Source organism: Budorcas taxicolor, chromosome X (assembly GCF_023091745.1).
Source record: "Budorcas taxicolor isolate Tak-1 chromosome X, Takin1.1, whole genome shotgun sequence".
NCBI classification, from domain to species: Eukaryota; Metazoa; Chordata; class Mammalia; order Artiodactyla; family Bovidae; genus Budorcas; species Budorcas taxicolor.
Window position 1 is genome coordinate 44,747,060 of NC_068935.1, and position 144,179 is coordinate 44,891,238.

At 40.2% G+C, this 144,179-nt stretch overlaps 2 protein-coding genes across 2 annotated transcripts; one reads left to right on the forward strand and one right to left on the reverse strand.

Moving 5' to 3' along the window:
• Window positions 1-8,246: 8,246 nt before the first annotated feature.
• Window positions 8,247-90,990, forward strand: LOC128070287 (transmembrane 9 superfamily member 2-like). The gene is made up of 17 exons (XM_052663592.1): window positions 8,247-8,435; window positions 12,220-12,287; window positions 13,358-13,451; window positions 17,567-17,694; window positions 18,711-18,840; window positions 28,448-28,575; window positions 32,995-33,106; window positions 49,119-49,198; window positions 51,970-52,066; window positions 52,763-52,895; window positions 53,865-53,984; window positions 54,178-54,235; window positions 64,973-65,132; window positions 66,926-67,074; window positions 69,521-69,632; window positions 73,797-73,968; window positions 90,916-90,990. The coding sequence occupies exons 1-17, from the start codon at window positions 8,247-8,249 to the stop codon at window positions 90,981-90,983; spliced, it is 1,998 nt and encodes a 665-aa protein (XP_052519552.1). The 3' UTR covers window positions 90,984-90,990.
• Window positions 90,991-100,089: 9,099 nt separating this feature from the next.
• GPR101 (G protein-coupled receptor 101) lies at window positions 100,090-101,601 on the reverse strand. The gene has a single exon (XM_052663594.1). It carries the CDS (start codon window positions 101,599-101,601, stop codon window positions 100,090-100,092), a length of 1,512 nt encoding a protein of 503 aa, XP_052519554.1.
• Window positions 101,602-144,179: the final 42,578 nt, after the last annotated feature.

The following is a 144,179-nucleotide window of genomic DNA, read 5'->3' on the forward strand; positions in this document are numbered from 1 at the left end:
TTTAGATTTACTAAAGTGTTGCAAAAATAGTACAAAAAGGTGTCATATACCTATTCACTGAGCTTCCTTTAACATGAACCTCTTACATAACCACGGTAGAATGATCAAACTAAGAAATCAAGATTGGTACAATACTATTAATATTAACTACACTACAGACTATTTGGATTTCACCAGTTTTCCCACTAATGTCCTTCTCTCTCCGTGTGTGTGTGTGTGTGTGTGTGTGTGTGTGTGTGTGTGTGCAGCAGGATCCAATCTGGAACCCCATATTGCATTAATTTGCTCAGTAAAGGATTCTAATTCTATTTATTTATTTTTTGACTCTGCTGGGTCTTTGCTGTGCTGGGTCTTTGTTGCTGTGCGGGCTTTTCTCTAGTTGCAGCGAGTGGGGGCTACTCTATAGCTGTGGTGTGCGGGCTTCTCATCGCGGTGGCTTCTCTAGTTCAGAGTACGGCCTCTAGGGCGCACAGGCTTCAGTAGCTGCAGCACGTAGGCTGAGTTGCTGTGGTTCCCTCTAGTGCACAGACTCCCCCATAGTTGTGGCGGACGGGCTTAGTTGCTCCGTGGTATGTGGGATCTTCCCGGATCCAGGATTGAACCTGTGTCTCCTGCACTGGCGGGCAGTTTACCACTGAGCCACCAGGGAAGCCCCAGCAAATGATTTTAAAGAGGAGTGCGACATGATCACATTGGCACTATCAGTTTTGAGAGAAACATATTTAGACCATGGGCAATGGGGAAGGAAAAAGTGAGCCAAGGTGGGAAGCCCAAGGAATAAGCTAATCTGCCCCTATCTATGAAACATGTGATGTAGTTTCTGGAGCTGACCTACCATGGCAGGTTAGTTCTCTTTTTGATGTTCCAATATGCTGATTTAGAAACATGGCTTAAATAGAGTATGATTCTGCTGGATCCCAGTATTCCTTTGTTCTACTCAATTTTGGTATGGGCACATTGAAGTGAACTGGAAAGAGGATGGAGATTGTAGCTTGGATACCTTTAACTCCACATGGTTAGAAACATGGGGAAAAATAACTATTAAAACCTAATAGTTAGTTGCATTGGTCTGTTTTATACATTTTCACTGATGTGTCCTGAAGCATCTGCTTTTGTGAAGTGCCATTCCTTGTGTTTCTCTCCCTTTACAATGTTGTCTGAGTGACACTGCATTTTACAAATCCCATGGTTAAATCTATGTGCCTTAGCTCCTAACCTGATATTTATATGCTTTGCTTAATCCTTTACCTGCTTGTTTCCAGAACATTCTTAGTTAATGTAGCTGGAAATGTAACAGCTACATTATAAAATGAGTTTATTTCTTTTATTACCAAACATTTTTCACTCCCTTTTAAAACATTTCTTTATTTTGGGAATGCCACAAAGTTTGCAGGATGTTAGTTCTCCAACCAAGGATTGAACTTGGGGACCCTGCAGTGAAAGCATGGAGTTCCAATTACTGGACCATCAGAGAATTTCTTCACTTTCCTTTAATTCCATTAATTTAAGAACTATATTAGATATCAGGAGACCTGTTTTCCAGCCTTGACTTGGTCATCGATTATCTGTGTGACCTTGGACAAGCAAATTAACTGCTCTTGGTCTCAGTTACTTCACATTAAATAAATACCCTGCCCACCTCTTAATCACTTGAAGTAATGGATGGGCACAAACTTTGCAAACTTTGCTGCTGCTGCTGCTGCTAAGTTGCTTCAGTCGTGTCCGCTTCTGTGCGACCCCATAGACGGCAGCCCACCAGGCTCCCTGTCCCTGGGATTCTCCAGGCAAGAACACTGGAGTGGGTTGCCATTTCCTTCTCCAATGCATAAAAATGAAAAGTGAAAGTGAAGTCGCTGAGTCGTGTCTGACTCTTTGAGACCCCATGGACCGCAGCCTACCAGGCTCCTCCATCCATGGGATTTTCCAGGCAAGAGTACTGGATTGGGGTGCCATTGCCTTCTCCGTTGCAAACTCTACTGCTACATAAATAAAGGGGGTATTATCCTTCTTATCTATACTTACTCCTGTCTGTCCTTTGATTTCATCCTCTTTTGATTTCCAAATGAGGTAAAACACAAAATGTCTGTGACAGTGTAAGTGAGTTCATATATTAATTCATTTTTTCATTTATTCTGAATTACAAAGGGCCCAGATGTGCACTATGGATTTGAAGATAAGAAATGGATCCTGTGCTCAAGAATCTTACTTTCAGTAGAAGGAGAGAGACAAGTAAGCACATACAATTAGTACAGTGCTCATGCTCTACTTTTCCACCAACATTCATCATGGCTCAGGAGAGAGAACCCATGTCTTCCTGGAGTTTTGGGCATAGGCTACATTAAGAAACTAATTTCTTTGAAATGGAAAGATACCCCATGCTCTTGGATTAGAAGAATTAATATCCTTAAAATGGCCATACTATCCAGAGCAATCTAGAGATTTAATGTAACCCCTATCAAATTATCCATGGCATTTTCCCACAGAACAAATAATCCTAAAAACGCTGTGGAATCATAAAAGACCCAGAACTGTCAAAGCAATACTGAGGGAAAAAAAAAAAAAACAAACAAAGCAAGTGACATAACCCTTCCAGACTTCAGATAAATCTACAGTAATCAAAACAGTGTGGTGTTAGCATAAAAAACATACAGATAGATCAAAGGAACACAATAGAGAGCCCAGAAATGAACTCACACACCTATGGTCAATTAATCTTTGACAAAGGAAGCAAGAATATACAAAGGAGAAAAGACAGTCTCTCCAGTAAGTGGTGCGAAAACTGGATACAGGATGCTTGGGGCTGGTGCACGGGGATGATCCCGAGAGATGATATGGGGTGGGAGGTGGGAGGGGGGTTCAGGATTGGGAACTCATGTACACCCGTGGCGGATTCATGTCAATGTATGGCAAAACCAATACAGTATTGTAAAGTAAAATAAAGTAAAAATAAAAATTAAAAAAAAAAAAGAATAATTGTAGAACATTCTCCAACACCATATACAAAAATAAACTCAAAATGGATTAGAGACTTAAATATAAGACATGACACCATAAAACACCTAGAAGAGAATACAAGCAAAATATTCTCTGGCACGAATTGTACCAACGTTTTCTTAGGTCAGTCTCCCAAGGCAATTGAGTGACGAGGCAGAATACAAATTCCTAGAGCCTCTATAGCACAGAGAATATGCTGTATCTCTGGGCCCAGCAGAAGGCTGGGGCTGGTGATGATCACACACTGATAACACCAGGAGGGCTATGTCTTGTTGCAGAGAATGGGGACATAGCTTTCTGTGATGCTTCACTTCTTGAGGTTAAGAGACACAGCGTGGCAGGGAGCTTTAATGGAAAACCTTGATGGCACTATTGGAGTTGTAGAGGGTGAGGATGGTAATCTGCTGACCGCTGCTGTTTCCTGCTTCTCAGAATCTCTCTGGAGAGTGAGCAGAGGGGCGGGGGCAGGCATCCTGTAGAGGACCTGGAGGGCACCCCTCCTCCAAGCAGTGCCTAGAACCCCATGCCCCTGGGTTAGCAGAATCCACAGGCACTTGGCAGGCTGCCCAGTCCTGCAGCAGTTCCGGCCTGCTGAGTTATCCTGTTTTCCAAATCTTTACAGGGGCTTCTCCAGTTTTCTTGGTCAAGTTTAATCCTTGTACTAACAACATGACTAATTCTGATCATTAGTACATTTTCTCCATTCATTTCCCCAACAACCTTTCCTACCTCTTGGGTCCAGGAGTTAACTTGCTAAAATTTCTACCAGCTTCTGCTATTGGCCAGTTAGCTGCCTTTGTTCCGGCTTGAATTACCCCTGTCAATCTGCAGAAGATACAGACCTCTTGGAGTGAGGGAACTTGCACAGAAATGCCCTTGGCCAGGCACACACATCTCAACATAAACAGACGACCTCTGTTCTCCAAAACTCTTGAGACACAAGGAGGAAAAATAATAAGCTCTTCTATTTTTGTCCTATGATGCCTACAATACTTCCCCTGGTGGCTCAGCAGTAGAGTCCACCTGCAATCCAGGAGACTTGCAGGAGACGCAGGTTCAATCCCCGGGTTGGGAAGATCCACTGGAATGGGAAATGGCAACCCACTCCAGTATTCTTCCCTGAAAAATCCCATGAACAGAGGAGCTTGGTGGGCTACAGTCTACGGAGTCACAAAGAATCAGACAAGATTGAGCATGCACCTACAATACTCTCTAGGTGCAAATGCAGACACTTTGCATTAAAAGACAGAACAAGGAGCAGAAGGTAAGGATTCTGACAGAGGCTGCAAAATAAGATCCCTGCCCTAAGAGAAAGAAAACTTTCTTTCAGAATCTAAGAGCACCCCCCATCCTTCTACTCGCTCTTCTTCAGTTTCCCTCCCTTTTTCCTCCTTCCCCAGACTTGTGCTGTCCAACAGCAATATAATTAGAGCCCCATATAAAATCTTAAATGTTCTAGTAGCCACACTTAAAAAAATGAAGAAATGGATAAATTCAGAATTTGAGATTAACAGATGCACATTATTATTATAAACACAAGGACATACTGTATAGCACAGGGAACTATATTCAATATCTTGTAATAACCTATAATGGAAACAACTCTGAAGAAGAATAGATATATACACATATATAACTGAATCCCTGTGCTGTACACTGGAAACTAATACAACATTGTAAATCAACTACAGTTTAATAAAAAATTAAGTCACAAAAAGAAACGGAGTTAATTTTAATGTTTTATTTAATGCAATATTTCCCTGGTGGCTCAGACAGTAAAGAATCTGCCTGCAATGTGGGAGACCTGGGTTCGGTCCCTGAGTTGGGAAGACCCCCCTGGAGAAGAAAATGGCTACCCACTCCAGTATTCTGGCCTGGAGAATTCCATGGACAGAGGAGCCTGGTAGACTACAGTCCATGGGGTTGCAAAGAGTCAGACATGACTGAGCGACTTTCACTTTCACCCTAAATATTATCATTTCAACATGTAATCAATATGAAGTTGGGAAGGTTTTGCATTCTTTTTATCATGCAAAGTCTTTGAAGTCTGGGGTGCAATGTACCATTGCAAGGCAAACCATCCAGCATCACCAGAATCCAACTCTATGCCCCAACCACTGATGCTAAAGAAGTTTAAGTTGAACAGTTCTGTGAAGACCTACCACATCTTCTAGAACCAGCACCAAAAAAGATGTCCTTTTCATCACAGGGGACTGGAATGCAAAAGTAGGAGGTCAAGAGATACCCAGAATGATACGCAAGTTTGGTCTTGGAGTATAAAATGAAACAGGGCAAAGGCTAACAGAGTTTTGTCAAGAGAACACACTGGTCATAGCAAACACCCTTTTCCGACAACCCAAGAGATCATTACACATGGACATCATCAGGTGGTCAGTAGTGAAATCAGATTATGTTCTTTGCAGCCAAAGATGGAGAAACTCTATACAGTCAGCAAAAACAAAACCTGGGCTGACTGTGGCTCAGATCATCAGCTACTTATTGCAAAATTCAGGCTTAAATGGAAGAAAGTAGGGAAAACCACTAGGCCTTTCAGGTATGACCTAAATCAAATCCTGTATGATTATACTGTGGAGGTGATGAATAGATTCAAGGGATTAGATCTGGTAAATAGAGTGCCTGATGAACTATGGGTGGAGGTTTGTAACACTGTACAGGAAACAGTAACCAGAACTAACCCAAAGAATGAGAAATGTAAGAAGGCAAACTGATTGTCTGAGGAGGCTTTGCAAATAGCTGAAGAAAGAAGAAAAGGGAAAGGCAAGGGAGAAAAGGAAACATATACCCAACTGAATGCAGAGTTCCAGAGAATAGCAAGGAGAGATAAGAAGGCCTACTTCAATGAACAATGCAAAGTAGAGAAAAACAATAGAATAGGAAAGTCTAGAGATCTCTTCAAGAAAACTGGGGCTATCAAGAGAACATTCCATGCAAGGATGGGCATGATAAAGGACAGAAATGGTAAGGAAGCAGAAGAGATGACAGGAATACACAGAACTATACAGAAAAGGTCTTAATGACCTGAATAACAATGAAGGTGTGGTCACTGATCTAGAGCCAGACATACTGGAGTGTGAAGTCAAGCGGGCTTTAGGAAGCATAATTACAAACAAAGCTAGTGGAGGTGATGGAATTCCAGCTGAGCTATTTCAAATCCTAAAAGACGATGCTGTTAAGGTGCTGCATTCAATAAGTCAGCAAATTTGGAAAACTCGACAGTGACCACAGGACTGGAAAAGGTCAGTTTTCAAACCAATTTCAAAGAAGGGTGATGCTAAAAAATGTTCAAACTATCGTACAATTGCACTCATTTCACATATTAGCAAGGTTGTGCTCAAAATCCTTCATGTTAGGTTTCAGCAGTATGTGAACCAAGAACTTCCAGATGTACAAGCTAGGTTTAGAAAAGGCAGAGGAACCAGAGATCAAATTGCCTACATTTGTTGGATCATGGAGAAAGCAAGAGAATTCCAGAAAAAACACCTACTTCTGCTTCATTAACTATGATAAAGCTTTTGAATGTGTGTATCACAACAAATTGTGGAAAATTCTTAAAGAGATGGGAGGAGCAGACCGCCTTACCTGTCTCCTGAGACGCCTGTATGAGGGTCAAGAAGCAATAGTTAGAACCAGACATGGACCAGTGGATTGGTTCAAAGTTGGGAAAGGAGTATCAAGGCTGTATATTATCACCCTGATTATTTAACTTATATGCAGAGTACATCATGAGAAACGCTGGGCTGGAAGAAGCACAAGCTGGAATCAAGATTTCCGGGAGAAATATCAATAACCTCAGATATACAGATGATAACACTCTGGTGGCAGAAAATGAAGAGGAACTAAAGAACCTCTTGATGAGGGTGAAAGAGGAAAGGGAAAAAACTGGCTTGAAACTCAATATAAAACAAAACTAAGATCATGGCATCTGGTCCCATCACTTAATGGCAAATAGAAGGGGTTAAAGTAGAAGCAGTGACAGATTTTATTTTCCTGGACTCTCAAATTACTGCAGATGGTGACTGCAGCCATGAAATTAAAAGACACTTGCTCCTTGGAAGGAAAGCTATGACAAACCCAAACTGCATATTAAAAAGTAGAGACATCACTTTGCTGATAAAGGTCCCTATAGTCAAAGCTATGGTTTTTCCAGCAGTCATGTATGGGTGTGAGAGTTGGAGTATAAAGAAAGCTGAGTGTGGAAGAATCGGTGCTTTTGAACTGTGGTGCTGGAGGACTCTTGTGAGCCCCTTGGACAGCAAGGAGATCAAACCAATCAATCCTAAAGGAAATCAACCCTGACTATTCATTGGAAGGACTGATGCTGAAGCTGAAATTCCAATACTTTGGTCATTTGATGTGAAGAGATGACTCACTGGAAAAGACCCTGATGCTGGGAAAGATTGAGGGCAAGAGTAGAAGGGGACGACAGAGGATGAGATGGTTGGATGGGATCGCGGATTTAATGGACATGAACTAGAGCAAGCTCCGGGAGATAGGGGAGGCCAGAAGAGCCTGGTCTGTTGCAGTCCCTGGGCTTGCAGACTGGGACATGACTTAGCGACTGAACAACAGTAACATGCAATGTACACTTACAGAACATCAGTTTTGGATTAGCTGCATTTCAAGCCCGTAGTAATAATTATAGTGGGCAACAAGGTCCAGGAATTTCCTGTCTTCTCCCTTCCACCCACCTGCAGCAAGACCTGAAGATGGCCGGGCGGCTTACCGCCCGGTAACCCTGTTACTCTGGTGCTGAGAGGCAAAGTCAAGAGGATGCCAGACTCTGGGATGTTGGAAAGTTGAAATCTTTCAGACTGCATCCCCACCTCACAACCATTCCCCCACCCTGCACCCTCCCTCCAGACTATGCGAGGAACCTCTTAAAGAGGCGCGCGAGAAGCCGCTCAAACCGCGGGAACGTGTTCCGCAGGGGATGCTGGGAGGAAGGGGAGGGGGGCAGGGAGGAGGGGGAAGGTGGGGGAAGACGCAGCAGGACCATCACGCATGCGTACGGCGCGCGCGCTCATAAAGGCAGCCAGGTCGCGTAGCAACCGAGTTACGAGCCAGTATCTGGCCTGAACAGTTGGCCTTCCCCAGAGTGCTAAGTCTCACTAGACGGTCTGGGCTCTCCTCTGTCCTTTCACTGTTCTCCTTATCACTTCCGCTTCTTCTTTCCACTGGGTCCAATCTCGCCCACGGTGTGTGTGTCCCCAAGCGCAGAACCGGCTACTAAAATGAGTATTCGTGGTTTCTGCCTGGGAACCAACCCCTGGAGCCTATGGCCCACCCTCCCCGGGCTCAGGGGGTTGCTGGTGCTGGGACTGATCCTGGGCCTTCAGACCGCCAGCTCCAACGCTTTCTATCTTCCCGGGTTGGCGCCAGTCAATTTCTGCGAAGTGAATGGAGAGACCAATTACTGTCAGGTGAGGACTAGAGGGAGGAAGTGAGATGTGAGGGGAAGGCTTCGGGTTGGAGTATCAGGCACACCGGGGCCGACGAGTGCTGAGAGCTCTCTGACTCTAGCCGGAATGCCTAAGGCCCCTCTGTGGGTGTGTCTCAGGGTCTCGATCGCAGAGCCTCGCACTTGGCAGATCCGGATCTATCTTTTTCCCTTGATCCTCTTTCTTTCCCTCTCGGCTCAGCCCCTCCCCTCCCGTCCCCTCCCTCTCAGCTCAGCCCCTCCCTTCCCCTCTTCTCCTAGATTCCACCCTCCTTTTTGCCCCCGCCCTCCCCTTGGCCCCGCCCCTTCCTTGGTCCCCCTAGTTCCTGCTCCTGCTTGGTCCTGCCTACTCCCTCACAGCCCCTCCCAAGTGGTTCCAACCTCCCCCCCATAGCCCCTCCCCGTCATAGCCCCTCCCCTCCGTAGCTCCTCCCGTAATGGCCCCTCCCCCGTCATAGCCCCTCCCCTCCATAGCTCTCCCTGTAATAGCCCCTCCCCGTCATAGCCCCTCCCTGTCATAGCCCCGCCCCTCCATAGCTCCTCCCGTGATGGCCCCTCCCCCGTCATAGCCCCTCCCTGTCATAGCCCCTCCCCTCCATAGCTCTCCCTGTAATAGCCCCTCCCTGTCATAGCCCCTCCCTGTCATAGCCCCGCCCCTCCATAGCTCCTCCCGTAATGGCCCCTCCCCCGTCATAGCCCCTCCCTGTCATAGCCCCTCCCCTCCATAGCTCTTCCTGTAATGGCCCCTCCCCCATCATAGCCCCCTCCTTCATCATAGCCCCTCCCCTCCATAGCTCTCCCTGCAATAGCCCCTCCCCCGTCATAGCTCCTCCCATCATAGCCCCTCCCTCATCATAGCCCCTCCCCGTCATAGCCCCTCCCCTTCGTAGCTCCTCCCCTCCCCCTCCATTTCGGTGGTTCCTTCCTCTTCCGGTGGTTCCTTCCTCTTCCGCTACGTATAGTCTTCTCCCCCACTTCCCCTTCCTGTTGTCCCCTTTATACAATCTGCCTTTCAAGACACACTTCTCACTTGATCTTACCTATAGTCACACCATGTGTGTGTCACTCCTAACTCCTGTGGTCTCAGATTTTTACCTGTTTAATTCTTGTTAATTCATGTTGGTTTCCCTTGAGCCTTCTCTGCAAACAGCAAGATAATATTTACCTCTCAGACTTGTGAGACTAAAATGAGACAAGGTATGAAAAGCACTGACAAAAACATCTGGCACATGGTAAGCTTTCAATAAGTGGTGACCATTATCATTATGAGTTTTCTTTAGCCAGAGGTTTCTTGCTCAGTTCCTCTTCCGCACGTCCCCCTGATAAATTTTTGGCTTCCTTCGTTGGCAGCCTTGTTTTTTTAAACTAGAAACTCACTGTAAATTTTTTTTTGCAAGTAATCCATTGAAAAAGTACTAATGAATAGTAAGACTTATTTTCTGGTCTCAAGTTGCCTGTCAAGTGTGTGAGCAATGTTTTGGTAAAAGGAATCGCAAAGGCTTTAGAGCTAAGAACAGTGCTAGGTGTGGCTTGACTACAGACTTAACAAATTGAAAGTTGGGGTTTTTAGAGACCAGGTCTAGGTGCAGCAAATTTGCACTTAAAACCTGGAGCTTGCCTTTTCCTTTGAGAAGTATTGATAGTAGCATTTTGAGCCATCATCTTGCCAAATACAGTAAGTAAGAAATGGCATTAAAAATTATTTTACACCTGCCTTTTCTCTGCCTGGTAATGCCTAGTGCTGGCTCGTTCTTCTTTATTTCAGCAGACTTCCTAGCAAAAATAATATAATCTTTAACCATATCAAATGTCTGGAATTTCTCTTTTGTAAGCTCTTCTTTTAGATTTACTTGCTTCTACTTTTGATTCTGAGATTGTACCTTCTTATGTTTAGCATGCCAAACTTCCTGAATTCAATAGTGTCCAGCCTCTTGGATTTCCGATTGGCTGAAATCAGATAGTGTCTGGCCTCTTGATTTCAGATAGGCAGAAATCGTGTAGTGAGATGAGATGATTGGATGGCATCACAGACTGAGAGAACAGGAATTTGATCAAACTCTGGGAGACAGTGAAGGACAGGGAAGCCTGGTGTGCTGCAGTCCATGGAGTCACAAAGAGTCGGACACAACTGAACGACTGAACAACTGCACATTTATACTTTCAGTAAACTTTATTTTTTTGAGCAGTTTTAGATTCACAGCAGAATTGAGCAGAGAGCATATAGAGTTACCATATGCCTTGCCCCCCACATGCATAGCCTCTCCCATTATTAACATCCCCAACCAGAGGTACCTTTCTTACAGTTGGTGAACCTGCACTGAATAACATTATCACCTAAAGTCCATAGTTTACATTACAGTTTAATCTTAGTGTTGTACATCCTATGAGTTTGAACAAATGTATAGTGATGTGTATCCATCATTATAATATCACACAGGGTAATTTCGTTACCCTAAAAATCCTCTGTTTTCTCTGCTCACTCATCCTAATGTCCCTTTAATCCATGACAACCGGTGATGTATTTATTGTCTCTACACTTCTGCCTTTTCCAGAATGTCACATAGTTGAAATCATACAGTATGTAGCCTTTTCAGCTTGGCATCTTTCACACAGTAATATGATTAAAGTCTCTTTCATGTCTTTTCATAGTGGACTAGTTCATTTTTTAGTGCTGAATAATATTCCATTGTCTAGATGTGCCACAGTACATTTATCTATTCATCTACTAAAGGACACCTTGGTTGCTTCCAAATTTTGACAATGATGAATAAAGCTGCCATAAACTTTGTGTGTAAGTTTTTTGTGTGGACATGTTTTCAACTGTTTTGAGTAAATACCAAGGAGCAAAATTCCTGGATCATGCGGTAAGAGTATGTTTAGTTTTGTGAGAAACTGCTAAACTGTCTTCCAAAGTAGCCATACCATTTTACATTCCCAACCAGGAGTGAATGAGAGTTCACATGCATTTTTTTTTTACCAAAATAAAATCAGACTATACATGTAATGACAGCAACAGCCATAAGGAAAGAGACATAAAATCTTTACATACAAGTTTATATTCTTTGGTACACTTGAGTGAGTGGGGGTAGTGAGGGTGTGAGTAGTCATCTCTTGCCATTCAGTTTTGGGGCAAATAACTCTTCTCATTTCAGTTGATACTGAAGATGTCATAGAGCCAAAGCAAGTGCAATGGCTGATGCTCAAAATGACCGTGAGTCATCAAGGAAGGTTAAATTGTGATCATAATGTTTTGTTTAAGATGGGAAAGAGTGAAGTGTATTTTAGAATAATTATAAAAATAGTTAAAATAATGCAAAAAAAGCACTTATGCAGGTAGCTTAATTATTTCAAGTTCTTGAGTTCCATGGACGCTAGGGTCCTTATGAAGCCTCTTAAAGCTGAATATGGAATTTGGTGAATGTGTGTGCTTTTCTGGGGAGATGGAACATAGTTTTCATCATATTCTTGAAGTGTTATATGATTTTAAAAAGTTAAGAATGGCTGAGGTATCTGAAAAATTTATATGTTCAGAGACCCTGATAATGCCAGATAAATGAAATGTTATGAATTTATAGCTATACTGTTAAAATTTATAACTGTACTGTGTTATAAATGTACAACACTACACTGTTATAAATTTATAAATATACAGTTATAAATTGATGGGAGTGATAAACCCAGTTACCTTTCAGTTGCTTCATTATATATTTTGCAAGTGCTACCTTATTTTACTTTGTATTATTAATGTTTTTTTTTCCTTCTTGCAGTCATCAATAGAACTGTATGTAAACAGATTGGACTCAGTAGAGTCTGTGCTGCCTTATGAATATAATACGTAAGTTATAAGTATTATAATTATATCTGATATAGTTCATATAATTGTGATTAATTTATATCACAATTATGATATAATACTGTTCAGATGTGCCTTCAGTTTTTAAAGTTAGTGAATGCAAGCCATGGGTATGTTAAGAAATATGGTAATATTATAATAAAGGTAATAGGAAAAAATGATTAGAATAGAGAACTTTCAATGTAAGACAAATGCTTAAAAGATTAGGAAGTTTCCACTCTTGATTTTTCTTTATAAGAAAGGCAAGTTATAAATTTGCTACTCTTTGAACCTTGAAAAAATATCTTTGCAGTTGTACCTTATTTCTAAAACATCGGATAGGTAGGTTTCTACTAAGATTTTAATGGATGAAGGTGCTTAGTTTAGTAGTGAGTAGTTATTACATATTGAAGATTAAGTATGATCATTCATTTGACAATAACAACAAATGATGCACTTCTTGGAAAAAAATGATCATAGTTTCCTTTGGTATTGCTTTACTGCCTCTAATTAAGCAGAAATAAAATCAAGTCTCATTTTCATTAAAATGCCAGGTGTAAATGTAGGGTGTTAGTATGAGTATTAAAAATATTACTCAGGCCTACTATTTATTTTATCTTCTATGTAAACCATTTTACATTCAAATTTACTTAAACATAGTTGTGATTCTTTTCAGTTAGAAACCATTTGATTTGTGAATATGTGAGAATGTGTTTGGGGGCTTTTTTTTAAAAATTCCCCTTTGGTCAGAACTGATAATTACAGTTTCTAAATGTCTCAGGTTAGAATCAGTACAGACTTTAAGCCATGATTTCCTTATTTGTGCTTACATGTCATTTGAAGTTTAACCCTAAAAATAGTGTTGGTTTCCTTCTGATTGTGATTACCTACATTACAAAAGTCAAGAGCAGTACCATGAGCATTTTGAATCATGAATTCATAATTATCAGAGGTTAAACAATTTAAAGAGAAACACAGAATCTACCATGAAAGGTGGAGCAGCTAGATAAATGATCAGGACTGATTTCTTTGTTGAATTTTTTTAAGCCTTACTTAAACTTTTCTTTTTTTAGATTTGATTTCTGTCATGACTTCAAAAAGCAAAGTCCTTCTGAAAATCTCGGACAAGTACTGTTTGGAGAAAGAATTACATCGTCTCCTTATGAGGTTATTCAGTTATCTTATTTTAAATTTTATTTTAAAGTGAATCTTCTCAGAACTGACTACATATAGAGTTGTCTGTCAGTATCCATGAGAAGTTGGTTCCAGGACCCACTGTGGATGCCAAAATCCACATATGCTCAAAGTCCCATAGTCAGCCCTCCATACAGGCAGGTTCTGCATCTGTAGATTGAACGAACCATGGTTCACATGTTAAGTTTGCCATCTACCATCCACAGTTGGTTGAATACGTGGATGTCAAACCTATAGATACAGAGGGTCTGCTGTATATTTATTGAAAAAAATCCACATATAAGAATAGACCTGGGCAGTTCAGACTTGTAGTTGTTCAAGGGTCAACAGTCATACCAAAGAGTCTTTGCTTTAAAAGGAAAAGAAAAAGGAAAGGAGGTAGAATCTGGTGTTGCCAGAAGAATGCATTAATATAGTCGGCCCTCCAAATCTGAGGGTTCTGCATCTGAAGATTCAACCAACTGAGAATCAAAAATATTCAGGTAAAAAATTCCAGAGTCCCCAAAAGCAAAATTAGAATTTACATGGTATTTACATTATGCTTAAAACTAGTTACACAGCATTTACATTATATATTAAGTATTATAGGTAATCTAGAGATGATCTGAAGTACAGTTGACCCTTGAACAACACAAGTTTGAACAGTGTGGGTCTACTTATACCCAGATTTTTTTTCCACTATATGATCTATGGTTGTCTGAATCTGTGGATGTGGAATCTCATTCAGAGGAACTGTCTATGTGGAAGGCCACCCTATAAGTTGTAGGTAGATTTTCAGCTTCAGGGAGGGTTGATCCCCTAACTGCATTGTCCAAGGGTTACCTATATAGGGGAGGATGTGTACAAGTTATATGCGTATGCATGCATGCTAAGTCACCTCAGTTGTGTCAGACTCTTTGTGACCCTCTGGAGTGTAGCCCACCAGGCTCCTCTATCCATGGTATTCTTCAGGCAAGAATACTGAAGTGGGTTGGCATGCCATCCTCTAGGGGATCTTCCTGACCCAGGAATGGAACCAGTGTCTCTTCTGTCTCCTGCATTGGCAGGCAGGTTCTTTACCACTAGCGCCACCTGGGAAGCCCCATATGTGTATGCTGCTGCTGCTGCTAAGTCGCTTCATTCGTGTCTGGCTCTGTGCGACCCTATAGACAGCAGCCTACCAGGCTCCCCCATCCCTGGGATTCTCCAGGCAAGAACACTGGAGTGGGTTGCCATTTCCTTCTCCAATGCATGAAAGTGAAAAGTCAAAGTGAAGTCACTCAGTCGTGTCTGACTCTTCGCAACCCCATGGACTGCAGCCTACCAGGCTCCTCCATCCATGGGATTTTCCAGGCAAGAGTACTGGAGTGGGGTGCCATTGCCTTCTCCAACATATGTGTATACTCCACCATTTTATATGAGGGACTTGGGCAATGGTGGATTTTGGTGTCTATGGATCTTGATGTCTTCCACTGATATACTTCACTGGGCTTCCCAGGTGGTACTAGTGGTAAAGAATCAGCATGACAATGCAGGAGAAGCAAGAGATGAGAGATTTTGATTCCTGGATTGGGAAGATCCCCTAGGGGAGGAAATGGCAACCCACTCCAGTATTCTTGCCTGGAAAATTCCATGGACAGAGGAGCCTGGTGGGCTATAGTTCATGGGGTCATAGGGAGTCAGACGTGACTCAGAGACTGAGTACAATGACTGATACTGTGGGATGACTCTATGCTCTTTAAGCTTTCTGCAGTAGTCGGTGGTTCCACACGATGATTTTGCCTTTCACATTTTTTTTTTTTTTGCTTCATAAAAAGTTTAATTTTTTGTTCTTATATATTTTGGGTAGGGTGATATAAGTAGATATAATTGGACTCTCAGTGTCTATTGATATTGCCCTCAATATCTTAATAGATGTGATGATAGAGTAAGGATGTTTTCATGAGCAGTTATGATTATGAAGGCACTAATTTTTTTCTTTTTTCCCAACTTCATGGAAGTATAACTGAGGTACAATAAACTATATATATTAAAAGTGTATAATTTGATCCATATATGTGAAACCATCAGGCATTAGCCTGTTTTACAACTTTTTATTTTGAAGTAATTATAGATTCACAGGAAATGACAAAAGAATGAACAGAGAGGTCTCATGTACGCTTTGCCCAGGTTTGCCCAATGGTAACATCTTGCACGTTAAAAGAAGAGGGTGGCAGAGGATGAGATGGTTAGATAGCATCAATGACTCAATGGACATGAGTTTGAGTAAACTCTGGGAGATAGTGAAGTACAGGGAAGGCTGGAGTACTGCAGTCTGTGGGGTCACAAAAAGTTGGACACGACTGAGTGACTGACAACAGCAACAACATCTTGTATAACTACAGTATGACAGCAAAACCGTTAGACAATGCACAGAGCTTATTCAGATTTCACTAGTTTTACATGCACTTATTTGTGTGTGTGTGATGCAGATTTGTGTACCTACTACCACAGTAAATACATAGCATAGTTCTATCAGCACAAGGCTCCCTAAAGTTCTCCATTTACTATTCTTTTTCTGTTTAGTTTTCAGAATTCTTTATATATTCTAGTTATGATTCCTTTGTTGCAGCAGTCACTTGCAAATAGTTTCTGCCTGTCTGTGACTTGTTTTTTTTTTTTTTTTTGACTTCTTATTAGGGTCTTTCATGAAACAAATACTTAAAATTTTCTGTGGTCCAGTAATCAAGTTTTCCTTTTATGAATCATGCTTCTGGTGTCTAGTCTAAGAAGACTTTGTATAGCCTTCGGGCCTAAAAACATTTTTCTATGCTTCTAAAAGTTTTATAATTTAGATTTATATCTTTAAGTCTGTGATCCATTTTGAATTGTTTTTTGTATAAGGTGTGAGGTTTGGGTTGAAATTTTTTTTTCTTTCTTTTTTGGCCTGTAGGTGTGCAATTACTTCCGTACCATTTGCTGAAAAGACCTTTTCAACAGTTTCAATTCTTTCTCCACTGACTTGCTTTTGCACCTTTGTAAAAAAAGTCACTTGGGCCTAGTTGTGTAGGTGTAATTCCTAGGCTCTCTGTTGATCTGTTCCATTGGTCTGTGTGTCAGGCATTTGCTTTTTGATGATTAAAGTTGCACATACTCCCCCTATTGTACCATTGTACTAAAAGAAAAGTGCACCTTTTCAAGAAATGGTATGCTTTGCACTGAAGAAACATGACAGTTCAATTCAGTTTGGGGTTAATATTGTATGATTTCAGGATATCAGGTATTGGATTTTCATTGTTCATTCTTGCTCATTGTTTTCTGATTAACAACACTAGCACTTCACCTTGGTCATCTCCAGTAGCCAGACTTTGTAAATAAGAGATTTCATATTAAAAGTTTCAAATATTTTCTTATTATTTTTTGGTAACACTTTTATTGAGGGATCATTTGCATGCCAAATAATTCACCCATTCATAAGTGTCCATTTCAGTGCTTTTTAGTATATTCATAGAGTTCTATAACCATCACTGGAGAAGACAATGGCACCCCACTCCAGTACTCTTGCTTGGAAAATCCCATGGACGGAGGAGCCTGTTAGGCTGCAGTCCATGGGGTCGCGAAGAGTCGGACACAACTGAGTGACTTCACTTTCACTTTTCACTTTCACGCATTGGAGAAGGACATGGCAGCCCACTCCAGCATTCCTGCCTGGAGAATCCCAGGGATGGCGGAGCCTGGTGGGCTGCCGCCTATGGGGTCACACAGAGTCGGACACGACTGAAGCGACTTAGCAGCAGCAGCAGCAGCAGCATAACCATCACTACAACCAATTTTATTATCAGTTTTAAGTGAAGTGTTCTAGATCAGGGTAATTTATAGAAAGCTGCAGTGGATTTTATACCCCACCTTATATAGTACTGAAGAAGGCAGGTTCTCTTGAAAGCAGTGTGTGTCTAGTTTAATTACTTCAGATGTGTACTGAAGTGTAGAGGAAATAGTGTTGAGAATCATGGCCTACTGAAATCTCTGAAGAAAAGTTTTATCTGTAAGATAAAGTGCTTACTTTGTGAATTTTGGTTTGTACAACTTAGTCCAAATCTCTTAATATTTTTAATTTTCTTTCTTAACAGTTTTCCTTTAACAAGTCAGAGACATGTGTGAAAGTTTGTATGAAATCTTATGATACAGCAAAGGAAGATCAAAAGAAAAAGCTGGATTTTTTGAAGAGAGGAATGCAACTGAATTATCAACATCACTGGTATGTTTGGCATCTGACATCGTATGACTTAAAATTTCAATTCCCTTCAGAAGCAGTTTTATTTCCCTTTGGAGAAATGTATGTTGTGATAGTATAAATTAGTAGTTTTACTATAGAGTAATTAACCAGTTTGCATTCTTTGAAAATATGTTGGCATTTGGGGATGGATTGGGGGAAATCTTGATTGGAGATTTAAAAATCATCTTCAAGGAAAGAGAACAGAATGAAAAACAATGTTTGACAGTTGGTAAACTTGTGGGTGACTTCTTTATTTGCTAGATTTCATATAGCATCCTTTTTATTTCTTATCTGAAAATGAATTTATGTATTAGTGCCTGGCAGATGGCAGGTGTTCAGTAAATAGTTGTTGAATGGGTAATGAGTGGAAGAATTTTTATTTATTTATTTATTTTTTCTTTTTTTTGGCCATGCCACACAGCATGTGGGATCTTAGTTCCCTGACCAGGGATTGAACTCAGGCCCTTGGCAGTGAAAGAGTGGAGTACTAACCACTGGACCACCAGGGAATTCCTTAAGTTCAGATTCTTAAAAAGAGTTTTTAAGTATTGGAGTACAAATAAATTAATAAAAATAAATTGGAATGTAATTTCTTTACAATGTTGTGTTAGTTTCTGCTGTACAATAGCATCAATCTGCTGTATGTATACGTATACCTCTTCCTTGTTAAGCCCTCCCTCCCACCTCCTCCCCATAAGTTAAGATTTTTAATCAAAGCCAATCCACAAAAAAATAGTATATAATTTCAGGTAGATATTAAATAGATTTTAAAACTGCTTCTGGAGAATTCCTTGGCAGTCCAGTGGTTAGGACTCGGCACTTTCACTGCCATGGGCCTGGGTTCAATCCTTTGTTGGGGAACTAAGATCTTGCAAGTCATGTGGTGTGGCCAAAACAAAACCAAACAAGAATCTGAACTTAAATATGTGTAAGATGATGTTAGTTTTGCTTGATATAAATTGCTTATTAAATCTTTTCCTTAAAATATTTATATTTAGGATTATTGATAATATGCCAGTGGTATGGTGTCGTGATATAAATGGTGGAAATAAGTACTGTACAACAGGATTTCCAATAGGATGCTTTGTTACCCAAAGTGGCGTATCCAGTGATGCTTGCTTCATGCACGTAAGTATTGAGAACTTACTATAGAAATATAAGAATGTTGCTTCATTTACAATTTGCTTTCTAGTATAGTCACTTAAAGGCAATGGCACCCCACTCCAGTACTGTTGCCTGGAAAATCCCATGGGCGGAGGAGCCTGGTGGGCTGTAGTCCATGGGGTTGCTAAGAGTCGGACACGACTGAGCGACTTCACTTTGACTTTTCACTTTCATGCATTGGAGAAGGAAATGGCAACCCACTCCAGTGTTCTTGCCTGGAGAATCCCAGGGACAACGGAGCCTGGCGGGCTGCCGTCTATGGGGTCACACAGAGTCGGACATGACTGAAGCGACTTAGCAGCAGCAGCAGCATAGTCACTTAAACATGAATGGGACACCTACTATTGTCTCCGTTTTATGCTAGAGGTTGAGGATACAAAGACAAGTGGTCCCTTGCCCTCTAGAAGTTCATAGTCCTAAGTAGGAGATAGACTTGTGAGCAAACTGATGCAATAAAATGTTTTATGGTAGGAGACTAAGGAGTAAGGAGGATATAATGAAGGGAATTAAAAAGTATTTGTTAGATGAATGGGTGGGTGAGCATTTCTAGAAGGGAAATCTGTGTGAGATTGGTCAAGAGATTGGAAGTCTGAAATAGCATGCTGTGATTGAGGGACTGTGAGTAATTGGATATATCTGCAGCATAAGGTTTGGGGTTTTGGGGATGCATGTAGAGATGAAGCTCAAAACGGGGGTGGGTAGAAGCCAGATCATGGCAGGAGGTCCTGTATACAGTGGTAAGGAAAGTCACATTAAATGCCTATTATGAGCCAGAAGCAATGTTGTATCACCCTATACACAGTGATTAATTTAATCCTTGAAACAGTCCTGTTGCTAGAATCTACTACTGCTGTTTTACAGATGATAAAATTCAATCTCAGAGACGGTAAGGGACATGACTGGAGGCAGACAGCTAGTAATAGGGAGACATAGGACTCCAACTCAGATCTTTTTAGCTTGGAAGTCCTAATCACATGGTTTGAAATTTATCTTGTGATTCTCAAACTGTTTTCTACTGTGTCCGAGGGTAACAGAAGTGTCTTGGGGCTGCCTTGGAGGCTGAATGGTCATGGAAGGGCAGCAATACTTAGAATCTTTCTTATATGGAGAGACTCAATGTGGATCAGCAATGGGCTGAAGGGGAAGGGAGAGAGAGGAGCAGAGGTTTTGGAGTCTAAATGGTGGTACCCTTCATTGTTTCTTTCCAGAGAAAAGGGCTGTGCTTCTTGCATTTTAGTCATTCAGGGACCACCTTGGTGATTTGTGCCACAACTGAGGCACTTGTACTTATTTATCTGTAATTTTAAAAATTTCTTTAAAGTTTTATTGTTATGAATTTAGGAAGGAAAGTTTTATTTGGTACTGCTAGTTATAATAGCTATAACAAAAAGTATAGTGACCATGGTATATAAAGCAATAGATATTTAATCTTTAATAAATTTCAGAGGTATTTTTTAATATCAAAGGCTTGACATATCTAACAAGACTCATGGGGCCTGAGGTGTATGTAGTTTGTATACATGTCTCAGGGATTCCAGCATATCAGAGCAGGCCACTAAAAGTCCTAGTTACATGAAAACTCCATCTCTTCTCCCATCTCCAGTAAAGATATCCTGGGAAAAAGGGGGCTTTTTTTTTTACACAAACATTTGTAACAATTTATGTTAGCCAACATCTGCGAACAATGTAAATGCCCCTCAACAGGTGAGTAAATGAAGAAGATATGGGGTATTCATTCCTTGTACAACAACTCAGCAATTAAAATGAGCAAACTGTTGACACGTGCACAACATGGAGAGATCTCAAACTTGTACTAAGCGAAAGAAGCCAGAAATAAAATTTTACAGGTTGTATGATTTCATTTATGAGCTATTACTAGCAAAGGTAAAGATATAAAGACAAATGGCTTTAGATCTGACAAGCATAAGGATTTGGAGTGGAATACAGAGAAGACCAAGGCCTTCTTGGAGCACAGAGAAATCACTCTGAGGTAACAAAGTTGAGATAAATGGGATACAGAGTTTAGAAGCAGTAACAAAATAATTGTTTTATTTTTCAAAAGTTTTTCTTTCCTTTTAAAAAAAAACGAATATAATTGCTTTACAAAAGCTATTGTTTTATTAAGGACCTCAATAGTCATCTGGCTCAGTCTAGGAGACTTATTAATACAATGTTCTGCAAAAGAGATGGCAAATATTTATTTATCTCTAATTTAACTTAAACTTATTTAAAAGGATATTATAGAAATTACAGGCTTAGTATTCTGTTCATCTATTTTCAAGTACATAGAAAAATAGAATACAGATTTTTTTCATCTACTACCTAAGATTATCTCATATATCCCCAGTGATATATATTCTTCACAATGGTAAACATTGACATAGGGAATGTGGGAGGAAAAGCAGCAAATTACAGAAGAGAGAAGTTAATGAATAGGAGAAATTTGGATAAATAAAGTCTGTGTTTGATACTCTAGATGAAATTCTATATGGAATGGTTCTTATTTTTGGCTGGGTCATGTAGTTTACAGGATCTTAGTTCCTTGACCAGAGATTGAACTATGGCCATGGCAGTGAAAGCGTCGAACCCTAACCACTAGACCACCAGGGAACTCTCCAAAGGATATGGGCTTAATAAAAACCCTTTTTGTTAAAAAAAAAACAAAAAACAGATAACAGAAAACCACACAGAGCAGATATAAAGTTTAATGAACTGTTATAAGCGGAACACCTTTGTAAGAGTCAGCCAGATCAAGAAATTGAATTTGGCCAGCCTCCTCAGAAGGTATTCATGTATGCTACCCATTGAAACTGTGTTGCATCCCCTAAAATAACCAGAATCCTAACTTTCACCCTGATCACTTCCTTGAGTTTCTTTTACAGTTTTATTACCCAAGTCTACATCTCTCGACACTATAGTTTAGACTTGAGCATTTTATATATCTTTTATCAATATTTTCTTGTGAAAGTGAAGGTGAAGTAGCTCAGTTGTGTCCTGACTCTTTATGACCCCATGGACTGAGCATTCTCTTTTTTGTGGGAGCATTTCCAAACACACAGAAAAGTTGAATGAATTGTATAGTGGACACTCACATACCCAGCACCTAGATTCTATAATTAGCATCTTTGGATTTGATTTATCACAGATTTATACACTTATGTATTCCTGTATCATTCATCCAAACAAGGGTACATTTTCCTCTGTCCCTGATTTCTTAGAAGTTGATAGATGGATCTCGTGGATTGATTAGATTCAGGTTTGTTCTCTTTGACAAGATAAGGTAGTGATGTGTTCTTTCATCAGGATGCACATAATATCTCTTTTTAAAAAATAGGTTTATTATTTAGAGCAGTTTTAGGTCAAAGAAAAATGAAATGGTAGGTACAGAGACTTCCCAGGTGCCTTCTGCCCTCACACATGCATAGCTTCCCTCATTATCAACATCACTCACCAGAATGTGGTACATTTGTTACAACTGGTGAATCTTCATTGATACACAGTGAAGATACACATTGTTGCACTATGTGATACACATTAATTAATGTGATACACATTTCACCCAAAGCCCATAGTTTACATTAGGGTTCACTCTTGTGTGTATTTTATGGGTTTGGACAAATGTATAATGACATGTGTCCACTGTTATAATATCATATAGAGTAGTTTCACTGCCCTAAAAGTCTTCTGTGCTCTGCTTGTTCATCCCCCTCTACCTGGTGTCTTTTATTTCTTTCTTTTACTGTGATAACTGGATCCACTATTCCTTAGGGGATGCTGAGGCTTCAGAAACTGTAGCTTCCATCAACCAGGAAACAAAAACCTTTTCTCTTGCAGCGTCTAGCCAGCGCCCTCTACTGACAAAGCTTCATTCAGTGCCAGCTTGCAAAGGAAACCTAGTTAAAATACTCAAAGGGCCCAGATAATTTTCACAGAGGTCAAAGAGCATGAATCTGGCAATGAGAGGCAATAAATCAATAACTGGCACACCTTACATGCATGCACTGATCAGTACTCTGATGAAAGAGAGCCCTTGTTTATCTCCAGAAATCTCTGTGCAGCTCCCCTCTCTCTGGTATTCTGCCCCACAAAATCCAGCCCCCTTGGCCTCTCTGGACTTTGAACTTTGTCTTCCCAACTGGGGAGATTGCGGGGCTTCTTTGGGTACCCCTTCCCTGTACCACAGCCTGGAAATTCTCTCTGGGAAGGAAGCTTGAGGCTTCCCCTTCTCTAGGTGATCACTCTCTTAATGTTCTTTGTTGTCCAAAGTCTGAAAACCGTTTTCAAATATTTTAACCATTTGAAAAAATTGTTTAAGGTGAACGAGTAAATCTAGTCTCATATTCTTCCATCATGTCTGGAGGAGGAGATTCCACTCTCCTGTTTTCTTTTTGCATACATTTGCTTGGTGTGACTTTGCCTATCCTTTCAATTTAACTTTCCAAATCCAATCATTTTAGATATGTCTCTTTTATACAACAGGTTGGGTTTTGCTTCAGGGCATCTTCTGAAAAATCTTTTCCTCTTAATGGCTGAGTTAAGCCCATTTACATGTATTGCTATGACATTCACTCTCAGTTCTGTTATATTACATTTTGTTTACTATTTTGATATTCCACATTTTATTGATTCTAAGACTCATGCTTCCCCATATTTTATCATTTATGAAATCAAGATGTGTCTTCCAGTTGATGGCATGTTAAAGTTTAATTGGCAGTGTATTTTTTTAGCAGCACATAAAATGATGTTTTGCAAGTGGTGGCATTTTCAATTCCATGAAATATAATATTTCTTTGAAAAGTCTTTATGTGGTCTACATTTTATTGTTGTAATTCTTCTAATATTTAAGGTTTGAATTTCTGTTTTGGTCTTTTCATTCCTACCTACTTCTTGGTCACTTTTTTTTTTTTTGGCCACACCATATGGTTTTCAGGATCTCAATTTCCTGACCAGAGACTGAACCAGGGTTGAGGCAGTGAAAGCTTGGAATCTTAGCCACTAGGCTACCAGGGACATTCCAGTCACCTATTTCTTAGGGAGTATGATATAGTTTCATGATTATGCATCTGGGTATGGATTTTTATTTTGCTGTGTTTTTAATCGTGTTGTTAATTCCTTGAGTTTCCTGGATTGGTGCCTTTTATCAGTTCTGTAATTCTCAGCCATAGTCAGATATTTTCTTCTTTCCTTTTTAGACTCCAATTAAAGCTATGTTAAGTGTTTTTTTCTTCTCCACATGTCTTAACTTTTTTTCTGTGTTTTCTATTTTTTTTTCTGTACTGTGTTCTTCTGGTGTATCTTCTAGTCTATAAATTGTCTTTTCACATGTTTCTTCTCTTAAAATATCAGTAATAATCTTTCTCATTTCTACAAGTTTTGTTGTTTTTCAAATCTGCTAGGTCATTATTTTATACTTATCTATTTTATGCACACTTGTGTTTGATGTCTTTGAAATATATTAAGTTTGGTTAATTTTACATCTGCCTCTTATCATTCCTGGATCTGAAATCTTTACAAATTTCTTTCTGCTAGTTCCTGCTCATGATTCCTTTTTCCCTTGTGTGCTTCATTATTTTGACTTCATATTCATTGTTCTCAAGTAGTATTTGTGGAGTTTGAGTCCTAGGGTCAAAGTACTTTCCTTCAGAGAGGATTTCATTTACTTCCACATGGTGTCTTTGGGAAATACCAGTCTGGGAACACCTTAAGGCAAATTCATAATTTAAACTTCCTGAGGCAACTTAGATGATGTGAATCCAGCCTGCAAATCTATGATTTTTGAGGACAGTTTTATTTCTGTCCCCCTACCCACACCTGGTTCTGTTTATCTTTGAGGCCATCTTCCCAATAGTCCATTGGAACTATAGGAGTAGGCTCACTTCTGGCTCACCTTTATCCTGAGGATGTTGCTTTTGGAAGGGGTGGGTGGTCTCAGCTTAGTGTGCAGAGAGTTTCATATTAGCCTTCTCATCTGGGAGGGCCCTCCCTGAGTGCCGCCTTCCTCCTCCTCATGAAGCTACCCAAACTGAAGTTCAGGTTTGCCCAAATTAGCAGGTATCCTCAGGGCAAGAGCAGCATCAGTGCTTCCTTACCCAGCTGACCTCTCTGACTTACTGCTTCCCCTTAGAATTTGGCATTGGGACCTCCCTGGCAGTCCAGTGGTTAAGACTCTGGGCTCCCAATGCAGGGGACATGGGTTTGATCCCTGGTTCAAGGAACTACGATCCTATATGCCACATGGTATGGCCAAAAAATAAAAATAAATAAAAAACAATAAGAATAGTAAATAAAAAAAGAATCTGGCATTGGTAGTTCCTTACTTTCTTGTCACCTCATGTTGCTTTTTTAAATTTTAAAGCCTATTCTTTCAGAGCAGGTTTACGTTCATAGTAAAATTGAGAGGAAGGTACAGAGATTTCCCATACACCCTCTGTGCCATACAGACATAACCTCCTCCATTCTCAGCATCCTCCACCAGAGTGGGACATTCATTACAACTGATGAGCCTGCATTGATGCATCACATGATGACCACCTAAAGTCCATAGTTTACATTAGGGGTCACTCTTAGTGTGCTATATCCTATGCTCATGTTGCTTTTAAGGGGATATTTGTTATGTTTATCATTTGTGCTTTGCAGCCGGAGATTTGGCCCTAATAAGATGGGAATTGGAAATCTAGTTAAAGTTTTAAAGCATAATTTTATTTTATTTATTTATTTTAATTTTTGTTTTTACTTTATTTTGCTTTACAATACTGTATTGGTTTTGCCATACATTGACGTGAATCAGCCACGGGTGTACATGAGTTCCCAATCCTGAACCCCCCCCCCCACCTCCCACCCCATTAAAGCATAATTTTAATATCTAGTAGGAAGGAATCTAACATTTAATGATTTCCTTATTCTGTGCCAGGTACTAAACTAGCTCTTTCCATATGATTTCTCACTTATTCCTCTTAATAATTTTATGAATTAAGTAATGGTAGCCCCATTTTACAGACTTCCCTGGTGGTTCAGTAGTAAAGAATCTGCCTGCAATGCAGGAGACCTGGGTTCGATCCCTGGGTTGGGCAGACTCCCTGGAGGAGGGCATGGAAACCCACTCTAGTACTCTTGCCTGGAGAATCCCCATGGACAGATGAGCTGGGTGAGCTACAGTCCATAGTGTAGCAAAGAGTTGGACATGACTGAGCAACTAAGCAGCAGCAGCCCCATTTTACAGCTAAGAAAACCAAGGCCCAGAAAAATTGACATACAAAAGCTTGTATGTGGCAAAATATGAATTCCATCTCAATGTTGTGGTTGCTTTTTGACCACACCATGCAGCTTGCAGGATCTTAGTTCCCCAACCAGGGACTGAACGCAGGCTATGGCAGTGAAAGCACTGAGTTTTAACCACTCGACCACCAGGGAATTCCCTCATGCCAATGTTTTTTTGATCCAAATTCTGTTCTCTTTGCACCATCCCAAAGTGCCTCTTGTATTTTTTGAACATCTACAGTATATTAGCTCTGAAAACGTGTTTGAGAAGTGCCTGGCACATAGTAGATGTTCAAAAATATTTGTTGAGTGAATGAATGAGCCAGACAAAATTTCTAGCCTTGTGATCAAATGGGGAACACAATTTACTAGGGGATGGAAACATGTAAATACACCAACTACAATCTGATATAAGTGACATAGATATGAGCTGAGTGCTGTGAGAGCACAGAATAAAGAATTCTTTGGTAGTAATATCAGATTTTAAGTAGAGGCTATGGCAGCAGATGAGTCTGGAGAGATAAGCAGGATTCAGATCCTGGAGGACCTTGTTACCATGTTATCTCTCAGATCCAGTACTTTATGCCTCATGGTAGTTGAAATGCTTTTCATGCGTTGATTTAATGCTTACAGCACCCTGTAGTTCAGATGGTGAAGAATCTGCCTGCAATGCAGGAGACCTGGGTTCAGTCCCCGAGTCAGGAAGATCCCCTGGAGAAGGGAATGACAACCCACTCCAGTATTCTTGTGTGGAGAATTCCATGGACAGACCATAGGGTCACAAAGTATTGGACATGACTGAGCAACTAACACACACCCTGTTATGATGTCTACAGTAAAGGTGCAGAAATCAAGACACTGATTGGTTAAGCAACTTGACCAACATCACACAGGCTGGTACATGCCATACCTGAGCCTTCAACCTTGGCAATTTGACTGTGGAGTCCACTTCTTTAACCCCTATGCTGTGCTGCTTCTGGGGCTTCCCTGGTAGCTTAGCCGGTAAAGAATCTGCCTACAATGCAGGGGACCCCAGTTCAATTCCTGGGTTGGGAAGACCCCCTGGAGAAAGGGATAGGCTACCCACTCCAGAATTCTTGAGATTCCCTGGCAGCTCAGGTGGTGAAGAATCCACCTGCAATGTGAGAGACCTGAGTTCAATCCCTGGGTGGGGAAGATCTGCTGGAGGAGGGCACGGCAACCCATTCCAGTATTCTTGCCTGGAGAATCCCCATGGACAGAGGAGCCTGGAGGGCTAGAGTCCATGGGGTCACAAAGAGCTGGATGTGACTGAGTGACTAAGCGCAGTGTGCTGCTTCTATTAGCATATATCATGGCCATACCTCCATACCAGTACGTGCAGATCTGCTGCAGCTTCATTGTATTTCTCTGTATAGTTATACTGTCTCTCATTTAACTGTACTGGGGGATAGTCCAACCCATCATAAGTCTTATACAGAAGCTTCTCTCACATCCTTATGGAAAAATAATCATTTACTCTCCCTTAACCACTTTTACCAGAAAAGAGCAGTCAGAAGTTTTCTTTCTTCTGAATTAGAGCAGTGGTTCTCAAAGTGTGTTCCAGGATCAGTAGCATCGGTGCCACCTGGGAGCTTGTTAGACATATAGAATCTCAAGTCTCACCCTAGGCCCAGTGAGTCAGAATCTGCATTTGGGTGATTTGTATAAACTTTCAAGTTTAAGAAGCATTGGCTGTTAGGGAATGAACTAATGAGTACTTGACTGATAGAGTTTAATTCACCTTTTGATGCCTCTGATTATAAATGTAAATATGCCCTCATTATACAAAATTTGATAAGTACAGAAAAATCTAAAGAACCAGTGGAAAAATGAATGCCTGTAGTCTCACTACCCGGAGACATCACAGTTTGCATTCTGCAACACGTCTTCTATTTTTTCTTGTTTCCTTACTTTAACCGTAAATAAAGCCCAAACTCTTGATATGCTTAAACTTTAAGTACCTATAACATTTTATTAGCTTATTTACATTACTTCATATTTTTGTGTGGTTAAAAACCAGCAATGTGTGCATTTGTGAATTTTACATTTTCAATATTATTCCTTTGTAACAACTGTTTAAGGCAATAGAATTAAGCAACATCTTAATTTTAGGCCAGATGTTCAGGGCTGCCCTTTTAATCTTATAAAAACACATTTACACTTCAGTATGCTTAATTTATAGCTTGGTTTTTTAGAACTAATATATCTCATTTTCATTCCATGGTCACAATTTATATTTTTGAGTTTATAGGAAACATTCAAACTTCTTTCAAATTTCTTTATATTTTTGCAGCCTGAATTCAACAAAACTAATACTTACTACATCTTCAACCACGTTGATATTACCATTACATATCACAGTGAAAATGAAGTAGATTGGTATGTTTCAAAATTGGTTTCTGCTAGACTTGAACCCAAAAGGTAATTATAGAATATCTTTTAAATTAGTTCCATTAATTTAAAAATTAATTCAAAATGTAGAAGATCTCACCAGAATTTTCATTTTTAGGATATATGTGTGATATAACCTTTAAGACATAAAGTTTAAAAAATCAAACAGACAATTTTATTCCCTTTTACTTATAGTAAGCATGCGAGTAACATGTAATGTGAGAAAGAACTGACAGATCTGGAAGAGAATAGCCTTATTGAGGGTGTCCTAACTCTTCTTGAGTTGCTGCCATATGACAGAGATTACGTTAAGGTTTCTGTTTGTTCAGAGGAGAATTCTAGTTCCAATGGAGTCTATTAGGCAGGTATCAGCTGGGTTTGAGAAAGAATCTGCTAGCAGTCAGAGCTCTCTAACAGTTGAATAAGCACTCTTAAGTAGTGAGTAGTTAATCCCTAGATATTTGTAGGAAGAGCCTAGATGACCCAGCTCTTAGAGATTTCATAATTAAGCACCTAGCATAGTGTCTGGTCCCTAGTAAGTGAATACTTAATGAATTTCAAGGGCAGTTCTGCATTGGGTAAGAGACTGGATAGGTGCAAATGATGTTCTAACTTCAAGATTCTTTGAAACTGTAGGATAAGATTGGTACTCTTCAATTAAAAGAGGGAGGGGGAATAAATCATACAGTATATCAAATCATGATCGATATGGGTAAAATATTATAAAATCTGATATATTAAGATGGAGGAAGTTATCCTTTGAGACTAAGGTGAAGTATATTAAAGGAGGTAAGTGTGGTATAGTTTTCTGAACACAGAACAAGGAATTTGGAAATTTGGATTTTAGTCTCATATCTGCTGGTTCCATTTTGGAAGTCAACCCTAAGTTCATCAAGATGGATCAGATTTCATTGTTTTTAAATCTACTAGCCTATTTTATTTTAGCCAAGGTTGTTCCATCTGTCACAACTAATGGCCAAAGGGAAAGAATAGTTAAAGAATGTACTGTACCAAGCTTTTGGCCCTGGGTACACTAACTTGATGTCTCACAGGCTCAATCTCCTCATTTACAAAAGGAGGGGACTGAATTAGGGGTTTTTAATATAGATTCTGATGCATCAAACCCAGTTTTTATTTATGTGTATTTTTCTGGGTAAAAGGGTCCATATATTTAATTAGATAAACAAGACCCCAAAAGATGAAGAACATTGGTACTTTCCAACTCTGATTTATCTTTGTAAAAAGATATTCTTTTGGAAATTAGTGGCTACGTTAAAATTTTTTGAAGATTTATTTCATAAGGTATTGCAGATAGAAAATAAAAGAAAGATTAAAAGGATCAGGGTGTGTTTATCATTAACAGGATAAACAGAGCTACCCAGAGAGGCCAGGGAGTACCAACCATTGTCAAGGGCAATCACCCATGCTTCTTTGTGTATGTCACTTCTGATAAGTAGGAATAGAATTTTAGGTTCATGGACTGTGAGATCTGACTCAGAATGGCTGCTTCTGTTGAAAGTCATTTGGGTAGAAAGGTAGTTAACATACGAAGTATGATATAGGAAGCTAATCTCATCGGCTATATGAAAATCAAATTTAGTGCTTACAGGCACATTTCATATTCTCAGACTTAGAGTAAAAAAAGCCAAGAAAATCATTTGCTAGAGCTGTATTTATCTATCCTGCCCATAGTAATCACAATAAAACTTTTATCTAATCACAGGAAAGCTCATTTATATGGTCCCCCTGAGAATAAGGACTGTGTTAAAATTCATCTTTTTCAGAATTGGGCATTCTGCTCAAGGTCATAGATGTGAATTAGGCCTGATGGTTTTCTAAGTCTAAAGTCTTGTGTTTTCTTTCAGGTACTGTACCCTGTTAATTTCCCTAATGGTTGCCATAGTTGATTATCTCTTTTTCCTTAAAACACCTGCTGCATTGGCTTTTGGGTTACCACTTTCCTGGTTTTCTCTTGTCTCACTGGTTGCGCATCAGTCTTCCAAATTCTCCAACCTCTCTCTCTCTCTCTCTCTCTCTTTTTTTTTTTTGGTCGTTTTTGGGTTTACCACACGGTTTGTGGGATTTTAGTCCTCCAACCAGGGGTTGAACCCGAGTCATAACCACTGGACACTCAGGGAAGTCCCTCTTTCCTCAACCTTTTAATATCAGAGGGCTCCAGAACTCCGTATTTGAGCTCTGCCTCTTTATTTATACTCACCTTGGTGATCTGACCCTGTCTCCTGGCATCAGATACCACAGTGACACTTAGGTCTCTGTGTGTGTGCTCAGTTGCTTCAGTCAAGTCCAACTCTTTGCTACTCTATGGACCGTAGCCCACCAGTCTCCTCTGTCCATGGGTTTCTTCAGGCACGAATACTGGAGAGGGTTGTCATGCCCTCCTCCAGGGGCTCTTCCTGACCTAGGATCAAACCCATGTCTACTGTGTCTCCTGCATTGGCAGGCAGATTCTTTACCACTAATGCCACCTGGGAAGCCCCTCTTAGGTCTCTAGACTTGTATATTTAGCTGTCTGTTTGCCACTTGGATGTCTAATAGGCATTTCCAACTTAACATGTCCCCAAATAATCTTCTAATCTTCCTTCCAAACCCACTTCTCTTGTTGTCTTCTCCATCTCAGTAGATGGCAACTATATCCTTCTAGTTGCTCAGATCCCCAAACCATGAAATCACCCTTGATTTCTCTTTATCATTCTTCCCTCATACCCTATATCTGGTCTAATCCTTTAGTATATCATGTGGCTCTGGCTTTTTTTTTTTTTTTTCTGGGCAGCACCATATGGCTTGTGGAATCTTAGTTACTAGACCAGGGATGGAACCCATGCTCCCTGTGATGGAAGCCCAGAGACCACCATGGAATTCCCCATGTGGCTCTATTTTAAAAACATATTTAGAATCCATCACTTCTCATCACCTCCAGCACTATCAGCTGGTCCAGAACATCGTCATACCTTACCTGGTTGTTGCAGAAACCTAGCTGGTTTCCTTGCTGCTACCCTTGTCTTCTCATAACCTTTTCTCAATACAGCATTCAGAGCATTCCTTTTTATTTATTTTTTTTTCATTTTAAACTTTTATTTTGTTTTGGGGTATAGATGGTTAACAATGTTGTCATAGTTTCAGGTGAATAGTGAAGGGACTCAGCCATACATATACATGACCCTTTTAAAATTTCAGCTCGTGTCAATCCTCCACTTAGAATCTTCCAGTGACTTCCCATTTCAGAGTAAAAGTTGAAGTTGTGAAAGTGGCATGGAAGGCCTTATACAATCCATATATAAGGCCTGTGGTTTAAAATAGGGCTTCTAACTTGATTAGAGACCTTTATAGAATTTTTACCACATAGTCTCTTATATGAAATGCAGATCTTCCCTGTACGGGGCTTAAGACCCATACTTCAGAGCATACTTGATATGCATTATCATGTAGTAATTTAATTTTTCCCTTCAGTGTGAAATGTTGACCTGTAGCCTTAACAATTATGATTTCTGTAATTCATAGCTATTTTAAAATGTATTTTGGCTTTAAATAGAATACGTTTATCCTACACTTGTAAGGGCACATTATGGACCAGACAGTAAGTAGGGTTACAAGAATGACTACAAAAGATGTGCACACCAATAACCTTTGCAGTTGTGAGTGAGTGGTTTGATTGTGCATGTATGTGTAAAGATAATAATCTCATCAGGATTGCATATTAATCTTTAGACAGAAACCACGGGGTAAACTGTATGTTGAGTTAACTAATTCAAAAATGAAGCAACATGGCTTCTCCTTTTGATTTTTCTCTCTCCCCTTTATTCTTTTATTTTTCAAGAAATGGAAGAGTCACTTTATTTCTGACCAGGCATTTGCTAGCTTCACCAGTTCTGTCTAGTTTCAAGCTTCTCTAGTTTTTGTTTTCCATCTTTGGATTTTAATAATCATTCTCTTTTTCAAACACAAAAGGTTCACATAGATATATCCTCAGGCCCTTTTATGGCTAAGCATGGCATTTTATATACAGTAGGCCCTCAAATCTCTGGGTGCTTATAAATATGATTTCTGTCTCATCTATTTGATTTTCTAACTATAGTTGAGGTTACAAGATAGATTTTTTTTTTTTTAGTATATAGAAGAGAGGGATGGGATGAAAGATGAAAAATAAAGCCATTTACTAATAGAAGGATTTAAAAAAATCTATCCACAGGCAAAGAGAAAGTTCTTAAGTATTGTGTTTTGGGCAGTATATTGAGTCTATTTGCATGTTAGAGACATTTAGAAACAAGAATATTTTAAATTGTAAAGAGTTTTAAATGCAGAATATAATGAAAGGCCCATTTTTATCAGCCTGCTGTTATTACATGCCCAAAGAGCCATGAATCAGAAATTTACAATTTCAATTTGATATAAAAATTCCCTTCCCTTCCTTTTCTCCCTCTCTTTTACTAGCTATAAACATGTAGATGAAAACCATCTAACTTGCAATGGAACCCCTATGGAAATCCCTGGAGACTATACAGATAAGTTGAACATCATCTACACTTATTCTGTGAAATTTGAAGTAAGTATTCCATGCCATAATCTTACTTTTTTTTTTCTAAATCAAGTATATAACTATCATATGAAATGAAAATAAAGTCGCTCAGTCGTGTCTGACTCTTTGCGACCCGATGGACTGTAGCCTACCAGGCTCTGCTGTCCATGGGATTTTCCAGGCAAGAGTACTGGAGTGGATTGCCATTTCCTTCTCCAGGGGATCTTCCCAACCCAGGGATCAAAGCCGGGTCTCCCGCACTGTAGGCAAACGCTTTACCGTCTGAACCACCAGGGAAGTCTTAATATTAAAGCCTTAATTTCTATCAATTGAAAGTTGTGTAGCGCACCTTAGGAGTCCAAGAAAGAAGATAAGTTCTTCATGTTAAAACCATTCAAAGGACAATCATTACAGGAATTGCTGTATGTAATCTACTACATTTCAGGTACCTTGCCAGGTACTTTACTTAGTCTTCATATTGAGGTTTGAATGAGGTACATGGGAAACCAGAGAGGTGTCACCTGGGGTTGGCAGACTGGCTGATTGCTCAAGTGAGACCTTAAAGGAAGAGTATCTTGTGGAAGAGACAAAGTCTAGTATAGTGAAAAGAGCAGACATATTGGACATTTGGACTGACCTGCAGTTCAAACTATGGCTTGGCCACTTACTAGCCACTTGTGCATAGGCAAGTCATGTGATCTCTGAGGCTCAATTTCTTCTCATGTTATTTCATCCTTATTTTCAGAATGCATAAAGCCCTTAGCATGATATAGAATAGGTCCTCAACATATAACATTTATTATTATTTGTACGTCTGGAATTATCCCTTTTGTGAGTAGCTATTTTTATAAAGATGGTATGTATTTTTGGTAAATAAGTAGATAGACTAATAACATTCTGGTGAATAATCTATCAGCTCTTTGAAGCCCATGTTTCCCAAAGGGTTTTCTGGAAACAAGTTCCTTCATATTTTATTCATTTTAGCTTTTTTCAAATTTTAGCTTTTTATTTTAAAAGGTGTTACATTAAAAAAAAGGATCTATGAGGAGGTTACTTTGGATAATGCTAGGTTAAACAATGTTAAAACAATGGCTTTAAGAGTATTCACTATGACAAACAGCATTGTAAATTTGCAAAAGATGATTATAACATGCAGCATTTCATATACTGTGGCAGAGCTCACGGGGATATCATTTTCTGTAGGAAAATACTGTGTGTGGTGCTAAAAAGTACACAACTTAGTACAATGGGATATTATATATACCATTTTCACTTACTGTGTATGTCATGGACATTTTTCCAGGTCAATGAATACAGAGTCACCACCTTCTTTTTATTGACTGCATAGCATATTTAATGTATAGGCTGTAATCGACTTATTTAGTGCCCTATTGATAAAAATCCAAATGTCTAATTTTTAATGCTTATAAACAGTGCTTTAATTAGCATCCTTTTTTATTTGTCTGATTATCTCCTTGCATTGAATTCCTAGAAGTAGGAATTTAGGTAACAGGGTATAAACATTAAAAAGATATATTTATTTGTTTGCCTGCGCTGGGTTTTAGTTGCAGCACACAGGATCTTTGATCTTTGTTGTTGCATGCAAGATCTTTAGTTGCAGCATGTGGGATCTAGTTCCCTTATCAGAGATCAAACCCGGGACCCTGTATTGGGAGCATAGAGTCTTAGCCACTGGACCACCAGGGAAGTCCCAGGGTGTACACATTTTGATAACACATTACCAAATTCTTCACAAAAAAGTTGCTAGGTTGTTCTCTAGCATGCTCAGCAATACTAGGTTTCTGTCAGTTTAAAAATCTTGCTTTAGAATTTTAATTCTGTGAGTATAACAAAGTGAGATAGATTCATACTAGGCAAACTCCTAAGGGTCCAATATATAAACCAGAACACCAATTTCATAATTTATTTGGAGAAATCTAAGTGCCTCGTTGACCACATCATTCATGTTAGCTGGTTAGCACATCTGCCTATGATAAAGAGATATGAGAAAACAAATATAAATAGAGTAGAATAAGTACAAAGTTTCTTGGTGAACATAGGACCCCAGAGAAAAAGGAAATCAAGTATTAAAAGATGTTATTCATATGGCACATGGACCAGATGTTCATATTCATGGGTCAGATACTCTTAGCCTTAGTATTAGAGGTACTTCCCCAGAAAATGAACACTGGGGCTTTCCTTTCATAGGGAAAACTTTTTATCACTATGTAGGTATATGTATTTCTCTTTATAGTTTTTCTTAAAGACTATGTGACATATTTTTGATTCAGCTTTGATTATACTTGATTTTATACAAGGCTTATTTCTTATAGCTTTGGATGTGCTTTCCTGAGACAAAACCCTAATCACCTTATTTGGGATCAGGTCTCAAATCTCTTTGAACACTTACAAATTGTGCTTGGTTTGTGTCATTTCTATAGATGGCCTGACAGCCATTATAACACAATTCTTCCTAATCTCATTCTCAAAGCAATTCCAGTTTGGGGATGCCTTGCTTTTGTCCCTATGTATCACCTAGAGTGGTTATCTCCATTTTATAAATGAGGATCCTGAAGCCCAGCGAGCTGAAGTAATTTTCTCCAGATCATAGCTAGCAGGAGGTGGAAGTGATATTCAAACTCAGGTCTGTTTGGCCCCAAACTCATAGTTTTTCCACTATTCCATTCTCGCTTTCTATATTAAAGGTCTATTATATTTTCTGCCTACAGAGTTACTGTAAAGAAAATGAGAAGCGTTTATGTTAGAGAGGTATGTGTGTACTTTGAGTCATCCAGCTAGAGGTCAGGATTACTTGATCCTACATCCTGCAGTTTACCCAAAATACAATTGGTGAAAACAGGCAATTTACCAGTCCAATAAGTATAGTCCAGTCTTCTAATCTCTGGATGAAACACAGAAGTGTAATCTGGGAAAAGGAATGAAGTACACCCTGAAGAAATTAAAATAACCTTTCCCTAGTGATTGAAAATAGTATTCCAACTCCAAGCTATTATCAGAAGTAGATTGAAGAGTGGAAGCTCTTATACATTTTTATCACTTATCAATTGGCTATTAAAACTAAGTGTAGGATGGTAACAGACTTATTTGTGGTGATCATTTTGAAATGTATAGAAATATTGAATCACTATGTTGTGTAACAAGAACTGACAGAGTTGTAGGTCAATTATACTTCAAAAACAAACTCAGAGAAAGAGATTAGATTTGTGGTTACTAGAAGCAAGGGATGAGGGGAGGGAGGAATTAAATAATGGTGGTCATAACTACAAACTTGGATTTATAAGATAAATAAGTGCTTGGGATATAATGTACATCATGATAAATATAATTAATGCTGTATGTTATATATGAAAGTTGGGAGTAAATCCTAGGAGTTCTGATCATAAGGAAAACATATTTTTAAATTTCTTTAATTTTGTATCTATGTGAGATGATGGATGCTCACTAAACCTATTCTGGTCATGATTTCATGACATATGTTAAGTCCCATCATTATGCTGTACACCTTAAATGTATACAGTGCTGTATATCAATTATACTCAGTAAAACTGGAAGAAAAAATAATAAAATAAAAAAATTTAAGTGTAAGAATGCTTATGTTTACAGGAAATGTCAAGGGAAAGCACATCTAAACTGAAGTTTAGACTCAAGCCAGAGGCCTACATGGTATGGTGTTAGTGGTCTGTCTGCCTGTTAGGAAGCAACTGTGGCAGTCAAAAGAGCTAAAGTGCAAGTTTAGATGCAGCTATAGCATATGGGGCTTTTGGGGGAATTGCCTTATTTGGGGTTAGGTCTCAACTTCTTGTTCCTTAACTTTCCTTAATCCTTGGAGCTATTTCAGAAGAGGAATTTTCCTTCCCATTGAAACTCATTTAAGGTGCTTAGAAGGCCTGTGGCTTCCAGATGTGGTACAATGGAAAGAACCAGACAAACCCAAGGTCTGAATCCTGGCTTTGACATTTCTTAGCTGTGTGAACTTGGGCAGGTTACATTGAGCCTATATTTCCTGATCTGTAAAGTGGGGATAAAATAGTCACCTCATGTGATTGCTAGCAGAGATAAGTGAACAAACATAAAATATTTAGCACAGCTCCTAGCCAGTAAGTAGACACACAGGGTTTCCTATGCCTTCTCTCAGATACAGGACCACTTGCTTTACAAATGTCTTATACAAAAGTAGCTCATAGGTGCAGAGTACACTTATACAGTGAGAATACACTAAGCCACAAGATTCTTTTTTTGCCTTTACTTAATTGCTTTTAACCACAATATTCTGTATCTGAACACCAGAAAGTTGCTGTTACAGTTGTGGGGAGGGTGCCAGGAAGAGTGGTTATGAATATCTCTGATGGTGCTGTTTCTTTATTTTCTGTCTTGGGTTGAAAATGTTTGTGTTTTTTAAAAATTTTTTTACCCAGTGATAATCATACATATCAACATGTCCCAAAGTGCATTCCCAAGAATGCTAGTCAAATAAGTTTGGAAAATGCTACTTTCTACTGTCTGCTTTTGTAGCTTCACAAAGCACTTGAGTGTTTGATGTTTTTTAGTTGCTATGTTGGACTCTTTTCAACCCCATGGACTGTAGCCCACTAGGTTCCTCTGTCCATGGGATTTCCCAGGCAAGAATACTGGAGTGGGTTGCCATTTTCTTCTCTAGGAGACCTACCCGACTCCGGGATCAAACTCACACTCCTGCTTGGTAGGCAGATTTTTTTTACTGCTGAATTACCTCTGAAGCCCACATGAGTGTTTTAAAGTCTCCTAATAGAGAAACCTCTGACTGAGTCTGACTCAACAGTTTAGAATCATCTTTGACTATGGAGTACTAGTCTGGAGTAACATTTATATCCCACTGCAGATTCTACTTTGTGTACACTAGGTGTATACGGTTGTTGTGTCTTATAGTAGCTTACAAGATTCTATTAAACTAGAAATTTTTACTTTTTAAATTAAAAAATTATTGAACTATAGTTGATATACAATATCATGTAAGTTTCAGGTGTACAGCACAGAGATTCAGTTACACACACACACACACACACACACACACACACACATATATATATATATTCTTTTTTAGATTCTTTCCCCTTATAGGTTATTAAATAATAGCGAGCATAATTTCCTGTGCTATTTAGTAGGTCCTTGTCAGTTGTTTTAAGTTAAAAAAAAAAATTATAGTGGTAATTCATGTTCATTGTAAAAATATAGAAAGATCACAAAATGAAAATAAAAGTCATTTAGAATACCACTGTGTGCTGAGAACCACCATGAAAATTTTGGTGTATGGAATTAAGAGATAATTCTGAAATCAGACAGCTGGGTTTGAATTCCTGTTTTTTACCACTACCTACTACACTAGGTCTTGCCTACCATTTACTTATCTCTTCAATCTTTAGTTTCTTCATTTGTAAAACGGGGTCGATAATAGTAATTATCTACATCACAGGGGTGAAATTTAAACAAGGAAATATAACTAAAGGCACGTGGTATAGTTTCTGACACAAAGAAGGAGCTCAAACAACGCTTGCTACTAGCAGTATCCTTAGGTTGTGAGAATCGGATGAGCTACATTGTTTCGTAACCTGCCCTTTTAACTTAACCATATAATGTAAACACTTGCCATATGATTAAATTTTCTTCTGCATTATTTAAATGTAAACTTGGTGAGATTATATTATTTTAAATTTAATATTATGAAAATTAAAGTTCAATTCTCTACAATAAATCATATTGAACCTATAACATAGCTTTCAGTGGAAAATGAGCAGCTGTGTACTTAATTATCATTTATCGAATTGCTTCAGTGGGAATGACAGAATTTGAAAATGAGTCTCTTTTTCTGGATTTCCCTGGTGGTTCAGTGGTTAGGACTTCTTGCTTCCAATGCAGGGGGCACAGGTTCAGTCCCTCTTTGGGGAATTCAGATCCCACATGCCAGACAGTGCAGTAAAGAGAGAAAAAAAAGAAAATAAGTCTCCTTTCATCCTCCAACTAAATAATTGATTCAGGTCAATAATTGATTAAAGGATATTAAAACTGTAGATGACTGAGTGCTGGAGAAACTGGGTTATTCTCACAGTGACAAAGTAGCACTCCACAGATTATTTTCTAATTGTAAATGGGAAAATATAAAAATAAATGGATAAAATAAATGTGATAAATAGGAATTCATACTGATCTCTCTGACCTCAGTGGTCATGCTAGCCCTCTCCCCTTGCTGATCTGTAACTTCTTTCTCCGATATTGAGAAACCTGGCTCCCATTATCCACAAGTTCAGTTCAGTTGCTCAGTCGTGTCCTACTCTTTGCGACCCCATGAACCACAGCACACCAGGCCTCCCTGTCCATCACCAACTCCTGGAGTCCACCCAAACCCATGTGCATCGAGTCGGTGATGCCATCCAACCATTTCATCCTCTGTTGTCCCCTTCTCCTCCCACCCTCAATCTTTCCCAGCGTCAGGGTCTTTTCAAATGAGTCAGCTCTTCACATCAGGTGGCCAAAGTATTGGAGTTTCAGCTTCAACATCAGTCCTTCCAATGAACACCCAGGACTGATCTCCTTTAGGATGGACTGGTTGGATCTCCTTGCAGTCCAAGGGACTCTCAAGAGTCTTCTCCAACACCACAGTTCAAAAGCATCAATTCTTTTGCGCTCAGCTTTCTTTATAGTCCAACTCTCACATCCATACACTGGAAAAACCACAGCCTTGACTAGACAGACCTTTGTTGGCAAAGTAATGTCTCTGCTTTTTAATATGCTGCCTAGGTTGGTCATAACTTTCTTTCTAAGGAGTAAGTGTCTTTTAATTTCATGGCTGCAGTCACCATCTGCAGTGATTTTGGAGCCCAGAAAAATAAAGTCAGCCACTGTTTCTTCTGTTTTCCCATCTATTTGCCATGAAGTGATGAGACTGGATGCCATGATCTTCGTTTTTTGAATGTTGAGCTTTAAGCCAACTTTTTCATATGAGTTTATATAATGATTTTGTTCAGAAGTTACTGAAGGATGGGACCATAATGATTAATATTTGAATGAAGACCTTTTATTCATCTGTTTATATAACAAATATTTTTGAGGGTCTGTTATGTTCTTGGGCTTCTCTGGTGGCTTGGCAGTAATGCAATGCAGGAGACATAAGAATTACACTTAGAAGAAAGGGAAGATGTAAATCTAGTCCAGTATTATTGATGTCTCTAGTTGGTGACATGGTGCTTCCCTGGTGGCTCAGTGGTAAAGAATCTGCCAGCCAATGCGGGAGATGCGGGTTCGATCCCTGGGTCAGGAATCCCTGGAGGAGGGCATGACAACCCACTCCAGTATTCTTGCCTGGGGCATCCCATGGACAGAAGCCTGGCAGGCTACAACTGTTTGACACAGAGTTGGACACAACTGAGCAACTTGGCATACATGATTATGTGCCTAGCATGGGAATTTTTATAAAGTACCTAGTTTAACTTTATTTTTCATACTTAACTTTGAAGGCAGGTATTTTAAATCTCCATTTTTTTTGGCCTCTTGGCTTGCAGAATCTTAGTTCCCCAATCAGGGATTGAACCTGGGCCACAGCAGTGAAAGTGCTGAGTCCTAACCACTGGACCACCTCTAAATCTTCATTTTATAGACTGTAAAACCGAGACTCATAAAGTCACTTGCCCAAGGTCACAAATGTAAAGGATTATAAATCTAGATTAAGTTGGCTACAGAATCCAGGCTCCTGAAACAGCCACTTTAATGGTGTGAGTTTATTTTTATTTTTTATCTCTTTATTTTTTGGCATGTGGAATCTTGCTTCCCTGACTGCCAGGGAAGTCCCCAAGGTATGAGTTTACAATGGGAAGGAACTATGCCTGGCAACAAAGAGTGGTGACAGGAGGGCTTTACAGACAGCCCCCAGGGGAGGGTGGGGCTCTGGTGGGAAGACAGTGTCTAGAGGCCAGCAGGCCCTGGGGCATCCAGAAGGCAAGGCCCTGGGGGGCTGGTGGAGGGGCTGGATTGGTTCCCAGAAGCCCCAGGGTTCTGGTGGGCAGGGGAGGCCAGATCCCACCATCCAGGCCCAGGCTGGGAAGAACTCCCAGGTGCTAGGAAGGCTTTTTAAGAGAGAGGCCTTGAGCTAGTCCTTGAAGGATGCTGAGGATGGTTTGGATAGCACGGGTAGAATGTGCAAGGCATTTTGGGAAAGGTCATAGACTGAGTTAAAAGACCTGGAATTTAGGAATTTGGAAGGGGGCTAGAGGAAGGGCTTTCCAGGTGAGAATGTAGTGTAAGTGGGGAACAGTGAATAGATTTGTCTGAAAGAAATTTTTTCATTTGTTTATTCACTCAGCAATAGGTAATAAGTGCATCTTAGGTGCCAGATGTTAAGTCCTGGGTATATAAAGGCCAAAAAGATTCAGTATAACACCCGAGACTTTAATTGTTTATATGTAAACAGTATTTGTAGAAAGGTTAGAAAGATACATTTGAGACACATTTTGAATGGCCTTGAATGCCGGGCTAAGGTATTTTTGCTCATCATATTTTACTTTAGAAAACTTACTGTTTATAGTTCAGTTCAGTTACAGTTCAGTCTCTCAGTTGTGTCTGACTCTGCGACCCCATGAATCGCAGCATGCCAGGCCTCCCTGTCCATCACCAACTCCCGGAGTTCACTCGGACTCACGTCCATGGGAGTCGGTGATGCCACCCAGCCATCTCATCCTGGGTCGTCCCCTTCTCCTCCTGCCCCCAATCCCTCCCAGCATCAGAGTCTTTTCCAATGAGTCAACTCTTCGCATGAGGTGGCCAAAGTACTGGAGCTTCAGCTTTAGCATCATTCCTTCCAAAGAAATCCCAGGGCTGATCTCCTTCAGAATGGACTGGTTGGATCTCCTTGCAGTCCAAGGGACTCTCAAGAGTCTTCTCCAACACCACACTTCAAAAGCATCAATTCTTCGGTGATCAGCCTTCTTCACAGTCCAACTCTCACATCCATACATGACCACAGGAAAAACCATAGCCTTGACTAGACGGACCTTAGTCGGCAAAGTAATGTCTCTGCTTTTGAATATACTATCTAGGTTGGTCATAACTTTTCTTCCAAGGAGTAAGCATCTTTTAATTTCATGGCTGCAGTCACCATCTGCAGTGATTTTGGAGCCCCCCAAAATAAAGTCTGACACTGTTTCCACTGTTTCCCCATGTATTTCCCATGAAGTGATGGGACCGGATGCCATGATCTTCGTTTTCTGAATGTTGAGCTTTAAGCCAACTTTTTCACTCTCCTCTTTCACTTTCATCAAGAGGCTTTTTAGCTCCTCTTCACTTTCTGCCATAAGGGTGGTGTCATCTGCATATCTGAGGTTATTGAGATTTCTCCCGGCAATCTTGATTCCAGCTTGTGTTTCTTCCAGTCCAGCGTTTCTCATGATGTACTCTGCATGTAAGTTAAATAAGCAGGGTGACAATATACAGCCTTGACGTACTCCTTTTCCTATTTGGAACCAGTCTGTTGTTCCATGTCCAGTTCTAACTGTTGCTTCCTGACCTGCATACAGATTTCTCAGGAGGCAGGTTAGGTGGTCTGGTATTCCCCTCTCTTGAAGAATTTTCCACAGTTTCTTGTGATCCACACAGTCAAAGGCTTTGGCATAGTCAATAAAGCAGAAATACATGTTTTTCTGGAACTCTCTTGCTTTTTCTGTGATCCAGCGGATGTTGGCAATTTGATCTCTGGTTCCTCTGCCTTTTCTAAAACCAGCTTGAACATCAGGGAGTTCATGGTTTATGTATTGCTGAAGCCTGGCTTGGAAAATTTTGAGCATTACTTTACTAGCATGTGAGATGAGTGCAATTGTGCAGTAGTTTGAGCATTCTTTGGCATTGCCTTTCTTTGGAATTGGAATGAAAACTGACCTTTTCCAGTCCTGTGGCCACTGCTGAGTTTTCCAGATTTGCTGGCATATTGAGTGCAGCACTTTCACAGCATCATCTTTCAGGATTTGAAACAGCTCAACTGGAATTCCATCACCTCCACTAGCTTTGTTCGTAGTGATGCTTTCTAAGGCCCACTTGACTTCACATTCCAAGATGTCTGGCTCTAGATTAGTGATCACATCATCATGATTATCTGGGTCGTGAAGATCTTTTGTGTACAGTTCTTCCGTGTATTCTTGCCACCTCTTCTTAATATCTTCTGCTTCTGTTAGGTCCAGACTATTTCTGTCTTTTATCGAAGATTTTTTTGATTTTACTCTAATCACATTAATTTTAGCTATGTATCTGTGTATGTGAGTTATATAAGCTTTAGCTGTGGGCTAGCTTGAGACCCTAGCCACATATATAGATTTTTTTTTTGCAAGATGCATTCCTGATTTTCAGGCACCATGGACCAATAACTGAATTTGAGAATCAGAGAATTTTGGTACTGGTTTACTTCAAACTCATACTTGACTTTGAGCAAGTTCATTTTCTTTTCTGTACTTCACTTTCCCCATAGTAAAGTGAGGGAATGGAGCTGAATCAGTAGTTCTCAACCCTATCAGATTAATATCTTCTTTTAATAACAAATGTTTTATCCTTCTCCCTTTACTCTTGTAAAATAATTTTAATAGATACTAGATAATTAGACTTGTCTTACACATCATTTCAAGAGACATCAGTATAACACTACAACTATAATATAAAGGAGAAATAAAAAATTAATTTTTAATAAGATATATTTCAGTCATTGTTAGATGCTTGCACCTATGTGTATTCATGTGTGTGTGCATGCTCAGTCGTGTCCCACTCTATGGGACCCTATGGACTACATACAGCCTACCAGGTTCTTTGGTCCATGGGATTTTCCTGGCAAGAATACTGGAGTAGATTGCAATTTCCTCCTCCAGGGACCTATGTGTATAATCATTGTAAATATGATATATATGAATACAGATGAATATGAGACTATTGTATATTGGTGGCTCAAATATCACATCTTTCTAAAGGATGCCATGATTTTCTGAAATGTTGATCAATTTTAATAAAGTTTCAAGCCAAACAGTACCGTTTTCCCTCAATTTACATGGTAGTTGCATTCCTGGGGGAAAAATAAATGTATATTAACTTGCCTGCTAATGCAGCAGATGCTGTAGACAAGAGTTTGATCCCTTGGTCAGGAAGAGCCCCTGGAGGAGGGTATGGGAACCAACTCCAGTATTCTTGCCTGGAGATTCACATGGACAGAGAAGCCTGGTGGGTCACGGTCCATAGGGTCACAAAGAGTTGGACACGACTGAAAAGATTTAGCACACAAAAATATTTTAATTGTAAACTGAAGTTAGAATCTAGCTGCAGGTAATCATAAGCAGTTTTTCACTCACATACATGGCGGATGGGGGCTTTTGGAAATTGTTCTCAATTCTTTGTGTGGGTCTTCCAGTGCCCTGCAGGACGTCTGGCATTCTACTCTGCTTCTAATTCCAGTAGTATCCTCGCGTCGTTTCATTATGTCCCCTAGAGGGTGCTGTTCTCCCTGTTGAAAACAACTAGACTAAAAGAAGCTCTAGTTGCCTGCCCCTTGATTCTTTGATTCCCTGCAGGTGTTTTTACTGAGTGAAACCCATCATATACTGGGTCCTGAATCAAGAACTCTCATCTATATTTCTGCCTTTGCTTCTTGTGATTTCATTAGAAAGAGCATTAAAGACCTGCCTACCTCATATGCTTTTATGTCTTATAAAATATTTTGAAACTCTGGGATGTAAAGATGCAGAATAATTAATTTTAAATAGATTTAAAAAATGGGTTCCACCATTTAGTTATCTTTTTACATTTGTCATTTTGTCTCAAATGTGCCTTAGGATTTTAAAATAATTTCTTATTGTCTTATGGAGGAGGAATATGTGTTGTGGACTGTTATTTCCAGCAGATGGCAATGTTTGGTGCAAAAACTACTTGATTTAACAACTGCAGATTTTCTAGGCTCTCTTTGTACTTAAAAGCCAAACTTCATCATGTGTATTTGAAAGTATCTCTCTTTTTTTACATTTTATTTTTTCTTCCAGTTTTATTGAGCTATAATTGATATACATGCCATGGTATGAGTTTAGGGGCTTCCCAGGTGGTGCAGTGGTAAAGAATTCTTCTGCCAATGCAGGAGATGCAAGAGATGTGATTCAATCCCTTTGTCAGGAAAACCCCCTGAAGGAGGGCATGGCAACCCACTCGAGTATTCTTGCCTGGGAAATGCCATGGACAGAGCAGTCTGGTGGGCTACGGTCCATGGGGTCACAGAGTCGGACACAACTGAGCGACTGAGCACTGTATGAGTTTAAGGTGTACAGCATTATGGTTTGACTTATGTCATGAGATGATGATCACAATACGTTTAGTGGACATTCATCATCTCATATAGATACAAAATTAAAGAAATAGCAAAGCAATATTTTTTCCTTGTGATGAGAACTCTTGGGATTTACTCTTTTAACAACTTTCATATGTAACATACAGCAGTGTTAATTATATTTAACATGTTGTACATTACATCCCTAATACTTGTTTACCTCATAACTGGAAATTTGTCCCTTTGACCACCTTCATCTAATTCCCCCTCTCCCCATTTCCACCTCTGGTAACTACAAATATGATCCCTTTTTCTGTGGATTTATTTGTTTGTTGGTTTTGAAGTATAATTAACTTACAATACTATGTTAGTTCTTGTTTGTTACAAAACAGTGATCTGATATTCCTATCCATTTTAAAATGATCACCACGATAAGTCTAGTTACCATCTGTCACCATACAGAGGTATTACATAATCATTGACTAGATTCCTCACCCTGTACATTTCATACTTGTGACTCATTTATTTTGCAACTGGAAGTTTGGACCTTTTAATTTCCCTCACTTATTTCACTCCTTGTTAAAAGGCTTGATATGCGTTAACTTGCTTAAGGCAGTGGACAGTAGTCTGGTGAAGAAATGCATGCAATTCAAATTTTGACAAATTAAGTCACACTTTGGTATAATAACAGTATTTTAATAATAAAATGGCTAAGACAAATGCTTTCATGCAATGAATATCTATCCCTGAATTTGTCAGTCTGTAAATTCAGATTTTCTAAAAATAATTTAGAAACAATTTCATACTACAGAAAAATTGCTAAAATAACACAAAGAACTCTTGTAGTCCCTTTAACTAGATACTCCAATGTTTAACATTTTACTTCATTTGCTCCATTGTTCGCTCTTCTCTCTGTGTCCATTATCATTAGTCTTTCTGTGAATCCTTTGAGAGCTAGATGTTGTCTCATCACCCCTAAATCTGCCAGAGTGTCTTTCCCTAAAACAAGTATACAACTGTGCAAACCAGGAATCAATATTGGCATTACAGCATTACATTACCATCTGATTCATATCTATCCATTCAGATTTCACCAGCTGGCCAACAATGTCACTTTTCCCCTTTCTAGTTTAGTATCCTTTCCAGGATTACATGTTATATTTAGTTTTTGATCTCCTCCAATCTGGGCCAGTTCTTCAGTCTTTCATTATGTTTCATATTCTTGAAAATTTTGAAGAGTACAGACCTTACATTCTGTAGGATGACCATCAACCTGGGTCTGTCTGATGGTTCTTCATGACCAGGCTCAGGCCATGGATTCTCAACAGGAAGACTGCAAAATGATACCTCACATCAGTAGATACAAAATGTCAACCTGACCTTTCATAGATGATGTTCATCATGAACACTGAGTCATCAGGTGTTAGCTAAAGTCTACTGGTGAATTAAAAGTCATTTTAATTAAAATCCATCATTTCCATTTTTTTAAAAGCAGAGTACATTGACTTTCTTTATACCTATCCCCCACACTTCACAAAAAAACATAGATACCTAATTTTATTATTTTTTTCTGGCCATTTAAAAGTTTTTTGAATTATAAAAGTATGATAATACATCTATAGGAGACTTGGAAAATATAGAACAAAGTTACTTATAGTTCCATTATATATTACAATTATTTTTAAGTAGATAAATTAAGATTGTTAGTTGGAGCTTCAATATCAAACTCTCAAACATTAATAGGATGAATAGATAGAAAAGTAGAAGGATATAGCAGACCTGAAAAATACTATGAACCAATTTAACATAATTAAGATTTATACAATTTTCACACAACAGCAGGATACAAATTCTATTCAAGTTCCCATAGACTATAAGTCAGGAGACACTAGAACATATCCATGGACATAAAACAAGGTGCAAAATGTCATGGTCTAAAAGTATTGAAATCATACAGAGTCTGTTTTCTTATCACTGGAATTATTTTAGAAATCATTATCAAAAGATATTTGAAAATAAACCACATATTTTCAAGTGCAATGTGACATTTACCAGGAGAGATCTTTGACTTAGCCATTGAAAGCCTCAAAGAAGTTAAAAGACTGAAGAAACACAGTGGGTGATTGCAGAGAAGAAAGCATTTAAGTGAGAAATTAATATTAAAATGAGAAATTAATATTAAAGATACTTAAAAAACCCTGTTTTTTAAAAATTAAATATCCGCTTTTTAAATGATGGGTGCAGATACCAAATTTTAAATAATAAGTCATTTCAAATATAATTTGGTCAATTTGTTACCTGTGTTTTCCTTTTGCTAAGATCATACCATTAATTTAAGGGGTAATAATACCACATTAATCGTTTAAATGTTTATCAGGGATTATCTTTTAAGATATTCATTTATTGGGGCTATTTTATAATAAAGCAATTGAAAGGTTGAGTTTGATCATACATCAGCAGAAACAACTGGTGATTATATTTTCTTAGGTTTTAATAAGTATTGAGAACCACAATATTAAAAAACTTTTTATCAGTTTGTTGCTGAAACATTTCAAAATACTTAACGTACAAAAGTAAAGTATTAGAATATTCTGTAAGAAATAGTGACAGAAATTGAATACTGTTTTCTAAGTAAACAAAATACTGTAACAATAAACCTATTTGCAGTTGGTGGATTTGGTGTGTTGTGAAGTAAGTTGTCTTATAGTTCAAAATTTTAGTTCAATTTAAATAATAATATTGACAATACTTATATTTGGTGAAGGCTTCAAACCATATAGAAAATGTATAAGTAAAATTCTGCCTTCCTTTACTACCCTTCCCCTAATTTCTAGTCTCTTCCTCCAAAAGTATAACCGTTGTTTTTTCTTCCAGAAAAATGTTTGCATCTACAAAATATGTATATTTTTTTGAAGGGGGAATAGAATCTTGCTGTACATACGTGTCTTACTATGTACTTTTCACCTTTATTTTTTCATTTAATGCTATTTCATAGACATGTCATCACCTAGAGATGCACATCATTCTTTTTAATGGTTACATAGTATTTCTTAGCATGAATTACCATAGTTTGTTTATTCCTATTCTGATGGGAATTTTTGGTTGTTTTTAGGTTTTTAAATTTAAAAACAAACCACAGTGACTCTCATTATATATGCCTATGAAGTTTCAATTAAGATGAAAATGTGGTCTGGACAAAAGGAAATGAAGTATGGGGTAGATTTAGGGTGACAGAAAAATAGCAAAAGGGTGCTATTATTTCTGATGAATAGTAAACTAAATTTTTTTTCCTAGTCCCTTTTTGAAATGAGATAGTGAAGTGAAGTTGCTCAGTCTTGTCCGACTCTTTGTGACCCCATGGACTGTAGTCTACAAGGCTTCTCCGTCCATGGGATTTTCCAGGCAAGAGTACTGGAGTAGGTTGCCATTTCCTTCTTTAGGGAATCTTCCCAACCCAGGGATCGAACCCAGGTCTCCCGCATTGCAGGCAGATGCTTTCCCATCTGAGCCACCAGGGAAGCCTGAAATGATATAGGGTATCAGTAAATAAAAGTAAGATGAAAATGTCAGGCTAGATTGCATGATTCCATGAAGTTAGCAGTAAAGAAACGGAGAATGTACAGGCAGAATAACTTTCTGTTTTAGGATTATAACCTTTAATAAAAGGTCATTTAAAGTTTGATCATGTGATTTTTGTATTTTTGTTTTTAGGAAAACAAACAGATCAGGTGGGGTTCTAGGTGGGATTATATTTTGGTGTCCATGTCTCATACCAGAATTCAGTGGTTTAGGTAAGCACTTTATGAAGTAAAGAGTAAGTAGCTTCATGGTGGGAAATGTATATACACACACACATATATATGCATATGTATATTTTAAAAATTATTTTGTTACCAGAGATTATCTTTTGTTCCTTCCAGTTTTATTGAGATATAATTGACATATAGTAGTATAAGTTTAAAGTGTGCAGCATAATGATCTGACTTGCATTGATGACCACACTAAGTTTAGTGAGTATCAGTGATCTCCTATAGATACAAAATGAAAGAAATGTAAAAAATTTCCCCTCAGTGATGAAAACTCCTAGTATTTACAGTCTTAACTACTTTCAGTATAACGTATATTAGTGTTAATTATATTTATCACATTGTACATTATATCTCTAGTACTTATTTATTTTACAACTGCAAGTTTGTACCTTTTAATTACTTCACCCAATTCCCTTTCCCCCAACCCCCTATCAGAGATGATCTTGAGTGACAGTTTTTCTTCTCTCTGGCTAATTTCTCCTCTTCTCCTCCCCCACTTCTCTCCATACACAAAGAGAAACAAAAAGGAAAATCTGTTGTAAATATACTAATGTTTATGCTCAAGGGAAAGAGAAGGCTGAGATGTCCAAGAGATAGCATGTCTGCGTGTAAAGAGTAATACATGCTGGGAAGTAGGCAGGATAGGACTGCGATAGTGGACCCTGTGCAGAAGATGGAAGGAAAACAGGACAGATGCTTTCATTTGTGGGGTCAGAAAGTCTGAACAAAGTAGAGTGTAGGAAAAGCAGTAACCAGCTGGGGTGGAGGAAGGTAAAGATGTCATGGAACACTGGGAAGAGAGCAGAGAAAGATGAAAAGATTACAGATGAGAAACCAAAGCACTGCAAGTGGTCACTTAATCAAGGCAAGTCATTTAGATGAGACAGTTGTGTGGAGATAATGTCTGTGAGTGAAGGTCGATTCATTCTCCAGGTGTTTTTTTTCATCCCTATTAGGATGCCAAGCACTAGGGGAGGTGGTCAGACATGGCAGTGAATAAGGCACACAGGCTTCTGCTTGCAGGAAGCTTACATTCTAGTGGATTCACAGTGAAGGGACTTGATTCCTCAGGAATCTTCAACAGGGTCAAACCACAGCATTAGAAGTCCTTCATGACTGTAGAAGGAATAGTTTCAACATGAAACTGAAGGATGGACCAACTGAGAATGTGATGATTGAGGCTTTCCTAAAGTGCTGACAGCGAGCATAGGATCTTCAGTTAGTAACTTAGGAGACTGATCAGAGAAGCTGATGAGAAATAGATGAAACTGTACTTCTCCCCCTTCATCTCTTATAATAAAGCAGTTTTGGATGGAAGAAGACTATAAAGGTAAAGATGAAAGTAAGGAAGGGTATAATTCTATGAGTATGGTCTTCTGAGGTGATGATTTTCCTTATACGGCCATTGCCTTTGTTTTAAAAAAAAATATTTTATTTCGGGATGGAGGACACATGTACACCCATGGCTGATTCATTTCAACGTATGGCAGAAACCACCACAATATTGTAAAGTAATTAGCCTCCAAGTAAAATTAATTAATTAAAGAAATATTTTATTGGTGTACAGTTGCTTTACAATATTGAGGTAGTTTCTGCTGTACAGCAGAGTGAAGCAGCTATGTGTTTACATATATCCCTTCTTTTTTGGATTTCCTTCCCGTTTAGGTCACCACAGAGCACTGAGTAGGGTTCCCTGAGCTAACAGTAGGTTCTCATTAGTTATCTCCTTTATTTTTTAAAATTTCATTTTATTGAAGTATAGTTGATTTACAATGCTATTGCCTTTAAAGTGAGAATAGCTCCCATTCTCCTCCTCCTCCTATTTCTATCCTCACTCTTCCTTCTCCTCTACCTCCTTCTCCTCCTCATTATAATGATCATATCTTAACTTTTCTAGAAAATCTTTGTTGGGGCAATAGTCCATGTCCCATTTTGTTACACCCCCAAGGAGTCTCTTCAAATAAAATTTATTTAAATAGTTTCTTTAAAGGGGTCATGAAAGGAAAGGGCATCTAGATCAATGGTGGGGCTAATCTCTAGTATTAATATTTATGATATAACAATAAATGTACTTTAGTTTCTGTCTTGAGCTAATTTACTTATGACATTTAGCAGACATTTTAGACATCTTAGCGGCATTTTTCTACAACAGTGCTGGTCTTTTCAGAGATTCTGGTGAAACTTTTAAAAATGTGTCCAGATTTGGCTGGGTGGTGGGATGGCTGAAGGTCTTGGTTTTCATTTGGACATAATTTTTAAGATTCAGTTTTGGAACCAGTAAGAGCTGGTCCATGGGATCTTTACTCTGAAACTTGATAAAGACTTGATAAAGTTAAAAGCCTTGATCCATCTAAGGATCCACCTAAGGACAGTCAGCCAGTCATCAATTTAACCTTGACTCCTGGTCTTCCATTCTCAGTTTCATGTTCTGGAACTAAGTTTACGTTCCTGATCTTTTTCATTTCCCCTTGTTTATTTTTGGGAATGTACTCTTAAAAAGTTGTAAAATAACCTTAAGAATAGTGTTGCTTCTATTGCTTAATTGGAAATGAACTTTTGTGATAGAACTTTAAGTTCATTTAATATATTGAGGTATTATCCAAATGTATTAGCCTTTGATCCAAATTTAACTTTAGAAAACTGATTGACATGATAATTTGAATGTCTTTTACATGTGCACGGATTTTCGTTTTTACTGTTCAAATAAGAAATCTGAGGTTTAACTTCTATTTTTCCTTCTTTCCATTTTCCAGTATCTTGAATTCATTTGTCATTGTGCTCTTCTTAACTGGAATGGTGGCTATGATCATATTAAGAACTCTCCACAAAGATATTATCAGATATAATCAGGTTTGTTTTCCTGTAAATAAAAATGTACATATTTGATTCATGCTTTGCCCAGTTCTCAAGGTTATGTTTCTACTTAGAGTATAGTACCTTGAATACAACACATTTTAATGTCTAGTAATTTTGCATATTGTGCTGAATCAAAGTATAGAGTCTTGTGTAGATTCTTAAAAAGTATAGGTAAGTTTATTAGAGAGTTATTTGCTATCAACTCTTTGGTTATATATCTTTCCATGTTCTGATCTTTCAAAATATCATTATTTAAGATTTCATTAATTTGGAACATGAGAATATGTACAAAACATTGCAAAATAATACAATTTAGGGCAAATTTAGTTTTATCTAATTTATACTCTTTTGACTCATAATCATTTATGTATTGATGAATTTTTAATTTCTATAGAATTAGTTGAATTCTTTTTTGTATGTTAAATCATGTTGCTTTCTCCATGAAAATCAAGCCAGTTGTGTGCTCTACATAATTAACACACTCCCTTCAGTGCAAAACTTAGAGAATGGCTCATTTGTATGGCAGGATCACATACCTGCCAGAGACTTACTTTATCCAAAATGAGCCATTAGTTTGTCTTTAGAGGAAAATTAGTTTTCCGCTAACATTCAGAGCTCTTGTAACTTTCTGTCATAATAACTCCTGTGTTTATTAAAAACACTCCTGTGTTTATTATTTCTCTTATGCAGGAAGATATCCAGAAGGATTATGGTTGGAAGCTTGTTCATGGGGATGTATTCAGACCTCCAAGGCATGGAATGTTGCTATCAATTTTACTGGGTCAAGGAACACAAGTTTTGATTATGACATTTATTACTTTATGTGAGTAGGCTCAGATCAATATGTGTCATCTTCAACATTCTGACATAGGTTAAACTTCGATTCATGTGTACAAAAGAACTTTGAAAATTCCACCCTAAAGTTTAAGGAAATGTGTAGTTTATAGTGTATTTTAATGAGTATTTGTAGTATATTTAAAATAAAGTTTGTATTTTAAGGATATGAGTCTGAATATGTTCCTATATCAAGGACCTTTCATAGTTTCTTCAGTTCTGAATAACTTATTGTAATGTCCAATATACATGTTCCTTGCTTTGCATGTGGGTAGATCATATTTTAGCTGGGCTCAGGGAATTATAATTCAGAGATTAGGATTTTGAAATGCTAAGGCAAGCCCAAGTGCTGGTCTTGAAATGTGTAAATGAAGTGGCATCGTTAGTAGGCTTACAATGGCTGATGAACTCTCTCTGCCTTCATTATCAACCAAGAGTAGAGTTAGTCAGTTTTTGATAACCAGAGTGGGGATTTTCACAAACAAAGCTTCTGTAAACAAATGGCTTTTGGGGTGTTTCAGATGTCAGTGATAACCTCTAAACTTAGCTTTTAAAGTTATGTTTTCCTGAGACCAAGTCTCACTGTGATGTTTTTCCCCCCTTACCTTGAATAAAAGGAAACAGAAGGAAATTTTTGTGGGGAAAAATGATTTGCTCTTTAGGGAGTGGCTACTGGAGTAGGGAAAGGGAAGATCTCTTTGATTTAAAATAATATAATTAATGATTTAAACAAGGAGGTTAAAGACTAAATTGAAAACACAGTTTGCCTTGTATGGGATCAGACTTTTCATTAAGAACAGATTGTCAAAAAATTAGCTAAGTAAGTAACATCAGAGAATTTCCCTGTATGCTGTTTCATAAAAATGTCTTAATAAGGTGTCTTTAATATATTATAAAGCCTTTTGTGTTTTGAGGCTATTATTGTCACTGGTTTGATATTTCTTCTTTGTGCTTTTAGTTCTTGCCTGCCTTGGTTTCCTTTCTCCTGCTAATCGTGGTGCTTTAATGACCTGTTCTGTTGTGTTATGGGTCCTTATGGGAGCATTTGCTGGATACGTGTCTGCTAAGGTGTACAAGTGTAAGCATTACTATTATTATTCCAAGTTGGTGTGTTAAATATAGAAATTAAAAAGCTTGAAAATTAAAAAAAATTGCATCAGGAATTTTAGCTGACCTAACCAAATATAATTGTGTCTTCATTCCTGTAAAATATTTGTAAAGAGGACTAAATCTAGTTGCTCTAGTAATTATTCTGTCCTTTACTTCCTCAGCATTTAGAGGTCTGAAGTGGAAGACAAATTTCTTGCTGACGGCACTGCTGTGTCCTGGGTTAGTATCTCATGTTCTCTTTTCTCTACACAATTATAATCTTTCTTATACTTACCTTGGAAAAATTATCGTACATAATAATGAAGAGTAGAATGGAGGTGAGTGACCACTGTTTTTTCTGTGGCTGCAGCATTCTTTTCTTGATATATTTGCATTCTTTTCATCTTTTTGTACATCTTAACCCTTAGTACAAAGAGATGGTGATGGTGCTGCAGTATTCAATTTTGATCTTTGTTTTTGAAGCAGGTTTTATAAATGCTCATCTCAGTTATGCATCTTGCCTTATATATCATGTTAGAGTGGCAGCTTATATACCACATTGTGTTATTCTTCTTGTCTCTGCCTTCTGTGATTATTTCTTCCTGTCTCACCTAGTTACTGCAGTGTCATTAGTGACTGCAGACCGTGGGCAGAGTCATGGTCAGAGAGAGAGTCAGGGTGGTGCTGCACAGTGACTCTTAGGGAGCTCATCTGGTCCCCTAATTCTGAAGATGCAGAATCAGCATGTTCAAGGTCATACGTGAAGTCAGTAATGGAGCTCAGGCTATATATTGGCTTGGCCAAAAAGTTAATTTGGGTTTTTCCATCTTATGGAAAAGCCTGAGTGAACTTTTTGGCTAACCCAATATCCCTGACCAGTGCTTTTCCCATAATGCCTCACCAATAAGGTGCTGACTCATTTTGAGTTTTATCTTCAAATTTTTTAATACATTTTATCTTAGTCAGCTCAGGCTACCATAACAGAATACCATAGACTGGGTGGCTTAAACAACAGCTATTTATTTTCTCACAGTTCTGGAAGCTGGGAAGCCCAAGATCAGGGCATCAACAGGAGATAGGGTCCTGGTGAGTGCTCTCTTCTTAGTCGCTGATGGCTGCCATCTTGATGCATCCTTACATGGCAGAGGAAAAGAGAGACACTGAACTCTACAGCATCTCTTCTTGTAAGGGCACTAATGCCATCATGAAGGCTGCCCCCTCATGACCTCATCTAAACCTAATCCCTCTCCCAAGGCCCCATTTCCAAACACCATCACATTAGAGATTAGGGTTCTTAAAAAAAATTATTTTGTTTTGGGGTATGTGTGATTAACAATGTTGTGATAGTTTCAGCTGAACTGTGAAGGAACTCAACCATATATATATATGTATCCATTCTCCCTCAAACTCCCCTCCCATTCAGACTGCCACATGACATTGAGCAGAGTAGGGATTAGGATTTTAATATAAGAATTTTGGGGGAAACAATTCAATCCATAGCATGTTTCATTAAAAAAAAATTCCTTGATATGTTTCCGGAGGACGGTTTTTTTTTTTTTTTTTTTTTTAGAAAATGTCATGGATTATATCTTAATTGTTACACAGAACTTTAAAAAAATTGTGGTTTTTGGCTGCACTGGGACTTCATTGCTGCATGGCTTTCTCTAATTGTGGTGCACAGACTTCTCACTGTGGTGTTTCTTCTGTTGTGGAGCACAGACTCTAGGCGCGTGGGCTCAAAAGTTGTGCCTCATGGGGTTAGTTGCTCCATGGTATGTGAAATCTTCCCAGATTAGGGATCAAAGCCATATCCCCTGCATTGGCAGGCGGATTCCCAATCACCGAACCACCAGGGAAGTCCTGTTTTATGGTAATTTAATTTCCATTTGTTGTAAAATTCCCATGTCCTTAGTGCTAGAAGTGTGTCACAATAACGCATATATGTGTGCTCAGTCACTCAGTTGTGTCCGACTCTGTGACTCTATGGACTGTAGCCCACCAGACTTCGCTGTCCATAGGATTTCCCAGGCAAGAATACTGGAGTGGGTAGCCATTTCCTCCTCCAGGGGATCTTCCCGACCCAGGGATCAAAACTGCGTCTCCTGCATCACCTCTCCTGCATCACCTGTGTGGGAGGCAGATTCTTTACCACTGAGCCACCTGGGAAGCCCCGTCACAATGGTGGAAATTCTATAATGGCAGTTATACATAATAAATTCAGTTGCATTGTATACTAATTAGTGACAAAATGAGAGCAAATGCTCTGTGACTGAGTATAAAGCCATCATCAGTGCAATGCAGTGATAGATGATACATTCAGCAGACTCATAATGTTTTATCTACATGTGGCTTTTCCCCTCAACTCCAGGGAAAGGCTTGAATATTCCAAGTTTGCACATCAAATACATGTACCACAGAGTTTTTGATTTATTTAAAATAAGGACAATGCACTCCTCTCCCCCTTGCCACCTTGAATAGAGCCATCTGCTTTTTTCTGTAACTCTTTTCAGGGGAACTAGAATGGGTGGTCTTTCCTGAGCTTTAACACCTTTATGTAAGAAAGCAATGTCCTTGACAATATTTCAAGTATTTGTTGCTTCAAGTTCAAGACTCAGATGAATCTGAAATTGAGTAACTTTGGCACAAAAGTGCCATTGTGCAAAAGTCATTATACTGGATTGTAATACAAGGGATATTGCGAGCAAGAACTAGTCAATAAACCATCTACTATTCTCTTCATTATTTAGTTACTCATTCAACTTATTTATTGTATTTTTGAAAATTTTTTTTACTATATTTAAAGCATTATGCTAGGCACTGGAGAGGAAATAAATGTAAATCTCTCCTGAAACTGCCTTCATGGCTTCAGATGAATAATAATGGCTTATTTTTCATCAGACAGATGTTCCATCTCATTGTAAAAAGAAGTTACGTCATTAGAATAGAAAATTTAAAAGAATTAGAATATGCTGTGTCACTAAGCTTGATTAACTAAATTGAACAATTAATGTCTGGAAATGAATTAGCATTTTCAGTGCACTATGAGCTGTTTTTATCTTGTTTTCTATGGGATCAATTTTGAAGAATGTTTTAGACAGAAAAATTTAAAAATTCGAGTGGAAGTCTGTAAAAACATGGCTCAGGGTTACAGGGACTATGAAATGGTTCAGTATCAAACCACAGTTTTATGAAAATATATATTTTTTTAATTTGAAAAGCAGCTGTTAACAGTAGTTGTCCCCTAGGTGGGTTGCTGCATGGCTGGGGGACAGTGTGAAGGAGACTGTTTTATACTTATTTTCACTGTTTCTCTGTGTTTCCTTTTACTTTTCACATTGTATACCATATACATGTATTCAGTTCAGTTCAGTTTAGTTCAGTCTCTCAGTCATGTCCGACTCTTTGTGACCCCATGAATCACAGCACGCCAGGCCTCCCTGTCCATCACCATCTCCCAGAGTTCACTCAAACTCATGTCCATCGAGTCGGTGATGCCATCCAGCCATCTCATCCTCTGTTGTCCCCTTCTCCTCCTGCCCCCAACCCCTCCCAGCATCAGAGTCTTTTCCAATGAGTCAACTCTTTGCATGAGGTGGCCAAAGTATTGGAGTTTCAGCTTTAGCATCTTTCCTTCCAAAGAAATCCCAGGGCTGATCTCCTTCAGAATGGACTGGTTGGATCTCCTTGCAGTCCAAGGGACTCTCAAGAGTCTTCTCCAGCACCACAGTTCAAAAGCATCAATTCTTCGGCGCTCAGCTTTCTTCACAGTCCAACTCTCACATCCATACATGACCACTGGGAAAACCATAGCCTTGACTAGACGGACCTTTGTTGGCAAAGTAATGTCTCTGCTTTTCAATATTCTATCTAGGTTGGTCATAACTTTTCTTCCAAGGAGCAAGCATCTTTTAATTTCATGGCTGCAGTTACCATCTGCAGTGATTTTGGAGCCCAAAAAAATAAAGTCTGACACTGTTTCCACTGTTTCCCCATGTATTTCCCATGAAGTGATGGGACCAGATGCCATGATCTTCATTTTCTGGATGTTGAGCTTTGAGCCAACTTTTTCACTCTCCTCTTTCACTTTCATCAAGAGGCTTTTTAGCTCCTCTTCACTTCCTGCCATAAGGCTGGTGTTATCTGCATATCTGAAGTTATTGATATTTCTCCTGGCAATCTTGATTCTAGCTTGTGCTTCTTCCAGCCCAGTATTTCTCATGATGTACTCTGCATATAAGTTAAATAAGCAGGGTGACAATATACAGCCTTGACGTACTCCTTTTCCTATTTGGAACCAGTCTGTTGTTGCATGTCCAGTTCTAACTGTTGCTTCCTGACCTCCATTTAGGTTTCTCAAGAGGCAGGTCAGGTGGTCTGGTATTCTCATCTCTTTCAGAATTTTCCACAGTTTATTGTCATCCACACAGTCAAAGGCTTTGGCATAGTCAATAAAGCAGAAATAGATGTTTTCCTGGAACTCTCTTGCTTTCTCAATGATCCAGTGGATGTTGGCAATTTGATCTCTGGTTCCTCTACCTTTTCTAAAACCAACTTGAGCATCTAGAAGTTCACAGTTCACGTACTGCTGAAGCCTGGCTTGGAGAATTTTGAGCATTACTTTACTAGCGTGTGAGATGAGTGCAATTGTGCAGTAGTTTGAGCATTCTTTGGCATTGCTTTTCTTTGGAATTGGAATGAAAACGGACCTTTTCCAGTCCTGTGGCCACTGCTGAGTTTTCCAAATGTGCTGGCATATTGAGTGCAGCACTTTCACAGGATCATCTTTCAGGATTTGAAATAGTTCAACTGGAATTCCATCCCCTCCACTAGCTTTGTTCATAGTGATGCTTTCTAAGGCCCACTTGACTTCACATTCCAGGATGTCTGGCTCTAGGTGAGTGATCATACCATTGTGATTATCAAGAGGTTTAGGGGCTTTCTTAGGTAGATGAGAGGGAGAATCTTAAGGTACTGGGATTCTTATTTGTTAAAATGTGTAAAGTTGAAAGAGAGTTTCAGTGCCTCATGGTATGGACGTGGACAATGTAAAAATGGTTTTGAATTTAAATGGAGAAGCAGTTCAATTAATGAGCATACACTTCCTAAGATAAATTTAAAAGAGTAAAATTATTAAATGATGTCATTTTGCTGCATGTAGCCCCAAAAGTGGTAGGTAAGAAAGGGAAGAGTCAGCAGAGGTTGATGGGCATGTACCCAAACTTTAAAATTAGAAGAAGGAAGGTTGAATTTAGTACTCAGTATTAGCTAAGTGACTTTGGATAAGTCCTATAACCTTTCTGATTGTCCATTTCCTTGTGTGTAATGCTTGTGTCACAGAGTCATTTAGAAAAGTAAATGAGCTAATGGGTTGTGAAATTGTTTTGTGAACTACAAAGCGTTTTTGGTCACTCTCTTCTTCTGTGTTCGTGCTGTTTTATATCTATTATCTGCTATAGTATTTCCTATGTTGTAACTTGTTTATCTCTGTCCCCCACTAGACTGAGCTTTTTCAGAGCAAGGATTTTTGTTTTATTTATCTTGGAACACCAGAGCCTAACTCTTAGGTACTCAATAACTGTTCGATGAATGTGTGAATAAATGTTTCAAGTAGGAGATGGGCCCAGGTGACCTCTTAAGTTTCCTTCTAGTTTTGCTATTTAAGATTCTATGAAAAGGTCTAGAAATAATTAGACATCAACAAAGGAAGAAATACTTAGAATATAAAAACATGAAATGGAAGGACAGTTACAGAATTGTTAAACACATATTAGCATTCTAGAGTGTACTTTCAAAAGGGAAATTGTTAAGACGGGTTAATTGAGTTTATATATAAGAAAGAAGGTTATGATTTGTCAACTGAGAAGTAATTTTTCTGGCTATGGAAAGATAACAGCTAAAATGAATCTTTCCAAAGCTAGAAAATGTGGCAGAGGAATATTGCGGCTCAACAAATTCATTAGAGCAGAAAGGTATTAAAAAAACATTTGAGGAAGTATGGTTAAATCATGGGAAACTAAACTCCCTTATTGAGAAGCCAGAAACTGATGAGACGTAAGGTGGAGGTTTTATTGTTGTACATGCTGTTGTTTGAAAGGACTGGAAGCTATGTCTCCAACAGGAGCAAAGTATGAGCCTTTAAAGAGCAGAATAGATACGCCTACTGAAAAAAGTGTTAATAGAAGAGTCTGTAAATGCGAGGAGGAAAGGTGAAGTAGAAATGGTAAAATGAAAGAATAAATGAATAAAAAAAGAATAAAAGAATAAAATGAAAGGTTTAGAAAGGACAAAATCACTTATAATGAGGGATGGGGAAGGATCCAAAACAATGATCCTAAGTAAGAAATTGAAAATAGATGGAAAATATGAAAGAAGCCTTAAAATACTAGAACTGGAATGGGCCTTGAGAGAATTTACAACTAAAGACTGAAATCAGAGATTCTCTAAACAGTAGACCTCAAAGCCTAACCTGGTGCAGCATCAAGTGGCTGTCACCACATTCCCTGGCTCTGATCTTTGGCAAAATGTTTTGGGGAGGAGAAGGTAGATGCGATAGGTCTGGTTGGTTCCTACTGTAGAGGCTTTGTTATAGCACAGTGGGATGGAGAAAGCTTGCTGTTAAAACACACACACACACACACACATCTGAGTAAGAATTCCAGCTCTGCCTCTTTTCAGCTGTTTGATCATCAGCAAATTACTATCCCTAAAAGATATTCAGAAAGAACTCTATCCATGTAACTTCTGTTTTACATTTACCTGGGTTGATCGTTAATTTTCCTTTTTTTTTTTTTTGCCTGTTCTTCATTTCTTTTTCTTTTTAAACTGCTTTCTAAGACATTTCATCAGCTTTATCTTCCAACCCTTTTACTAAGGTTTAAATTCACCTTGTCATTTTTTTAAAAAAATTGGAGTATAGTTGATTTATAGTGTGTTAGTTTCAGGTATACAAAATAGTGATTCAGTTATATGTGTATATATACATATATATATGTTCTTTTTCGAAGTTATTTCCATATAGATTATTATAAAATATTGAGTATCATTTCCTGTGCTATACAGTAGGTCCTTGCTGATTATCTATTTTATATATAGTAGTGTGTATATATGGGCTTCCCAGGTGGTGTTAGTGGTAAAGAACCTGTCTACCAATGCAGGAGACACAGGAAACATGGGTTCAATCCCTGGGTTGGGAAGATCCCCAGGAGGAGGAAATGGCAACCCACTTCACTATTCTTGCCTGGAAAAATTCCATGGACAGAGAGGCCTGGTGGGCTACATATGTTAATCTCTACCTCCTGATTTATTCCTCTCCTCGCCTTTCCTTCCCTGATAGCTGAGTTGGTAAGGCATCCACCTGCAATGCCAGAGACCCTGGTTCGATTCCTGGGTCAGGAAGACCCACTGGAGACGGGATCGGCTACCCACTCCAGTATTCTTGTGCTTCCCTGGTGGCTCAGCTGGTAAAGAATCTGCCTGCAATGTGGAGACCTGGGTTTGATTCCTGGGTTGGGAAGATCCCCTGGAGAAGGGAAAGGCTACCCACTCCAGTATTCTGGCCTAGAGAATTCCATGGACTGTATAGTCCATGGGGTCTCAAAGAGTCGGACACCACTGAGCAACTTTCACTTCACTTTCCCCTTTGATAACCATACGTTTATTTTCTATGTCTGTCTCTTTCCATTTTGTAAATAAGTTTATTTATTTATTTATTTTTAGATTTCACATACAAGTGCCTCTTATCATACTTTTAATTCCTAAGACTTATTCTAGGAAATTTCCTGGCAGTCCAGTGGTTAGGGTTCTGTGCTTCTGTTGCACGGGGCTGGATCCCTGGTCAGGGAAGCTAAGATGCCGCAAGCCTTGTGGTACAGCTGACACAAAAACAAAAACACGACAAGAACAACAGCAAGAACTCTTCTGTTTTCTCAAAAGTCTTTTAAAATTTCCTCTTCCTGTCTCATGGCTGCAATGTCTCCTTTAATTTCTTTGAGGATCTTAAATTGTCTTGGTAAAATTTTTCCCTGAGCTTCAGGAATCTTCTCTAAGGAACTAACTCTCCTGTCTTCTGCAGGGGTCGTAAAATGACGTTGTTTGGTTCTGCAGAGTTGGGGGGTGGGGGACAGAATCTGCAGGTATGTCAACATCTCAGGCTGACTTTGAACCAGTCCTTCTGGTTTTAGCTACTCCTTCATCCCTATCTGTAGAGGTACCTGGCACCACAAATTCCCAAGCCTTTTTGGAGCTCTGTGCTATAAACTGAGTTGCCTCTCAGCTTTTTTACTGATGACTTAGGATACAGGTTCGTACTCCAACTAACTCGGTTACTATTTGTCTGCTCTCTGGTTCCAAACTTTGCTGCTAATGTCTTCTCCCCTTTACAACATCCCTCCATCCTTACGCCTTTAAAAAATTCTTTTGCTATAATTGTATCAGGGTTTTGATGAGGGAGCAGAACTAAATATGCATTCAATGTGCCATCTTCAACCCAAAGTCTTTTAATTCTTCATGTCTTTTGTATCCATTCTTTACATTTTAACCATCATCACATTGTACAGATTCTTAACACTTTATATCTAGTCTCCTTGCCTCTAGTATCTCCTCCCTTAGATTTGTCCTTTGGGATGCTGTAGATTCACCTCTCCGGAAAATTGCATGGAATACCTCACAGCTTTGAGTGTAAAAACCCTTCAGTTGCTTCCTAGTGTTGACAGGATAAAGTCTATATTCCTTAACTGGACATTCAAAGCCTTCCACAATCTAACTTCTGCCCATCTTTTCAACCTCATCATTTAGGCTTTCAGAAACACTCACAGGACTTCCCTGGTGGTCCAGTAGTTAAGATTCCATGCTCCCAATGCAGGGGGCCTAGGTTCAATCCCTGATTAGGGAACTAGATCCCACATGCAGCAACTGAGACCCAGCGTAGCCAAATAAATAAATGTTAAGAAAGAGGAAGGGATGAATCCCTGTCAGAAACACTCACATCTGCACCACTGATACCCATATTTACCTGTAGCTGTGATTAAACTTGTCTGGAACATCTACAGGCATAGTAGCTGGGCTTGCCTGGTGATTTATCCATTAGACTTAGGGGTTGACCTGCTAATTTTGAATGGCTAATTTAAACACTTTGTTTTATTTTGGGGGAAAATTTAAATTATTTTATTGTAAAATTTATACAAAATAAACCATAAGCACACAGTTAAACTTTAAACAGAATTAAACCAGTCCATAAAACATTTCAAATAAAAAAGTAATAAAAACCTTATCAGCTCATTTGAAATTATTCATCTTTAGATACATCATGGTTTATTTCCTAGATTTAAAATAGTGATCTCCATTACACTTAGTTAGGCTGTAAAATATTAAATACTATTTTTAAATTATGGAAGTATAACACATTTACAGGAGACTTCGAAAATACAAAACAAAGTTATATGTAGTTCCACTATATATCACAATTATTTTTTAAGTAGATAAATTAAGATTTTTAGGGGAAGTTTCAAAATCAAACTCTAAAACATTAATAGAATGAATAGACAGAAAAGTAGAAGGACATAGTAGACCTGAAAAGCACTATGAACCAATCCAACATAATTAAGATTTATACAGTTTTCACACAGCAGCAGGACACAAATACTATTCAAGTTCCATAGACTATAAGCCAGGAGACACTGGAACATATCCAGGGACATAAATGCGAAAATTTCATGGTCTAAAGGTATTGAAATCATGCAGAGAAAAAACAGATTCTTATACTCAAGGATTAACAAATATTTGCAAATTGATCACCAAAATCTTTGTCAACAAAATTGTAAATCCAGAGTACAAAAATCTACTTGAAATAATCTAACCAAATACTAAATTACTTAAATGAGACTCAGTTTCTGAGGTGTGGTATCAAGAGGAAAAAAATCTTATTTACATACAAGGCTGTATACACAAGTAGGTTTTTGTCAATATACATTAGAAATTTTTTTATTGAAATATAGTTGAATTACAGTGTTGTGTTAATTTCTGTTGTACAGCAAAGTAATTCAGTCACACACACACACACAGGTTTGGCCGAAAAGTTTGTTCAGATTTTTCCATAACATCTTAAATTCTTTTCATATTCTTTTTCCATTATGGTTATCACAGGATATTGAATATAGTCCTCTGTGCTATACAGTAGGACCTTGTTGTTTATTCATTCTGTGTATACCAGTTTGCATCTGCTAATCCCCAAACTCCCACTCCTACCGTCTCTCACCCCCACTTTGGCAAATATACTCTTTAAAAACAAATCAAACTGGCCACCATTCCCCAAAATGCTTCTTACACTTTGCTGGAATTTAAAAGGACTTTTAATAACTTTGAGCCCTATCTGCACTACATGTGAAACAGCTTTTAAGATTTCTCTACCTCCTGTACTGAAGGTCAAAAAAAAGCTGAAAATGTCTGCATGATAGTAAATATTTCCCCCACCACTTAGAGTTATTAATAGAAATTGTATGGCAGAATCTTTGTTAGGAAGGCGCTGAAAAAAAAAAAAAAAGAAATGTGTAAGATAATTTTTAATGAACTTCCTTACAGGAAATCATAAAACTCTTGATTTTAAATGAATACTTGTTTGACAAGAAGCTTCATATAGCCCATTTCAGTCTAGTATTCTAAAATCTGTTTTTAATATATGTATTTTCTTAATTGTGTTTACTCTATTACATATTGGTTTTCAATGTTATATTATTCCACACCGTATTTATTTTCTTCTAGGCTCTTGAGCTGCAAAGATGAGTGAGATGTAGAAATTATGTCCTGTAATAAATTGCTGTCTTGTTATATATATGGTATTGAGTTTAAGCTCCAACTCAATAACTGGGTTTACACAGAATGATTTAATATTCTTCTAGGGTTTAATGTTCTAACATTCATATCAAGTATGTTTATAACATTTTCCTGAAATTGTAACATTTTCTGATGGTTTTTCTCCCTTAGTGTGGTCTTTGTTGACATCTTCATCATGAATTTAATTCTTTGGATTGAAGGGTCATCATCTGCTATCTCATTTGGTACCTTGATAGGAATCCTTGCATTGTGGTTTGGAATTTCAGTGCCATTAACATTTTTGGGTGCATACATTGGAAGTTTCCAAAAGGTAAACTTTTAAAATACTGCTTTTGACCATTGAATGATGTCTGAAATAATACCTCAGTGTGAATAGACTATACAGGAAATGGAAGATGTACCATTGGAGAAAATGACAAAGAATAATCATTTAGGGATAAAAGATTTTTACAAACTTTAAATGAAAGACAGTAACACTTTATTTTTTTTATTTTTTATTTTTTCCTTGGGTCAAACCTTTTATTGTTTTTATTTTTATTTATTTATTTATTTTTCATTATTTTAATTTTTATTTTTACTTTATTTTACTTTACAAAATTGTATTGGTTTTGCCATACATTGACATGAATCCACCACGGGTGTACATGCGATCCCAAACCTGAACCCCCCTCCAATCTCCCTCCCCACAACATCCCTCTGGGTCATCCCTGTGCACCTGTATTTCATATTTTATGGGTTGTTTATATTTCCCTCTCTCTCTGATGGGCAAAATTTAAAAGATATATTATAGGGAGGCTGACTTTAAGAAAGTCAGAAAAATGATGAGATTATATAGTTGGGGGAAGAAAGCCAAGATACAATCCAAGAAATGGGTTCTGTTGACGGATTTTTTTTTTTCTTTTTTGTTATGGTTTAGCCCAGGATATTGAATATAGTTCCCTGTGTTATACAGTAGGACCTTGTTGTTTATCCATTCGCTGTGTAATAGTTTGTATCTTCTCACCTGGTTTACAGATTTAAAGATAGCCTATTCAACATATAGGGAAAAGGAACAGAATACCAAAAAGACTAAATGAGGCCACACTACAAAAGGGTTGTATTATGAGGACATAGTGTGAATTTGCCGGAGAAGGCAATGGCACCCCACTCCAGTACTCCTGCCTGGAAAATCCCATGGATGGAGGAGCCTGGAAGGCTGCAGTCCATGGGGTCGCTGAGGGTTGGACACGACTGAGCAACTTCACTTTCACTTTTCACTTTCATGCATTGGAGAAGGAAATGGCAGCCCACTCCAGTGTTCTTGCCTGGAGAATCCCAGGGACGGGGGAGCCTGGTGGACTGCTGTCTATGGGGTCACAGAGTCGGACACAACTGAAGTGACTTAGCAGCAGCAGCAGCAGCAGCAGCGTGAATTTGCATGGGAGAAGTCAGACAAGACAAAACAGGAAGTGGAGTTCCACATAGAGCAGAAAAAGAAAAATTTCTGAAAACTATTGACAAATTTTCAGAGATAAATTATTAGACAAATTCTAAGAGAGAATTTTTTGACGTCATATATTATTTTACATTGAAACAGTCACTAGTAAGTTTTGTCCAATATCTCCCTTGAAATGTGTAAGGAAAGATAAGCATCCTTATTGTTTAGCTGTGTCCTATCGAATATGGTGGCCACTCAACAACTATGGTTTTTGAGTACTTGGAATGTGGCTAGTCTGAATTACGTGCTATAAGTGTAAAATACACACTGGTTTTCAACCACTTAGAACAACAACAACAAGAAGAATGTAAAATATCTTGATTAATAATTTTATATTGGTCACAAATGTAAATGATACTATTTGGGCATGTTAGATCATTAGATCAAATAAAATATATCAATAAGTTGATTCCACCTTTTTAAAATGCACCTACTAAGAAACTGGATACTTACTGCATTTGTGGCTTGCATCATAGTATTTCTATTGCACAGCATTGGTCTAGCCTTTGCCCATATAACTGCTCTTGAAAATGTTCAGATTCAAGATTGTGTATTGTGATGCTGTCTGTATAAATTTACTTCAGGTTTATTTCATTCTGATTTTCACTTGATTTATTTTCGAGCAGTTTGACTATCCGGTTAGTACAAACCAGATTCCTCGTCATATTCCTCACCAGGATTTCATTAGAAGACCACTTTTTAGTATCATCATCGGTGGCGTTTTACCTTTTGGTTGTATTTTTATCCAACTATTTTTTATTCTAAATAGCATTTGGTGAGTATCATATCTTCTTTTTAGCTTATTTGTTTTTTAATTGAAGGATAATTGTTTACAGAATTTTGTTGTTTTCTGTCAAGCATCAACATGAATCAGCCATAGGTATTCATATCTTCTTAATCTCCAAAATATTAATTTTTAATAAATTAATTTTCCTATATGTCGAGGTCGAATTCTGGTATAGTAAGACTTCATGTACTACCCTGTTTTATCCAGGGAATAGCAATCTGACCCAAGGGAATTTCCTAGGAAACTAAGACTTAACTTACATTTTAAAGCCACTTTTGGATGGAAATGTCTATAAAGGTTTCCTTTTTGAAAATTAATAGCCTCTTTTTAATCCTTTCCAGGTGACTTAGAAAAGTTGGTCTCAAACCATACTTCTCTGAGACTTTGCAGGGGGTTGAGTGGAGGTGTCCCTTGGAGGGAGGTACCTAAAGATGGAATAGAAAGCTCTGATTTGTATCTGTTTTCCATACTGGCCTCCCATGCAAGATTTCATTTATTTTCTCTGCTAAAAATAACATGAATAACACTGATTTGGGGTCTTCATCTGTACTGAGCTATAAGTAATGGTTTTCTATCTTCCTTTCTGTCAACTGTTAGTTGTGCTGTCAGATGCCTTTTCCTTATAGCCTTCCTCTTTTTATCTGCTACTTTTAATCTGTTGTCATTTAAGAATCCTAATAACCAATATGGAGCTTCCCAGGTAGCTCAGTTGTAAAGAATCCGCCTGCCAATGCAGGAGGTGTAGGAACCTCAGGTTTGATTCCTGGATCAGGAAGATCCCCCTAGAGGAGGAAATGGCAACCCACTCCAGTATTCTTGCCTGGAGAACCTCATGGGTAGAGGAGCCTGGTGGGCTACAGTCCAAGGGGTCGCAAAGAGCTGGACACAACTGAGCACACACGCACCAATAACCAATATAGAAATGCATGTGAAGTAAGAACCAGTGCTCTCTGATTAAAGTGCTACAGTTTTAGTGCCCCTGCTTTGTGACAGCTATTTCAGTTGCTCCAAGTCCCTTTTTTTTTTCTTACTTCCTGATTTTTGACAGCATTTTGGTTTTGGAAGCTGCCAAGTGGGATTTACTCTGGAGGAATTTTTAGATTGTGAAAATGCACAATAAAATAAAATGCAGTCACCAATTGTGCATGTTTATAATACTTTGTCCCAAAAGAATCTTCTAGACAAAGCTTTGATGTCCTAGGAAATTAGGTTTAATCATAGACATTAATTGCCCACCTTTTATAAACAGCACTGTGTCAAAGTTGTTTGAAAGATAAGCAGTAAAATCTGTTACCTTGTCAGCAACTAAATATTTAACATGCTGTAAAATAGATTATAGTAACCAAATTTTGCAGATGTTTTTGATGGGAAAGTATTTTTAAAGCAAAACTGAAAGATTATTTGAAGTGTTAGTTGCTCAGTCGTGTCCGACCCTCTTTGTGACCCCATGGGCTGTGGCCCACCAGGCTCCTCTGTCCATGGAATTCTCCAGGCAAGAATACTGGAGTGAGTTGCCATGCCTTTATTCAAGAGATCTTCCTGACCCAGGGATTGAACCTGGGTCTCTCATATTGCAGGCAGATTCTTTACTGTTTGAGCCAAGATTCTTTAGATGATTTAATTTTTGTTTCAATGAGAAACCAGGGTGCTTGTTGTGTACAACTTTGTATATATTTATGAACTCTAGAGATGATTCTTCCCAACCCCCATCCTTCATCCTCACCCCCAGGTGTATATTTTACATGAGGTTTTAAAATGGAATATTGATCAGTTCACCAGTTTCTTCTCTTCAATAGGATTTTTGAAATGTCTATTTCTTATCCCAATTTAGTCAGCTTGCTCTATAATAATGAAAGGAATTACTTCATTCCTTTGAAGTTTGGCCTAAATGTAATCTACACACTGATATTTTTAAAGATGCGTTTCAAAGTAGATTTAATAGAATTATGTGTGTTGTGCTATAAAGACCAATTTGGAGAAGCTACCTGTTAATAGACCTCCAAAGACAAAATTTGATTCTGTGGTTTTCTGTTGTATAATATAGTCGCTGGTATTTATGCCATTTGCTGGTATTTATGCCATTTCCGTTTCTAAAGAGAAAACATGTTTTCAAATGTGTATAGAGAAAATTGATGGGTTTCAAGTGAAAACTAAATTATAGGAGCAGACAAATATTAGTGAGTAGCAATACTGTTTCTGATGAGAGAGAATATGGCCAAATTCTGAAGCTGTGTAGGTGAGGGAATATACATATATATTTGATACTACATGGATACTACATGAATTTGATGATATTACATGAATAGATGAAGTCTGGAATGAAAATCTCAAGGTGAGAAAAGTGTGTGACAGTTTACTGTTTAGAGTTGGGTGGATCTTTCTGTGTGTATCCTTAAGTTAAAGCTTATTTTAAAATTGTCATTTTTCTTTTCAGGTCTCATCAGATGTACATCATGTTTGGCTTCCTTTTCTTAGTCTTTATAATTCTTCTGATTACTTGTTCTGAAGCTACCATTCTGCTGTGTTATTTTCACTTGTGTTCTGAGGTAAAGACATAAGAAACTAACACATCTGAAGCTTTCTAAACTTGCATTATTAGAATTAGAAGTCTGTTGAGAAAGGGATTAAACTAAGTGTTAACTACATGGTTTCTACAACTTGAGATCACTTTTATATTGTGTTTTCCCTAATGACACATTTTGATTTTGATGCAGCTATCAAGTTAATGCTTTTTTAAAAAATTCATTTATTTTAGTTGGACGCTAATTACTTTACAATATTGTAGTGGTTTTTGCCATACATTGATATGAATCAGCCATGGGTTTACATGTGTTCCCCATACTGAACCCCCCTCCTACCTCCCTCCCCATCCCATCCCTCTGGGTCATCCCAATGCACCAGCCCTGAGCGCCCTGTCTCATGCATCGAACCTGGACTGGTGATCTGTTTCATATACGATAATATACATGTTTCAATGCTATTCTCTCAGATCTTCCCACCCTCACCTTCTCCCACAGAGTCCAGAAGACTGTTCTATACATCTGCGTCTCTTTTGCTGTCTCGCATATAGGGTTATATATGCTGTCTCGGATATACCATCTTTCTAAATTCCATATATTTGTGCTAGTATACTGTATTGGTGTTTTTCTTTCTGACTTACTTCACTCTGTATAATAGGCTCTAGTTTCATCCACCTCATTAGAACTGATTCAAATGCATTCTTTTTAATGGCTGAGTAATATTCCATTATGTATATGTACCACAGCTTTCTTATCCATTCATCTGCTGATGGATATCTAGGTTGCTTCCATGTCCTGGCTATTATAAACAGTGCTGCAATGAACATTAGGGTACATGTGTCTCTTTCAATTCTGGTTTCCTCGGTGTGTATGCCCAGCAGTGGGATTGCTGGGTCGTATGGCAGTTCTATTTCCAGTTTTTTAAGGAATCTCCACACTGTTCTCCATAGTGGCTGTACTAGTTTGCATTCCCACCAACAGTGTAAGAGGGTTCCCTTTCTCCACACCCTCTCCAGCATTTATTGTTTGTAGATTTTTGGATGGCAGACATTGTGACTGGTGTGAGATGGTACCTCATTGTGGTTTTGATTTGCATTTCTCTGATAATGAGTGATGTTGAGCATCTTTTCATGTATTTGTTAGCCATCTGTATGTCTTCTTTGGAGAAATGTCTCTTTAGTTCTTTGGCCCATTTTTTGATTGGGTCATTTATTTTTCTGGAATTGAGCTGTAGGAGTTGCTTGTATATTTTTGAGATTAATTGTCAGTTGCTTCATTTGCTATTATTTTCTCCCATTCTGAAGGCTGTCTTTTCACCTTGCTTATAGTTTCCTTTGTTGTGCAAAAGCTTTTAAGTTTAATTAGGTCCCATTTTTTTATTTTTGCTTTTATTTCCAAAACACTGGGAGGTGGGTCATAGAGGATCCTGCTTTGATTTATGTCGGAGGGTGTTTTTCCTCTAGGAGTTTTATAGTTTCTGGTCTTACATTTAGATCTTTAATCCATTTTGAGTTCATTTTTGTGTATGGTGTTAGAAAGTGTTCTAGTTTCATTCTTTTGCAAGTGGTTGACCAGTTTTCCCAGCACCACTTCTTAAAGAGATTTTCTTTTCTCCATTGTATATTCTTGCCTCCTTTGTCAAAGGTAAGGTGTCCATAGGTGCGTGGATTTATCTCTGGGCTTCTATTTTGTTCCATTGATCTATATTTCTGTTTTTGTGCCAGTACCATACTATCTTGATGATTGTAGCTTTGTAGTAGAGCCTGAAGTCAGGCAGGTTGATTCCTCCAGTTCCATTCTTCTTTCTCAAGATTGCTTTAGCTATTCGAGGTTTTTTGTATTTCCATACAAATTGTGAAATTATTTATTCTAGTTCTGTGAAAAATACTGTTGGTAGCTTGATAGGGATTGCATTGAATCTATAGATTGCTTTGGGTAGTATACTCATTGTCACTACATTGATTCTTCCAATCCATGAACTTGGTATATTTCTCCATCTATATGTGTCCTCTTTGATTTCTTTCATTAGTAAGTTAACGCTACTTTGATAGAAAGTTTTCAAGAGAAAGCAGTTTCTCTCTGGCTAGTTACTATAATTTCTGTATAGTATTCAGTTAACACAGGAAAACATAGGGAACTGATTTGATAGTTCTGACATAAAAGATCTGATTTGATGATGTTTTCTTTTTAACAATTAACATTTTCTTGTAGCTTAGGCCAGGATTATATTTTATGGGCTTGAGGTTGCTGCTAAAGGCCCTTTCTCTTTCTTTTTGTTGCCTTTTGGTTACCATGGACATATATAATTCTTTTTACCCAATGCCACCCTCAGTTTTTCCTGATGTCATTTTGAATAACTGAGCTGGTGGTGAATATATTTTCTTAAACCCCCTAGATCCCTCTTATTTTGGTAATTTAATGTGACTTTCTAAAGGTGACAAGAGAGTTTAGGGAATGATTATTATATACATGATGTCTTAGAGCATTTTTTTTCTTGAGCTATAGGAACAAAAGTAAAAGATATATAATTATGTACATATTATACTTAGGTACTCATTCATTCTATGATACATTTGTCATAGGAATTCTGTAACAATCATTAATAAAACATTAATAGGCATAAGATATATATATATATATATATATATACACATACATATATTTCTTAGAAAGGTTTGAGTGCCCCCAAAACCACCCACATATTTCATGACTCACTAGAAGGACTCATGAGACTCAGTGTATAGACATCTTCTTGGCTAGGGTTTGTTATAGCAAAAGGATGCACAACAGGATCAGTAAGGGAAAAAGACACAGATGGAACCTGGAAAAAAAACCCATGTGCAGTCTTCCTGTGTTTTCTCTCCCTCATGAGGGGACACACCCAGCATGCTCCTTCTGCAGCAGTAAAAAATGCAGTAGTATATGTGCAATGTGTCTGCCCAGGAAAGCCCACAAGAGACTCAATAGCCAAGGTTTTTATTGGGAGCTAGTCACACAGGCACACTCTGCCTAACAACTCCAAACTTTCCAGACACTCTAAAGGAAAGCATGTGTTCTCCATGGATCACATAGTTTGTACAGTCTAGGTATAGAAAACCAGTCTTATCAGTCAGGGAATGATTAAATGCTAAATTCCCAAGTATTTTAAGCCAAGAGTCAACCTTGTAAGCAGACCTTCCTAAAGATGGCAACCTCAGACCTGCTATGTTAACTCTTTTCTGCACAGTTTATCCCCTTGGCCCTTGACCATGGTGCTTTTATGGTACTTTTATTGTCAGGAAGGACCCATGGGCAGGGTGAGACTAACCTGATTATTGACCTCTGTCATGCCTCCACAGGTCATGAATTTAGCCAGTTAAAATAATTCCCATTAACCATAAAGGTCTATCTTGAACAAACAAGTTTATAAAAAAAGAGATCAGACTTGTGGTTACCAGAGGCAAGGGTTAGGGGGAGGGAGAATTAGATGGAGTTGGTTGAAAGGTACAAACTTGCAGTTATAGGATAAACAAGTACTAGGGATGTAATGTACAGCATGATAAATATAATTGACACTGCTGTGTGCTCTTTATGACCATTGTTAAGATAGTAAATCCTAAGAGTTCTCATCACAAGGAAAAATATATTTTTCTCTATTTCTTTAATTTTGTATCTATATAAGATAATGGATGTTCAGTAAAATTACTGCGATAATCATTTCATGATATGTTAAGTCAAATCATTATATTATACACCTTCAAATTAGACAGTGCTGTATATCAATTATATCTCAATAAAACTGTAAGGGGGAAAAAAGATCTATCTTAAATTTCTCTACTAACCTTTTTTACCTGAACTGGGGCATCAATTTAGGCCCAGCACAACTCTGGCCAGCAAATTGAAGCTGACGTGAAAGCCTTCCAGGGCTGAAGCAGCGTCTAGAGAGAAAGGATGTGCCTATTAGAAGTACAGTCCCTGAGGGCACACATGGTCCCCCTGGAAACCAAGAATTTATCATTGTGAGGGTGCCCCAAGCAGGATGTACATTAGTCAGACAGTACATATGAAATTAAATTTCTTATGAAACTTCCTCTTTTATTTCTTTTAATCCATAATCCTATAGAGCCTATTTTATGTTGCCTCTTATAATTACTAACCCATGTATAGTTAGAGTTTCATCTAAAAAGTTGTTTTTTCTACCTCTTCTCACAGGATTATCATTGGTGGTGGAGAGCCTTTCTTACCAGCAGTTTTACAGCTGTTTATTTTTTTGCTTATGCAGTTTACTATTTCTTCGCCAGACTTAAAATCACAGGCATTGCAAGCACCATTTTGTACTTTGGGTACACGATGATCATGGTCTTGATTTTTTTCCTGTTCACCGGTAAGCACAGAATTACATTTTGTATATTTTGGATTCTCCAAAGAGACTTGGAGATAGCCGTAATATAATAAGCATCAATTAACAATTAATGGAAGGAAGAGGGAACGAAGTCATCATGTTCATTTCTATGCTTTGGGGATAAAAGATTGCAAGACCTGGGGAGCTGGAGGGACCTTATGTACTTAGCTGCAAGACCATCCCTTGTGAATATTTTTAAACAGTAGGGATGTGTTCCAAAGCACAGTAAGGGTTGTGTGTAATCACTTTTGAATTCCTTCCAGGCATAAAAAATTAACTGACTTGAATAACTTTTAAATTAGTAAAATTAGATTAAGTCAATATACTTAATTATAGGTGAGGAACAAGATGGATACTTCTCAGGATTACTCATTTGGAATTGTTATTTTGGTTCAGATGTGATGGAAATTCTTGTTTAGATGAATGCTTAAAGCAGGTGAAAAAATGGCATGGTTTCTAAAATGATCCCATTGGAGAAATAATGAATTTGGAGAGCTTTATGCCCTTGCCAGCCCAAGGGAAGCAGTGGTCCACCTCTACCTGCCTCACTTTTTAAGTTCTGGTTTTAGCTCAAGTCACATCATTTGTGTAGGTCAGTTTGGAACATTTCAAACATTTTCCTATGCTTTTAACCCTCCAGGTTCAACAAATGTGCAAAAATTAACAATGAAAATTTGTCAGAAATCAAAGCCTTAAGACACAGGCAAACATTATCTGAGAAACTGGGCATCTTGGTGGTGACTTGTTTCTGTCCTTTTTGTGTACCTGCTGCTCTCAACTCTTCAGTAAAGAGAAGACTGTGCAGGCCTCCTCTCATCTCTCAGTTCTATTTAGGAAATTCCCTGGTGGTCCAGTGGTTGGGACTCCACGCTTCCACTTCTACTACAGGGAGCCTGAGTTCCATTCCTGGTTGGGGAACTAAAAAATGAGTTCAGTTTTAAGAAGGCCTAAGAGTGTCTCACTATTCTAGTCTAATGAGGCTCCTCATGTTTGCTTTTGAGGTTTTTAAACTTTTTACTGAAATATGCCTGCAGAAAAATGCACACGTCATAAGTGTACAGCATTGAACACACTCTGTAACTGACAGCCATGTTAATAAAAAGTACATGATCCACAGACCCAAAGCCTCTGTTGGGCGTCTTTCCACTCATCTTCCCCAAAGGCAACCACCATCCTGACTTTTAACAGCATCAGTTAACTTGTCCTGTTTTTGAATTGTAGGTTAATGGAATCATACAAGATATACTCTTCTATGTCTGGCTTCTTTGAGATCAGGTTTCTTTTCCTCCAGATTGTTTGTGAATTTCACCCATGTTGCTGTGTGTACATGCCATCTCTGGCCACAGTGTCTTGTTTTGGATGTCTCTCCTTGTATGTTACTGGCTTTTCTATTTGTGTAATGTGCAGTTGAATGGATTGAGTGCAGTGATTTCAGGCTAATGTTTTCTTCATTACCTAACACTTTGACTCAGGCTACTTTTTTCTGGGAGTCTTATATTACCAGCAGCTTCTTTCAAAAGTGAAATGTCATCCCAAATGGTCCCATTGCTGACAAACATCTGTGCCCATTGGTAGTCTCCACCACTTAAATTGCTTCTGTCACTAATATCTGACTCTGCAAGGTGCTCAGTGATCTCTTGCAAAAACCTAACGGCCGTTCCCTAGTCTCCATCCTCCTTGGCTTCTTCGTTAAACACTATCACACCCATTCTGTGAAATTCTTCCTAGCATGATTGGCATTCTTCTTTCTGTGCTGTATTGTGAATTCTTTTGTTTCCCTCCCTCTTCCTGTCACCTAACTCTAGGATTTATTGAGGGTTCCAGCTTTAGCATTTCAGTCCTTTCTTTCTGTACTCTCCCTTTTAGAGTTTATTTAGTCCCAGGCCTTCATTTATCTCCTTAGTGCTGACAGCTCCCAAATCTCTGTCTCTAGCCATAACCTCTCTCCATCTATATTCTGAACATTTGCATGTCATGTTGGTTCATGCTCCAGAAAGTGAATCTAGCACTTCCTCCCCCACCCACTGATTCATCCGAATTTCTCTCTCTCTTTGACCCTCATCTCTAATCTCTGATCTCCTTGGCTTATTTTGCATGAATTCTTAACATGGCCCTTCCATGCTTTATGGACTTCCTGCATGGCATCTGGTCCCATCACTTCATGGGAAATAGATGGGGAAAAAGTGGAAACAGTGTCAGACTTTATTTTTTTGGGCTCCAAAGTCACTGCAGATGGTGACTGCAGCCATGAAGTTAAAAGACGCTTACTCCTTGGAAGAAAAGTTATGACCAACCTAGATAGTATATTCAAAAGCAGAGACATTACTTTGCCAACAAAGGTCCGTCTAGTCAAGGCTATGGTTTTTCCTGTGGTCATGTATGGATGTGAGAGTTGGACTGTGAAGAAAGCCAAGTGCTGAAGAATTGATGCGTTTGAACTGTGGTGTTGGAGAAGACTCTTGAGGGTCCCTTGGACTGCAAGGAGATCCAACCAGTCCATTCTGAAGGAGATCAACCCTGGGATTTCTTTGGAAGGAATGATGCTAAAGCTGAAGCTCCAGTACTTTGGCCACCTCATGCGAAGAGTTGACTCATTGGAAAAGACTCTGATGCTGGGAGAGGTTGGGGGCAGGAGGAGAAGGGGACAACCCAGGATGAGATGGCTGGATGGCATCACTGACTTGATGGACGTGAGTCTGAGTGAACTCCGGGAGTTGGTGATGGACAGGGAGGCCTGGCGTGCTGTGATTCATGGGGTCGCAAAGAGTCGGACATGACTGAGCGACTGAACTGAACTGAACTGATACTGATAGCTCAGTTGATAAAGAATCTGCCTGCAATGCAGGAGACCCCATTTCGATTCCTGGGTCGGGAAGACCTGCTGGAGAAGGGATAGGCTACCCACTCCAGTATTCTTGGGCTTCCCTGGTAATTCAGCTGGTAAAGAATCTGCCTGCAATGATTAGGGAGACCTGGGTTCAATCCCTGGCTTGGGAAGATCCCCTGGAGAAGCGAAAGGCTACCCACTCCAGTATTCTGGCCTAGAGAATTCCATGGGGTGTATTAGTCCATGGGGTCACAAAGAGTCGGACATGACTGAGCGACTTTCACTTTCACTTTTCCATGCTTTATAGTTAATCACAACCTCCCTATTTATTCTTCTTCAGAAGCTTCTTTTTCTGTCTTACACAGCACTAGACTCTGGGCTAGGTGCTGGGGACATAGTGGTGAACAAGACAGGTAAGGGCCCCTGCTTTTGTGGATGTTATATGTTAATAGATGGCAGACAAAGAAGGAATTATGGGTTTGATGAGCTTTGTGATAGAAATGATATGAAAGAAGAGGTGGATAATCAAGTGTTTCAAACAGGGGTGACAGCATGTTCAAAAATCCTGAAGTGGGAAGGAATTTGACATCTTCAGAGAGCACAGAGGAGTTCACGATGGCAAGGGGCGGGGATTTCACTAGGTGGCAATAGTGATGTTAGAGATATAAGGAACTGGCAGATCTTACCATGGTCTCAAAAACTCTACTAAGGAATTTAGATTTTATTGTTGGAGTGATGGGGAGTTGAGGGGGTTTAAATCTGATAATTTTATTCATCTTATTAGAAAACTTTAATACTGCCATACTTCCTCATCAAGATCTAAACTTACCTTGGTGTTTGGGCTCCTGTTCTGCCTGCTCCGTGTATTTTCTAAATCTCTTAAACTGAACCATTTACTGACTTCAGGCGTGTATCCTGATTTTTTTTTTTTTTTTTAGCATGTCTCTCCACCTAACTTGGAATCTTCTTGAGAACAGGGACCACACATCTTATGTCTGTTTTCTATCCTTCATAGTGCTAAGCATATGGTTCTTCTTGAATTACATAGTGTATGAAAGAGAGTAGATACCGTTATGGAATAATGTTTCCATATCTATTTTACTTTAAAAAATGTCTTAGATTGAAGTGTAATTGATATACAACATTTTATTAGTTTCTGGTGTATAACATAATGACTCTATATTTGTGTATATTATCAAATGATTACCATAATAAGTCTAGTTAACATCTGTCATACACAGTTACAAAATATTTGCAATCAATGAGAACTTTAAAGGTTTATTCTCTTAGCAACTTTCAAATACTAATAAGTATAGTATTATTATTTATAATCATCATGCTGTGCATCATATCCCTATGACATTTATTTCATAACTGGAAATTTGTACCTTTTGACTACCTTCACCCATTTTGCCCACATTCTTATCTCTATCCCCCAGCCTCTGGAAACCACCAATCTATTCTCTATGAGCTTGGTGTTTTATTTTTTTAAGATTCCACATGTAAGTGAGAGCATGCAGTATTTGTCTTTCTTTGTCTAACTTATTTCACTTAGCATAATGCCCTCAAAGTCCATCTATGTTGTCACAAAAAGCAGGATTATGTTTTTAATGACTGAATAATATTCCATTGTATGCATATACCACATTTTCTTTATCCATTTATACATCAGCAGACGCTTAGGTTGTTTTCATAACTTAGCTACTGTAAATGACACTGCAGTGAACATGGTATATGTGGTTTTTTTTTTTCAGTAAGTGTTTTCATTTTCTTAGGATAAATACCCAGCAGTCGAATTTCTGGATCATATGGTAATTCTGTTTTTAATTTTTTTATGAACCTCCATACCATTTTCCATAGTGGCTATACCAATGTATATTCCTATCAACAGTGCACAGGGTCCCCTTTTCTCTACATCCTTGCTAAAACTTTTCATTTCTTGTGTTTTTGATAATTGTCATTCTATCAGATGTGAGATGGTATCTCATTGTGGTTTTGATTTGCATTTCTCTGATGATTAGTGCTACTGAGCATCTTTTCTTGTACTTTTTGGCCTTCTGTATATCTTCTTTGGAAAAATGTCTATTCAGATCTTCTGCCCACTTTTTGGTAATAAATTTCATATATCTATAGTAACGGGGAGAAGGAAATGCCAACCCACTCCAGTATTCTTGCCGAGAAAATCCCATGGACATAGGAGCCTGGTGGGCTGCTGTCCATAGGGTCGCACAAAATTGGACATGACTGAAGTGACTTAGCATGCATGCATTGGAGAAGGAAATGGCAACCCACTCCAGTATTCTTGCCTGAAGAATTCCAGAGACAGAGGAGCCTGGTGGACTGCTGTCTATGGGGTCACACAGAGTTGGACAGGACTGAAGTGACTTAGCAGCAGCAGCAGCATAGTAACAAGCCTAAAATCTTTCTGGAGGGTGTATGTATTTTTTCCTTTCCAGTTTTATTCAGATTTTTTATTGAGGTATAGCTGACATACAGCTCTATATAAGTTTCAGGTATACAGCATAATTATTGACTTTCATGCATCATGAAATGATGATCACAGTGGGTTCAATGAACATTTATCATCTCATATAGATACAAAATTAACAAAATAGAAAAAATTTTTTCTTCTGAGAACTTTTAGGATTTACTCTTAACAACTTTCATATATAATGTACAACAGTATTAATTATACTTACCATGTTGTACATTATATTCCTAGTACTTATTTATTTTATAACTGAAACTTTGTATCTTTTGACTGCCTTCAACCAATTCCTCTTCCCCTACCCATCACATCTAGTAACTACAAATCTGATCTCTTTTTCTATGAATTTGTTTGTTTCTTTGTTGAAATATAATTGACCTAAAACACTATGTTAGTTCTTGATATACAGCATAGTGATTTGATATTCCTGTCCATTTCAAAATGATCACCATGATAAGTCTACCTCCCATCTGTCACCATACAAAGATATTGCATAATCATTGACTATATTCCCCATACTGTACAATTCATACCATGACTTATTTATTTTGTAGCTGGGATTTTGTATCTCTTAATTTCCCTCACCTGTTTCACTCCTTCCGCCTACTCCCTACCTCCAGCAACCACCTGTTTGTTCTCTAAATCCATGACTCTGTTTCTATTTTGTTATGTTTGTTCAATTGTTCTGTGTTTTAGATTCCATGTACAAGTGAAATCATACAGTATTTGTTTTTCTCTGTCTGACTTCTTTTACTTAGCATAATACCCTGTGGGTCCATCTATGTTGTCCCAAATGGTCAAATGACAAGATTTCATTCTTTTTTAATGTCTGAGTTATATATATATAATATATGTGTATTATGTATATATATGTTATATATATTATGTATATATATGTATCTACACACACATATACCACATCCTGTTTATTGATTCATCTATTGATAAACACTTAGGTTGCTTTCATATCTTAGCTGTTGTAAATGATGCTTCAGTGAGCATAGGGGTTCATATAGCTTAAATTAGTGTTTTTGTATTCTTCAGATAAATACTCAGGAGTGGAATTGCTGGATCTTGTGGTAAATCTATTTTCAATTTTTTAAGAATCTGCATAGTGTTTCCATAGTGGCTGCACCAGTTTACATTCCCACCAACAGTGTAGAAGGGTTCCTTTTTTTGCACAACCTCTCCAGCATTTGTTATTTGTAGACTTTTTAATGATAGTCATTCTGACTGTTGTTAGGTTATACTTCACTGTAGTTTTGATTTTTTAACTTAATTTTTATTGGAGAATAGTTGATTTGCAATGTTGCATTAGTTTCAGGTGTACAGCAAAGTGAATCAGTTATACATATACATATATCCCCTCTTTTCTAGATTTTTTCCCTATATAGGCTATTGCAGTATTGAGTAGAGTTCTCTGTGATATACAGTAGGTCCTTATTAGTTAATCTATTTTGTATATAATAGTGTGTATATGTCAATCCCAATCTTCCAGTTTATTCCCCTCCACCCCCTGGTAAGCATAAATTTATTTTCTACATCTGTGTCTCTTTCTGTTTTGTGGGTAAGTTTATTTCTACCCTTTTTTTTAAGATTCTACGTATAAGTGATATCATGTGACATTTGTTGTTCTCTGACTTCTTCACTCAGTATGACAATCTCTAGGTCCATCTATGTTGCTGCATATGGCATTATTTTGTTCTTTCTTATAGTTGAATAATATTCCATTGTATATATAGTGCCACATCTTCTTTATCCATTCATCATTTATGGGCACTTGGGTTGTTTCTATGTCTCGGCTATTGCAAAGTAGTGCTGCAATGAACATTGAGGTGCTTATATCTTTTCGAATTATGGTTTCTCCAGATATATGATATATGTCCAGGTGTGGGATTTCAGGATCATATGGTAGCTCTATTTTTAGTTTTTTAAGGAACCTCCATACTGTTCTCCATAGTGGCTGTACCAGTTTATATTCCCAGGAACAGTATAGGAGGGTCCCTTTACTCCATACCCTCTCTGAAGTCGCTCAGTCATGTCCGACTCTTTGTGATCCCATGGACTGTAGCCTACCAGGCTCCTCAGCCCATGGAATTTTCCAGACCAGAGTACTGGAGTGGGTTGCCATTTCCTTCTCCAGGGGATCTTCCTAACCCAGGGATCAAACCCAGGTCTCCTGCACTGCAGGCAGACGCTTTACCATCTGAGCCACCAGGGAATTTATAGACTTTTTGATGATGGTCATTCTGACTGGTGTGAGGTATTCCTCTTTGTAGTTTTGATTTGCATTTCTCTAATCATTAGTGATGTTGAGAATCTTTTCATGGGCCTCTTGGCCATTTTTATGTCTTCTTTGGAGCAATGAGTATTTAGATCTTCTGCCCGTTGTTTTTGGATTGGGTGTTTTTTTTTTTTTTTTTTTAATATTGAGCTGCATGAACTATTAGTATATTTTGGAGATGGCATATGAGCCCTTAAGAGCCGAACTTCAGTTTGTGTCAGCTGCTTGGGTCTCATGGGTGTGAGCCCCATGGTTTTTCAAAACCAGATGTCTGGAGAGTTTATTTCTCAGGTGCCAGTCTTAAAGGTTGGAGTGCCCGATGTAGAGCATGAACCCTTTGGTCCTCAGAAAGAAGCTCCAGGTTTTGGATTCCCTTCCAATTGTGTATCACCATGCTGGATTTGGGGTTTATGGTAAGATCATTGTCCCAGCCTTTCCTACCCACTATGATGTAGTTTCCCCTCTCATTTGTCCCATGTGAAGATGTTGCTATGCCAGGTTTTTTTCAGAGGAATTTGTTCCATGTATTGCTGTAGGTTTGGTGTGTCTGTGGGAGGAGATGAGTTTAGGATCTTACTATGTCCCTGTCTTGAATCAGAGCAAATTATTTTTCATGGCGGGGGTGGGGAGAGAAAAAGAGATCTCCATATCTATTTTAAAATTAAATCATTAAAAATCTCCAAAGTAAATCCTGGTTATCGTTCATATCAGGAAAAAATTTTTAAATAGTGAAGTATGCTTTTGACATCCATTTTCTACAACTGTTCTTTAAGAAGCCCTTTCTGCCTAAGACTCTTGAATGGCATCTCTGTATTCCATTTCACCATTATATTTTGAGGTTCACAGCAGGAAGCAAGGCTTATTGCCTCTGCTCATGGTGTTTCACTTTTGAGGAAGACATTCTTAATGAAATAATTAGTCTTGAGAATGTAGATGTACACAAAGTACAGTTCTTAATTGCTGATTACTCTTTCTTGCTACAGGCAGATATTTCTGAGTGAATTTTTTAAATGAGAACTTTAAAATTAGCAATATCTACTTGTGTGTAAAAAATACTGAAGAGTTTTACACTAACTTAGAATAATTATGCATTCATCCGAAGTTCTTCCTTGTGGTCACCACATTCCTCGTTAGTACTTGAATTCATCCATGGCATCATAATGGACCTCATAACAGGACCTCATAGCTATCACTTTTCAATATTGAGTATGTTCCTATATATCCTTTATATTTGCCACTTTTATGGCTGTTTAATCTCTTGAGAAAATTACTTAACTGTTTCTTCACTGTTGAACCCCCCCCCCCCAACTGCCTCCCCGCCCCACCGACTTTGAATCATTTCCTTAGGATAGTCTGTGAAATGGGATGACAGGGTCAAAAAGCATAAATATTTTTATGGCTCTTTATGCTTTTCTGGCATCAGCAGAGTTGTATCATTTTCCCTACAGCCTTGGCTGGCATTGAGTATTATTTGAACAGAAACACTAACCAACTCCCCCCAGAATGGTTTTCTTTTTTGTTAGCTCAGTATGTCTAAAATGGCACCCCATTGTTTTCTTCCTCTCAGTTTTTGAGGCAAAGGAAATGATGTGCATTGTGGCTGGTGTTCCTCTACTCAATTTTCAGTACATAGCACACTAACAGATGTGTAAATAACATTTTGAAATAGAATTCAAAGAACAGGGAGAAGGATAAGCCACACTATACCAATAATGTCACCAAAGGGTACCAGGAGGGAAATGTTACATTGTAGAGACAAAGATAAACTTCAGTTCAAGTTGGGTGACTTGTCCCAAATCCTAACTAGTTTCAGTATAACTAGTTTAACCAGCTGTTAAGAAACCAGCTATTAAAGAAAAGAAGTCTATGTGTGACCAAGTAGGCTGTGATATCTTCTAATTTGATCGCTTTACTCAGATCTCTAATGGAGGTTGATGGTTGGCACACACACTTGATCTTGATTGGAGGATAGTGAATTTTTAAAATTTGCATCAAGTTCTCTTTCTGATATCAACAAATGAATTAAAGTCTTAAAATTAATTGAAATAATGTATCTCTAGTTTGATATAATAGACATAAGATCAGAATAACCAATTCAGATCTAACACTTAAGATTCATTCTCCTAAAGTTTAAATGCTATGTTCTATTGTGATAATAGGGTTTATGGTTTAATATAAATCCTGGTTGGCATTACCATTGGGTAGTAAATTAAATATTTTATATAAATGTTTGCATTTAGCCACAGTCTATTTTTCTTGAGAAGTGGTTCTCAACCAGGTACAAATTTATCCCCTTATAGGACATTTAGCGATATCTGGAGACAGTTTTGATTGTCACGACTGGAATGGGAGGATGCTAATGACATCTAGTGGGTAGAGGCCAAGGATAGTGCTAAACATCCTATGATGTACAACAAAGAATTATCTGGCCCCAGATGTTAATAGTACTGTAAGAAATACTATTTTTGAACCTCACTTTTACTTGGGAGTTAATGCTGTTTTCCAAATATAGTTTTGTTCATCTCAAGAGAACATGTTTAGAATCAGAGACTCTGAATCAGCAATCACTGTGCAGTGATTGAAGCCAGTGTGATGCAAAGAGTTTCTAAGACCCAGAAGTATCAGCCAAGTTCAGAGTGCTTTTCTGTTGGCTTTCTCACTAAGTGTCTATGCTTTAAATATGTTTTTATTAATTAAAAGAAGCAAATAAAGATCAGTATATTTTGAGAGTGTCTACTGTATAATATTTTTGTCACTAAATTGAAGTGAAAAATGTTCTCACACAGTGCATGATGAAATAAACTATACTGAAGGAAAAGTCCAATTATCTTAATATACAAATATTAGCTATAGTGGTCCTTTTGTGCTTTATTATACCAAACTGTCTCTGTCTTATTAAAAATTTAAATTCTAAATGACAAAAGATCAGAAAGGAATAAAGATGTATTAATGCTAATTGTTAAGTAGCCAACAAATATTTATTAAACTTTTTATGGGCTTGGCAAGGTGCTTACAGCGAATATGAAAACATAAGATATAATACTATTTATTTCTTATTGAGTCAATTATGTGTCAACTATTAACATACATTTATCTCAATTTTCACCTAATTGTCTAACTATTATGAGGTGTAAGTCATATTACTCCTGTTGCATGGATGAGGAACTGAGGTCCAGGGAGATTAAGTGACTTGTTCAAGGTCACTTAGCTAGCTTAGTCTGGGAGCGATGATTCATTCAAATCCTGGTTGGTCTGACTCCACTGTTTATTCTCTTAAACACAACTCTATACATCCTTCTTAAGAAAGAGGTACTTTCTTTAAGCTAGGGCCAAACCAACCACCAAATGATGCCTGTGAAATCTCCTCTGTGGTCTTCTGCTAGATCTGTGGACTTCCTGTAATTGGGAGAATGAAGACAGGTACATGTACCTAAAGCCATAAAACATCACCCTCAGGGCAGATGATGATAACAGCCCATTCCAAGTCTTTTCCATGCTCTTTCAACCCTACCACCCCTTCTTAAAAATATAAAGGCACACCCTTCCAATTTTTCCACATTATTCTAGAATACAGGGAGTCAAGCCAGTATAATCTTTGGGATAATTCTATTACCGCTTCAATCCCAGCTCATTTTTTATTTCAGCTTATATTTATGGACCAAAATGCCAGGTGCTATTGGAATGAACAGGACATAGTGTTCTCTATTTTCAAGAATATTGAAAATCTCAAGGTCTTAACATTTTTTCCCAGTACAGGTAGTTACAGACCTATTCTAACTCTGGGGCCTGTGTTAGCTAGTATTCTTCTAGTTTCAAGCATCATACTAAAAATTTCAAAGGAAGGGAAGTGTTCCTTTTCCCTGTTCTCAGTTGCTAAGTCGTGTCCGACTCTTTGAGGCCCCATGGACTGTAGCCGGCCAGGCCCCTCTGTCTGTGGAATTCTCCAGGCAAGAATACTGGAGTGGGTAGCCATTCAGTTCTCCAGGAGATCTCCCTGACCCATGGATCAAACCCTTGTCTCCTGCACTACAGGCATTCTTTACCACTGAGCCACCAGGGAAACCCAAGCGTTTAATAAATAACAGCTATTGTCATTATTATAATCATCATCGTCATTGTCTTGGTCATGAAGGTATTTGTTCATATCTCTGGCTAAATTAAACCAACTAAAACCAATAAATCTGATGCCCAGGGCCTATCCCAAAGCCTCTGAATCAGAATCCTTGCTTATCTGTATTTTTAATTGCTTAACAAGTTTGTGATACTCTCCAGGGATTAAGTACCTTTGCTATGGGAAGCTATTTAAAGTTTGTAAGTAGGAGCTGGGCAATCAAATTTGTGTTTTGGAAATATCACAATCATTCTGACAGAGTGGAGAATTGATTTGAGAGGGAGACTGGCCATAAAGACAAGCCAAGAGATAGTTTTGTGGATGAGAGATTTAGTGAGTATGACTTAAAACTCAATGGCTATGGAGATGGACAGGTGGATGGAGGGGATGGATTCAGAAGATTCCCATAAAAAAGCAACACCAATCATGTTCTAGAAGTGATAATAAAGTTTTTAGAGAAAAGATCATAGAAAGCATTATTTTATTATTGCTAGAGCATTGAGCTTGGAAAGTAAGCATAAATTAATGAAGGAATCAGTGAAAACTACATTTACCATCTCTGATTTTTATAAGTTATACAGTTATGCAAATGTGAGTATAAAATATGTTTATAAATTATATTAAATTGTCTCTATTAAGAGTTTATGCAGTAAATACAGAAACAAAAATTGTCACAGGTTACCAATTGAGAGGGGAAAAGTGGTTGTATTCTGTATCACGGTAAGTATTCAGTTGAGGAAAAGAAGTATTTATGAGAGTGATCCACTGCTCACTGTGCCATGAAGGGAGGTGAAAATAAGTATTTAAGTAAGAATGTAAAATAAAATATTTGCACTTCAAAAAAATTCCAAGTTGGAATTAGAAGGTCTTGGTGGCTGATAAACTATGAAAGTGAGAAAGACTGGAGTTAAGGATCCTTTCCAAGTCTCTGACTGTGACCTCTATATAAGCAGCAATATGTTGATTAGCCACTGACATTGTTCCCCACCAGAGATCCCCCCGCTGTTTTTTTACATTTTGACCACACCTCACAGCATGCAGGATCTGAGTTCCCCCTCTTGGGATCAAACCTGCACCCCCTGCAGTGGAAGTGAGACGTCTTAACCACTGGACTGCCAGGGAAGTCCCTGAGCCACTTTTTCTATCCTTTACATTACCTAGCAAGTGCCAGGCCCAGAGAAAGTGTTTACTGAATACTGAATCAAATATGGCTGAAGAGAGTCAAGGTCCCTAAGACCTTTGCTCCTAACAAGCTTTCTCTTTATTCTTCTGTGCAATGGCTCCAATTCCAATGTTAGAAAAATCTTTTCAGCATGTCTTAGTCACAGGTGCCAATTCTCAAATTAATATATATTGGAATTTAGTCTCCTCAGTAGCTGTGGAAAGCCTCTTTAAAGGTTTATTTATATTGAATAGAATGTGATAGACTTTCAAAATGTTTTATTTAGCTAGTTTCTTCTTTTTCAAGTGTACATGAAGACTTTGGGAAGGCCTTGGAGGAAATGTGTATTGGATGCCAGTCCTAGATCAGGCTGTGAATTTTGTTTTTCTCATTGTAGAATTGCATTTAGGGAAAGGATGGGGGGAAATGGGCTTCTCTGCTTGTCTTGGACTGCCTCACTCAAGATCCTGTAGTTGGTTTGTCTTTTTGTAATGTGTCTCCAGACCTAATGAAAAAAGATTATGAAGTTTAGAAAGAAACTAGGACATTTCTTAGTACTTTGTCCTGGGGCAAATGTAGGCAAAGACATCAAAGGTATAATACTTCTCCCTTTTTGTCGCATCTCCCTTTTTCTATCCTTAAGTTGTAGTACCAGCAATTGAGTTGTAGAAAATTTTTTAAAATTCCTCCAGATCCTTTGTTGTTGTTATTGAGTCGCTCAGATGTATTTGACTCTTTGCAATTCCATGGACTGCAACCTGCCAGGGTCCTCTGTCCATAGGATTCTCCAGGCAAGAATACTGGAGTGGGTTGTCATTTCCTCCTCCAGGGGATCTTCCTGACCCAGGGATTGAATCCGTGTCTCTTGCATCTCCTGTATTGGCAGACAGATTCTTTACCACTGAGCCACCTGGGAAGCCTGCTCCTTTACATTGCTTTTAACTTGTGTGGTTCAATGGCCCTTAGAAATTTCTACACCCTTCTTAATATTTAATGTTTGTTTACAAAGAAGGAAGGAAGAAAAAGAAAGGAAGGAAGGAAGGAAACATTGAAGGAAGGAAGACAGATAGGCTAGCCCAGAGGTTCTGAACCCTGGCTTCATAGTAGCAGGACTTGGGGAGATTTAAAAAATCTTGACATTCAGGCTGCACCTCAATCAGTTAAGTAGCATAGCTGAGGGTATGACCCAGACAATAGTATTTGTTAAATCTTCCCAGGTGATTCCAGGTGATGTTGAGGAGTTTAGTCAAATAAATCCCAAGTGAACATACTTTTCAACCCCAGATCAGAACATCAGTGATTGATCAGAACATCATTTCTTGAGTGCCTATTTTGACAGACAATCTTAATGTATTTTGTCCTTTTTTCCTCAGGTCAAGCCTGTTGGGTGGGTGGGAGTATGATTCCTTTTCAGTTATGAGGAACAGAGGAGAAAGGTAGCTTGTTCTACATCACCCAGCTAAACGTCTGCATGACTCTGAAGTCCATATTCTTTAGCTCAGTCAGCTCTCAGAACAGTGTGAGGGCTGATGAATTTTTGTGTTTTGGGTAGGACACATTTTGGTATTTTAAGTAGAGCATCAAAAGGTTCAGAATTCATAGACATTTTCATAATTTACGGGACTAATATGCAGCAAATGGAAATCAGGAGTGTTTTAGATTCAGAGACATATGTTATCTCATGAACCTTTGAAGTTGTTGGATTCAGAAAAGGTAGACAAAAGTAGGAATAGGTATTATCATCCCCCTTTTTCAGCTTAGAAAACTGAGTATTGGCAAGACTCTCACTTGCCTAAGATCAACAAATAACCAACAGAGGACATTTGTGTCCCTCTAGAGCCCATAATCTTATCACTATACCATGTGTGTGTTCAGTTGCTAAGTCATGTCCAACTCTTTGCAACCCCATGGACTGCAGCACACCAGGCTTCCCTGTCCTTCACTATCTCCTGGAGTTTGCTCAGATTTATGTCCATTGAGTTGGTGATGCCATCCAACCATCTCATCCTCTGTTGCGCCCTCTCCTCCTGCCTTTAATCTTTCCCAGCATCGGGTCTTTTCCAATGAGTCGACTCTTCTCATCAGGTGGCCAAAGTGTTGGAGCTTCAGCTTCAGCATCAATCCTTCCAATGAATATTCAGGGTTGATTTCTTTTAGGATTGACTGGTTTGATACCATATTAACTGACAAGGAGCTGTAAAGAGTGGGAGGGAAGTGGCATGATGGTATATAGGATGGAAAGTTATTCTAAATTTAGAAATCGGCATAGAAAAATGTAACATCCTGCCTAAAGCTTTCTGTGATCTTGCTATTAAGATATTTTCCTAGATGACTGACTTGTCTTATGGTGCCCCATTTAGCCTATGGGATTTGATCTTATTAGATCAAAATCTTATTAGAATTTTCTTCAACTAAGTCATTGAACATTAAGGTCATTTGAAAATTTATTTTTATAGTGTGAACATCAATGGAATTCTCCATTAAAGAAAAATTTGTCCATAATCATGTCACCCTAAAATAGGAAAGTATCTTCTTTTGTTTATGCTGTGCTCTAGTCTACGGGTTTAAAGCTTATGTAATGTTCTCATAGGTGTGATAACCTGGAAGTTGTTTAAGACCTGGCTTTTTTCACCTAATACCATATTATAAAGATTGCCCTAAGACTTCCCTGGTGGCACAGTGGATAAGAATCCACCTTCCAGTGCAGGGGACATGAATTTGATCCCTGATCGGGGAAGATTCTACAGGCCCCTGATGAACTAAGCCCCTGTGCCACAACTCCTGAGCCAGTGCTCTAAAGCCTGTGAGCCACAACTACTGAAGCCCACGAGCCCTAGAGCCTGTGCTCCACAGTAAGAGAAGCCACTGCAATGAGAAACCCACATGTTGCAATGAAGATTAGTGAAAGCCTAAGCAAAGCAACGAAGACCTAATGTAGCCAAAAGTAAAATAAATAAATAAGTTATTAAAAAAGATTGGCCCATGCTGCTTTATATATCTTTAGATTTGTCATTTTTAAATTAAAAAAAATTAAACTAATCAATTAATTTGGCTGCACTGGTCTTAGTTGTGGCACATGGAATCTTTTTTTTTTGTTGTTGTTGTTGTTGCTGTATGCGAACTCTTAGTTGCAGCACGTGGGATCTAGTTCCCTGACCAGGGATCAAACCGTGGCCCCCTGCATGGGGCGCTCAGAGTCCCAGCCACTGGACCACCAGGGAAGTCTATATTTGACATTTCTGCTGCCTCTCTTATTTCATCTTAGTCTATCATTTGGGGGCATTTGGTTTGTTTGTAGTTTTGCAATATTATAAATCAGCATTATGAATATTTTTTGCATGACATTTTTTTCTCTATAGGATTATTTCTTTTGGATAAATCCCCAGAGATGGGATGTTTCTCAAGCTTAATAATATAAAACTTTCACTTAGAAAACTAATATATGCTCTGATTATATAAGTAAATAGATTACTCCTGCTTTAAAAAAAATTATTTATTTGGCTGCGCCAGGTCTTGGTTGTGGTACACAGGATCTTTAGTTGTCACACGTGAACTCTTGCGGCATGTGGAATCTAGTTCCGTGACTAGAGATCGAACTGGTGCCCCCTGCAGTGGGAAGCGGAGTCTTAGCCACTGGACCACGAAGGAAGTCCCAAGATTATTCCTGATTTTGCTATGTATAATGATAATGGTTATTTACATTTTCCAAATTGAAGCAAGTTATACAAAGTTTATTGTGTTAGAAAAGTAGCCTTGGACCTTTTTGTATGTTTTGAAATAGAGAACTTAAGCTACTTGTTTTTTGCTTTGGTTAGAGACCTGCAGTGTTCAATCAAATGGATTCTCACACCCCTTTGCAGGTGACTGCCTCTAGCCCTGCTGCTCATCCTCTTTGCTCAGCAAGAGAGTCTGGTGATTTTTATTGGATAAAGTACAAGTCTTGAGATGCAGAGAAGCAGTACTCCATCTCCAAACTGACATGCTTTGCATCTTTCAGAAAGCTATTTTGATTTTCTATAATGTCAGGTTAACAAAGATCTTTCTCATTTTGTTTCAGGAACCATTGGATTTTTCTCCTGTTTTATTTTTATTTCTAAAATCTACAGCGTGGTGAAAGTGGATTAAAGAATCCCCCCAAAGGCTTCAAGGCACGTCACCCTTGCCTTTGAATATGTATCTGTATCTTATATGAACATCTACAGAGATACATATGCTTCCAATTGCATGCTTTTAAATATATATCAATTAAAAAATCTCACTGTCTGGCCTCAGTTTGTGTAACACAAAATGCGATTGTCTGGGAGAAAAATCGAGGTGGCAAGTAGGTTTATTCTAAGTACTATTTTCCTGAAATGATACCATAAAAGGGTATTTAATTTAAAACAATCAGAGCAAAGGAGGTACTTTTTCTTAATTTAAGTACACTGGTTTTTCAGTTAAGAAGGTTTTTTCCCCTTCTTTTTCTTCCTTGTCTGATCAGAACATCAGAACTATTGTCAAATAAATGTTAGGTAAAATGTGACGTTTTCCAACTTAAGTTGATTGTACAAACAATATTACACCTTTGTATCTGGGTGATCACTTAAAAATATCCATTGGTTTAGCATACAGAGTTTATGAAATACCAGATACTGTTGTCTTATTACTCAATTAAATCTGTACATTCGTGGTTGTTTAGTTGCCTATTGTTTTTGCTTGCTGCCCTTGGAGAACGTGCTGAGAGTGTGCAAGCTTGACTTAGTTGTGTGTAGATAACAAATCTTTGAAGTCAATTCTCTTGGATTTATTTGCTCCTACTAGACAATAGTCAGGTGTCACAACTCCCTAAATATTGGGAATTTGTATTGCAAATATTCTTTGAGCTTGCAGTTTCAGGGGAGATGGCATGAAATTCATACATTGTTTTGTGATAAATATTATTGATAAATATTTGTCTTATTGAGGTAAACATTTAAAAACCATCTATACATACCCTTCAATTCATGAATGTTCTCAAAGTTGCCCTCAAGCTGAGGAATACATGTTGGTGTGTGCAGGGATCAAAGAGGTGGTGTGGCTCTTGAAGGGGAGCCTGGAATGAAGAGAGACAAGGTCAGAGAATTGCATTCTGAAAGAGTAGGAGAGGGAGGAAGAGTTGACGAGTTGCATTGGGGAAGAAGAAACTCATTTGTTCGCCTGTAGTAGGCCTTCTTCTATATTGGAAGGAGCAGAGTTGTGACTGGGGCCTGGAGCAGACTGAGGGGAAGAGTGGCTACAGATGGTCAAAGTTGTCTCTTGACAGTGGGATTTTCAGATCCTCTTAGCCCTCTCGCATTCAGTTTCATAATCGAAAGCTGACCCCTAAACCCTGCTTGAGAGGAAGAGCTGTTATGAGGAGATGCCTTGGAACCAGGTCCCTTCTCCTCTAAATACTCTCCACTAAGCATTGTTCCAGCTTCAGGGGACTCAGCTCCTACCAGGTTTGCTGCCTGATAGTTTTATCTGAGCTCACTTGCTTGCACTGGTAGCTTGTTAGAAGGTATTAATAAAAGTATTTCTGTAGCAGGAGAAGGTCACTGCCTGGTGGGCATTCGCAGACCAAGGTCAAAGGTGACTGTGTGAATAAGGCAGCCATCTTTTAACATCTTGAAATACAGCGTGTAGGTCAGTATTCAATTCAATTTTGGAGTGAAAATGGAGAAGGGAGGGCACTTTCTTTTGATTGAAGTGGGCATGGATAGCTCCCTGAACCTCTGTAGGGCTGCTTCAGAGGTACAAGGAGCAGCTCCTTATACCACCACTGATAAGATTCGGAGAAGAAGGGCTACCAGTAGGTCAGGCACCTGGACTTGAGAGGAGCTAGTAGACTCTTTAAGTTTTAGACATATTTGTTTGTCTCATCTGTGCTCTGTGTTTTCTTTCATGTCATGGTTGGTGTTAGAGGCAGACCCATTTTCTTAGACTGGGGCTTGAGGGAACACGCTCCTGCCTCTTGTTATATAAATCCTGGTGAGTTGGAGCTGCATTGTGTGTGTGTGTGTGTGTGGGAGGCGGTGGTGGTGGTGAGAATGGTCTGTGTGTGGCTTAATTGTGCCAAGGGAGGTGTCCTGGTCATGAGTAGCAGGACAGCAGGGCCAGGAGCCCAGTGGGGGTGATCCAGGTGCTGGGCAGTACTGTTTCTTAAAGCCTATTCACCCCCACCCCACAACCCCATGGCCTTGGGAATAAGGCTGGCATTTGGGAGCCCCACAAGCCATCTGGCCCCATTTTTCCACTCTGACCACCCACCCTCAGTTTGCCGTTTTAAAAAAATTTATTTCTTATTATAGTTTTTAAAAAAATATTTATTTTATTCGGCTGAACTGGGTCTTGGGGCTTCCCAGGTGGCTCAGTGGTAAAGAGTCAGCCTGCCAGTGCAGGAGAAGTGGGTTCAATTCCTGGGTCGGGAAGATCCCCTGTTGGAGGAAATAGCAACTCCAGTATTCTTGGCTCGGAAATTCCATAAACAGAGGAGCCTGGTGGGCTACAGTCCATGGGGTCACAAAAGAGTCGGACATGACTGAGCGACTAACAACAAACCAGCCAGGTCTTAGTTGCAGCATATGAAATCTAGTTCCCTGACGAGAGATTGAACTCTGGCCCCCTGCATTTGGGAGGGTAGAGTCTTAACCACTGGACCACCAAGGAAGTCTCTATATGAGAGAATAGTTGATTTACAATGTGTTAGTTTCAGGTGTACCAGAAAGTGAATCAGTTATGCGTGTACATATATCCACTCTTTTTAAGATTCTTTTCCCATATATGTTAGAACAGAGCATTGAGTAGAGTTTTCTGTGCTATACAGCAGGTCCTTGTTGGTTATGTATTTTATATATAGTAGTGTGTATTTGTTAATCGCAAACTCCTAATTAATCCTTCCTCCCACCTTTCCCGTTTGGTGACCATAAGTTTATTTTTGAAATCTGATCACTCTCACTTTGGGAGGGCTAAGCAGATTCCCCTCTTCCAGCAAGCCCCTGAAGACCACTCTCCCTCCCACTGCATATTCCTTATATTGGAAAAACAATGCAAAAATACTGGAGCCCATATATTTCATTCTACCATGTACTCTGATTAGTTTCTCCCGTCTCCTCTGTTCAACCAAAAGAGAAGGGATGGAGAACTAGTTGTGTCTCCCTCCCTTATGTTTTTCCCATGGAGCTCAGAACAATAACCAGATATGCATTAAAATTAGACTTTATTTAGCATATTTAAGAAGAATATACCAAGGACAGATTAACAGCACCTATTTAAGAAACACAAACATTATTTAATAATATTTAGTAAAACCACAAACATCAATCTCTCTGCATTCCCCAAGCAGGAGTCCATTATTCCTGTCCAGCAAGAACATGTGCTGTAACCATTTTAGAAAGGATCCAATTGAAGTCAACCAATATATGAAAGCTTGTCCTTGGGCAGAGTCTCTGAGACTCCTGATCTGTGTAACAGTACTGATGTATGAATTTGATTGGGGTATGAAGGGGTTTCTCTTCTTGCTGGGGGGAGGAGGATTAAGTCCACCCCTTTTGTGCACCTGAAGGTAAGTTGTGCCAGTGGGAACTTGGCCCCAGGATTGTAGTTTGGCAATCCTTTGAAAAGGCACTTTTAAATTGCAAATACTTTTTGAAAAGGAAAAGGAAAAATTCAAATTCAAAATACTAACGAAAACTGTTCATTGACTGAATGCATTTTCCTCCTGCTTTCAGCCTCAAAAACAGCACATAAAATTTGGTATTAAAAGGCAGTTTTAGAAATTATTCAATATATATATATAGCTTTTAGCTTTACTATTTTTATTCTTAAAATATAATGAACTCATCTCATAGTTCTCTTTTCTTGTCTGATGCACATGCTGCTGCTATATGATTGTAATTCTCAAACATCTTAGCTGTGACTCCCGGAGGTGTCCCACTACTTCTTTATCTATTTACTCATCTAAGCTCTTCTCAGGCAATCAATCAAAGAAAATAAAACAGAGCAGCCTTTTTCTGGTTTGTGGTACTGCTTTGGGAGGGGAGAGATGGTCACAATATAGATCTGCTCAATGCAAACTGTCAGTTCACAGTCAGGTACTGGTTGGATTTTGAGAGTACATCATTCTTTCCATCCTGCTAATAGGATTCCAATAGCCTGTCCTGGGGTCTTTGCTTTATAAGGATGAAAGGATTCTTTTTCATTTTGCATTCTATACAATGAATGGAAAACAGGCGTGCCAGTGCCAAGCGTGTCGTCGAACTGCCAGCGAGAACTTCAGCCAAGACGATTAAGTTGCCGTAATTACCAATTGTACCAGAATCAGTTCTCACCTGTCGTATACTGTACCAGGGATTTAAGAAATGAAAGGCACCACTTCCTGCCACCCCACCTTGAAGCCTCTTCTACATCCTGTAGTATACACTTTAAAAAGAAAACTTTAAACACAAATATACTATGTTCTACTTCAGAAACTGACCAAGGTGTGGGTCACAAATAGAATCGTGCATGCATTTGATTCACTAACTTTACATGGACGCACTACCCATTTTTGATGGTGACACAATCTATAGACACATACAGTCTAATATCTAGCACCTTATCTCCAAGAACACATATTTTGTATACAGTAATAGCTTACATTTAGAAGAATTACTACAGAATGGAATACACCACTAAAACGGACAGAAATACCAAAAGTTTTAACATCAAAGTTGTAGCACAGATGAAGGGGTGGGGAATCCACTCAACTTTGAAGCACCAAACTGAAACCAATCTTGTTTTTGCGTGTATTTTAGAACAAAAGAGATCCAGGAAGGAATTCTCGGCCATAGCAAACCTCTTGTGAGTGTACAAGTTACTGTGTTTTCCCCTTGGTGTGTAGACACTGAGATAGGTGAGCTTTGAGAGGCAGTGATGAGAATACTTGACAACTACTGGCAACCTTCACTGACCTTGAGGATTCTTACTCTACTTTTTAACAAAGAGCAATGAACTTGAGTTGTGAATTTTAGCTTTCCTAGTTCTTCCTTCAGTCAGCAGTGCTGCTTTTAGCAGAAGACTGCTGTAAGCAAGCTGGGCCTTTGCCTTAGAGGAAGAGATTGTAAGTAACTGGAAAGAATTTATGACAAGGGTCTCTCTCCTTTTTGACTTCTAAGCTATGATCTGTTGTTTGTGGCGCTGCTTCTGTCTCCTCATGCCTCAACTTGGAAGGGCTTTGAGAGGGGCCAGGAGCACCTGTCTGGCCCATAGAAAAGGAGAGACAGAGATAAGGACCAAGAAGGTCAAAAGCCATGACTGCTCTCCTTATCTTGGTGACTGGCTCACAGCCACCTGTTCCTTTAATCGTTTGTCTGCTCTAGAGGGAAAAGACATTTTGCTTAGAGAAGCCTCTCCTGACAGCACAAGGGTGTGTCTTAAAGAAGAATACAATAAGAAAGATATTATGAGGGGAAAACACTTCTTTTTTTTTTTTCTCAAAATCCGGGAGAGGGCAGAGAAAAAAAATACAGTCCACAAGTTGACATTGGTACTCTCTTTGTTTGATCTTAACGACCTCTGAGGGTTTTATTTTGAAGCATTCAAATGACCAGATGATGCATAATTTTTCTCTTCCAAATGGTATATTTCAGATAGCTTTAAGAGCATTTTGGCAAAGTCTAAAAAGAAAGTGTAGTTTAATCTTACATGTTACTCTCTAGGTAGTATGAAAAAATCTTTTGAAGTAACTTTACCTAGTTTAATTGGCTAATTATGTAGAAAATAAGGCAGTATCAGGCACCTTACAATTTTATAGGTAATTTTTTTAGTGTTTTTTTTTTTGCTGAAATAATTGGACAGTATCTACAGAATTGAATGTGCTCCCAAAGATGTGTTGTAGTGGGTGTTTCTTGATAAGAAATGAGGTGCCTACCCCCTCCTATGATAAAATGGCAGTTTTCCTTACCTGCTGAATTTGAAGTAGATATCCCCTCATCTTAAAATTGGACTGGAGTTGGGGGAGGAGACAGAAAAATACCTTTCATTGCTGGTCCCTCTGTTTACTTCTGTTCTTCCCTGCTTCATGGGCCCCGGGGTCCCTGTGAACCTGTCAGCTCTGGGTGGGAAGGGGATGAATGGGGGTGAGTGAGCACACAGAGCTTCAAGAAGGGCCAGCACAGCAGGGGGAGGGGGTGAAGGCAGTGGGCATAATGACAGGAGGTAGGCAGGGGGCCGGAAGTACACAGGACTTCCAAGCAGCTGGTATTTGTGGTGCCGTAGAGAAGATGGACCCTTGCAATCATAAAAGTCACAGAAGCCTGGGGCTTGCTCCTTATTACTGCCTTCCCAAGCTTGTTGAAATTGGTGTGTTAGTCAAAGCACCTGCGACTCCTTGGCAAACTGGATGCTCTATTATTTTTAAATAAGGAAATCATTAAATTGGAAACCACATCATTTCAAAGTCTGGTTTGTCTGGCCCCTGGACTTTAATGGGATTTTTACTGCATGTATGAAGTGGCCTTGGCAGAAGAACACCTCCTTTAAAAACATTTAGGGAAAGCTATTGCACACGAGGATCTGTGAGGCTAATGATGACTTCTGTGTGTGCTTTCAGATTTTCAAATGACAAAACAGTATGTGTAGTAAAACCTCATTAAGTTGATAGTGTTTTATTCAAAATAGCCTACAATTTGAAGCAGTTGCTATCTCCAAGCTCACTAGAGGACCTATTGTTCACTAAGAAAATGTCAGCAAAGCAGAATGCTCTTAATTCAAAGGTTCTCTGTACCCAGTCCCCTATTTTCAAAAGGTTTTCGACTTTGAAAAATCCAATTTGCTATGAGAATGGACAATGACTAAATTAGGGAAAAGAGGAACTTGAAAAAGGAAATTGGTGAGTGTTGGTGCCCTGGAGGATGTTGTGTGTGTTAAGTGAACTTACCACACTTGGACAGGTTCTGCTTCCATTTGGATTTGGGATTTTGGCAAACAATTTTCTCTGATACACTTTGAAGGGGTTGCGCTTTAAAAATAAAACAAGAAGTTCAGTTTCAACAAAATATTTGGAGACACTTATGTTTGAAAACCTGTTTCCTACCCAGGTAAGCATTTCTACTTAAAGGACAGGCTACCAGTACGTCAAACTCCTTTGACCATGACTGATCTTCAAGGCAAAACCCCTCCCCCCATAGAAGGATTGGTCACATGGGCCATTTCTTCACCCAGAAATCCTTTGAGGACAGACTGTTACAAGAGCTTGGCAATAAATTGGTATCATAAATTTATGACTGTTAATTCACATTTTGGTAGAAAAATAAATGATTTACAAAGGTAAACTTTAGCCCCCATGTCTTGTCTGAATTACCACAAGTTCCAAATTACTGGGGTTGAAATCAATATGATTTTCATGGATATATCAAATTTATGGGTCAGCTCAATACTATTTGGGTCTATCCCCAAATTTATTTCCTAAATTCTGAACATGGCAATGCCAAATTCCATGCAGACTTATTCATAGCCCAAATACACTGACTGCTGTTTACCTCTTCCCCCTTGAGATGCTCATGCTGGAATCTGTCAGGAGGAAGAGATAAAACATAAGTGAGCTTGGCTTTTAAATGAAAGAAATTTCAGTTCTAATACAGACATGGTCATCACACAAGAATGAGACTAAACCCTGAATATGGCCATCTTTATATACACCATCTGATCAACCATTTTTTCCATGAAATACTCTTTCCTCTCCCTCCACCCATATTAACATTGGATTTCTGCATGAACACTTGATCACAGAGTTGCTTTAATGTGATCTTCAGGAGGATCAAAACACTGTCTTGACCATTTTTTTGTTCTATGTTATTTGGTCATGTCAATATGGTCTGTGCCCTCAGAAATACACAAGTATATACCCACTCAAAGTGATTTCAGGGTTTGGGATTTGAAATTTCTTCCTCTGTATTGACCCTAAGGATGATTTAGATCTTGTAAAGGTTTTCCCAAAGTGATATACTTCGACAGAAATAATGAGGATAAGTCTGACCTGAATGTTTCGATTTAGCATTGTCTGGAACAGGTCAAGTAATAGGCCAGGTACTGAAAAAGCATCCTCTCTGTTATTTCCAACTCTTATTTTTCTCTGCCACATCTGTGGAGAGCTTACAGGTTTCAGAGATGGTCACAGGTAGAAAAGACTCATGGGTGTGCCTGGACGAAGGAAAACATTTATCTTGCCTTACTTTTGCCCCATGTGGAGATCATATGTCTTGTTTATGATCTCAGGGGCACAAAAGACATTTCTAGTGGGCATATCTCTCTTGATTGGCAGTGTGAGTTTTGTAGGACAAGTGACTGGCAGAGGTGATTTGGAGGATTCTCATGAGCATCTCAATTCAATCACAAAGGGAAAATTGTAAAACAGTGGTGATTTCTGTCCCACTATTATTCAAATAGGAGACAGAAAATAGTTCAGTGTCAACAGACAATTTTCCATTTGCATAAAACAATTGTGGCCTCCGCCCATGCCCAAACCCAGGATTGTATAGAAAAAAGTCAACTGTTTAGACCCACAGATGTGTGATTTTCCTATCTTCTCCCTTGGATTAGCTCCCCATTTCATGCTCTATTATCTTCTTTCACTTTTCTGGATCCCTTTGGAGGATATAGAAACCTTCTTGGTCTTTTAACTACACAATGCCCTTAGTTTCTGTAATAGTCTTTGCACCAGATTGTGGGGGCTCTTCAGTCTAGAATTTGGCTAATACGTTGATCAGTCGGTCAGGTTCTGCTTCCTGGGCTCCATGAATGACTTGGTCCATTGCTTTTCTTTCTGTTGAACATATGCTGGAGCCCTTCCCATGAGCTCACAAGTCCTTAAGTTCACCAGCATCATCTTCCTTTTCCCTCAGAGCAAAAACTGATACATGGTAGCTCTGGGGAGACAGACATAATACCAAGCACATGTCCAAATTCGATAGCCCTTGTTGCTTTAAGAAATTTAGAGCCTAATAACTTTTTCTGGGGGGGGGGGAGAAATTTCAGTCAGAATCCTCAAGTTTATTCTTTGAGGGGCACACTTTTTAGGGAAGACCCCAGTTCCTACCTCTTCCATATATGTATCTACCTTGTGGTGAGAGGGGCATGTGCAGAACCTTTGCCTGGAATGGTATGGGTTGGCATTAACACGATTGTGGATGGTCCATTTAAGAGAAAGCTGCTCCTGTATTCTGTGAACAGTTCAAGGTTTACCTTAGAACCAACTTCAAGGCGAAGTGGCAGAATCATGAGAAGGGACGATCTTGCCTTCAGTTCCACCCTCGGTGCCAGCTTCGGTTCCAGGCAGGTCTGGGTGGCTGTTTTCTTTGGGGGGCTTCTCCTTGCAGAAAAACTTCTTCAGCATGTCCTGGATCTCCTTCTTGATGGTCTTGTGCATGTAGCCATAGACGTAGGGGTGGATGCAGCACTGCAGGAAGAAAAGCCAGATAATTATGGTGATCACCCACTGGGGTACCTTGGTTTGGACATCCACCCACACGGCCAGGACTGCTAGAAAGCAGTAGGGCCCCAGGGACAGCACGTAGGAGAAGATGATGAGGAAGATCACTTTAGCAGCTTTGCACTGGTAGCACCTGGGCAGAGGGGGGTCACCATTGCTGTTTCGACGACTGACTGGGAGACTCTCTGGAATGTTCACTGCCTCGATGTCATCCTCACTGAAATGGAGGTCATCCTCACCAAACTCCAGGTCGTCTTCACCCAGGTCAATGTTGCACTGGGTGACCTCTAGGCGGCCCTTGTCTGCCTTCCTGCTGCTCTGAATTTTGGTGCTGCCTTTGGCCACCGAAGAGTTGCTTTCTCTGACCTCTTCACTGCCAGTGGCCTCCATGCTCCCCTCACCAGTCTCCACGCTCCCTTTTTTGGCCTTCTTGCTGCCCTCCATGGCTTCCACGCTGTCCTCCTTGGCCTTGACCTCACCTTCATCCTGGCCATGGAACTCACTCTCGCTCTGGAACTCATCCTTCTTGCTGCCCTCTTCGTTCTCATTCTCCACCCGGTCCTTGGCTCGCACTTCCAAGCTGTGGCTCTTGACGTTGTAGAGCAGTGCGTGCTGCCGGCGGGCAGCCCCGAACACCACAGAGTAGCAGGCAATCATGACAATCAGTGGGATGACGATGAAGGACACGACACTGACAATTGTGTAGCTGGGGCTGGCCCCCCAGATCATGGAGCAAAGGGCATTGCGCTCATCGAAGGCAGCCTGGCCCCAGCCATAGAGTGGGGGCGTGCTCTGCAGGATGGCCATGATCCAGGTGCCATAGAGGAGCAGGTAGCCCCGGCGTGGGGTCATCTTTGCCGGGTAGGAGAGAGGGTGGATGATGGACAGGTAGCGATCCACGGACACCACCACGATGGTGTTGACGCTGGCGAAAGCGAACAGGTGAGTGAGGCTAACCAGGGCAGTGCAGAAATGGCTGTTGAGGGGCCAGAAGATGGGTACGGAGGTGGCCACCACCCAGGGGGCCACGAGCGAGATCTGCAGCAGGTCAGTGACGAGGAGGTTAAAGATGAAGCGGTTGGTCACCTGCAGCAGCTGAGGCTTGCGCTGCAGCACGAACGCCAGCACTATGTTGCCCACGAAGGAGGCGGTGAGGAAGATGAGCAGAACACTCGAGCGAATGATGCCATGAGCCAGGCTGATGGGCATTTTGGAGAGGGGCATGCACGCGTGGCTGCTGTTGTTTTCGCGCGTGCTGTTGGTGCAGGTGGACGCCATGGCGGCAGGGGCAGGAGGGCGACAGGTGCGGGCGCCGGGCCGGCCCCGGCGGGCGGCGAAGGGGCGCACGGAACACACTCAGCGCCTAGGCTGGGGACGAAAGAAACACGCGGGCTGGGTTAGTCCCCCTGCTTGGGGCGCGAGGGTGGGGTGGGCGCTTCCACGCTGGGCAGCAGCGCTGCAGGACCCCAGCCCCGGGGACCCCGTGCGCGTGCCCCGGTCTCTCCCCCGCGTCCGGGCAGTTTCTCTAAATCCTTCTCTTATTCTCTGGGTCTCTCTGCCTCTCCCTCTTTTGGGGGGTTTCCGAGACACCCCTCCCACAGCTGTCTCCAGCTGGCGCGTGCGCCTCCCACACTCTCTGGGGGTCTCGCAGTTTGGGTTTCTCCAGAGATCTATCCCGGGCTCTCCCGCTAGCGCATGCGCGCGCGCGCTCCATCCCTGCCTGTTTACGTGTGTACACTTCTCTTTTTCTCCCCAGAGTCTCTAATTAGCGCACTTTCCCTGTATCTCGTGTGTGTGTGCGCGTGTGCGTGCGCGCGTTACCGGTTTTCTCTGACTGTCTCACCCTTGTCCCTCACTCTGGGGTCTGTCCCTATTTCTCAGACCCTTGCCAGCACGTGCACGCTGTCTCTCCTCTGCCAGTCTGTCCTCCTCTCACCTCCGTTTCTGTTACTTCCCTCTCGCCCTCCCACTCGCGGTCAGCTTCTCCGCCTCAGTTTCCCTCTGAGTCTGCTTTCGCCAGCGCACTTTCTCCGTGGCTGTGTGCACGCGCGTCTCTGCGTCTCGCCGTCTTTCTCTGGGTCTCGTCCCTGTCTCCTTCCGTCTCTTTCTGATGCCCTCTCGTTTCTGTGTCTCTGCCAGTCACTGTCTCTGTCGCTCGCCAGTGCGTGCGCTTCTGCGTCTTCCCCTGATGCTGTCTTGTCTCCCCACTTCTCTCCCACAGTCTATTTCCCTGACAATCTCCGTGGCTCCCCGGTGCACCTGTTCAGTATCACTCGCTGAGTGTGTGTCTCTGATCGTCTCCGCACCTCTCCAGCTCTCCTGTCACCATGTCTCTCTCGGGTTCTGTCTCTCAGCGTCTCCCATCTCTCGCTGCTCTTGCTCTGAATTTCTCGGATCCTCTTCCCTCGGTGTCTCTCCCTGTTTACTCGCTGCAGCTTGTGTCTTCCCCGCGCCTTAAGTTCTCTCCTTATCATTATCTGCTCGTGTCCCTCAGGATCTACTCCGTGTCTCCTGATTGTCTCTGCCTCTGCGTTACTCAGACTCTTTACAGCGCGTGCACTTAAAGGAAGTCAGCTTCTCTGTCTCTCACTCTCTTCTCTGGGACTTTCGCGAAACACTTTTTTTTTTGGTATGTTTGAGTGTGTGTGCAGTCTCTCTCTTACTATCCTTCTCTGATGATCTCTCACCTCGGTTTATCTCTGGCTGGATCTCTATCTCTGTCGACTTTATTTTACCATGGAAACCAGCTGCCGCCTTGGCCGCCGCGGGCTCTGGTGGTTAAACCTCCCAGTTTCTCAAAGCACAGAAGCGGCTGGATGCAGGGGGGATGCCTACTGCGGACGCCCCCCCCGCCCCCCCCCCCCCCCCCCCCCGCTAATTCGGCATCCTGTCTCCATTCTCCAGCCCACCCGGCCTCAGCGGTGGCGGGTGGAGGGATGGGTGAGCTGGGGAGAGCCAGGGAAGAGGCGGAGGTGGTGGAGGAGAAGTCTGAGAGAGAGAGCGCCAAGAGATTGAGAGGCAGACAGAGAAAGAGAATAAGAAAACATCAGGAGACAGAGACAGAAAAAGATGAGAGACAGAATGAGAGCCACCCAGAGACAGAGAGAATGATAGAGAAAAGAGACCTAGAGTCAATGAATGAGCCAATGAGAGAGACAGAAGAAGAAGGCGAGACAGGGCAAGAGACGGGGAAACAGACAGAAAAATTTTAAAAAGAGAGGATGGGAAGCAGAGAATATGAGAAAGAATGAGAAGACATCGAGAAGATAGGGGTGGGGGACGAGGGAAAGTGCGAGTGAAAAAGCGAGGGCGAGGGACTGGCCGAGAAGGGGCCGCGCCAGGGGTTGGGGCGGGGGGGACTCCACGCGGGGCAGCGCAGTCGCCGACCGGCCGCGGCGGACGGGGCGTCCGGGGCGCCAGAGCGCGGGGGTCCGGCTGGGCGCAGGGAGCAGGGCTGGGGCCGCTTACCTGTTGCTGCCGGAGGCGTCGCGCCGCGGGAGCTGCGTGCCGGTCCCTCGGGACGCGGAGCGCTGGACCAGGCGGCCTCCCGAGGCGCCGGTGACGGCTAGCTGGAACCCGGCGGCGCGAGCCGCAAGAGCCGAGGCGCCCGAGCCCGCACGTCCGGCCGGCGCGGCGCGCTGCGAGCTCTGAGCGGCGGCGGGGCCGCGCGGCTTCTTAAGGCGGCGCGGGGCCCTCACCTTGCGGCGCCCCCTCCCCCCCGCGCCCGCCCGCGCCGCTGACGCACGAGGCCGCGGGCGTCCGGAGGAGCGAGCGGGCGGGCGGGGGGCACGGCGTCGGGCCCGTTTAGCGCCGCTCACCCCGCATCAGCGCCCCGGGCGGTCCGAGCTCACTGGAGACTCAGACTGGGGAGCGTCACCGGGGCTGGTTTCCCTGCCGACTAGGCCCCCGGATTTCGGTCCAGGGACAGGCCCCAGATTGGCGTGCGTCTTCCGAAGAGAAGCAGAAAGCTGGCCAGGGCCTGGGGCCTCGACCTTGGAAGACCCTCCCCCCGCCTCATTCCCACCCTCCCTCAAGTATGAACCTCCCCGGGACTCTGAGAGGAAGTGACTCCGATATCACCAATTTGCCACAATTTGCTCTAGCTCCCAGTAAGAGCTAAAGAGCAGTTCCTTTCCTGTAGGCCTTGGGAGCATTTCCTCTAAGACGAGCTGCTCAATTATCCACTCTAGTATTTGATTGAAGTCTGTCTGTAAGTCAGTCTCTTGGTCCACCCACCCCCAGGTACTGTGGGAAAACTGTTTACATAGAGAATACCGCTGAATCCTTACCCCAGCCCTGTGAGATAAGTGCTGCTATTATCTTCATTTTTATAGAGACAGAAGCAGAAGCCGAGAGAAATTACCCGACTTGCCAGAAGTTCAAGTAAATGTACCTGCTCTGTTAACTAGGGGCTTCCCTAGTAGCTCAGTTGGTAAAGAACCTGCCTGCAATGTGGGAGACCTGGGTTCGATCCCTGGGTTGGGAAGATCCGCTGGAGAAGGGAAAGGCTACCCACGCCAGTATTCTGGCCTGGAGAATTTCATGGACTGTATAGTCCATGGGGTCCCAAAGAGTGGGACATGACTGAGCGACTTTCACTTCACTATTAACTAAGACTTTCTGGGCCTCTCTGAAACACATGCACATCGTTGTTTGCTCTTTACCAGGCGGGCAAATACCGGACTGTAACTCCCTCTGCCTCCCAGAAGAGAGTCATGTCCAGGAAGGTGGCCCAGGAAGGTGGTCCAGACGAGGGGTTGTTTTCATCTGGTTTCCAAGGGATGATGAGACGCCTTCTGGGCATGACAGACGGGGAGAATGTGTTCTTCTAGAAGGAGATGCATGGGCAAAGAGGGCTGCAGCAGAGAGCTGGGTGCCAAGAGAGGCTGCAGCACAGTGAGTGCCAGCAGGTGAGCCGGAAAAATGGAGTGGAGGCAAATCCTGATGGGCCCTGAATGCCGGTTTGGACTTGATTCTGAGATCCGTGGAGGGCCGTTGAGGATATGTTTTATTATGCACAGTTTCAAACATGCACAAATATGATGAGAATCATCATATAACTCCCTGTTGTTCTCACCATGCAATCCTAACAAGTATTTTGCCATTATTGTTCATTGATTTTTTTGAAGGTTTAATGAGTGAGAAAAATCAGAGTATAAAATTAGATACTATTTTTTGTTTTGGTTGTGCCACAGCTGCTTGTGGGATCTTAGTTCCCTGACCAGGGATCAAACCTGTTCCCCCTGCAGTGGAAGTTCAGTGTCTTAAACACTGGACCGCCAGAGAAGTCCGCTAGATACTTTTGTTTAAAATGGCCTATACGTTTTTTATACATGAATTCAGAATATGAAGGTGGATGTGTTATACGTTTTTTATATGTGAATTCAGAAGATGAAGGTGGATGTGTTATAACTTATCATCTAGTGTATGATAAGATTATATATTATTTAAAAACGATTTTCAGTTTTCATTGATGGTTTCTGTGTAGGGCCATGTGGGAAGAGTTCTGTTTTTCTAGGGTCTCCTTGGAGTGAGGAGGCACCCCCACTCCAGTACTCTTGCCTGGAAAATCCCATGGATGGAGGAGCCTGGTAGGCTGCAGTCCATGGGGTCGCGAAGTCGGGCTCGACTGAGCGACTTCACTTTCACTTTTCACTTTCATGCATTGGAGAAGGAAATGGCAACCCACTCCAGTGTTCTTGCCTGGAGAATCCCAGGGACGGGGGAGCCTGGTGGGCTGCTGTCTATGGAGTCACACAGAGTCGGACACCCGTCTATGGGGTCGCACAGAGTCGGACACGACTGAAGCGACTTAGCAGCAGCAGTGTCTCCTAGAAGCAGAGGTGGGGTAGGGAGTGGAGGGGGCAAGACTTTGAATGGGGAAAGAGCACAAAGAAGGCTGTGGCAGGAGACAAGACAGTCTCAACAGGTCACAATGAGGGGGCTGAGCATAGACCCCTAGACAGGCAAAATTGACAGTGGAGAGGGATAAGGACAGGGAGGTGCTGCGGAGGGTCTAGGATGATATAAGATTCTGAGTTGACTGATGGGATGGATAGAGATCCACCCCTCCCCCCACTGCACCCCATGCCTTTGGGCAGGGATACAAGGTAAGTGTAGAATCAGGCCCCAAGATGTTCTTTGGATTTCAAGTCCTATCATTTGCTGTAGATTTCTTGCCTTTTTTCTGGGGGGGGGGGAGGCCTGTTTTTATCTTCTGAAGTTTGAATAGTATAACTGTGGATGTTTTTCTTTGGAGACAGTTTCCATGATAGTCACTCACAATTATTAATTCCCAGTCTCACACTGGCCATGGTGCAGAATCCTGGGTGGCATTGAACTGTCATGTGGCAGTTCACTCAGACGCCATATTTTAGAATCATTTGGGAGATTGTCAAGCTGGGAGAAATGACCAAAGACAAAGGCTAGTCTAGTCTGTCCTGCTCTTTCTTCTTTTTTACTGTAGTCCTGAGAATTTCCTGGACTGCTGGGATCCAGCAGGGAACAGGGAGAAAACCTCTTGGTACATGTCAGAAGTAAGTGCCTCAGAGAGGTGGGCTCATGGAATCAGCAGCTACACCCCTTAGTGCCAAGGGACATGATGGAAGAGCTTGAGTGTGATGAGGCCTCTGCACCCAAAGTCAGTCTGCCTGCAGGAGACAGTACAGAAGGTGGGGAAGCCCTGAGGAAGAAACGTAAGCCACTTTTCTATACAGGGAGTTGTTTGAGGGTTGTTAATCCTCAGGTGTCTATTTCTTTTTTTTTTTCCCTCCAGGCGGGAGCAGAGTTGGTGTCCTTGAATTTCAAAAGCATGCAAGTATCTGCATCCCAACTCGAGGTATGTGGGGGGCCTTGGGGAATGTGGATCTGGCTTCAGGCCCTGCAGGGTCTGATTCCAATGGCCTTGGGAGAGCCCTTCGACTGACAAGCTTTGTTAGATTCTGTGGAGGTTCTTTGGGATGAGACAGGGAGAATCTGGGATGATGGCACCAGAAGTCACCTTAGCAGCAGAGGTAAGATCGGGCTAGTGGTGTTAATGAAGCAGAACTGGAGGGCGGGAAGCTACTAGAAAGCCTCTAGGGCCTGATGACAACCACAAGTTGCAATACCAGCCAGCAGTGTGCCAGCCCGGTCTTCCCAGACTTGTTCACCTCATCAGACTGCCCCAATGCATGTACCAATTGCCAGGTGAGGGAAGTCAGAGGCTCAGGACCCAGTCAAGTATTGGTTCCAGTAACAGTGGGAGTGCAGGAGTCCTTCAGCACCTACCACATGCCAAATTGTATGTATGCTTGCTTTATCCTATTTAATCCTTGAGGAGACTCTGCACGTTAGAGATTAATACGGTATTTTTAGAATCCAAGACATCATATACTATTAAGAATAAAAAACTGCAAATTTTACCTTTACACCACTGCTGGCAATATGCATCTTGATTTCAAAGATGCTAAACTGCAAAAAGAATGAGCGTTAAAATCAATATATGCGAGTACCCTCCCAGTCCTTACAGAGAGGTTAAGTAACTTTACCCGAGGTCACACAGCAAGTAAGTATTGGAGCCGAGATGTAAAACCTGTTCTGACTCCAAAGCAGGAGCATATCCTAGGCTGCTTCTTGGAAGAGTCAAGAGGCAGGACAGAAAGAAAAGCTCCCAGAGACCAAGCCCAGAAAGAGTTTTTGAATCCAGATGAATAGCTAAAATTGTGGGAAGACAAATGCAGTTGCGGTGATAATGGCTTCTTTGTGTAGGATACATGGTTCCCATAGGTGGTGAAATGACTAAATTAGCCAATCTAGATTCTAAGTCACACTCTTTCCTGCATAGTGAGTTCATAATAAGTCAATGGGGAAAAATATATGGTTTTGTTCTGGAGTGCCTACCCGTGGGGCTATTTTAAGTTTTTCAGTGTTATGAGCTGCTCTAGTATTCACTTTAGGCCAACCCTAGGGATTGTGATTGCAAAAATCACATGAAATTAAATACCCTCTGGGTGTGAGCTAATTTTTCCCACTCAATGGGCTTGGGCAGGACAGAAGGTCTAGATTTCTAAGCTGTATCTATCCAAATAAAATGGTTTGGAAGAAAAAATCAGCAGAAAATAACCAGATGGAATACAAATAAAGAGCAGGAGACCTGATTTTTAGTCCTAATTCTGTGGCTAGAATTAGGTGTGTGACTTTGGGAAGATACCCTCCCCTCTCTGATCTCAGTTCTGTTAATCCACCAAATGAAGTGGGGGTAGTGTTAGGTAATCTCCAAGGGTCCTATCAGGCTTTGACTGATTCCATCTATTTTATATCTTGATGTTACTAAAAATCTCCAAACTAATCTACCTCAACTATTTAAAAACTGAAAACTGGACCTATGCCTCTGGCCATGGACGAGTAACAGGAGCTGGATTTATCCTTCCTTCTTAACTAATTAAAAAGTGGGCAAAATATATGAAATAATGATTGTCCCACATTGGAAAATAGGATGTGCAGGACAGTGATTGTCAAGGAAGGGAAATAAATGAGGCAAGCCCTACAATTGCCCCAGTTGACTACCTAGAGAAAGTTTACCAGCTTGGAACCCAAGATGAGCCTAGAAGTCTGCCTAAGCTGAGAAGACAGAGGTCAGAATTCAGGGAGGTAGGTAAGGGTGGCTAGAATTTGCAAGGGATGTTTCATAGAGGAGCTTCCCAGAGAGAGAGCTCTGGAGACCTGACTCAAAAGGGTAGGTGGAGTGATTTCTAGAGCTCACACAGGACTTGGAATAGCTCAGTTTCCCAACAGCCAGAGAGAAGAAACTCGTAATATTCAGGGCATTAGACTGAGTACTCAAAGAGGATTACCTCAGCAGTGGAGCCAAGTTAACCTTGGTGTAAAGTTTGTTCGGTTCCACGTAGCAAAGCTTAAAAGCAAGCTTTAAAAGAGTTGAACTGTTTTCAAGTATCTTTACTGCAATTTAAAGCAAGGCTCAGAAATATTTAAAGGAGTACAAAATTCTCTAGCACACCAGAAGGTAAAATTTGCAAAGTCTGAAATCTAATAAAACGTTATAAGGCATGCAAAACAGGAAAATACAACCCATAAGAAGAAGAAAAATCCTTAAATAGAAATAGACATGAATTATGAAATTGGGCAAAAAAAGTAAAGTGACTTGAAACATGTATTTTGTATGTTTACGAAGGTAGAGGAAAGTGTAGGCATGTCAAGGAGAGACAGAAAAGATAGAAAATAGATGTAAATCTTACTTCTGGTGATGAAGAATATAATGTCTGAAATAAAAATACAATAGATGACATTATTAGCACATTAGATACTGCAGCAGAAAAGTTTAGTGAACTTGAAGACATAGAAATAGAAACTGTCCAAAATGAAGAGAAAAAAAGAGAAAAAATATAAGTAGAGAAACAGTGAGCTGTGGGACAATTTCAAGTAGCCTAATATAAGTATAAGTGGAGCCCCAGAAGAAGTTAGGAAGACAGAAGTGTTATTTGAAGAGATAGTCACTGAAACTTTCCCAAAGGTAATAAAAACTAAACCAACAGATCTAAGAACCTCAACAAAATTCAAGCACAGGAAACATGAAAACCATACCAAGGCACATCACAGTAGTTCCTGTTTCTCCATAAATCCTTGCCATACAATTGGCGAGGATATTTGGAGAAACTATAACTTTGATACACGGCTTTTGGAATGTAAAATAAAACAGCCACATTGATAAAGAGTTTGGCTGGCTTAAAAAAATTTAGTATACACTGAACATATGACTTAGCTTTTCCATTCCTAAAAGAAATGAAAGCATTTGTCCATGTAAAGATGTACATGAATGTTTATAGAACCTTTATTTGTAAGATACAAACAGGAAATAACTTCAGTGTCTATCAACAGGTGAATGGTATATTCACACGTTGAGGTTAAGAAAATATTCTAAAATTGAGTGTGGTGATGGCTGCTTACCCGAAAAGAGAACAAAATGTTGCTATATACAACAGCATGGCTGAATCTCACAATAATTATGCTGAGTGAAAGAAACCACTCAAAGAGAATACATACTATATGGATTCCTTACTATGTAAAATTCCAGAAATTCAAACTAAGTGACGTAAAGCAGATCAGTGGTTGTGTTGAGATGGGGGAAGAGAGAGGGAAGGGTATGAAGTATCTTTTAGAGATGACATATATGTTCTCTATCTTGATGGTGGTGTTGATGGTTTGTGGTGTATTCCTATCTCAAAACTCATCGAATTGTACTGTTGAGATTTTTGCAGTTGAATCTACATGTATTATACCTAAATAAAACTGTATGTAAAAATAAGTCCCCAGGGGAAAAAGACCCAAAGCGAATGGTTTGGGTGTCCAGGATCCCACCCCCAACATTAGAATACTCACCTTTCTTTGAGGGAATCATCAGGCCTCCCAGCACCCCGTCCTGGTTCTCATCAGCATACCCTTGTGTTTGAGTAGTCAGTGTTCTTGCCCCTCTGACCCTCTGTGATGGGAACATGATGTGAGCTCTTTCCAAATGCTTGCAGAATTGTGTACATCCCCTCATGGCAGTTTAGCAGCTCTCATTTACTGAGGATTTAACAGTGTACCTAGCACTTGACTTCTCCCAGCTCATTTAATGAACACTGTGCTATCATTTACCTCATTTTATATGTGGGGAACCAAAGGCTTAGACAGAAGCTGTGGCTTACTCAGAGTCACTTAGAAACAGGCAGGGCTCGAATTTGAATTTAGGACTGACTATGAATTTATAGCCCAGATGCTTAGCAGAGACACGATTTTGCTTCCCTTTCCTAAGCAATTTTTAAAAATGTATTATCACTCATAAGTGAGGAACTTTATACACCTTATCTCATGTAATTCTCCAACAATCTTGTGAGGTGGGTATTGTTAATATTCCTTATTTTATAGATGAGAAAACTGAAGCTCAGAGAATCTAAATAATTTGCTCTAAGCCACCCCAATAGCATATGGATAACTACAGTGCCCACTCTCCATAGCTGTTTTGCTTACTGTCATCCTCAGGGTCAGAAAGATTTAAATCCTCTCATCTTTGGAACCACACTTAACTCTTCTTGAATCAAGTTGTTCAAAGGCTCTAGAGTTTCACAGCCTAACTTTGGTGCCACGTCAGGTGCCAGGAACACTGAAATGGCCTGCTCTGTTTTATGACACATGAGTGGAGGACTTGGGTGGTTAAAACTGATGTATGGTTGGTGAGTACTGGATATTCAAAGTACCAAACACTTCAAACCTCCCATGTCTCTGCATGAAATGTTAGGGTCTGTGGAATTTTCAAATGCAAATTTAGATTTTGCTTTTCATTGAATTAAGACTTGGAAATTTGATTTAAAAAAAGAGTTTGATGGTGGTTAAGAATCAGAAGGGAGCCGCAGAACCTGTGGGTCAGCTAGAGAGAGAGGTGGTTCCTCAAATATGTTCTGGTGCATTCCTTGAACTGTTAGTATTGCTTGTTGGCTGTAGAGATATGGCCAAAGTGCCTCAAAATGGAGTTGACAGAAAGTAGGATTATGTTTCCACATTTAGGAAAATATTTCTGCCATGCTCAGATATCAGCATTAGAGGGGGAGAAAGCAACCTCTTCAAGTTAAACTGTAATGACCATATAATTTTTAGAGCTTTTGCCCAGAGGAATGCAAAAGGTGGCAGTTTTCTGGAAGCTGCTCATGTGAAATTCTTCAAAAAGAGTGTTCTGTGGTACAGTGTGGTAGAGACAGTCTAGAGACAATCTATACTGGTTCGTGAGAGCTGGTGTACTGGTTTGTTGTGTTATCAGGAATTTTGCAAGTGATGGTTAAAAATTAAATTGCGTAAGTGTACAGTTAAATGAATTACATTAAAAAAGGTAATAAATACTCAAAACACATCACTTCCTAATTATTTCATCACCTTTTACTATTATCCATGATTATCTATGCCCATTGTATATGTGTAGTGCAGATACTTTATAATGGTGTGCTGCCACACAACTCCTTACAACTCCATGTTGACTGACATCACATTGATCACTTGAAATTGGCCAAGGGAGTATTTTTACCATGGAAATCATCAAACACTACAAATCAGGACTTTATTTCTCTGAAAGCCAGATGTTAAACCTTTACTGACACATCACTGTCTGTAGAACATACTGTTTTTATTTATGTAGCTTTATTGAGATATATTCTACATGTAGCTCAGTCGGGAAAGAATCTGCCTGCAGTGCAGGAGACCTGGGTTCGACCCTTGGGTTGGGAAGATTCCCTGGAGAAGGAAATGGCAACTCACTCCAGTATCCTTGCCTAGAAAATCTCATGATGAGAGGAGCCTGGTGGGCTGCAGTCCATGGGGTCGCAAAGAATCGGGCACGACTGAGCAACTAACACTTACTTACTTACTACATGCCATACACGCATGTAGTGTACAATTCAACTGATTTGAGTATATTAACAGGTATGTGTGACCATCACCATGCTCAATTTTAGAATATTTTCATGACCTCAAAAAGAAACCGTTTAGCTAACAGCCCATTATCCCACATCCCATGTCCCCACTCCTTAGCCTTAAGTAATCATTAATCTATTTTTTGTCTCAAATCTATTAAATTGACCTATTCTGGACATTTTGTATAAATGGAATCATGTACTATGTCATCTTTTGTGACTGGCTTCTTTCACTTAGCATTGTGTTTTCAAGGTTTATCCATGTTGTAATATGTGTCAGTACTTCATCCCTTTTCATGACTGAATAGTATTTCATTGTATGGATATACCACCTTTTGCTTATCTGTGTATCAGTTGATGGACATTTGAGCTGTTTCTACCTTTTGGCTATTGTGAATAGTGCTGCAATGAACATTCATGTCCAAGTTTCTGTTTGAACATCTGTTTACAATTCTTTTGGGCATATGCCTAGGAGTGTAATTTCTAGGTCATGTGGTGATTCTGTTTAACTTATTGAAGATCTGCCAAATTGTTTTCCACAACAGCTGTACCATTTTACATGTGCACCTGTAGTGTATTGGGATTTCAATTCTGCACATCCTCGCCAGTGCTTATTTTCCTTTTTTGATTATCGCTATCCTAGTGGATGTGAAGTAGAATCTTATTGTAGTTTTGATTTGCATTCCCGTAATGACTAGTGATGTCAAGCATCTTTTCAGATCCCTTTGTAGAGCACTTTTAAAATACTACTGATAACAACCTTGGAAAGTATGTGTCATGATTCCCATCTTACAGTTAAGGTAACCGAGACTCAAAAAGATTAAGCAACTTGCTGAATTTGTACACAGCTAGAATGTATCTGAAAACCTGTGCTCCCTCCATTATACCATACTGTTTCCAAGACTCCTTCATCTGTCCACTCATGCTGCTGCTGCTGCTAAGTCACTTCAGTTGTGTCCGACTCTGTGCAACCCCATAGACGGCAGCCCACCAGGCTCCCCCATCCCTGGGATTCTCCAGGCAAGAACACTGGAGTGGATTGCCATTTCCTTCTCCAATGAATGAAAGTGAAAAGTGAAAGTGAAGTCGCTCAGTCCTATCTAACTCCTAGTGACCCCATGGACTGCAGCCTACCAGGCTCCTCTGTCCATGGGATTTTCCAGGCAAGAGTACTGGAGTGGGTTGCCATTGCCTTCTTCACTGTCCACTCATACTTTAAGGCTAATACTCTTTGCTGGGGCTTCCCAGGTGGGGCTAGTGGTAAAGAAGCTGCCTGCCAATGCAGGAGACAGAAGAGACACTGGCTCAATCCCTGGATAAGGAAGATCCCCTGGAGGAGGGCACAGCAACCCACTCCATTATTCTTGCCTGGAGAGTCCCTTGGACAGAGGAGCCTGGCAGGCTACAGTCCATAGGGTCGCACAGAGTTGGACACGACTGAAGTGACTGAGCTCACATGCATGCACTCTTCTGTGATTGCTGTGCTCCCAGTGAAGTCCTCTGGCCTGTGTTCTAGTCCTGGCTCTGTCCCTCAGCCTCCATATCCTCATCTCTAGCTGGATGACCTCTGTGTCACTCCGTTTATATAATAGAAGAATTAGCCCTTTCATTTTGGATGCAGATGTCCTGAGGATTGTACAAAGAAGGCTTGATTGCTTCATGTGTTATTTTGAGTGGTTAATGGGATTCTTTTCCATGGTGCATTATGTTGTGCTTGCCTACACTGACGCTCACCTGCTACTTTTCAGCCCACTCATTCAGCCTCTCAGCATCTTCTGCAGTTTAATCTAAAGAGCTTAACATGTTACTACTCAAAAGGGTTGAGTGTTGCCTGGAAACCTGAAGTTTTTACTAGGCTGATTTTCTTCCACATAATTTTTGAGTACGTCAGATGAACTAGATCTCTCCATCAGTTTTTTTGGGGGAGGCCATAATGTCTAGAGTCAGGTGGCTCAGTGATACAGAAATTTGCTTGCCAATGCAGATGTGGGTTTGATCCCTGGGTCAGGCAGATCCCCTGGAGTAGGAAATGGCAACCCACTCCAGTATTCTTGCCTGGGAAATCCCATGGATGGAGGAGCCTGGTGGGCTACAGTCCATGGGGTCACACAGAGTTGGACATGACCGAGCATGCACACACACACACGGGGTCTAGACTTCTCTCCTCAGAGAAAATTAGGTTTTTCCCTGTTTCCTGTCCCTGTGCCCATGATTTATCCTGATACAACCGTACTTGCACTCCAATGGTGGTTTGGAACTGCGTCAAAATCTTTTGTTTTCACATTCCCTTTTTAATCCATATGTATTTTTACTGCTTAAAAATTTCTGATAGATTGGTTTGGCATGACTTCATCTTGTGTAAACTGTTGTCCAAATGGTCATTGAACTCATCCTTTGACTTAAAACTTATGTGTTGCCCAGCCTGTGCCCTAGGATCTCTTTAGGACCCTACTTTATGAATGGAGCTCTTATTGGCAATGTGGCAATCTTGTCATGGGACTCTTGATGAGGACAGGCTGCATCTTTGGACCTAGTTTCACGTAGATACTTTGCCCCTGAGTCCGAGTAACGGGTGCATAGTTAAGTTATTCTGTAGGCCTTGGACATCCACAGCATTTGCCACTATCTAGTCTCATGACTTGGACACTTCTAGTGAGGGCAGGGAAGCAGACATCCCACTGATATTCTGCTTGGTATTTGTTCACTTTTTGGTCTCCCAAGCATGGCTGCTATTCGAACTGTCAGTTGTCCCCATTGATTGTCTTGCTGGCATTCTCCTTAGACTAGATCTCAAATTTGGCTTTTAGGTAACTTGTCTGGTTCCTTTTCAGTTCCCTTGGTCTCCCTGAATTTTAGTGCCTTTTTTCTGACACTTTTCAAGAGCATCTTTGTTCCCTTTGCTTGAGCCACCTTTCCATTTGGAGAAGGAGCATTTATCTTACAGCTCCTCTCTCTCTCACCTGGCTACTTTGTTGCTCAAAGGTAATTCTTTCAAAGTTTCTGATATTTTGCATTCTTGGTACACATTGTCCTGGGTATTTGATAAAGTACTTTCTAAACTATCTATAGCCCTCTTGTGGTTGTTGCCATCAGTTCAATTCAGTTCAGTCGCTCAGTTGTGTCCGACTCTTTGCGACCCCATGAATCGCAGCATGCCAGGCCTCCCTGTCCATCACCAACTCCCGGAGTTCACTCAGATTCATGTCCATCGAGTCAGTGATGCCATCCAGCCATCTCATCCTCTGTCTTCCCTTTCTCCTCCTGCCCCTAATCCCTCCCAGCATCAGAGTCTTTTCCAATGAGTCAGCTCTTTGCATGAGGTGGCCAAAGTACTGGAGTTTCAGCTTTAGCATCATTCCTTCCAGAGAAATCCCAGGGTTGATCTCCTTCAGAATGGACTGGTTGGATCTCCTTGCAGTCCAAGGGACTCTCAAGAGTCTTCTCCAACACCACACTTCAAAAGCATCAATTCTTCGGTGATCAGCCTTCTTCACAGTCCAACTCTCACATCCATACATGACCACTGGAAAAACCATAGCCTTGACTAGACGGACCTTAGTCAGCAAAGTAATGTCTCTGCTTTTGAATATGCTATCTAGGTTGGTCATAACTTTTCTTCCAAGGAGTAAGCGTCTTTTAATTTCATGGTTGCAGTCACCATCTGCAGTGATTTTGGAGCCCCCCAAAATAAAGTCTGACCCTGTCTCCACTGTTTCCCCATCTATTTCCCATGAAGTGATGGGACCGGATGCCATGATCTTCATTTTCTGAATGTTGAGCTTTAAGCCAACTTTTTCACTCTCCTCTTTCACTTTCATCAAGAGGCTTTTTAGTTCCTCTTCACCTTCTGCCATAAGGGTGGTGTCATCTGCATATCTGAGGTTATTGATATTTCTCCTGGCAATCTTGATTCCAGCTTCTGTTTCTTCCAGTCCAGTTCTTTCCTAAGGAATGCTCACGTTTGGTCAGGGTTCTATTTGCTGGAATGAAGTAAGTCAGTCTGTAGTGCATTTCTTTTGGTTTTCCCTCTCCCACTGGGATGCTGACTCTGGTTATTCCAGGATCAGCATTTTATAAGCCTTATTCAAAATGACCTGATCAGTATCTATTACTAACTATCGGCCTCTGTCTTCCATAGGGGCCCCGGGTGCAGGGAGATGACAGGTGAAACCAATAGGTGCTATGTGGTAATATGGGAGTGTCTGAGAAATCCAGCTTGTAGCCAGTCTCAGTCACAGTTTTCCTGAATGATAGTAGGTAGGCCATTTCCCTGCCCTGGGCTCAGTTTCATCCTTTTAATGAGAGGACTGGCCCATAGGAAGGACAGGGATGTGTAAATGTTATCCCAGTGATTCAGTTTGCATTACTACATTTTCAATGCACACTCTTGTCCATGGATCAATCAGGCAAAATTTTTGCGATACCTGAACCCTGGAGCCAGGATTTCCATCTGGACTGGTGGCTGGGACTGGGCTGTGCGGCTCGGAAGAAAATGGCCCTGAACTTTCATCCTCAGTTTCATCATGCCCGGCCCTGTACTCTGGCTCTTTGTTCTTCTTCACAATGCCATGGGGAGAACTGCTGACCAAGCTTAGTGTTTCTTTGAGTACAGTGATGCTAAACTGTTTGGTTTTTAGATCAGGGACCCCTTTGAGAAACTAATGAAAGCTGGGGACCCTGTCCACCAAATATGTGTGTATATACACACATACAGACACACCAATCTGAATATAGTTGTAGGGGGTTCATGACCTGTGAAGGCAAGTCCATGTAATGTGAAGTCTAAGGATGCTGGGTTCATTGCTGCAGCCCTAGAAGGTGGCTCCTGGCCTGTGCTGAGCTCAGCATCCCCTACTGCAGCTTGGTTATGCTCTGACTTCATAGTCTAGGACTAGTGTTGGTGATCAGCAAACCACCAGAATTGATCAGAGCCTTGACTGTATCTGGAAGGAGTCATTTGCCCTTGGACAATAATTCTGTGCTGAGCCCCACCAACAATACAAAGGAGAGGGGATGAGGGTCAAGTGGCAGATTCTCATGGCGTCTCAGGTCAGGGTGCTTTCTGTGATGGGAGGCTTGCTGGTGGATATAGAATCACTGGGACGTACTTCTGTGGCTGGCAAATGGTGAAGAGACTCCATTGGTTTCTATTATAGCAGCCAAAATCTATGAAGAAAACAGGCGAGAGTAAGGTAAAAGCTCAATTAATAGTGAAGTTATGTTTGAATGCAAAGCTGTGGCTTGATTGAAGGTGAAGGACTAGTGGATGAAATGAATAGACTTAGAAAGCCAGTGACACAGAAAAGAAGTGAGCCTAATGAAAAGTAAATGGTAGAGGAGGGTGAATGTTATTAGTTAAAACCTCTCTCATCCTGATATTTTATTTCTTGATGGAGACATCATGATTTCCTTCAGGAGAGCTTGCTCATGTGTGCCACGGAGCTTTGGGGACATGTGAGCGGAGAAGGCAATGGCACCCCACTCCAGTACTCTTGCCTGGAAAATCCCATGGATGGAGGAGACTGGTAGGCTGCAGTTCATGAGGTCGCTAAGAGTTGTACACAACTGAGCAACTTCACTTTCACTTTTCACTTTCATGCATTGGAGAAGGAAATGGCAACCCACTCCAGTGTTCCTGCCAGGAGAATCCCAGGGACAGAGGAGCCTGGTAGGAGGCCATCTATGGGGTCGCACAGAGTCGGACACAACTGAAGCAACTTAGCAGCAGCAGCAGAGGGGGGAAGCTGGGATCCAGAAAGTAAAGATTAAGAGATGGGCAAAGAGCACTTCAGGGCATGCACACTTGTCCTTAATGTACCTGAGTCTGCTCCATTTTGAAGCAGAACGTCCTTTGTGAAGGCTGAGCTGTGTTGAGCTCCTCACATTCGCCATGGTGTGCAATTAGGGAGAGTGACTAAGATACGGAGCTTGGGCAGCAGCTTTGGCTAGACTGGTCCCATCAGAGACATGCTCCTTTGGCGCTTACAGGCAGAGGGAAAAGGGGTCAGTTAGTTGGAATTCACTGTGGCAGTCTTGAGTATCTCTTTGGCATCATGAATTTACCCCAGCATTTGGCTGGCACTGACCCAGCCAAAGAGCTGGAGTGGCAGCTGAAGTGTAATGCAGCAGGCAGAGAGTCCTACTTTTCCTGTGGTGTATTCAAGCGGGACAAGCCAGTGGGGCTTGGAGGCTGAATAGCTTTCTTTGCTCAAATGTAGCACTTTCCCTGCCTAAGGCAACACGCCACTTGTGTGGGAGGTGGTAGGTGCGCTCATGGGGTAATAACCAAGGAAATGTTTGTATTCAGCCTCTTCAGAGGTGGCAGGGGTGACCTGCTGCTAACGGACCACTCACTGTCACTTACTTGCCCCACCACAAGAAGGCAGACACAGGTCTGGCCACCCAGAAGTCTTTTCTTTTTCTTCTTAAATCTCTCTTATCATCTTTATGGTCAATTAATTTTGGGGAAAAACTCTTGAGAGTAGGTTAGCAGAGAAAAGGCGTTGAGGAGAGGTGCTGGGCCTGCTGAATCACTGACCTCTATAGGTTGCTGGGGACTTCCTGAGTTTCTTTAGGTCCACACTTAACGTCTGTGGGCCCTTAAGAGGAGTTTGACTTGTTCTTTAACCTTTGCCATCCAATGCTGGACTAGGGTACATCCCATCACTTTTTGTTCATTCTTGCTTGTTGAGTTTCAGACTCAATTGCTAGAGCCACATGCAGGAAAGGCAGTTCCTGAAAGGTAGCACCTTCTGTTATGTTCTATGGGCAACAGGAATGGGGTCTATATGGGACATGCTAGCGTCTCACTCAACTTTCACTTCTAGAGCAAACAGCCTATTCCACAGCCCCCTCCCCAGGGAACTTGGTACATATCATTTTGCATGTCTTTCTTTCTTCCCCTTTCCTGCCTTCCTTCCTCCTTCCTTCCTTTCTCTCTTGCTTTCCTTCCTTCTTTCTTTTAAAAAATTATTTATTTATTAGGTCTTAGTTGTGGCATGCAGGATCTTTGGTTGAGGCATGTGGGATCTAGTTCCCTGACCAGGGATGCAACCCAGGCCCTCTGCATTGGGAGCGTGGAGTCTTGGCCACTGAACCACCAGGGAAGTCCTGCCCTTCTTTCTTTCTTTCTTTTTCCTCCCTTCCTTCCTTTCCTTCTTTCTTCACTGTTTGGACCAGAAATGGGCACCTGGCCCAAGAGTGATCCTACCGAGACTGGCACCAAGGGCTTGGCCTAAGGGTGGCCTTGGCAATCAGCCAGACCATGCAGACAGTGCCATCTTGAATTTGGACTAGAGAGTGTTGAGTGGCTTTGTCAATTGGTCATTCGAGTGTCACAGGACACCGTGAGAGGTAATGTGACACGTGAGAAACAGAAATGGAGAGAGTAGCAGGTCTCCAGAGAAACCTCACTTCCGGATGACTTTCAACTTCCACTTCCTCCAACTTCCTCCTCTCACTTTTTTTTTTTCTTTTCCTCTCACTTTTTAATTATTTTTTATTGTGGAAGTTCTCAAACATATGCAAAATTAAAGACAATAGCTTAATAAACCCCATGTACCCATCACCCAGCTTAAGCAATTATGGCTGATCTTGTCTCATTTAATTCCCACCCACTTCTTCCTCCCATCTCCTGGAGCACTAAAAGCAAAATAGGTTTATTGAGTTATAATTTACAAACTATAGAATTTACTCATTTTAAAAAATTTACCCATTTGAAGTATAAAACTGAATGGCTTCTAGTCAATATACAGAGTTGTAGAACTATCAATAACCACATACAGTTTTAGAACATTTTTTATCACCCCCAAAGAGATTCCTTGGGGCTCATTTTCCTGAGCACACTGAGCACTCTGCAACTACCAGTTTGCTTTCTGTCTCTATAGATTTGTGTTTTTAGGGCATTTTATATAAATGGAATCATGCAGTATGCAGCTTTTGCTTCTAGGTTTCTACATGTGGCATAATGTTTTTGAAGCTGTGGCGTGTATCAGCTGTTCATACATTTTAAATTGCTGAATAGTATTCCATTGTAGGGATTGGGGGCAGGAGGAGAAGGGGACGACAGAGGATGAGATGGCTGGATGGCATCACCAACTCGATGGACATGAGTTTGGGTAAACTCTGGGAGTTGGTGCTGGCCAGGGAGGCCTGGCGTGCTGTAATTCATGGGGTTGCAAAGAGTTGAACATGACTGAGCGACTGAACTGAATTGATTCCATTGTATGGACATATCACATTTTGCTTATCCATTTACCACCTGATGGGCATTTGAGTTGTTTCTACTTTTTGTCTGTTATGAATAATACTGTTATAAATATTCACCCCTAGAACATTTTGAAGCCAATCTCAGATATTATCATTTCATCTGTAAGTACTTAGATATGTATCTCTAGATCAAGCATGGGAGTCTTAAAAACAATCACAGACATACCACCATTACCACATGTAAACTAATTAATAATAATTCTTTAATACCATAGCTCTCCAATGAGATTAAAATTTCCAATCATCTCTCAGATGCTATGGGACTTTGGTAGTTATATATTTTGTTAGAATCAGGTTCTAATTATTATCTATACACTGCAATTGCTTGATATGTATTTAAGATTTTTTTTAATGACTTTTTTGGGTCATGCTGTGCAGCATGTGAGAATCTTAGTTCCTTGACCAGGGATCGAACTCATGCCTGCTGCTTTGGAGTCTTAACCATTGGACTGCTAGGGAATCCCCTATTTAAGCTGTTTAATCTACAGGTTTCCCCATATCTTCTCTCCTTGCTCTCCAATTTATTTGTTGAAGAAATGAGATCATTTGTTATGTAGAGTTTCCAGGAGTCTGGATATTGCTGATTGCATCCCCATGTCTTTTAACATGTTCCTCTGTCCTCTGTTTTTCCTGTAAATGGGAAGTTGGATTGATGTTTGACCAGACTCACATTTGCTTTTCAGCAAGACTTCCACAGAGATGGTGTCATGTGCCTCTGTTAGGAGATGCGTGTTGTGTGGTCATCTCACTCTTTGTGACGTTAGCAGCCACTGGGGATTATTAACTAGAATGAATCCTGAATGAAATTCTCCTTGTCCTTTTCACTTCAAAGTACCTAGCTAGCCTGAGGAACTAATTTTCAAGGTGAGGCAGCATGGCGGGGTGGATCTGGAAACTCTGAAGCTTCTGCAAATGTGTGCATTTTGAAAAGAGCTGCTTGGGTGGCATACCTGGTTTAGCAAGAAGTGCCAACTATTTGGGCCTTCCTCTGTGTCTTATTTTGAGCTACCATAATGAAAAAAATTAAACAGCAGAAATTAATTTCTCATGGTTCTAGAGGCTGGGAAGTCCAAGATCAAGGCAGCAATAGATTCAGTGTCTGGTGTGGAGATTGCTCTCTTTTCGCTGTGTCCTCACGTGGTAGAAGGACTGCGACTGCTCTCTGGGGTCTTTTATCAGGGCACTAACCTCATTCATGAGGCCTCCACCTCTGTGACCTGAGCGTCTCCCCAAGTCCCTACCTCCCAACACCATCACATTGGGGGTTAGGATTCTGACATATGAATCTGGGGGGAGGGACACAAATATTCAGTGCATAGCACTTCATCTCTCAAGTTATGGGGTTCTGTATATGCATACTGGGACTTCCCTGGTGGCTCAGTAAAGAATCTGCCTGCAATGCGGGAGACGCGGGTTCCATCCCTGGGTTGGGACTATCCCCTGGAGAAGGAAAATGGCAACCCACTCCAGTATTCTTGCCGGGGAAATCCTATGGACAGAGAAGATTGGTGGGTTACAGTCCCTGGGATCACAGAGAATTGGACACGACTGAGTGACTGATTACACACAACGTACATACTGCCTTGCTGCTTTCCCAGGTTCCAGCATCCCACCATTCCACCTTTTTCATCACGTTTCCTTATCAATTCTTGCTTCCTCCTCCTCACTGCCCATCTTTCCATTTCTTATCAGTAACAGCCTGTTTGGCTACTGCATTATGAGAGAGAGGGAGAGATATCCAGCCCAACACATCTGATTGCTACATAGCACTCTAAGTGCGTTACTAGCAAATGGTGGAGAAGATGGGAATTGGCCAGACAGTGGTGTCTCCTATTAATATTCATTTGGATTTTGGTTTTCTATAGCATAGATGAGTACCTGTTATCAAAATACAGCTGTGAAAGAAAGATGAAACAGGGATCCAAACAAGAAGAGAGGACACAGTGAACATTACATCATGCCAAGGAAATAATTCACCTTTTCTCCATTACTGTTGTCTTTTTATAAACTCTACCTGTCAGCAGGCATCAGTGTTTCAAATAAACAAACCCCCAAACTAGATGAAAAAGCAGACAGGGCCACCTTGTTTAATTGGTGGAAAGTGATAGATGCTATGAGCAGAGATGCGGCCCTAATTCAATTTCACAAGTCCCCAAGAGCTACTGCTTGTCCAGTGCTGACATGGCCTTTGCTCCCGTGGTTCTTGCCAGCTCTCTGTGGAGAAGGACACACACAAGAGAATCAGAGAACAGGAGATGGAAACAAGCAAGTCGCTACAGGGTGGCTCCTACATTAAGTACTAGGAGGAGATCAGAGACAGAAATTAATGTGGGCTGAAAAAGCTTCTGGAAGGAGGTAAGATCCTGGCATCAGTTAGTTTATGCCAATGTGTTTAGTGATACCTCTGGACCACTTATTGTATGCTTTTCCATTCTGTCAACAGAAAGTAGATCTTGCAAATGTTGGCAAGAAGCCAGGCCTGAGAGTCTAAAGGACTCTGGGTGTCTGGGGCCACTATGGCTCTTGGTGTGGGCGATCACTTCCTGACTCTAGTGGGGAAGGCTTCCTTCAGCCAGTCTGAGATACCGCATTCAAAGGACACCAGAGGAAGGTTTGGGGGTTATTTCCAAGTGAAAAGGAATTAAGAGTCTGGGTTATTTTTATAAACTCATATGCATACTTTTTAGCTCCAGTATTTCTTGCTGGATTGAAGAATTGTGTAAGCAGTCATTTGGCCAGCTGTGTTCCCCATCAGGGAGGTGGTGTGGACGGTGAAAAGAACACGGTTTTTGTGTGAACTTGAACAGATCCTATACCCCTTCTGAGCTGCAGTTTCTGCCTCTGTCAAGTGAGGCTGAGAATGCCTCCTGGGATAGTTTTGAGGATTAAATAGAATGATTGATGTGCAAGTGCTCAGAGCGACAGTGGCAAGTACAATAGTAGGTGCTTTTCGGATGACTGTGATGCAGTCCTTAGCGGACGCCCCCTTGGTGGGTGGCACCTGGCATCTCTGAGGTGGGGTACATTCCTCAGGACAGAGCCAGCGCTAAGGGATTTGTGAGGTGCGGCAGGATGGGGTCTGATGGCAATTGCTCATTCTCAGCCGTTTAAAAATGACATTTGCTTGAGCTCCCGTGGGTGTTATGGATGCTTCCCCCTCCTTCATTTGCGTTTTGCCAGCTTGTTAGCAGAGGTTACCTGATCCGATGTTTCCGAGAAGCGCAGGCCTCTCCCTGTCGCGCGCTACCGGGGGCGTGGGTGGAGAGGGCGGTGGCTCAGGCGGACGGGCGGGCAGGTGAAGCCTCGCTTCCGTCCCTCGCCTCCCGGAGGCCCCTAAGTCCCCGCCGGTCCCCGGCTCGCGGCGAAAGCGAGCTGTGCGCGCGGCGCCCTCTCGTGCCGCGGAGCTGTCACTGCGGGAGTGCCCGAGCCCCTAGCCCGCTCGGATCACCGAGAGTGATTGCGAAGACCCCTGGCACCGCCGCGCGCCTCCACCTCCAGTCCCCGGGGTCCTGGGTTCCCCTGGACCCCAGGACGCAGACCTAGGGGGTGGCGCTCCGGGTCTTTTATTTCTTTAGCAAAACTGTGCCTAAAACGGGGCGCTCGGCCTTGGCCCCGAGGGCAGCGCCTGCAGTAGCGTGCAGCCCGGGTCCCTGCCGCGCTCTCTCGGGACCGCGGTGCCCGCCAGGCTCAGACACTGCCACTTCCAGCCCCCATCCCGCAGCGCCCTGGAGGCTGCCATCTGCTGCCCTCGCCACCATTTACGTTTGGGGAAGCACTCCGAGGAGAAAGGGGGGCTTCTCTCTCTCTGGTACCCTGTTGGGAACCACACGTAATGTGCAGCCCCAGGAAGATGCTCGCGGGTCCGTGGAGCGCAGGCGCTGCGGGTTAGAAAACCCTGAGTTTGATCAGACGTAGAAATGGATTTTCACCCTTGCGCAGCTTCAGTCTATGTTTCGACAAACTATTAAAGAAAACTGGGTTTCACAAAGGGAAATAAATTTGCGAGGGCCTGCTGTGCCGAAATGTGGGTTGCTATCAGCACCCGGCGTTTAATGAGGACTGAATTATCATTAATACGTGGACGAAATTTATAGCGCATCATTAATACTTTTGAAAGACAACATTCCAGGCTTCGTCTCCCTCTTCCTTCTGAAAAATATGGATGGGCTTCAAAATGTGTGTCTGGATCGCCTGAGAGTTTCGAACTGTAATCTAATTGTCATTCATTTCTGGGTTTGGCCATAGGGCTTGTAACACCGGCCTTCATTTCCCCCTTGCTTGGTGTTCTTAATGCTACCGAGATTCCTCTCTGCTCCCTTGTAATGAATTGTATTATTGAATAGCAGAGCCTGAGAGGCTGTGTATTCATCCCTTCAAATGTTAAAATGTTTTTAACGGTAAAAGTAAGAAGAAGAATTACTATTGTCTCAATTATGGCATTATCTTCTCTTACTTGAGTTCCCCCTCCTTGTACCTCCCCTCTCCTTTTATATAAACTCGGCAGGACAGGTTTATCACAAGTAGAGTGTTCCAATTCAGTACCCATCACCAAATGTGTTTCTGTGAAAGGCAGATCTGTAAGAGGTTGGAGAGAGAAAATGATAAGAGAAATAACAATTGCAAGAAACAATTGCATGTCACTTTTAAGAAAACCCAAGGCTTGCAGAAGCACTGCCATTGTGTGGGCCTTCTTAAATGTACGTTTTTCTTCTTCTTTTTTCCCCCTTACCTATCCTCTCTATTTTTAATTTTATTGTTGCACATATGCAAAGTTCAAAGTTCAAACTTGATTTCTTCTGACAGTGTTCAACTGCTTGCTTTTCTCTGTAACTGTGCAACCTCCCTGCAAGGGGAAAATCAGGGAAGGCATAGCAGGAAAAATACTGAAGGCCACTTCCACTGCTCAGGACTTAGTGTAGGTCTGTACACCTTGGGTTTAGAGGGAGGTGTGCTGGACTGCCAAGAGAAGATGGCAGAGAGCCCCAGGGGCCTTGGTTTTTTTGTTTTGTGTACTTGGTCTTCTTGGGAGATGGGGCTGGTTGGTGGACCTAAGGCTGGACTCCCAGCAAGGACCACTGAATATTTTCATGGTGTTCTTAGCACTTTTCAAGGAGGGAGGGTGGAGGGAGTGGCCTGCCCCACCCCTACAGTCTGAGACTCTGCCCTTGATCTCCAGGCCTGATGGTGGGGAGCTGTGGCAGCCCCAGGGGTTAAATTGGGAATTTCAGTTGTGCAGAGTGCTAGTGCTGCAAGGCTTCTGCTTTGATTCTCAGCCTCAGTTTCCTCATATGGAGAAGGAGGATGACAACCTATAAGGCTGAGTGAGGATCAGAGGGGTTCATCAAGTGGACAGCTCATAGGAAGCATTCAAGTTATAGTAGTGCTTTCCACTTTGTTGAGAATGTGGACCATGTGAAGTGTGTGTATGTAAGGGGAGAAGACAGAGGAGAAAGAAGATTTCCATTAGAATTCCTCTGAGATGGGAATAGCAAATTGCAGTGACTCCTAGGAGAAAGAGAGAGAGAGGGAGAGAGAGAGGAGCACTCATGTTCAAGTGGGACTAATGTCAGGGTGAGCATAGTGATGGAATAGAAATATTTCTGAGTTTATAAACCAGTGGACAAGACTGGATTCAAGAGCTGAGGACTTATCTCAAAGTGGCAGGATGCTGAACCTACCAATAAGGTTCAAATCTACTTACGAAATCTACCAATAAGGTAAAAGGAAAACCATCTCCAGAAAAATGAGAAGCACTGAAACCAGGGCAAGAAGAATGGAAGTCAGACCCAGAAAGAACTCTGTGAGTGAGGGCTGTGAGCAGTGTTTAGCAAAAGGAGGAAATGAAATCTCATTCTGTGGAAATACAGTATTTCTGAAGAGCCCTGCCTGAGAGCAAAACCTGGCTGTGCAGGCAGGTGGTGCAGTGGCTGCTTCACATACTCACATAAATACAGATTTCTCCTTTCTGTTTTCATCAGAAACTGAAATTGATATCTTCTGTGTAGGATTAGACTGATAAAAGAAAAGTTCCACGATCAAAGTTACCCCTTTCCCTGAACAGTCTTAGCAGCCCTGGAATGGATTTTATTTTGAGGGAATCTTTTTATTCATGCACTTATCTACAGACACACACCAAATGCCTGACCATCAGGAAGATTTTTATTTTCACAAGACAACAAGCAGTTTTGGTTGCTATGGCATTTGTCAGTATCATTTTCACTATATAACCTCTACAGACCCTTCATTTCTATAAAACCTACTCAAGATTCAATCCTACTATTGCTACTTTTTTTTTTTTTTTTTGCTGGCTAAGTGTATGATGGTTATAGTATTAACAAAGCTTTCTTGGGCAATGCTGACTCTCCTTTTCATGGATTAACAATACCAGGTGAGCTGTGACATTGCAGTTCTTTAAAACTCTTTACCAGGATTTCTGTACAGACGATAGCTTTGAATGTTGTATTCTTTTCTGCCTGGCTAGAAAAGTAAGCTTTTGCAAATATATTTAAGGGGAAATTAATCTGTAGCTAAGTGGGAGTGGGGGAGGTATGTGACATGTTATATAAGCTTCTCAAACGTCTTCTTTCATGGATACAATTGCAAAAATCTCCCTTTGTGACTAGAAGTCAGTTACTTCTGGAGGTGGAGTTAGCTTTCATCAGAAATGGGATGTACATTTTCTATTATTTATTAATGGGTAGAATCTTGGTTTTATGGTTGCCCTGATGAGGAAAGAATCATCTCAGCCTCAGATTGGTTTTGAAATCAAGGCCGAGATGTCATAATGCACCAAGATGGTATGAAAAAGCTATTCCATCATAAGGCAAGCATGGCAAGCTCCCAAGCAGGTCCATTTAACTTGAATGAAGGAAGAGACTAGTGCTTGTTTTGGTTTTATTTTGATTTCGGCATGGGGTAAGGGTGAGGGTTCCTTTGAAATTTTGATGGTTTGAACCTCCCTGCTGGCATGAAGGGAGGGATCACTTGGACTTTATTCCAGAGTTGTGCAAACTTGGGACAAATGAGAAAGAGGGAGTGGGCTGGAAAGCCATCAGCAAGCATAAAACATGGATTCAGACTCTTTATTTTTGATGCAATTCATCTCTGATGTTTCACTGATGACTGAATTATGCTGTGTTTCATTTAATTGAATTTGAACTTGTTTAAGTAAGCCATTATGATGCTCTATGAGGTCTGCAGCCTGAGACCAGTGAGGGTCTTGAACGTTCCTTTGAATACCTGCTTCAAGAGCCTAGCATTGTGTATTCTGAAAAGTGAAATGAATGCCTCATTCTCTATCAATGATGTCTGGAACTCTGAAGAGGATAAGAAGTGTCTTGCTGGGACCTTGCAGAGACATGTGTGACCTTGATTTATATTTTGGGTAACTGTGAAGCCATAAATTCCCAGAATTCTTTACCCCAAAGGAGCAACCTTGGATAAGGAATTGTTGTTGCTGTTGGTCAGACTAGGTGACCACACCATTGGCAGTGGCCCAAGAGTCTATAGAAAAAAAAAGAAACAACCAAGCAAATGCTTATGGGATTGATTGTCCAGGGTATCCTCTAGTGTTAAGATGATGGCCTGTAGTTGACTCAGTTTTGATGACTCTTGAGTCCTGTCTATGATTAGGGATGTCCAGGTTAGATGACGAACAGCAGCAGCTCTCCAGCAGCGCTGCTGTCTGTAAAGTGGTCCAGTTCCCTTTGCAGATCTGAAGTTGATCCCAAGGGGCTCTTCAGGTGATCATTGAATCTGGAAGAAGGTAATCTCCTTCAGCATCATTGGATCTGTCAAGGTCCTGGGGACAGAGGAGGCCACCCATTCCTGTAGGTGAGCTATGCTAGAAGGCCCAGGTTTGGCCCTATTATGGAAATATTATTTTCGTTTCAATAAGCAGGGGTGCTGCCACCATGATCAAAAGCATCCTGGGCAGCTGGTGTGGAGAGTCTCCTGTGAGAGTCTCCATCTGCAGAAGGGCCTGGTATGCTCAAATAGCCAACAGTTGTTGCTCTAATGCATGTAGTCTGGGGCTGAGGAGCAGCTTTTGCACCAGAAAAAAAAGGTTTTCTGCATAAACAACTTATGGCCATCCTAGGTGGTCCAGAGACTCCAGGAGGCAGGAGAGGAGGTTCCTGAAGCCTCTACAGTGAAAGACTCTCTGGAAGACACTAATGAGAGTACCTGCCATCTTGCACTTTGGACACATTCAAGTGCATTTCATTGGTAGGAACTTCATTCAAGATGGGCTGATTTGTAAGTAACAGCATAAGTGGGTTTAAGTAAAATTTGAAAAGAAGGAATATATTGCCTTGGGAACCCTGAAATGTCTAAAAGATGTTTGGCTTGTTTTAATGATGTGGCTGCTGAGATGGTCAATAGTTGTTTCTTGACAGTATTGGGGTGGAGTGGCCCTTTGGCCAAATGATTCCCAGGAATTTAGCCAAATGCTGGGGCAACAGCTCATCCCCCTTTGTGAGTTCCTTTGTGGATATTTTTGTATCCTGAATCAGTGTGTCAGATGAATCTCTTCAGAGGAAGATGTCATCAGTGGGATATTATACCTGTGCTCATGAGGAAAGTTGGAGACCATTGACATCTTCCCTGCAAAGATTGTGTGTGCCATGGCAAGGTTGTTGAGATACTCTGTGTGTAGCTGGGTGAAGGTGTATTATATCTCTTTGAAGATGAGGGCAGACTTCAATTGAGAGACTATGGAAATAGGCACTGAGTAGCAAGGAGATCCAACCAGTCCATTCTGAAGGAGATCAACCCTGGAATTTCTTTGGAAGGAATGATGCTAAAGCTGAAGCTCCAGTACTTTGGCCACCTCATGCGAAGAGTTGACTCATTGGAAAAGACTCTGATGCTGGGAGGGATTGGGGGCAGGAGGAGAAGGGGATGACCGAGGATGAGATGGCTGGATGGCATCACGGACTCGATGGACATGAGTCTGAGTGAACTCCGGGAGTTGGTGATGGACAGGGAGGCCTGGAGTGCTGCGATTCATGGGGTCGCAAAGAGTCAGAGATGACTGAGTGACTGAACTGAACTGAACTGAGAGCATATTCACCAAATATTTAGTAGCAAAACATTTTCCAATTGTGGATTGGGTCCAGTAATTTCAATAACATTAGTTATGGAAGCTGTGTAGTAAAGAATGTAACCTTGCCCAAAGTCAGGTCCAGCCTTTTCCCTTAGCTTCTTGGAGATAATTCTAAGCCCTTGAAATGCCATCCCCGATAGGAATATCTTCATTTGTCTCAGGACTTTGGGTCACAGTAACAGTCTGATTTAGGGTGGGAGACCTCATGACGTCTCACTTGACCTCTGGAGGGACTGAAGTTTGAGATCAGCCATATTGACGGCTGGCTAGGTGTGTACTATTAAGCCCTGATAAAGATTCTGAACTCAAGGCTCAGGTGAGCTTCCCTTGTGGACTGTACTCAATGTATATTGTCACATATTGATGCCAGGAAACGAATGCTGTCCTCGACTGTGGAGAGAGGACAACTGGAAGCTCCAATTTGGAGGAACTTGGTCCCATGTATCTCTTCCCTTGGCTGATTTTCATCAGGGAGGAGGTCTATGTGGTTCTATTTTATCACACCAGTTGTAAATACCAAATATTTAATTTTATTTCAATTTATTACTCATTTGATCAGAGCATCCATGCCCACTATGGGATGTGTTAGGGAAGTGGGCAGTTTGACCATGGGGACTTTAGTCAAGGCAGTGGTCCTGATGCCTCTACTTTATGTTTGGTAATTCTCTGAAAGTATAGAGGATACCTTGTTTAAATTTAGTGAGACCTACACGTATGGCTTTAATTTGAGCCCCAGTATCAATTAAGGCCATGGAAGTTTGCCAGTTGGTTCATTTCAGCAGATGTTAAAATTAATTTAGAACGTTTTAGAAGTGCAAAATCTAATCAGCACACTTTTAGCTTTCTGTTGCGTAAATTGTTTTCAAACAATTTGGATATGCAATTGAGTCAAATTGTAGGTCTCTATTGTAGTTTCTCTCTTTACTCCATCCCACATCAATTTTTGTTTGTTTCATTTTTTTGTTTTGGTCATTACTGGATATACCTTGTGTTGGAGGACTCCTCTCTACCCTGGTCATGTTTATAAGTTTCTTCCTTCAAAGCATCCCAAATCAGTATTATCAGGGTTAGGGACCTTTGTTATGGCAATTATTGTTTTATTTGGCCTAGAGACTCTGGGCTTAAACTGAGTTTGAATTAACCTTTTGGTATGTTGATCACATGTGGCACTCAGTTGAACCCAGAGTCTTAATTGATCCATTTTGCAACCATCTAATAAGGTGATGGTGACCCCTTATTCTTTAAGAGAGTTGGGAATAAATCATTAAGGATGTTTTTCATAAGGGTCTTTGCCACAGGGGTACCAGGGGTGCATGCTTTCCACTATAATACTGAAGATCAAGATATTTGTTGCACCAGAGGCATTTAGGGTCCTAATATGCCATCTGCTTTTAGGCATGTGACCTCAGCATTCCACATGACAACTGTTCCTTACCCCAGTGACCACCCATGACCATCATATCGCACATGTTTTCAGTCTTTTCCCTGAACACTATATAGAATAGGACCAATGCCTGGTTGAAACATACGCTCAGCAATCACTGGATAAGAGTTGTTTCCTTGAGTATGGCATCAGTCATACCTTGTGCAGGAATTGAGACACGTGACTCAATCTGAGACCAATAGGTCCAGGCTGAGATACCCAACACAGGGCCACTTTAAGTAGGGTCCCAATCCCATGGTCTTGGCCCAAAATGCAAATCTTCTGACTCGGGTAGATTAAATCAGTGACCGAGGCTTGCTGCTGCTGCTGCTGCTAAGTCACTTCAGTTGTGTCCGACTCTGTGTGACCCCATAGACGGCAGCCCACCAGGCTCCCCCATCCCTGGGACTCTCCAGGCAAGAACACTGGAGTGGGTTGCCATTTCCTTCTCCAATGCATGAAAGTGAAAAGTGAAAGTGAAGTCGCTCAGTCGTGTCCGACTCTTAGCGACCCCATGGACTGCAGCCTACCAGGCTCCTCCATCCATGGGATTTCCCAGGCAGGAGAACTGGAGTGGGGTGCCATTGCCTTCTCCAGACTGAGGCTTGCTAGGACTTATTAAATGCTGCAGCAACTCTAACGTGAGTTCACTAGTAGGTAGCAGCACAGTTTAAAGAGCACACTAGGCAGCAGGCCCTAGGGAGCGGCTCAAAGTGTAGATTTGCCTGCAGGCTGTAGAGCCAGGTAGTTAACTGGAAGCAATAGAAGAAAGGCCTCCAGGAGGTGCTGGGCATCTTTTAGACACTACTGCTCTCAGCACCAACCATCTTGGAGTTCCTCTGTGAAAGGGCAGTATCATACCTGCTACTCACACACCAAATTGATTTGAATCTTGAGGCCAAAGATGCCACACATGTACCAAAAGGATGTGAAAGTTTTATTATTCATATCATGAGGCTTTCTGGAGAGAGTAGGGCTGGCATTCAAGCCCATCCACTTGCCTTGTGCAAAGGATATGTGGTGAGTGGCTCTGGTTTTTAGTGTGTGTAGAAGATGGGGTTGGGGTGAAGAGTCTTGAACATGGCTTGGGGTGTACTTGGTTTGAGCTTTCTCATCAGCACCAGGCGAGAGAGGGCCCAGCCTTTCTTATTAGCTTACTAGATGTGGGGCAGAAGGGGAAAAGGGGAAAGTAGCTTGAAAGCTGTCAGCAGTCAGATATCAACAATGGAGCTTTTTGTTACCATCTTCCTGTCACTTCAGATAATATATTGCATGCACAAATACAGTTAATGGGAAAGTAAGATCAATAAAATGATGAAACCACCAAATTACTTCAAGGGAAAATATCACATACTGAGTTCAGAGGAAATCAGTTGGGAGTTAAAAATGATCATACACCATAGAAGCAAAAACAGAACTCTGAAATGAAATGACTTTGGCCCAAACTAAAGAAAATGGAGCACTCCTTGGCTTTGCTGTGGTCAGTTCCTGAGGGCCCTAAACTATTGAGAGAAAGTAAACACCTAGCACTATTCCATTTAATACATTTTCAAGAAAGGTCAAGATTTGTAAAAAGTTCTTTGTTTATACTTAATCCTCAAACTCCCTGTTTCCCCGATGCCTTTCTTTCCCTAAGCTACTCAGCCCACTCTGAGGGGAAGCCAAATTGTTGTCTCTCAAGCTGCACTGTCCAGTAGGTAGTCACTAGCCCTGGTTGACTGTGGAGCACTTGGAATATGTTTAGTATCAGTTGAGTTGTGCTGTAAATACAAAGGCTTTGATTTTGTATTCATTTCCTAGAGCTGATGTAACACAGCACCACCCATTGAGTGGCTTAAAAAACAGAAATTTATTTCCTCCTTGTCTGGAGACTGGAAGTCTGAGGTCAAGATGTCTGCAAGGTTGGTTCTTTCTGAGAGTTCTAAGGGAGGATCTGTTCCAGGCCTCTTCCCTAGCTTCTGGTGCTTTGTTGGCAATATTGGGCATTCCTTGGCTTCTGCTGCATCACCCCAATGTCTGCCTTTGTCTTTACATAGCTTTTTCTCTTTGTATGTGTCTGTTTCTGTGTTCAAATGTCCTCTTTTAATAAGGATAACAGTCCTACTGAATTAGAGCCCATTGTAATGACTTTGTCTTCATATGATCACCTGCAAAGACCTTCTTTCAAATGAGATCATATTCACAAGTACAGAGGGTTAAAACTTCAACACCCTTTTGAGAAATTCAGTTTGGCTCGTAACCAATTTCAAAGACTTGGTATGATAAAAAACATGTAAAATATCTCATTAATAATTTCTTTGTTTGTTGTATGTTGAAATGATAATATTTTTTATATACTGGGTTAAATGAAATATACTATTAAAGTACTCCTCTAAAAATACACTACTAAAAAATACACCTCTTTCTTTTGGCTTTTTAAAATGTGGATGCTAAAAAAATTTAAAATTACCTCTGTGGCTTGCATTTGTGGCACAGATTATATTAGATAAGGACTTCTCTAAATCAGAGATTGGCAAGCCATGACATGAACACCAAACCTTGCTCACTGCCTGTTTTTTTTTTTTTTGATTGAATTTATTTTTTAATTAAAGGGTAATTGCTTTACAGAATTTTGTTGTTTTGTGTCAATCATCAACATAATACAGCCATAGGTATACATGTGTCCCCTCCCTCTTGAACCTCCCTCCCATCTCCCTCCCCACCCCACCCCTCTAGGCTGATACACAGACCCTGTTTGAGTTCCCCAAGACATATAGCAAATTCCCATTGGCTATCTCTTTTACATATGGTAATATAAGTTTCCATGTTACTCTCTCCATACATCTCACCCTCTCTTCCCCTCTGCTTGTGTCCATAAGTCTGTTCTCTATGTCTGTTTCTCCATTGCTGCCTTGCAAATAAATTAATCAGTACCATCTTTCTAGATTTCATATATATGTATTAGTATATGATACTTACCTTTCTCTTTCTGACATAGTTCACTCATTATAATAGTCTCTAGGTTCATCCATCTCATTAGAACTCACTCAAATGTGTTCCTTTTTATGGCTGAGTAATATTCCATTTTGTATATATACCACAACTTCTTTGTCCATTCATCTGTCAATGGACATCTGTCAATGGACATGCTTCCATGTTCTAGCTATTGTAAATAGTGCTGCAATGAACATTGGGGGTACATGTGTCTTTTAAAATTTTGGTTTCCTTGGGGTATATGCCTAAGAGTGGGATTGCTGGGTCATATGGTGGTTTTATTCCTAGTTTTTTAAGGAATCTCCATACCATCTTCCATAGTGGCTGTATCAATTTACATACACACCAACAGTTCAAGAGGGTTCCCTTTTATCCACACCCTCTCCAGCATTTATTGTTTGTAGACTTTTTGATGATGCCCATTCTGATCGGTGTGAGGTGATATCTCATTGTAGTTTTGATTTGCATTTCTCTAATAATGAGCGGTGTTGAGCACCTTTTCATATGTTTATTAGCTATCTATATGTCTTCTTTGGAGAAATGTCTGTTTAGGTCTTTTCCCCACTTTTTGATTGGGTTGTTTTTTTTTCTGGTATTGAGTTGTATGAGCTGCTTGTATATTTTGGAAATTAATCCTTTGTTAGTTGTTTCATTTGCTATTATTTTCTCCCATTCTGAGGGTTGACTTTTTTACCTTGTTTATAGTTTCCTTTGCTGTGCAAAAGCTTTTAAGTTTAACTAGGTCCCACTTCTTTACTTTTGTTTTATTTCCATTACTCTAGGAGGTGGGTCATAGAGGATCTTGCTTTGATTAATGTCATCAAATGTTCTGCCTATGTTTTCCTGTAAGAGTTTTATAGTTTCTGGTCTTACATTTAAGTCTTTAATCCATCTTGAGTTTATCTTTGTGTATAGTGTTAGAAAGTGTTCTAATTTCATTCTTTTACATGTAGCTGTCCAGTTTTCCCAGCACCACTTATTGAAGAGGCTGTGTTTGCCCCGTTGTATATTCTTGCTTCCTTTGTCAAAATAAGATACCCATAGGTGTGTGCGTTTATCTCTGGGTTCTCTTTCTTGTTCCATTGGTCCATATTTCTGTTTTTGTGCCAGTACCATACTGTTTTGATGACTGTAGCTTTGTAGTATAATCTACAGTCTGAAGATTAGGAAATTTGATTCTTCCTAATCTGAAAAATCTGAAGTCATGAAGGTTGATTCCTCCAGGTCCATTCTTCTTTCTCAAGACTGCTTTGGCTATTCAGGGTCTTTTGTGTTTCCATATGAATTGTGAAATTTTTGTTCTAGTTCCATGAAGAATACCATTGGTAATTTGATAGGGATCACACTGAATCTGTAGATTTCATTTGGTAGTATAGTCATTTTCACAATTCTTCCCACCCAGGAACGTGGAATATCTCTCCATCTGTTTAGTCATCTTTGATTTCTTTCATCTTATAATTTTCTGTATACAGTTTTTTTTGTCTCCTTAGGTAGGTTTATTCCTAGGTATTTTATTCTTTATGTTGCAATGGTGAATGGGATTGATTCCTTAATTTCTCTTTCTGATTTTCCATTGTTAGTATACAGGAATGCAAGTGACTTCTGTGTATTGATTTTTGTATCCTGCAACTTTGCTAAATTCACTGATTAGCTCTAGTAATTTTCTAATGGTATCTTTAGGGTTTTCTATGTATAGTATCATGTCATATGCAAACAGTAAGAGCTTTACTTCTTCTTTTCCCCATCTGGATTCCTTTTATTTCCTTTTCTTCTCTGATTGCTATAGCTAGGACTTCCAAAACTATGTTGAATAATGGTGAGAGTGGCCACCCTTATCTTGTTCCTGATCTTACAGAGAATGCTTTCAGTTTTTCACCATTGAGAATAATGTTTGCTGTGGGCTTATCATATATGGCCTTTACTATGTTGAGATAGGTTTCTTCTCTGCCAATTTTTTGAATAGTTTTAATCATAAATGGGTGCTGAATTTTGTCAAAGGCTTTTGCTGCAGCTATGTTCATCAGTGATATTGGCCTGTTGTTTTCTTTTTTGTGTGTTGTCTTTGGTTTTGGTATCAGGGTGATGGTGGCCTTGTAGAATGAGTTTGGAAGTGTTCCTTTCTCTAAAACTTTTGAAAGAGTTTTAGAAGGATAGATGGTAGCTCTTCTAAATGTTTGATGGAATTTACCTGTGCAGCCGTCTGGTCCTGGGCTTTTGTTTTTTGGGAGTTTTTTTTTTTTTTTAAATCACAGTTTCAATTTCAGTGCTTGTAATTGAGTTGTTCATTCAGAAAATGAAGATCATGGCATCCAGTCCCATCACTTCATGGGAAATAGATGGGGAAACAGTGGAAACAGTGTCAGACTTTATTTTTTTGGGCTCCAAAATCACTGCAGATGGTGACTGCAGCCATGAAATTAAAAGACGCTTACTCCTTGGAAGAAGTTATGACCAACCTAGATAGTATATTCAAAAGCAGAGACATTACTTTGCCGACTAAGGTCCGTCTAGTCAAGGCTATGGTTTTTCCTGTGGTCATGTATGGACGTGAGAGTTGGATTGTGAAGAAGGCTGAGTGCTGAAGAATTGATGCTTTTGAATTGTGGTGTTGGAGGAGACTCTTGAGAGTCCCTTGGACTGCAAGGAGATCAACCCTGGGATTTCTTTGGAAGGAATGATGCTAAAGCTGAAGCTCCTGTACTTTGGCCACCTCATGCGAAGAGATGATGCATTGGAAAAGACTCTGATGCTGGGAGGGATTGGGGGCAGAAGAAGAAGGGGACGACGGAGGATGAGATGGCTGGATGGCATCATGGACTCGATGGACATGAGTCTGAGTGAACTCCAGGAGATGGTGATGGACAGGGAGGCCTGGCGCGCTGTGATTCATGGGGTCACAAAGAGTCGGACACGACTGAGTGACTGAACTGAACTGAATTGAGTTTTTCATAATTTCTATTTCTTCCTGGTTCAGTCTTGGAAGAATGAACTTTTCTAAGAATCTGTCCATTTCTTCCAGATTATCCATTTAATACCATATATTTGCTCATAATAGTCTCTTATAATCCTTTGTATTTCTGCAGTGTTTGTTGTAACCTCTCCTTTTTCATTTCTAATTTTGTTGATTTGATTCTTCTGTCTTTTTTTCTTGATGAGTCTGGCTAAAGTTTTGTCAATTTTGTTTATCTTCTGAAAGAACTAGCTCTTAGTTTTGTTAATCTTTACTATTGTTTCTTTAATTTCTTTTTCATTTATTTCTGCTCAGATCTTTATGATTTCTTTCCTTCTGTTAATTTTTTTTTGTGTGTGTTCTTTTTAGGTGTAAAGTTAGGTTGTCTATTTGATGGTTTTCTTGTTTCTTGAGGTAGGACTGTATTGCTATAAACTTCCCTCTTAGAACTGCTTTGCTGCATCCCATAGGTTTTGAGTTGTCATGTTTTCATTGTCATTTGTTTCTAGGAATTTTTAAATTTCCCTTTTGATTTCTTCAGTAACCTGTTCATTATTTAGAAATGTATTGTTTAATCTTCATGTGTTTGTGTTTTTTACAGTTTTTTTCTTGTAATTGATATGTAGTCTCATAGCATTGTGGTCAGAAAATAATCTTGGCATGATTTCAATTTTCTTAAATTTACTGAGATTTGATTTGTGACACAAGATGTGGTCTATCCTGGAGAATGTTCCATGTGCACTTGAGAGGAAGGTGTATTCTTCTGCATTTGGATGGAATATTCTGAAGATATCAACGAGATCCATCTCATCTAATGTATCATTTAAGACGTGTTTCCTTATTAATTTTGTTTTGATGATCTGTCCATCGGTGTAAGTGGGGTGTTAAAGTCTCCTACTACTATTGTGTTACTGTCAATTTCTTAGTTTATGTATATTAGTGTTTGTCTTATGTATTGAGGTGCTCCTACATTGTGTGCATCAGTTCAGTTCAGTTCAGTTCAGTCTCTCAGTCGTGTCCAACTGTTTGCGACCCCATGAATCGCAGCATGCCAGGCTTCCCTGTCCATCACCAACTCCTGGAGTTCACTCAAACTCACGTCCATCAAGTCAGTGATGCCATCCAGCCATCTCATCCTCTGTCATCCATAGATATTTACAATTGTTATATCTTCCTCGTGGATTGATCCCTTGATCATTATGTAGTGTCCTTCCTTATGTCGTGTAATCTTCTTTATTTTAAGGTCTATTTTGTCTGATATGAGGATGGCTACTCCAGCTTTCCTTTAACTTCCATTTGCATGGAATATATTTTTCCATCCTCTCACTTTCAGTCTATATGTGCCTTTAGGTCTGAAGTGGGTTTCTTGTACATAGCATATATATGGGTCTTGTTTTTGTATCCATTCAGCTAGTCTGTGTCTTTTGGTTGGAACATTTAATCCATTTACATTTAAAGCAATTACTGATATATATATATTCCTATTGCCATTTTCTTAATTGTTTGGGGTTTGTTATATTTTTCTTTTTCTTTTAATTGGAGGCTAATTACTTTACAATATTGTGGTGGTTTTCCCATACATTCACATGAATCAGCCATGGGTGTACATGTGTTCCCCATCCTGACCCTCCCTCTCTATCCTGTTTCTCAGGGTCATCCCAGTGCACCAGCCCTGAGCACCCTGCTTCATGCATTGAACCTGGACTGGTGATCTATTTGACATATGTTAATATACATATTTCAATGCTATTCTGTCAAATCATCCCACCCTCGCCTTCTCCCACAGAGTCCAAAAGACTGTTCTATACATCTATGTCTCTTTTGCTGTCTCACATATAGGGTCATTGTTACCATCTTTATAAATTCCATATATATGTGTTAATATACTGTATTGGTGTTTTTCTTTCTGACTATATTTGCTCTGTATAATAGGCTCCAGTTTCATCCACCTCATTAGAACTGATTCAAATGCATTCTTTTTAATAGCTGAGTAATATTCCATTATGTATATGTAGCACAACTTTCTTATCCATTCATCTGCTGATGGACATCTAGGTTGCTTCCACGTCCTGGCTATTATAAACAGTGCTGTGATGAACATTGGGGTACACGTGTCTCTTTCAATTCTGGTTTCCTCAGTGTGTATGCCCAGCAGGGGGATTGCTAGGCCATATGGCAGTTCTATTTCCAGAAGAGTTGACTCATTGGAAAAGACTCTGATGCTGGGAGGGATTGGGGGCAGGAGGAGAAGGGGACGACAGAGGATGAGATGGCTGGATGGCATCACTGACTCGATGGCTGTGAGTCTGAGTGAACTCCGGGAGTTGGTGATGGACAGGGAGGCCTGGAGTGCTGCAGTCCATGGGGTCGCAAAGAGTCGGACACGACTGAGCGACTGAACTGAACTGAAGGAATCTCTGCACTGTTCTCCATAGTGGCTGTAGTAGTTTGCATTCCCACCAACACTGTAAGAGGGTTCCTTTTCCTCCATACCCTCTCCAGCATTTATTGTTTGTAGACTTTTGGATAGCAGCCATTCTGAACGGTGGGAGATGGTACCTCATTGTGGTTTTGATTTGCATTTCTCTGATAATGAGTGATGTTGAGCATCTTTTCATGTGTTTGTTAGTCATTTGTATGTCTTCTTTGGAGAAATGTCTGTTTACTTCTTTGGCCCATTTTTTGATTGGGTCACTTATTTTTCTGGAATTGAGATGCAGGAGCTGCTTGTATATTTTTGAGATTAATTCTTTGTCAGTTGCTTCATTTGTTATTATTTTCTCCCACTCTGAAGGCTGTCTTTACACCTTGCTTATAGTTTCCTTCATTGTGCAAAAGCTTTTAAGTTTAATTAGTTCCCATTTGTTTATTTATGCTTTTATTTCCATTACTCTGGAGGGGGCTCATAGAGGATCCTGCTGTGATTTATGTTGGAGAGTGTTTTGCCTGTTTTCCTCTAGGAGTTTTATAGTTTCTGGTCTTACATTTAGATCTTTAATCCACTTTGAGTTTATTTTTGTGTATGGTGGTAGAAAGTATTCTAGTTTCATTCTGTTACAAGTGGTTGACCAGTTCTCCCAGCACCACTTGTTAAAGAGATTGTCTTTTCTCCATTGTATATTCTTGCCTCCTTTGTCAAAGATAAGGTGTCCATAGGTACGTCTATTTATCTCTGAGCTTTCTATTTTGTTCCATTGATCTATATGTCTGTCTTTGTGCCAGTACCATACTGTCTTGATGACTGTGGCTTTGTAGTAGAGCCTGAAGTCAGGCAGGTTGATTCTTCCAGTTCCATTCTTCTTTCTCAAGTTTGCTTTGGCTATTCAAGGCTTTTTGTATTTCCATACAAATTGTGAAATTATTTATTCTAGTTCTCTGAAAAATACCGTTTGTAGCTTGATAGGGATTGCATTGAATCTATAGATTGTTTGGGGTAGTATACTCATTTTCACTATGTTGACTCTTTTAATCCATGAACATGGTATATTTCTCCACTCTTTGTGTCACCTTTGATTTCTTTCATCAGTCTTTTATAGTTTTCTATATATAGGTCTTTTGTTTCTTTCGGTAGATATATTTCTATGTATTTAATTCTTTTCGTTGCAATGGTGAATGGAATTGTTTCCTTAATTTCTTGTTCTGTTTTCTCATTGTTAGTGTATAGGAATGCAAGGGATTTCTGTGTGTTAATTTTATATCCTGCAACTTTACTGTATTTATTTATTAATTAGCTCTAGTAATTTTCTGGTGGAGTCTTTAGGGTTTTCTATATAGACAATCATGTCATCTGCAAACAGTGAGAGTTTTACTTCTTTTCCAGTCTGGATTCCTTTTATTTCTTTTTCTGCTCTGATTGCTGTGGCCAAAACTTCCAAAACTATGTTGAATAGTAGTGGTGAAAGTGGGCATCCTTGTCCTGTTCCTGCCTTTAGGGGAAATGCTTTCAATTTTTCACCATTGAGGATAATGTTTGCTGTGGGTTTATCATATATGGCTTTTATTATGTTGAGGTATGTTCCTTCTATTCCTGCTTTCTGGAGGGTTTTTATCATAAATTGATGTTGAATTTTTTCAAAGGCTTTCTCTGCATCTATTGAGATAATCATATGGTTTTTATCTTTCAATTTGTTTATGTGGTGTATTACATTGATTGATTTGCAGATATTGAAGAATCCTTGCATCCCTGGGATAAAGCCCACTTGGTCATGATGTATGATCTTTTTAATATGTTGTTGGATTCTGTTTGCTAGAATTTTGTTGAGGATTTTTGCGTCTATGTTCATCAGTGATATTGGCCTGTAGTTTTTTTTGTTTTGTTTTGTTTTTGTTTTGTGGCATCTTTGTCTGGTTTTGGTCTTAGGGTGATGGTGGCCTCACAGAATGAGTTTGGAAGTTTACCTTCCTCTGCAGTTTTCTGGAAGAGTTTGAGTAGGATAGGTGTTAGCTCTTCTCTAAATTTTTGGTAGAATTCAGCTGTGAAGCCATCTGGTCCTGGGCTTTTGTTTGTTGGAAGATTTCTGATTTCTGTGCTTGTGATGGGTATCTTAAGATTTTCTATTTCTTCCTGGTTCAGTTTTGGAAAGTTATACTTTTCTAAGAATTTGTTCATTTCTTCCCAGTTGTCCATTTTATTGGCATATAGTTGCTGATAGTAGTCTCTTATGATCCTTTATGTTTCTGTGTTGTCTGTTGTGATTTCTCCATTTTCATTTCTGATTTTGTTGATTTGATTCTTCTCCCTTCATTTCTTGATGACTCTGGCTAATGATTTGTCTATTTTATTTATCCTCTCAAAGAACCAGCATTTGGCTTTGTTGATTTTTGCTATGGTCTCTTTTGTTTCTTTTGCATTTATTTCTGCCCTAATTTTTGTGATTTCTTTCCTTCTACTAACCCTAGGGTTCTTCATTTCTTCCTTTTCTAGTTGCTTTAGGTGTAGAGTTAGGTTATTTATTTGATTTCTCTCCTGTTTCTTGAGGCAGGCTTATATTGTTGTGACCTTCCCTGTAGCACTGCTTTTACTGAATCCCAGATGTTTTGGGTTGTTGTATTTTCATTTTCATTTGTTTCTATGCATATTTTGATTTCTTCTGTGATTTGTTTGTTATTCAGAAGTGTGTTGTTTAGCCTCCATATGTTTGTATTTTTAATATTTTTTTCCTGTAGTTGACATCTAATGTTACTGCATTGTGATCAGAAAAGATGCTTGAGATGATTTCAGTTTTTTTGAATTTACCAAGGCTAGATTTATGGCCCAGGATGTGATCTATCCTGGAGAAGGTTCCATGTGCACTTGAGAAAAAGGTGAAATTCATTGTTTTAGGGTGAAATGTCCTATAGATATCAATTAGGTCTAACTGGTCCATTGTATAATTTAAAGTTTTTGTTTCCTTGCTAATTTTCTGTTTAGTTGATCTATCCATAGGTGTGAATGGGGTATTAAAGTCTCCCAGTACTATTGTGTTATTGTTAATTTCCCCTTTCATATTTGTTAGCATTTGCCTTACATTTGCAGTGCTCCTATGTTGGGTGTATATATTTATAATTATTATATCTTCTTCTTGGATTGATCCTTGTTTGTCTCTTTTCATGGCCTTTATTTCAAAGTCTATTTTATCTGATATGAGTATTGCTACTCCTGCTTTCTCTTGGTCTCCATTTGCATGAAATATCTTTTTCCAGCCCTTCACTTTTGGTCTGTATGTGTCCCTAGGTTTGAGGTGGGTCTCTTGTAGACAGCATATATAGGGGTCTTGTTTTTGTATCCATTCAGCCAGTCTTTGTCTTTTGGTTGGGGCATTCAACCCATTTACATTTAAGGTAATGATAAGTATGATCCCATTGCCATTTACTTTGTTGTTTTGGGTTTGAGTTTATACACCTTTTCTGTGTTTCCTGTCTAGAGAAGATCCTTTAGCATTTGTTGGAGAGCTGGTTTGGTGGTGCTGACTTCTCTCAGCTTTTGCTTGTCTGTAAAGCTTTTGATTTCTCCTTCATATTCGAATGAGATCCTTGCTGGGTACAGTAATCTGGATTGTAGGTTTTTCTCTTTCATCACTTTGAGTATGTCCTGCCATTCCCTTCTGGCTTGAAGAGTTTCTGTTGAAAGATCAGCTGTTATCCTTATGGGATACCCTTGTGGGTTAATTGTTGGTTTCTATTGCTGCTTTTAATATTTGTTCTTTGTGTTTGATCTTCGTTAATTTGCTTAATATGTGTCTTGGGGTGTTTCGCCTTGGGTTTATCCTGTTTGGGACTGTCCGGGTTTCTTGGATTTGGGTGGCTATATCCTTCCCCATTTTAGGGAGTTTTCCCACTATTATCTCCTCAAGTATTTTCTCATGTCCTTTCTTTTTGTCTTCTTCTGGGACTCCTATGATTCGAATGTTGGGCCGTTTGACATTGTCCCAGAGGTCTCTGAGGTTGTCCTGATTTCTTTTAATTCTTTTTTCTTTTTTGCTCTCTGCTTCATTTATTTCTACCATTCTATCTTCCACCTCACTTATCCTATCTTCTGCCTCAGTTATTCTACTATTGGTTCCCTCCAGAGTGCTTTTGATCTCAGCTATTGCATTATTCATTATTGATTGACTCTTTTTTAATTTCTTCTATGTCCTTGTTAAACTTTTCTTGCATCATCTCAATCCTTGTCTCCAGACTATTTATCTGTAACTCAATTTTGTTTTCAAAATTTTGGAT

Coding starts and splice junctions, on each gene's coding strand:
- LOC128070287 (XM_052663592.1), top strand. CDS start 8,247: ATGAGTATTCGTGGTTTCTGCCTGGGAACCAACCCCTGGAGCCTATGG. Junction 53,985..54,177: donor GTCTGCTAAGGTGTACAAGT/GTAAGCATTACT, acceptor TTACTTCCTCAG/CATTTAGAGGTCTGAAGTGG. Junction 65,133..66,925: donor ACATTGGAAGTTTCCAAAAG/GTAAACTTTTAA, acceptor ATTTTCGAGCAG/TTTGACTATCCGGTTAGTAC.
- GPR101 (XM_052663594.1), bottom strand. CDS start 101,601: ATGGCGTCCACCTGCACCAACAGCACGCGCGAAAACAACAGCAGCCAC.